General features: G+C 39.4%; 5 protein-coding genes across 15 annotated transcripts in view; 3 read left to right on the top strand and 2 right to left on the bottom strand.

Moving 5' to 3' along the window:
* Window positions 1–25,751, bottom strand: part of LOC143855494 (OVARIAN TUMOR DOMAIN-containing deubiquitinating enzyme 12-like) — a 56,018-nt gene extending 30,267 nt beyond the window's left edge. For 6 of the 8 annotated variants that reach the window (XR_013237887.1, XR_013237888.1, XM_077365617.1 and 3 more), the window contains exons 1-6: window positions 25,097–25,745; window positions 21,254–21,325; window positions 12,885–13,239; window positions 12,606–12,784; window positions 12,052–12,125; window positions 10,680–10,734 (exon numbers count right to left, since the gene is read on the bottom strand). Coding sequence is in view for 6 of the 8 variants with exons in the window: in XM_077365617.1 (XP_077221732.1) it covers window positions 10,680–10,734; window positions 12,052–12,125; window positions 12,606–12,784; window positions 12,885–13,209 (633 nt within the window). In the remaining 2 variants the exon portion in view is untranslated. Of the gene's footprint in view, window positions 1–10,679; window positions 10,735–12,051; window positions 12,126–12,605; window positions 12,785–12,884; window positions 13,240–21,253; window positions 21,326–23,372; window positions 23,890–25,096 lie in introns of those variants that run through there. The other 2 variants (XM_077365615.1, XM_077365616.1) reach the window with 2 other exon arrangements.
* Window positions 6,291–8,751, top strand: LOC143855388 (uncharacterized). The gene is made up of 4 exons (XM_077365505.1): window positions 6,291–6,337; window positions 6,451–6,812; window positions 6,965–8,030; window positions 8,133–8,751. The coding sequence occupies exons 1-4, from the start codon at window positions 6,291–6,293 to the stop codon at window positions 8,749–8,751; spliced, it is 2,094 nt and encodes a 697-aa protein (XP_077221620.1).
* Window positions 25,752–31,231: 5,480 nt separating the features above from the next.
* On the top strand, window positions 31,232–31,738 carry LOC143855453 (uncharacterized). The gene has a single exon (XM_077365573.1). It carries the CDS (start codon window positions 31,232–31,234, stop codon window positions 31,736–31,738), a length of 507 nt encoding a protein of 168 aa, XP_077221688.1.
* Window positions 31,739–51,800: 20,062 nt separating this feature from the next.
* On the bottom strand, window positions 51,801–111,525 carry LOC143855436 (serine/threonine-protein kinase PCRK1-like). 4 transcript variants are annotated; one of them, XM_077365560.1, is made up of 7 exons: window positions 111,137–111,525; window positions 110,955–111,051; window positions 110,237–110,376; window positions 109,513–109,941; window positions 102,632–102,892; window positions 78,278–78,400; window positions 51,801–53,003 (listed from the first exon to the last, which is right to left on the bottom strand). In XM_077365560.1, exons 4-7 carry the CDS (start codon window positions 109,903–109,905, stop codon window positions 52,536–52,538), a joined length of 1,245 nt encoding a protein of 414 aa, XP_077221675.1. In that variant the 5' UTR covers window positions 109,906–109,941; window positions 110,237–110,376; window positions 110,955–111,051; window positions 111,137–111,525; the 3' UTR covers window positions 51,801–52,535. The 4 variants fall into 4 exon arrangements, with proteins under 4 accessions (XP_077221675.1, XP_077221676.1, XP_077221674.1 ...); XM_077365561.1 differs by lacking the exon at window positions 110,237–110,376 and having other exon boundaries at window positions 110,955–111,057; XM_077365559.1 differs by lacking the exon at window positions 110,237–110,376.
* Window positions 54,212–55,833, top strand: LOC143855552 (uncharacterized). The gene is made up of 2 exons (XM_077365706.1): window positions 54,212–55,242; window positions 55,476–55,833. The coding sequence occupies exons 1-2, from the start codon at window positions 54,720–54,722 to the stop codon at window positions 55,487–55,489; spliced, it is 537 nt and encodes a 178-aa protein (XP_077221821.1). The 5' UTR covers window positions 54,212–54,719; the 3' UTR covers window positions 55,490–55,833.
* Window positions 111,526–144,179: the final 32,654 nt, after the last annotated feature.

The following is a 144,179-nucleotide window of genomic DNA, read 5'->3' as shown; positions in this document are numbered from 1 at the left end:
CAGACAATATTATCAGCGGCTCCTTTGATCAAGTATTGTGCAGGAAAAAAATGACATCCAAGAGCTGTTCAGCTCTCCTTTTTGCAACCTCTCGCTCCTTTATTAGTAGTGACATAGTTTCCGTGAAGTAATGTTGGATCTCACATATAGCAAATCGTAATCATGCATTTTCTTGAGTTGTGGTGTCCTCCATATCAAATCTCATATGTCTTTTTTGTTTAAAGTTCTTCAGCTTCCTTTTCTAATTTTATCTTTGTAATTTGTACAGCACTAGTTTCCCCAGCCACCATTTAAAATTTTCGTAGCGCTCCACTAGCAACTGTTCCTCTCCAGGCACTCTGAGTAGTAGTAGTGTCTTCTTTACCCGCAAACACATAAACAAGCCAAGTATTCACAGGCTAACTTTAGATAACAATCGCGGTTCTTGTCAATGGCTTGAGGTTGAGCTATTTACGAGCAATCATTTCGCAGAAACATGAATGAATATTAGAAGCCAAAGATAGCAACTTGTTGTAAGCTTTCTTTGGAAGATACATTTGTACATGTTTATGAATGAATATTAGAAGCCAAAGATAGCAACTTTTGTAAGCTTTCTTTGGGAGATACATTTGCACATGTTTATATATCTTCAGACATTTATCCATAGTTGCTAAACTCTTATGAGTCGTCCGAGTCAACTCTCGAGTCAAGTCGAGTCATTGGACTTTCGAGGTAGTCGCCTCTATTGAAGACTCTGCCTATGTTGAAGACTCTTATGAGTCATCTGGCAACTCTTATGAGTCATCTGGCGACTCTTACGAGTTGTTACGAGTAGACTAAAAAAACTAAGACTCACGAGTCAAATCGAGTCACTAGGCCTAGGCTTTCTTGTTTTGATGGTTGAAAACTTGGAAGTTGGAACTTAGAACTTAATTATTTTTGTGCAGTCAAGTTACAAGCATATAATTATTTACTAGTATTCAGTCCCATGCTTTGCATGGGTGTAAAATGGTGGGCCCCACGCCATCAAAACATGAGAAGTAAAATGATGGGCTCCAGTATGCATAGGTTTGGGTAGGGACGGTGGACACCACGTCGTCAATAACATTATGGGTAAAATGGTGGGCCCCACCTTCTGTATTAGTTTGGGTAGAGATGGTGGGCGTGGGACCCACACATCCTAGGCATGGTCATTAAATTATTGGGCCCCACCCCATCATAGCATGAGGTGTAACATAGTCGGTCCCACGATATCAAGCGTAAAATAGTGGACCCTACCTTTGTCATTCTTGGGTATAGAATATGGGCCCCACTCCATCCAAAGTTCAAAACATGGTGTGGGGGAAAATACTTTCTAGGAAAAACTTTTCTTGGAAAAGGCGAAAGGCATTTGGAAAGTTACATGCTTAGTATATATATTTTAGATTAGATAGATAGATATTTTTGGCTTAATGCTTTATATATGTGCAATTGGGTTGTATTTTTTACATGCTTCATCTTTCAAGATATAATTATATTTTTTCAACTAAATTTTTTTTTATGTAAAAAACTCTTACGAGTCATGAGTCGAGTAGAGTCACGAGTCATGAAATTAAGATATCGAGTCACCAGTCGAGTCACGGGCAGACAACTATGCATGCATCCTTTGCATTTTTTCATGACGTTCCAGTATAAGCTTTTCCTTAATACTGTCGGTTCCATCAAAGTTTGCTTCGAGTTTTGTTTGACACTAGCAACCCTAGGATTGGTCTTAGGTGGTGGGTTACCTTGTTGCCCTCTTCTTCCATCGTTGCTGATTGTTCTTTTTCTTCTCAATGTTTTCGCATAGATCTAAGCTTCTAAACCTTTCAAGAGATCTGTTGGGGTCGTAGACGTCCATCAGATCTCTCACTCGGGGGCCTATAGGGATTTTTTTTTTTGGTATTTTATTGTTTTAGGGATATTTGGGGAATTATTAGGGTTATTTTGGTCTTTTAGGAATTTTAGGGGTATTTTAGTCTTTTATTGTTGTCAGTTGCCTATATATAGGCTAATTTATGACTTTTTTGCTAGCTTTTAATGACTGATTGATTGATTGACTTTGAGCTCTCCTCTCAATTTCTTATCCTCTTCTGCTACTACTCTCCCTAGCCTGCACCAAATTGGTACCAGAGCGAAAGATTCAAGGCAACACCACCAATAGCCGGACATCATCGAGTCAAGCCACCATCACCCAACATCATCAGCAGACCTGCTCCTTGCTTCATCAAACCGTCCACCATCTTCAGTCTCAAACCAGTCCCAAAGCCTCTCTTAGCCTTTCAAACCAACAGCCCACCTTTTTTGTCTTGACAACCTTCAGGACTTCCCTTTTTTACCTCTTCTTTGCTCCACCCAATCCTTCTCATATTTCACCCAACACACCCACCTGAGGACCCTCTTTAACCCTGCACCTACATCCTTCAAAACCGACCATAAACTCTTTAAAATTAGGCATTTTACACCTTAGGAAACAGTCCCCTGCAACCCCTAATTCCATATCCTTTCCCTACTCCGTACCATATAGCACAGCCAACCACATTTCACCAAAGCTTCAGCCGATCAAAGCCCATAGACCTAGCCCTCCTTCCTTGTTACACCCAAACAGTCCCACATACAGTCCCTTGACTTCTTAATCCTTAGCCCTCAGTCGGCAAATCCTAGCCCTAAAGATACCCAATCTCCATCCTTCTTTAGTAACCGAGAACCATTGTCCTTCACCCAGTTTCAGCCCACTTATTGCCTTTCTATTTTATCCTCCTACCAGCCAACCCCTACGCCCAAATCCTTTAATTTAGGCGCATAAACAGTCCCTAAAACCAGCCGACCTTCCCTCTTTTAGGTGCACAAGCTAGCCCCAAACCCCTTCTCAGTCCAGAACCACACCAACCCTGCCTCTGAAGTCACCATCTTGGGTTTTCCGGTGATTTTTCAGGCGAAACACCAGCTCGCTGATCAACGCCGCATCTTCTTCTCCGCCTAGAACATTCGTTCCTGTTCTGCACAAAAGTAACCCTGAGAGACTCGGTTACGTGCTTGGGAAGGAAAAGGAAGATGGAGAATCACATGCACATTCACCCAACTTTCCTTCTAAAACTCTGCACAACTTCTTCACCACATTTCCTTCTCTTGAAAAATATGCAACTTCTTGATTTTGACTTCGATCGTTATCTTTATTTTGGTAACTTGTAGTCACAAATAAGGTGACATGTAGTCATAGGTTACAAAGCAAAGGTTGAAAAGCAAAAAAAAAAAAAGAAAAAAAAAAGCACATAAAAAATAAAGGAAAAATACTGAGAAATTCTCTCTCTCTCTCTCTCTCTCTCTCTCTCTCTCTCTCTCTCTCTCTCTCTCTCTCTCTCTCTCTCTCTCTCTTCTTTTTTAGTCATCTCATTCTCTCTCTTCCCACTCATTCTCTCACTTTCCACTCATTCTCTCTCTATATGACAAGAGGCATATTTTACTTTTTTTCTCTCCAATTTCTAGGGGTGCAACTCGGGTCGGTTTGGGTTGGGTTGAGGCCAACCCGACCCGACCCAAGGAACCAATTTTTCCAACCCGAACCCGACCCGACCCGAGATTTTAAGCTTAAAAAAATAAAAAATAATTAAAATGTTGGGTTTTACTCGGGTCGGGTTGCCAAACCCTCAACCCGAACCCGACCCGACCTTTTTTCAGGTTGAACCCGACCCGAGTTGCACCCCTACTAGTTTCTCTCATTTTCTCTCCTCTCTCCATCTCATTTTCTCTCTTTGCTAGACCTTTTCGGGTCTAAATTAGGCCTTGACCTGAACACGGAAGTTGTTCTACGCGTCCAACCGAGTACATCCATCCCGTCTTCAACAAAAGACAGCACCCACCAGGCCTTCAATCATGTTCCAGCTCCCGATCAGCACCTTCCCGACATCTGATCAACGATCTTTGAAAGGCAGCCCCTTTCAATCGACATCGTAGGATTGCTACGAGTAATGTTGACTATAAACTAGCTATTGATGTGCATCGTAGGAACCTAATGAAGAGGCCTATGTAATGGTTCGTGTGTGTCTGACTGTTATCCCCGTAACTCATTCAAAAGTTACATGCTCAAGACATTGGACCTTTTTTGTATCCTGCGTAAATACGGCCCTAACGCATATTTATTAGACTTACTAATATGAATAGTAGCCCCATCGACGATCTTTGAAAGGCAGACCCTTTCAATCGACATCGTAGGATTGCTACGAGTAATGTTGATTATAAACTAGTTGTTGATGTGCATCGTAGGAGCCTAATGAAGGGTCCTGTGTAATGGTTCGTGTGTGTCCTGAGTGTTATCCCTGTAACTCATTCAAAAGTTACATGCTCAAGCCATTGGACCTTTTTTGTATCATTCGTAAATACAGCCCTAATGCATATTTATTAGACTTACTAATATGAATAGTAGCCCCATCTTCAATATAGAAGACCGTATCCCAAATCAAGGTACCTTTGAGCCTCCTCCTAGGCTGTGGGATGTTTCTAGAGGTCAGACTGCCGGCTCTTCTGTTCCAGCCTCAGTGCCTATGGTTCCGCCAGTTCCATCGACTCCTACCGACCATATCGATGCTATACTTGCAAATGAGATGGTTACGTCACACCATGGTGGATTTCAGTGCTATCTCTTCAAGTGGCGTCCTCAACCAGATTCCGGCGCTACTTGGCTTACAGAGGAGAAGTTTCACCAGTTCGCCATTTGGACCCTGACATCTTGGAGCAGTATCACACTCTTCACTCTCCGGAGGACAATTCTTTCCAGTAGGGGAGTTGGCAGGGATCTTAGACATCCGTTACGGACTTATTCAAGGCGGGGCGGCACTCAGGGAGCCCCATAGAGATATTTTACATATTTTTATTATCTTAGGGATATTTTGAGGATTATATGAGATTATTAGGGTTATTTTGATCTTTTAGGGATTTTAGGGGTGTTTTAGTCACATATGATTGTTAGTTGCCTACTCTGAAGCACGGGTACCCCTAAAAAGCCCTCGTACCCGTGTCGGGTGCGTATCCGGTACGGGTACGTTCGGGTACGTCCCGGGTACGCACCCGAGGGAATGTTTAAAAAAAATGGATTTTTGCGAGTCGGGTGCGTTTGGGGTGCGCCCCCCACGCACCTGACACGTTTATCTGTTTTTTTTTTTAAACCAAACTTAAGGGGGGTGTTTGGAGTAAAAGGGGGGGGTTTAAAAAAAACACGACTTAAAAGCAACGATTTGGGTTTTTTTTAAAACCCTAACCTGCAACTCATCTCTCTCTCTCTCTCTCTCTCTCTCTCTCTCTCTCTCTCTCTCTCTCCGGCTCTCCCTCCGACGGAACCTCCGGCACTCTCTCCGGCTATCCCTTCCACTCTATTAAAGGTATTTCTCTCTCACTCTCTCTCTCTCTCTCTCTCTCTACTGCTCTCTCTCTCTCTCTCTCTCAGCCTCTCAGCCTCTCTCCTCTCTGTGTTTCTCTCTCTCCCACTCTGTATCTCTTTCTTTCTCTGTTTTTTTTTATGGGTTTTGTCAATCAATTTTGATTCCAAAACAGGTTATTGAGTCCAAAAATCTGCTTTGGATTCACAATCTGTTCTCAAAATCGAAAAGTCAAAACAAACAGGGCCCAATAATCATTAATCTGTTTTGGTTTTGGATTTTGAGAACATTTTTTGGATTTTGTCAATCGATTTTGAGTCCAAAACAGATTATTGGGCCCTGTTTGTTTTGGATTTTGAGAACATTTTTTGGATTTTGTCAATCGATTTTGAGTCCAAAACAGATTAATGATTATTGGGCCCTGTTTGTTTTGACTTTTGGATTTTGAGAACAGATTGTGAATCCAAAGCATATTTTTGGACTCACAATCTGTTGAATCTAATTTTGAGTCCAAGAATCAGCTTCGGACTCACAATCTGTTCTCAAAATCCAAATCTGATTTTTGGGTGCAATACATGTTGGCTGCTGTTGAGAGTCCAAAACTGAGTTTTGGGTGCAATACCTGTTGGCTGTTGAGTGTTGACTGTTGAGAGTTCAAAACTTATTTTTGGGTGCAAATACCTGTTGTCTGTTACTCTGTTGAGACTTGAGAGTCCAAAACTGATTTTTGGATGCAATACGCCAATACCTGTTGAGACTTGAGACTTGAGAGTATAAAATTGCTTCATTATAAATTTATAATTGCATTGCATTGGATTGCCATTTGCCATTTGCCATTTGCCATTTGCCATTTGCCATTTGCCACTTGCCTTTTGAATTTATATGGGTATGTTTGGTTGTGTATACAATTGCTTAATTTACATGGGTATGTTTGGTTGTGTATACAAATTTACAATTGGTGTTGTCTTGTAAGTTGTAACCTTGTTTGTTTCACTTTGTGTAATTGAGAATTAGAGTCCCTTGTTTTGTTGGGTTGCAACGTTGCATACTAAAATTGTTTTTGTTGTTTAATATATTTTAGAATGTCTTCATCCGGTGCTAGTAGCGCCGCCCAAGCCGCACATACGTCTTCTACTGATGAAGATTTGTCGAAGCCTTTATGGAAGCATGTCTCTAGATTTGATAAAGATCCTAAGGGTGGAGGGAATGTGAGGTGGCAATGCAATTTTTGCAGTAAGAGTTTCAGTAGCTCTTACACAAGGGTTAGGGCGCACTTGTTGAAGATAGCGGGACAAGGAATCGGACCATGTCCTAAAGTGAAAGCAAGTGATCTACTTGCAATGCAAAGGTTTGAGGAAGAATGCAAAGAGATTATGAAGCAAAATGCTCCCAGGAAAGTGCCATTGCCGCCATCGTCGAGTACTGGATCATTGGGTTGCACAAGTATGTTTGTGGCTCCAAGTTATGATTTGAAGAAGAGAAAGACAAGTGGAAATGTGAGTGCACTTGAAAAAGCTTTCAACATGGCGGCCCGTGATCAACTACATGCCGAGATTGCTAGGATGTTTTACTCCGGTGGCTTGCCCTTTCACTAGCAAGAAACCCATACTATGCTAGTTCCTACACTTTTGCCGCCAACAATGCGCTTTCGGGGTATTTGCCTCCGGGGTACAACTTGCTTAAGACAACTCTACTTCAAAGAGAGAGGGCTAATATTGATAGGTTGTTGCAACCTATTAGAGACACGTGGAGGGAGAAAGGCGTGAGCATTGTTAGTGATGGATGGAGCGACTCACAGAGGAGGCCTCTCATTAACTTCATGGCGGTGTCGGAAGGTAGAGCTATGTTTCTTAAGGCGATAGATTGTTCGGGGGAGACAAAAGACAAGCATTTCATTGCTAACTTATTGAATGAAGTCATTAATGAGGTTGGACATGATAAGGTTGTCCAGGTAGTTACCGATAATGCTCCAAATTGCAAGGCGGCCGGACAACTTGTTGAAGCTCAATTTCCTTCCATATTTTGGACCCCGTGTGTGGTGCACACACTCAATCTTGCTTTGAAGAATATTTGTGCGGCAAAGAATGTGGAAGTAAATCAAATTGCCTATGGAGAATGTAGTTGGATCTCGGATATTGCGGGAGATGTCATGCTAGTGAAGAATTTCATCATGAATCATTCGATGAGATTGGTCATATTCAACGACTTCAATAGTTTGAAGTTGCTTTCTGTTGCCGAGACTCGCTTTGCGAGTGTTATTGTGATGCTTAAGAGATTTAAACTCTTAAAGCAAGGTCTACAATCGATGGTGATTAGTGACAAATGGAATTGCTATCGAGATGATGATGTAGGAAAAGCAAAGTTTGTGAAAGAGAAGGTGTTAGATGACATTTGGTGGGATTCTATCGATTACATACTCTCTTTTACATCTCCTATGTATGACATGCTAAGAGAGTGTGACACGGATAAGCCTTGTCTTCATTTGGTTTATGATATGTGGGACACGATGATTGAGAAAGTGAAGACGGCAATCTATAGGAAGGAAGCAAAGAGAAAAGAAGAAGAGTCTAGCTTTTATGAAGTGGTGCAAGAAATTCTTTTTGATCGTTGGAACAAGAGCAACACTTCGCTTCATTGCTTGGCTCATTCATTGAATCCAAGGTTAGGAGACTTCAAATTTTATTTAGATTAATAGTTATGTTCATTGTGAACTTTATTTCCTACTTTTAACATGAAACTAAATTATTTTTTCTATTCTTGAAGGTATTACAGCGAAGAATGGCTTAGTGCCAGTTCAAATCGTGTTCCTCCACATAAGGATACAGAGATTTATGCAGAGAGGGTAAAGTGCCTCAAAAGGTACTTTCCCAATTCAGCAGATCGCATGAAGGCTAATGTGGAGTTTGCCCACTTCTCTATGAAGTCTGGATTATTCAATGACATTGATTCCATCAATGACCGAGCTACTTTAGAGCCTGATGATTGGTGGGCTGTCCACGGTACGTGTGCTCCTATGCTTCAAAGCTTAGCTTTGAAGCTTCTTATGCAGCCTTCGTCTTCATCTTGTGCCGAGAGGAATTGGAGCACTTACTCCTTTGTGCATTCTTTGAGAAGGAACAAGATAACTCCACAACGGGCTCAGGACTTGGTTTTTGTTCATAGTAATCTTCGTCTTCTATCAAGACGATCTCCACAGTATGCACAGGGAGAGACGAGGATGTGGGACATAGGTGGAGATTCATTTGACTCTTTTGACGATGTTGGGGTGCTTGAAGTTGCTAGCCTTTCACTCGATGAGCCGGATTTTGAAGCCGTTGTTTTTACAGATGATGTAGATGATGATATTGGAGATGAGGCGACGGACATTGTATCTAATGAATGATGCGATCGTAACATCTTGTACTTAAAGTTGGAAGTTGGAACTTATGAAATATGGAGTAATATTAGATTTTGCTATTTTGGTGATGTTAATTGTAATTTGATTGTTCTTTAATTGTTTTTAATTTTTATAAATATATAATAAAATAATAAAAAATATTATTATATTTTACGTACCCGAACGTACCCGCACCCGGGTTTTTTGAAAAATCACGTACCCGCGTACCCGTGTCGTGTCGTACCCGTACCCCGTACCCGTGCTTCCTAGGTTGCCTATATAGGCTAATTTATGACTTTTTTGTTAGTTTTTTATGATTAATTGATTGATTAACTTTGAGTTCTCCCTCTCTTCTACTTCTACTTCTCTTCTTCTTCTACTTCTTTTCTCTCCCTAGCATGCACCTAGATCTAAACAACAACTCATCTCTTTGGAAGTCTTCCTGCAAAATAATTTTTCTTTAACTAATTCTTCATCTCTTCCCAAAGAGTATTGGTGGCTACCCTACAGATGTTGTTTCCTCTCCAAGTTCATCCACCGTACCTTAGCTTGCCCAACCAATTTCATCCCGGCAAATTTGACAGTCTGTTCATCTATCATGTTGACCAATCAAAATATTCCTCTATTGCATATAACCAGAACCCAAGACATTCTTCGGCATCGTTATTTCCATTAAACTCAGGCGCTTTCATGTTGATATTTCTTGTGGTATATCTCAAATGATGTGTAAAGCTCAGATATGGTCCATCCGTATAGCTTGGGGTTCATGAGAAGTCTACCATCATAGGAGGAAATCTTAATATCATGTAGCGATATCCTAACCTTGTTTCGTAGTTCAGTAGTGTACCTTCCCTTAAAAATCCAACTATTTTGATTTTCTTTGTCCATGGCAGTGTATATCATAAAAACTTGCATTATGGTTTACATGTAGTCTAGACTCTAGATAGCTAATTGTAACATTTAGTTTCTGAGTATGAAAATGATATTTGCACTCCCTTGTGATATTTTGACAACAACTAACATGAGAAAACAAGTAAAGGAAGGCAAATATTTAAACAAAGCAGTGTGAGTTCAGCACCCATTTTCAAGTATGTATCTTATGGAAATATCATAAGGGTACTGATTCGAGGTCCCTAAACTACACCACAAATAGGGTTGTGAGAGACACATTAGAAATCTACAAGATATTGTTCCCATAACATCTGGGTGTGTCTCTTAGTCTACTGACAGGCACCCATGTCACTCTGACCTTCAAAAAAGGGTATTTAGTTTTTTTTTTTTTTGGATGGGAAGGAAATGCCCGTGTCATTTTTATTTTTTTTTCAGGACTCAGGACTGTTCATAATTTTAAACACCATTAATTACTTGATAATGACAGGGTCAGACAGAACCAGATTCCAGAACAAGCCAAAATAGACAGGAAAACCTGCTAGAAATAAACTAACATGCAGGCTGATTAGTTTGGACAAGATGACTAATGGTTTTATGGGATCAAAGGTAAACAAATATATACAGTCCCCATGGATAGCCTCAACAGATGCAGTGAAGTTCTATTGAATATTTGAAATTAATTTTTTTGAATAAAAGGTGACTTTATTAATTGTTAATAAACATACAGAAAGATATAGGGGACAAGGTGTTCAAATATTTGAAATTAATGTACGCCCAACAAAACACCATTCTTAGGCTAAATGACCTAGAAAGGATAAAAAGCTGTGGTTGTAGGATGCCCCTCATCGAACCACTAAACAAAAGCCGAAGTAGAAATACTTTACAGCCACATCAACAATTTTGAGTTTGTGATTTTCTGCTTCTACTCTTAACATGGAAAACAATCCAAGTACAGATCTACAGATTCCCTGGTGGCACAGTATTTCCATGCAACATACAGTACTAAAAAAAAGTGTGATGTTAACAGAATCTAATTAACTAACCTGGCAATTACCATCTCCTTGAACCTTAAGCTCAATCAAGTCATATAACTGTAACCTACAGAGAAGACGAAATATCATATGATCAAACATGGTATAGAGAATATAGCAAAGTGTCATGATCCAAACACCTGCTAAACATATTATGATATGTACACGTACAAAGCTCGTAGAATAGTGTAAAGAATGTAATGTCACAACAATGTAGGGGGGTAATTTCTAAATGATTTCATTGAACTTATTGTTCGAAAAAGAAAATGATGTGGGGAAGGAGATTAAAATGGGGAGCTTCATATTCTAACAAGAAAATCCAAGAATCAATGGCGTCTTCTTTCCCTACTCCTCTTTCAATCATAAGCCCAACTCCCAAAGGTTAAAGATTGCTATGATATGCATATGGTCAGTCACAAGGATAAAAGATATTGATCAGAAACCCAACAGAGGAACTATTCCATGGTAAGCTGCTCTTATTACCACTTCGTGAAGAATACTTGGATGTGATGAAAAGAAAACAATATGCTATCTAGGATTCCAATACTTCAGGATTTTTTGAGACACTTCTAGATTTTTTTTTATTTGTTTTTCCTGAATACTACAACCACAACTTTACAATTACCATACCATTCAAAAAATAAAACTTTTCAAATACCGCATATTTTGAGTTTTACCCATACTAATAGTTTCTTAAATAAAGATAAAAAAAATAGTAAGTTTCTTAAATAAAAATAGTATATATGCTTAGATGGATGTGCAGCCACACAAGGTTAGATCGAATTAAAAATGAAGACCTTGGTAAAAAGGTGGGCGTGGCTTAAGATGGTTTGGGCATATCCAACGTAGGCTTTTGGATGCTCCAGTGAGAAGAAGTGACTCGTGCCAAGTTGATGGAGTAAAAAGAGGTAGGCGTAGGCCGAAAACAACTTGGGTAGAAACAGTGAGAAAAGACTTGAGGGCTAGGAACATAACAGAGAACATGACCTTGGATAGGATAGAATGGAAGAAAATGATCCATGTAGACGAACCCAACTAGTGTCAGGATTAGAATTAGTCAATTTGAATCGGGTAGATCCGTTCACTTTCTTCATGAAAATTTTCTAAAGGATTCATTAGCCAACCCCAACTAGTTTGGGACAAAGGCTTAGTTGAGTTGAGTTGAGTATATATACTTAACGTATCAAAATTTTAATATATCTTGTTATAACCATATTATTATGTAAAAAAATAAAATTTGATAATTGATTAAGATATTTTTGGCGAATCCACGAATCGTTCTTTTTGTGGTTTGCCGAATCCGACACTCGATGCCCGTGTCGGATTCCGACACTTGTATCCATACTGATGCAACATAGCTTTCCAGGGGTATTAAAGACTATACCTGTCTAGCAGCCTTTGATGGTCTGAAGTTGCTTCATCAACAGAAGGTATTTCTCCATTAATTCTAGGTACATGCTGCACAAAACCAAATATTACAATACTCAAAGGAGTGCTAGTGATTTAGAACTTAAGCCAAGAAAACACTTAACATAGCAGCCATATAATTAGGGAAAAAAACAGAACTACTTCATAGAGAAAATGTAAAATCAATCAATCAATCAAATAAATGTAAAATCAATCAATTGGGAAGATCCGGATAGAGAAAATGTAAGAATTACATTTGCATCATTTTTAGAAATCATGAGAAATGTTGGGCTTATTATCTTTCTATTTCTGACTCAGGAACGGTAGTAGATTTCGGAAAAACAACTTAGCCAAGTTTACGGGCCAGAATTAGTTTTCGGTGGATGGAGGAGATGGATTCATGGTTTAGGAAAGCATGTAAAAAGTGAAAAACAATGAGAATATTAAAAAAAAACAGAAACTATCTTGAAAAAATCATATCATACATCATTAAATGAGAGATTTGAACTCCAAAAACCAGCAAAAACTTACAGGAACAGGAACCATCTGATTCAACCTCTTGCCTACTTCACCATCTAGAGCGAAAAAATCATCTGCTAGCTCTAGTGAACAAGATCGCTCCTCTCCATCATATGATTTTTCTCCGGGGCTTGAACATGCACTAGACGATTTCATATCATCTGTGTCGTCCTCCTGGCTACCCGTATTCCCTGCATATGATAAAGGATATGATCACAACGGAAGAAAGCTCAAGGAAATCTAACAAATTTATCAATAGATCAAACCAGCAGTCCCAAACTATCCCAATACCTGAACTAAAGTTTCTCGTAGACAGACCAAGCCAGTCTTGTGCAAGAATGGATGCTTGTAAATGCTCTTCCCCAGTATGCGAAGATCCGGATGCTTCTGCGACTGCAAGTTGTGATAGTTCCTCCTGAAGGGCATGTGCAATAATCTCATCATTCTCCACAGTAGCACACTGTGTGTTAAAATGGCATTCTCTGGCATACTCTCCATCATAGTAGTCGGCATTTTGAGTAGCAGCTCCACAATATTCATAGTTTGAAGATGGATCACCGTCGAGAAGATCGAGGCCCCACCGAACAACATCCGGATCTTGCTCGTAGGTAATCATCGGCTTTAAATAGAATTTTCAAGCAGAAAGCTGGTAATCAATGGAGAAACTGAATTAATACCCCCAACCAATGATAGTAGCTTCAAGTAATGCCAAACATCTCTAAAGATAATATATCTAATCCAACATTGTCCTATAGAATAAACACAATGCTGTACTCTTACAGCAACTCAGCTAGGCATGTTTTTCAAAATGCAAGTGGTGCAAATTTATTATTGAGTAGAGTCCAAATACATGTCAAAATTAATTTGGGCAGTCCTGTTCTATTATACTTGTGGTGCACACAATTGACAATCAAAACCATTGATCTGATGAGGCACAGCCATGCAACACTATGGGTCAAACTTCCACGCCAGATCGATATCCATCCATTAGAAAAGGGATGCCAACATCAAAAGTGCAACTCATGCTCTCAATGTCGTACGAAGCCCACATGAAACGGCCCACATGTTTTAATTTCCATTCCCACCCTCACATAATCCTTTAGTCTAACACACATAGATTTCAGTAACATTAAGTCACATTGACCGAAATGCTAGCATTTTAATATGTAAATTATAGAACTTCAGTCGACGTGTTAAAATTTCGACCAAAGTGCATACAGAAGTTTGGGTTTTCAACTCATCAAAAAAAAGTTTGGGTTTTCTCATTTTTTTTCTTAGAAAGTACTTATTTTATGTTTTGCCGCTTGTTTCTTCAATTATGGTGCATATGCATCAACTAATTACAAATTTGATGCGTTTGCACATGGATTAGTGCATGAATTTATTTTTCAGGGATTTATGGTTTTGAAAAATGGAAAAAGTATATTTCTGAATAAAAACTAATCATATGTGCATGTTAGCTTCAAATTTTAATATATGAGAGTTCTTATTGCCCAATCTAACAATCGACGAAGTCCAAATTTTTTATATTGAAAATTAATTATTTTAATTAGTGTTTAAAAAATTCTTTAAATTTTCATCCTTATATTGTACTCATACTTCATATTGTACTTTCTTTATAAAACTAATGAATGGAGTGGCAGAGGACCATAGGAATTAGCTTGATCAGATTGGCAGCCACTTCCACAAACCTTGGGCCGCCAAAAAAAATGAACGCGTTCAGGTTGGTGACAATAGGAACATGCATTCCACACTTAGCAATTAGACATTGACTCCCTTTCTTAGACAACTAGTATTTTTTTAGATACCTATACTTTATAATCACAATCTCTTATTATAGACTTTGTAGCATACCATGAAATCGGAAACTACCCTACTTTATTTAAACAGACAAACAAAAACTAGAGGACTCAATTAAGACTTTCTAAAAGGCTTAGAACAGAAATAGCAACTTACTTTAAGTAGAATCTAACTTACCAAAAGACTTAGTTCCCAATTAGGAAACTTTTACAAAGACTAAAAATTAATAAGCTCAAACCAAAAAGCGTAGAGCCATGATGACCACCAAGTTGGACCCCGATACAAAATTCTTATAAAACCAAATAGAATAAAATGACATGTGGGACAGTTTGACTATAGTCAACTGCCCAAAATTAAAAAGTTGCCCCTATCGGTAATTTTCAAGGAAATGGAATAGGGGTGAATTTTTGGTGGATCACACTATCTCTTAAAGTCTTGGGAAGCTCCTGGGGGTCCCACATTAGATAATGCCAAGCTTGTTGAACCTAGCAAAGAGCATATTGGAAATATTTTTATCTAAATAAAGAGTTAAACCCCTATCATAGACACATTCAGAATAGTGTTGATGATATTAAGGTAACTATAGAAAAGGAGGCGACAGATAGATTAGAGCTTCATATTGGCCAATAGATGCCTCTTTAAAGGCTTCTTTAAAAACCGTTTCGCTTTTCCTCCTCTCCATTGTATTATTATACCTTCTTGCATCTTCCTTATGCCTTACGCTTTTTAAATTAATTATATCTTCATAATAATTCAAAAAAGAAAAAAAGAAAAAAAAAAAAAAAACCCATACCAAGTCATCTCACCAAGCTTTCTATCACCTTCACAATAGCCCATGGTGAAAAGCTTTACTTGAAGCAACCCCCACTGAGAAGATGATACACGCTTTGTCCACTGCAATCTTAGCTGACTAAGTGGAAAAGGCACTTCTAAACTATCCCATAGAAGCTCCCGGAGTGGCAATACAAACATAATTTTTTTTCTTTCAACAGAGTACCAAGGTTTAAATCGCATAGAAAGAGAGACAACTCATCCAGGCTGTAATGGTTTCGGCCAAGACGAAACTCAAACTAGCGTGTGAGTCGAGAAAAAGGTCTAACTCGCAATTTTCATCTTGGCCAAACCTTCACTAGTTCATTTCAACTGACTCATATTCACTTTGTCCAAAATTATAAAATACAGTTCCACCTTTTTTTTCTTGCCTGAGGAACATTGTTTAAAGACTCACTTAGTCAATAAGTGAATCGACCGAGTCATCTTGGCTTGGTCATATCGAGTTAATTCGGAAATCCTTTGGCTGACCTAAGTTAATATAAACTCTGTGTCAATCATTAAATAGAGCCCAAATTGAAAATATATAGAATCAACCGAAGAGAAAAACTGAATCCAATAAAAAAAGAATATTTTTATCTATATCTATTTTGAATCGTTTTGGCGGCATGGCTGAGCGGTAAGGTGACTTTTTCTCCAAATACAAGTTTTTAAACACTGATTTTGAAGCTTCCATCGGGGATCAAAAATCAAGAAATTCATATTGAAACACATATTCACGCATTGAAGTGCTTGAACAAAATTATCTACGGAATTGGACCCTATGAACGGTCAACGGAGACATCCTTGGTAGGTGAGGACCTTAACGTTATCAAATCATCCGTCCGGGCCAGGCGCTTTGTCTGGGTTTGCTTCACGTGGGCCCAACCCTTCCACTTCATGGATTCGCTGGTTTTCTGAGTGACGCATTTGACCCGTCTTTGCTCTTAGCTTAGCGGTGCTATGGGTTCGATTCTTCCTCGATCTCGATCTCTGGCGAACAGAGGGCAAATCAAATAACAACGTGGGCAATTCCTGAATATCGATAGAACGTTAAGGACAGGTTTTGTGTTTTTCCCTTCCTATGTTTATCTGAAGACGATGTGGCAAAGTGAGCCTAGTGAAGTTTTTTAAGATCCTCGCCACAACATTAGCAAGATGCAAGGGCAGGTTCTTTGTACAAAACATTTCGTCTGAAAACTTATTTTGTAAAAATTGGAGTGGATCACTGTATCACTCTTAGCGTGGATGCTTTTCAGAACAAGGTTTCAAACGCCGGTTTCAATATGGACTTTGATCCCCACAGTAGTGGAAGTACTTCGAATCGTTATAGAAGTCTGGAAATATTGTAAAATCATGAAAGTTAATGGAAGTCAATGGAAATTTACAATAAAACTTTAGGAATGCTAGAATAGACACAAATACACAAGCACACAACCATTCGAAAAAAAAAACACAAATACACAATTAGAAACAATCACATAAGTTAAAGTACCGTCCATGATGGTTTTAACACAATCAAACCCCTAGTGACATGCGTTGCTGCGCATGCCTGAAACAGTCAGGCCCATGTATTTCACAACTTTTAAATGTTGATGATCATGTATTAATAATTCCTTGATAAATGGGGGTTTTCAGTTATGTGAGTGCACCTCAGGCAATTAAACTTCGGACTTTGGTACAGACTTCGACTTTCGTCCCCGCGAAAGTCGACAAATCTCGTCCGAAATTGACACAAGATGGTGGAAGACGGATACGGGTACGGGGTGCGGGCTACGGGTATGGGGTGTGGGTACGTGGATACGTGATTTAAAAAAAGAAAAAAAAAAAAAAGAATACATGTACGTTAGGGGTACGCTGAATATAATATATATTTATATTTTATTATATTTTTATAAAAATTATAAAATTAAATAATGAAATTTAATTGTCGGTCTCCTCTTGTCTCCCAACTACGATTTTGTCGGTCTCCTAAACGATACGGTCGGTCTCCTTCTTCTCTCATCTCCCAATGACGATTTTGAGGAAATCCAAGATTCTAAAATCCGCGTATCCAAACAGCCCCTATGATCTTATCTCCATGTTGAAGATGATCACCAATGAGAATTTTAAAAAAATAGGATACGGGTACATTGGGCCTCCAGAGAGTGCGGGTGCGCCAGTACGCACCCAGGGAGTAATCGGGCGCACCCCCACCCAATACGCTTCACAGTTTGTTGGGAGGCAGCCATTAGTCAATCTCCCTCCAATGGGAGCCTGACTCACATGGTACAACCATCATGGTGCTCCATCAATGAATAGATTGGAAAGATTCTTGATGTGTGCTATGTGGAGCATGAAGTTCCTTGGAGCAATGCAGATGGCATTGCCCAAGCCGACTTCAAACCCTTGCTCGATCTAGCTCGAGCCTATGATTATTTCATGTTTTTGGTTTGCTTTGGAGTGGTTGAAGGAACCTTATTTGGTAGACAAAATTGGTGAATGGTGCAGCGAGGTGAATCATGTGGGGCGATGGCTGCTAGATTGGCTCAAAACAGCAATACACCAAGACAAAGCTTAGGATGTGGGCCAAGGGAACATTTTGATTCATTCGGCAAAGGAAAGATGATACTTGGCCAGATTGCTTTGCTGGATAGGAAAGAATAGGAGGCCCTCTAAGCATAGTTTTAAATTTCTCTGAAACGACCGAAATGTTTCGTTCCCATCCCCACCAAAACGAAATCTACATGAATTCCTTCCATGTCATTATTTCTGTTGAAAATCACAAAATTTCGATCGAAATTCCCAAAATTCCACCGAAAATCACGAAATTCGACAGAAATTGTCGAAAAGATAAAAAATGGAAAGATGTTACGATTTGCATTTCATTTCATTTCATTAATGTACAGAATGATATTTGGTTTCTAACTTCTAAGCTTATTCAAGCATTTCCAAAAGTTTCATCTTAAAGTTTCATCATTTGCATATGTTTCCAAACATTTCCGTGATTTTACAAGATTTCCACTAAAATTTCCACCGAAACCAAAATGTTTCCAATTATGTGCTGACCGAAACCAAACTGAAACTGAAATTCAAAACCTTGACTCCACTACTCTCCAATGACTTAAAACACTTATAATTCACAGAACATATGTGATTTTGATAGGAGTTAAGAAGATGAGGCCCATCGTCAATATTAAAAGAGTTTTATTTCGAGGCCCATTATTGTTATAGCCTCCAATGAGGTGAAAGTCCTCACAATTAGGAAGGGCGTCCTGGTCATTGAGTGCATAGCCCTTAGCTCCATGATTGTTGATGGTGATTCACTTGACGCCATCCGATGGACATAAGAGGGGAAAGTTTGTTGGAGACTTGTCAACGTGATGAAGATATTTTGGATCACATTGACAGTGAGACGCCTTCTTTTGAGCACACTTTTCGACCAAAAATGGGGATGTGGATGCATTATCCTGTGGTGGAGTGACTCAGGAAGCCATTCGTAACCACATACCGTTTGTGGATCTCAATTGAGTTTTCTCTGTTGTTTTCTATTTTTTGTTATTCTTAACCAGCTCGACCGGGAGATGTTTTCTTGTGTTTGACTCAAAACTCCATATAGCTTTTGATAACCAATGAAAGAAATAAAAACAGAAAAAAAATTCTATGGATTTAGGTTGCAATCTACAGTCACCAAGAGAGCCTATATGGTTTAACTACTCTACATGGAAATGTTGGATCATAGTTGCTACAGTGGGAAGCGAGTACAAGAAGCGATGCGGGAAGAAAAACCGGAAAGCGATGGGTTTAGTAAAGAGAAAATGCAGGAAGCAAAAAAGTTCTAAAGAAAGTAAAGAGAAAGTGTGTGGGAAGCACGATTGGAAGTCAACATTAAGCATGTAAAAAGCCTCATTGGAAGTACACAATAAATGCATACAATTAGTAGGATTGTAGTAGGTTAGGAGTAAAGGGTTAGTATTATTAAGAGTTAAAAGTAGAAAAGAAGGCTTCATGACAAATTAAAATTACATTTTTTAGGAATTTACAGCTTCACATGTTTTATTCATGTATATTTAGTGTTTAAATTTTTGAAAAAAACTCAACTTTTAAATGCACTCTTTTTTTAAATATGCACCTTCAGCATCCATCAAGAGGAGAAAATATTCTATTTTTAATAGTAAAAATAATTTATTAGAAGAAAAACAGGACCGAGATGGTCGATACAAAAAAGGAACAAAAAAAAAACAGAGGAAGAAAGAAAAACGGAGGAAACAGGAAACTGATCTAAGAGGCAAGGGATTGTAGACTTTTAACAATTCCTTATTCACACCCTCTCTCGCTAAGCTATCTGCTATACAGTTGGCAGAAAAAGGAATGAAAAAAAAACAGAGGAAAAAAGAAAACTGAGGAAACAGGAAAGAGATCAAAGAAGCAAGGAATCATAGACTTCTAATGATTCCTTATTCACACCCTCTCTCGCTAAACTATCTGCTACACAGTTGGCCGATCTTCTCACATGATGAAAGGCTAAAGATGAGGACCCAATCCAGTCTTGGATTTCATCAAAGTAACGGACAAATCTCCAAGGATGATGATGAGAGCACAAGACCCACCGGATGACATTTAAGGCATCTCCTAAATTTGGGAAGTGAGGAGTTAGCTTCCGAAAAGAGCACCAACCAAGAAACAATTGTTAGAAAACAATGACTCATTTCTCGACAGAACAAAGAAATACTCAACATTGGACCAACAATTCCAACCCAGCCTAATACAACGCATGGAAGAGAGACTAAAATAATCCCACGTCCGGGAGATAGCCTCAAGAACAATAGAAGAAGAATAGGGGAGAACTAGAAGAATATAGGAGAAGAGATGATTTCCCATTCCTGTTCTTCAATGGAAAGTTACAAATCCCTTGTAATCTCAAAGATCCCTCTCACAGCATTTTCCTAAACTGAAACTGAATAGTCCTAACAAAGCCAAATAAGGTCAATAGCCAATAAGATTTAAGAGTCTTCCTAAATCTCTAAATAAAAGAGATAAGGAATGATAAATTGATGGCGCGCCGGCAAAAACCAGTTACAAGGGCGCCCCGTTCATAGCAAGAAAGTGCATTTACAGGGGGAACAAAAAAAAATACGGAAATGGCATTGACAACAATAAAATTAGGAAAACACTTCCAAAACGGGATCCTGTGCAGAAAATAAGGGGTGGATAGGACCTATTGATTTGGCAATTTTCACGTTTTTGGCATTTGTAGGGATACGCGCACCCTTTTTTAGTTGTGCACATGTCATGTGGAGGACCCATGTTCTTTTTCATCTCAGGATCCCGTTTTGCTAGCAACCGTCATAAAATTAATGAACCAGAAATGCACTTTGCTTATAATGACCAATAGTAGTGCTTTCTTTTTCTTTTTTTTTGCAAGGGCAACCTTCAGTCTATTATCCCTCTAATAACTAATAGATATAGATATTTCTGACATAATATCAAGCCACGTTCGTATCACAACCCCCACTGACCCATCCGCCAGTCTTTATAAGGCTCAAAGCGATCGAGTTTGAGATCAATAACACAAACAACTGCCATTCGTCAAAATGGAAAATTCTGATTGATCACTTGAACAAATCTCAATTAGGAAAAAAAAAGATCAATCGAGCAAATTACACTAAAAAAAAGATCAATCAACAAGATTACACGAAAAAAAAAGATCAATAGACAAAATTACACAACAAAAAACAAACATCCCAATCTGTGTATAATAAATAAATCGAACTAATTACAATTAGGGAAAAAAAAGATCAATTGAAAAAATTACACTAATAAAGATCAATCGACAAGATTACATGAAAAAAAAAAAGATCAATCCACAAAATCACACCACAAAAACAAGCATCCCAATCTCTGCATAATAAATAAACAAATCATATATAAAAAGCTGATCAAACAAAAACAAAGAACGTAAAAGAGAAAGAAAAAAACTAACGAATTTCAAACCCTAGAATAAACCTCTAAACATTTCAAGTTGCTAATCCAAACGTAAATCGAGATTCGAACAAACTTAAAAAACATACCTTCGCACAAAACCTTGAAAATTCCAATTCCACTCCGTAACGAAGATCGAGAGCCCCGATAGAATCAATTACCTTCAATTCCAAGAAAATAAAATGAGTTTTTAGAGAGAGAGAGAGAGAGAGAAAAAAAATAGAAAGCGGCTACGGGACGTCACATACAGAGAGAAAAAAAAAAGGATAACAAAAGGAGGATTTTGCGGAAACGAAAATCTCAAAATCAAGAGACGTCATGCGTTTATATACAAGTTCTAAAAGTTATCGTCCCTGCGAGTTCAGAAGATCGACGGTTCTGAATGGGGGAAATTAGGTTTCCGTACGGCTTAGAAGTTGCCGTCTCTTTAAGCGTCTGTTTCTTAAATATCTCTTTCGTGTCAAACCACTAAACCTCGACGGTTAGTTAGTGCAGAGTTGAGATCTCAACCGTTGATTGGAGTGATGGAGGGCGATGATAGAAATCCGATGATAAGATTATTCTATCATGCTTGGACTGACTCCTTGTGCAGACTCATATACGAAAGGACTGACTCCTTGTGCACAACCCCAAGAGGGGAGTGCTAATGAGACTAGGCTAGTCTCCTAAAAGAAGAGGAAATAAAAATGGTGTTAGTGAGACTGGGCAAGTCTCCTAAACACAGAGATGGGCTCCAAGTAACCTTATCATTGCCCCTGCAATGATAAAAGGATAGAAGGTATGGGCAATTAATAAACCGAGTTCGTCTTCAACCAATAGGGGGTACAAGTTGGGATACAACCTAGAGAAGGTTCTATAAATGGAGGCTAAGACATGCCTCCTATGGGTTGACGCACTAATAAGATAAAGCTTGTCTCCAAAGGATGGGTGACTTTTCTACCGAGACATAGCTTGTCTCTAAAGGGTATGACTTTTCTACATGGGACAAAGCTTGTCTCCGAAGAGGGGCTCTAGATGACTCTTTCATTGCCCTTACAATGATAAGGCTCCTATGTTTAAGGGCATCCAAAAAACTGAGCAAGTCTTAAAAAAAACGAGGGGAATGCTACTTGGACTAAGCGAGTCCCCTATGGATGGGCTTGAGCTATCGCCTTCATCGCCCCTGCAATGAATAAGGCTTGCTAATGTTCAAGATTCATGTCTAAAAGACTAGGAAAGTCTTCTAAAAGAAGGGGGAAATGCTACACCCAAATTTATGAGAAACGAAAACTATACTGATAAGACATTTGCATTCTTCAACAGATCAAGCTTATCCAAAACTTAATCAAACAAGATTAGTAGATGTAACATAAACCCAACATAAAACTATTGTCACAACGCATGTCCACTGATTCACTTGAAAATAACAGGCAAAGATTGTATTTGAAAAGAATCCTAGACTTTATTCATTGGCCTTTACCTATACATTCAATTAATTAAGGAATTTTAAAATTCGGATAACACAAACCTCATTTGAATAGCCTATGTCCATACAAGCTCAAAAGCAAGCTTACCCTCAACTAATTAATAACCTCATGGATTCAACTAGGATGTAAATAAGATTGAAAGCATATCATTGAATGATACTCTACAGCCTATGCATACAAGTTCAAAATGAGTCTACTCCTAACTAATTTACACCTTATAAATTCAATTAAAATGTACACTGAATTGAAAACATGTCATCAAATAATTTTCCATTAATTTGTAAAGCTCAAAAAACCATTACCAACAGGTTAATCACGTTTCATAGCAATGTTACACAAGCACTTTAAAATTGGGTTATGTCTTAATTGGCATGAGCACATGATTAACATACAGACATCAAGATTTATCAAGATTTCATGTACACCTTTACTTAATAGTCATAGAAAGGTCAGATCACAAGTTCAAAAGGCCAATTGCATCATACAACAACCAAGATTTGTTGAGCTTATGCCCTTTCTTTCATAAAAATGTGATGCATGGCATATAGCAAAATATGATTATATCAATGCAATTTCCCAAGAGAATTGGAGATAGAGGAAAAACTCCCAACTCCAGCACTTTGAATCCAATTTCTGTCATTCATTTTCTCTTGAAAATCATGATAAGATTAGATGAAGGACAAGATTGTCTACCGCAATTCTTAATCATGATGGCATTGAGATAAAAAGGATGAAATATAACCTGTAACTCATTGTGGGAACTATAATCTGCATATCATGATAACTCTCATGAGATTTGTATAAACCAACCAAAAAGACCAACAGGATAGACTGAGCTCATAATACCCAATGCCAAATGATGCAAAACTCTGTCCATGAGGATTTTTTAGGTTTGGTCAAAGTAAACCCACATATACAACCCACTAATGAATGTAGATCGCAAAGACACTCGACTGTTGCTAGGATCTCCCCAATGATGATGATTTTCAGCAGAACTTCAAAGGCATAGGAGAGCTTGCAACTAGGATTCAGGTTAGAGATAATGGAAGAAGAAGAAATAGGTTTGCGGTGAGGGATCTTTAAATCGATGGTAAAGGGGTTGATTTTGATGATGTGGTGATAGAGGTATGGGGTCAGATCTGATTGTGGAAGTGATGGAAGGAATTGGGGCTGGAGCTTGCAGAGATGGGGCCAGCAAATGAGGATCCGAGGATGGGTAAAAACAGGGGAGGTTGATGGCAGCAGCAGTAAGGGAAAAAAAATGAAGCTATCAATGATGGAAATGGCTATTGTAAAGGCTGAAATCTTGCTCACTTAATATTTAAGCTTTATAGAATTGTTAACAAAGGCTCAAATGCTCTCTAAGCAAACATGATTGAACACCATAAGGCATAAAAAAAAAAAACACAAGGTAGCAATTTTTTCAGGCCCCAAAAGATTTGCAAGTCTATTGAAACAAAAAGATAAGGTTAGATTGCGCCATTATCAAGACATGGCTGGACTAAAATTATTCTCCACAAAATGTAGAGACAAAATAAAATTGGATAAGTGATAAGATATTGTTGGGCTATGTTTGTTGTCCTTTATATAAAAATAAAAATAAAAGTATCAAAGGCTACTCACTACAAATCTAAATATTATGAAGAAACACATAAAACAGTGAAAGAGAATTAATCCAATGCAACCAACCGAACAGGTATGGCAACATAAAACTAATGTCCTTGGAGCTAGGGTGTCTAGATCAATCTAATGACACGCTAAGATAGAGAGGCAAAACAATCATCCCATTTTCTTATTTGGGCCAGTCATTCATGACGTGCAGAGTAGGTTAGTCCAAGGAAGAAACAAAAACATGAGGTGGATACATCTCTTCCCCCAGATTGATTTGCCTAATCACTTCTTCAACATTTGATGAACTTAGACATGGAGATGAAACTGCTTGATTTATCCCTATTGCCCATTCACCACAAACCTTTGCTATATTATGTGCAGAATGCCTAAACAAGATAATCATGCTTGCATTTTCTCAATATTATAAATCTATTTCAAAATTTGAGATATAAAATTGATTATTTAGTTGAAATTTTCACACTCTCTAAGCTTTAACACCTCAAGGTACAGAGCTTCCTGCAACTTTAAAACTATTGAATTTATGTTGAAATTATGCTAACAGTCAGGGCAAAATAGGAGATCTCCTTCTGCAACCTATGTTGTTCTTTTTTAGAAATCAAAAAGGAAGATTTAATACATGGAATTCGCTCAGCTTAGACAAGGTATGATAAATCAGCAAATTAGAACGTAGAAGAAACTCCATCAGTTGAGAAAAATTACAGTTTATAGACTACTACATCATATCTTATTATATGCACAATCCTATGCTTATCTTGAAATATATAATAAAATGAAGAAAATCCCCCATTCCTCAAGGGCAACAAATAAGGGAAGAACATAAACCACAATTCTTACTTGAGGTCTTGCAGATGATGATAACTATAATATACTCTATTCCTTAATAACAAGATCTTCTCTTTCGATTTATCCTTCTCCAATTTTTCTGAAGCCAGCAAAGAGAAAAGGAAGTTTTTAAGTCTCAACCTTGGATTAACAGAACTAAGTTAAATGGAGGCTAGGGTTTGGAGCTTTTGATCTAGGATTTGAGTCGTACTAGCTGATAGTAATGGCTTTAGATCTAGCAAAGAAAAGAGAGGAAGCTAGAACAATTAAGTGAAGAAAAGAAGTATTAGGGTTCGGAGGTTTAGATCTGAGATTTAGGGTTTGAGCAAATGAAACAGAAAAAAATCTGCAATTTAAGGAAGAATAAGAGAGGAAATGGATGGAGTATGCCGGAAGAGTGACCGAATTTATCAGAATATCATCGGAAAATAGTCGGAGACGACGGACGGTTGATCGGAAAACATGGGTTTGGGTTGGAATCAAGAGTTAGAAAGCTAAAATAGGGTTTTAAAGCTCAAAAAGGAAACAAAAATGAAGAAGACAGGTACAAGAGATTAAATCTAACCGAAAAATAACTGAAAATTGGCCGGATTTGCCGGAGAGACGATCGGAGAAGATGATCGAAGTAAAATGGGTTTCTCTCTCTCGCTCTCTGCTTCTCTCCTCTGTTACGAGAAAAATGAGATTTTCCTCACTTTTAAAGAAAACTAGAAAGTTGATAATGGCACAACCATAATTGATGGGCGCGCGGTTGCGCGAAACTTGATAAAGCGCGTGACGAAATCGTGTGTTATATGGCCTTGGATCGGCCTTCTCCAGGATGATTCACCCCTTATGGATTTGATAAAGTGCTCCGACTTTGACGAAACTTCGCAGGGATCTTAGTGGGACCCTAACCTGTCTTGGGATGAAATTTGGGGCTTTAAAACATTGGTTTGATGAGGTTATTCATTTTCACAGAGAGGCTTAGGACCTGATCAAAATGGGGTGTCTACAAAAACAACTAGAAAGGAAATCCCAAAAGCAACAAAATCTAAACAAATTTATTTCTTCCAAGTGGGCACGTAGAGTGAGATATTAGGTGGCATTTAAAATTGTAGGTTTTCTATGCTTTTAAGAGAGAGAGAGAGAGAGGGAGAGAGATTTCATGAATAATACGTACCCATATTAAAAACTCTTGAAATTTTCTTATTCTTGAAGGTTTCTTGTGATTTAGGCAAAAAATCAGCTACTTTTCTATTTTTTTACCTAATCGTGAATCATGTGAGGAAAGGAAACTGGGTATGGAAGGGGTGCCACGTGGCGCACCCACGTCATCCAGGATTATGTTTTACATATATACTAGTGAACAACCCATGCAAATGCACGGGGGCGAAAAATTAATAATTCATAAAAAAAGATGGTTTAAAAATATTTGCATTCAGTTAAACATGAAGTTTGTGCCAAATTTATGCAAAATAATATCTTTCCATCAAAATGGAATGGAAACAATGTTTAACACAAAACAAAGAGAAACGGTTACAAAAAAATAAAATCTAAGAACTTGACAATCATGATGAACCTAATGATAATTTTTTCACAGATGGGAAGAACAGTAAAAAGACATTAATATAAAAAAATACTGATAAAACAATTAAATGAACTTTAAAAAGCCAAAAAAATCAATACTTGGATTGTGATTAAAAAAAGGTTCTCTCATGGTACGTTCTGATGGAACAGTCTTCAAAGCCCTAAAAATTAAGAAACCAAATGGCTGATTCACTCATCAAACCCCTAACCCTTGAAACAACGAAAATAAATGACTAATGAACTAAAAGAAAAAATACGTAAACATTCTTAACAGATATACTTAAACAAAAGCAGGAAAATAGCAAATTTGAAAGAATAGTGGAAGAAACCCAACCTTGTAGATCGTCATAGTGCATACCCAAAATGAACTAAAATCCCAGTAGAAGAAGGCCTTGTATCATGCAATATTAATTCTGAGAAGAAGAAAATTATGGAAGAAAGAAAATTCGGGAGGCAGATTTGGGCTATTTTAACTATAAAGAGTCAATACAAATTGAAGTTAACACAAACCAAAATATAAAAAAATCAAGAGATTCTCAAATGCCTACCTCTAAAAAAATTATGAGTTTTGAAATCACTCATGGAGTTTCTATCTTTTTTTGAGTGAGAGAGAGAGAGAGAGAGAGAGAGAGAGACTTGTAGAAAGGTGCTGAGTTTTAGGGATTTAGAAAGGTTGATAAATAAGAATTAAGAGTTAAATATGGAAACGTTTTGTTAAGGAATAGATTTTAGATGGTTTGTATAGGGAGATATCGTAATATAGGGAGATTATAGATCGAAATTTTAAGAAAGCAAACCCTAAAAAATAGCCTAGAGATGGTGATAGATGCAAAAACGGTAACTTTTAAGAAATCAAACCCTAAAAAATAGCATGGAGATGGAGATAGATGCAAAAACGGTGAGAGCAAAATCGTGAGAAACCAAAAAAATTTCAATTTAAACGGTGAGAGCAAAAAATTAGCTACCTTTCTTTCTATTTTTTTTTCTAATCGTGAATCCTATGAAAAAGGAAACTGGGTATAGAAGGGGTGACATGAGGCGCACCCATGTCATCCAGGATTCTGTTTTACATATATATTATATGATTATATGATATGATTCATCTGAGGAGGCTGCTCTATCGTGCAACAGCTAGTTCGCGAAATGCCTTATGAGATGGTCCCTGGCAAATCCCTCAAAATAAATATAGAAATAGAAAAATAAAGATTATTCTAATTTAGATTAGCATCATAATAAATCCCAACTACTAAATCTAAATCTAGTTGCCTAATCTACAACTTAAAGAATCAAATGTTCACATCTTATGAGATCTAATCTTATTCTATAACAAATCTTGTGAGATCTTATCTTATTTTCAAACAGAGCTTCCTTCGCTTCAAACAGGAAACTTACCAAAAAGGGGATTTTTGGTATATGTGACACAATTTGGTTGTCGGGTACTCAGCTGATCATACGATCATTTTTCATTAATGTTTTCTCTGACCACAAAGATCGATGCTAACAACTGAAAGTAAGTCTATTTATGGGACCTGTTTGATTTTATTTTTACATTATCCCGAATTAGATCTAATATGGAATAAGTAGTTAGTTATCAATTGTCGAGCAACTATCTTGGCCATAACCTATCTCGAGTTTTGAAAAATTAGAGGAAGTGCAAAACTGAGCGAAATGTGGGATTTTAGCTACCTAGAGCAGGACGTGTACGTCTATGATAACTATTGTATCCCCTAAATTTGATCCAAAAATTTGAATTGCATCCTCAAGGACGATGTTGGAGCACCAAGAGAAGACCTCGTGGTTCCACTTGGAATGCAACACAAGATCAAAGTGGGTTATTTATTCTCTTATCGCTCTCCCCTTCAAACTGTTGCTCTTCTTCAGTCGGTATATTCCATATCTCTTTTCCTCCATTTGTTGTTTTTTTCTTTCTAAATTTGGTTCAGTTCTACTCTTTTTTATGTACCTAACCCATTCTTTGTTTTTTTTCTCTTTTGAATCTTATTTTCATAATTAGTTTGCAGTTTATGGGTTTTCAGTTTTTTTTCTTTCATGATTTTTTCTTCTCTAATTTCTCGGCTTTCTTGCTCATCCGTGTTCACTTTTTTCTTCTCTGAATTTGGGTTTTTCAGTTTTCATAATCAACTTGGAGTTTGCAGTTTATGGGTTAGTCTTATTTTTCTATTATGATTTTTTTTTCTCTAATTTATGGGTTTTCTGTTGGAAAGTTTCTAAAAGACTAAGAGTTTCCAAACTTAATGGAATCCCTAAAAGACAAGGATTCTATGTTTGGGCTTGCTAATTTGAGTGTGGCCTTGCATGTTTAGTAACTTTCCATATTAATAGGGTATTCCCTTCAACTTGGAAACGTTTGGGAATGGAAAAGTGACTCAAATATCACTTTCTATTTTGATTGAATTAACCAAACGAATTTGGCTGGGAATAGAAGTTCTATAGGAGCTTTGGTCCCTCTTTCTACACACCATAAGCTAGAGAACTCATAAAGAGAGAGAGAGAGTTCACTTTGAGAGGTTTCCCATAGACCTATTGGTGTGCAAGGGAAGAGAAGAATCAATGAGCATTTCTGAGCCTCTTGCCATGCTTGGAAAAGCTACAAGGATTGTCGGAGTACACATGTCAAAGTAGAAGCCATGGCACAATGTACTACAAACCCATCTCATTGAATTATGATTTTTTCTTTGTTTTCAGTGCCAAAAATCCTATGGTATCATTCAAGTAACGTTTTTAAATTAACATTTGGTATCAGAGCTATGGTTATAGGCTTTGAATTGCAAAGAAAATTGGATTTATGAGATTTTTTGTAATTTTCGCAGGCCCACGCACGAACCGAGGGTACCAGCGTGTTCCCCTTTATCCGCCGAGTATACCCCTGAAATTTCATTATTATTGGACGGTCGGATTGAGAAGATTGCTTCTCTAAAGTTGAATGACAATTTTCATAATTGTTTAAAAAGGTTTCAGAAATACTTCTGTTAACGCGGGGAAGATGACTTGCTGCCTCACCGTGACGCCGCTCTCATCACGGTGACGCGCGTCTTAGAGGATGACCATCTTTTATTAAAAGTACTGAAATGAATTACAATTATGCTTTTGCCCTTGAACCAAAATTTGCTTTTGAAAATGGAAAAATTGCCGATGCGGGACACAAAAAAAGCTTGAATTGCCAACTGGGAACATAATTTTGAAAATTTGTTAAAGAGGGTTGATAACCCCTGTTGAAAGTTTGATAACCCCATTTAGAGGGTTGATAACCCCCTTTTAGAGACTTGATAACCCCCATTTCGTCACTCTCTAACAACTTTTCAAAATTGTGTCCCCCTCTGGCAATTCTCGTATTTTGGTGTCCCCCATTAGCAATTTGTCCTTTTGAAAATTGAAATTATGCTGCCATGGTTTGCTTTTGAGAATTAAATAAAAAGGAAAGATGTGCTATGTAATTACAATTACGCCATCAACTTTTGCATGGTGATTTTCTTGACCAGTGGGGTTTTGTTGAACGATCTAAATCCACTTAAGTGCCTGCTTTATCTTCATAAAGTTAAGTGGGCTTTACATGAGGTTTGGAATTAAATTAAGGGGGTTTTGGGCCTAGATCGGGTCCATGAACCCATAATCTTGTTTATGAGCCCAAAAGTTGAGGGCTGGACCCAGGTATAGTATTTGATCCGAAACCAATTTTTTCTTGTGTGTGTATGTTTATGGATGATTCTTTGTTAAATTATAAAAGATATTTGTGCCTATTTTGAGAGGACCTTTGGATTTACGCAACATGGTTTCCAAAGGATCCTTGTTGGTTTTTGGGCACAAATAAATGCTTGTGCGACCTATGCAAGGGTCTCGAGATTCATGCAACAAGGTTCTAGAGAGATCCCTTTGTTTCTTCGAGGCACAAACAAGGACCCCAACAAAGGGAAATATGAGTGAATTACATAATGGTTTTCATTAGCCCAAAGGAAGATCTTTACCCTATGTAGTTATATGATCATGATGACATGGTTTCAGGTTTGTCATTTCCAAATAATGGTTGTGGCTTGGATAATTGCTCCTCTTGAATAACTCATTGGGAACAAAATTAGACTCTTTTGTTTGGATGGTATCTTCTCTTTTGTAACCAAGTGAGAATGTTTTGTGTGGATTATTATGTTGTAGTCTCTCTCTTAATGAAATGGATTGATTAAGATTACAATTGAATGACACCCACTTGAACATGGAAGTGATTGGCCCAACAGAAAATCATTGTCCCGTTTGGTTGGGTGGAATGAGAAGGTTGGAAATTGAATGACTAGGCTTAGGATTCTTTTTTGCCCTACGGTGATATAATCCCTAGCCCTAAGTTGTTGAATTTTTGCATGTCTCATGTTCAGAACCCACTGTGAGTCATGGCTCAGCCCAATAGAAGGGCCATGATGACACGAAGGGTGTCTTGAAGTATCACATTAAAGAATCGCTTGTGATACTGGTAAATCTAACAAACTAGTGATAGTTAGATTAAATGCTAATTTAAACTCCGTTGTGGATCAAGGTGCTGTATTTAGTGAGCAAATTGATAACAATTTTCTAATGACATCGATTTCACCTGGAGCTATTGCTGCATATTTGTCGTGTATTGAGCATTTGACTAGGACAAACTATGAAAAATGGAAGGAACACTTGAGTATTGCCCTCGGTCGCATGGAACTTGATTTCACGCTTTTGATCAATGAACCACCTAAGGACTCGGCTACAAGTACATGCGAGGCTAAGGCACTTTGTGCCAAGTGGGAGCGATCAAATCGCATGAGCCTAATGATAATGAAAAGTACCATAAGTACGTCCATTAGGGGTGCAATTTCTGACACTAAAGACAAAAAGGAATTGACCGCCAAGGAATACTTAGCAGCAATTGAGGAGCAATTCAAGGGGACTTCCAAGGCACTTGCAAGCACCCTTATGATGCGGATGCTGACCCTCAGGTATGACGGACAGAGCGGTGTGCGTGAGCACATAATGAAAATGAGTGCCATGGCCTCTCAGCTTAAAAGAATGAAATGGAAATTTCTGAAGCATTCCTTGTCCACTTCATTATGACTTCTCTTCCTGCGCAATTTGGACCTTTCAAAATTAATTATAATATGCAAAAAGAGAAGTGGACCATGGGCGAATTAATTACCATGTGTGTCCAAGAAGAGGAAAGGTTCAAAGCGGAAAGGCGAGATAGTGCTCACTACATCGCATTTGGTCGCACAAGGATAAATTTCAAGAAGAAAGGCAAGAAGGGTGGAAACAAAGCCAAGAAAGGTAAACCTATAGATGGCACTACCCCTCAGGGCAAATTGGGTATCAAATGCCACTTTTGCAGGGAAAGAGAACACATAAAGATTGAATGTGCCAAGTACAAGGCATGGCTTGAAAAGAAAGGTAATAATTTAGTTTTTATGTATTTTGAATCCAATTTGACTGACGCACCTAAAGATACTTGGTGGGTTGATACTGGTGCATCTGTTCATATTACAAATTCTATGCAGGGTTACGCGCAAAGTCGGAAACTGAGCAAAGGACAACGGACCATTAAAGTAAGGAACATAATAGAGATTGATGCGGAAGCCGTAGGGACATTTCGTCAGGCTTTTTCTTAGATTTAGTAGATACTCTTTATGTTCCGAGTATTACTAGGAATTTAATTCTGTTGGAAGACTTGATTCCTATGGTTTTGAATTTAAGTTTAGTAATGGACAATTTACTCTATTCCGTGGATCCCATATGGATGTTTCAAGGGATTTTTTTATGTGTTTGTTTGAATAATGCTGGAATAGAGTTTAGGTCTTCTAGATTTACTTTATCGAAGTTTTGGTTTTTAATGTAATGTCCTATAGGATTTCAGGGGCGAAGAGGGAGTCATCCCAAGCCCATCTTTTAGGGGACTTGCTCGGTCCTAGTAGCTTTCCCCTCTTTTTCCTTTTCATTTAGGGGACTTGCATAGTCCCTAGAGATTTTCTTTAGTTATTTATCCCCTCCTATCATGGCATAGGGCTATGATGGTGCAAGCCAGAGCCTCCCCTTTTAAGAGACATACTTTGTCTCATTATGTATTTTTCCCCTTTAAAGACATGCTTTGTCTCTATAGAAGTCACCCTTTTAGAAGACCACTTTGGTCTCATTTAGAAAGTTTACCTGTTGGAGACTACCTTAAGTCTCACAAGTTGCACCCCATTTATAGGGCTGTTAGACAAGCTTTGACTTATTTGCACCCACTCTTTGGTATTACTTGTTTAGGATTTTATCCTTTACCATACGTTTTAGAGACTATTATAGTCTTATTAGAGCTTACCTACTTGAGATCTTACTATGTTTTTCTTAGTTGAGACACTAGTTTACTTGTTTGTGGTTCATTTCATTTTGACATTAGTTTACTCGTTTAGGGTTTCCCTTTTAGCCCTAGGAATTTTGCCCTAGTGTGTTATTTTGTATGTTCCCTTTAGCTAAAAGGGTTAATCATTTTGAAAATCCAAAGACATTTGAAATTTAAAACTAAAAAACATTGAAACATTTTTAAAATACAAAAACATTTGAAATATTTTAAAATTCCAAAATATTTGAAATTCATAAGATTTTTAGGAGCGTACTAGGAGAGTTTTTTTTCGAACTACGTTGGATTGATCATCTTCCATGAGGTACGTAGGCAGCTTGAGATTTTTATCCCAAGTCCAATCAAATTTTGTAAATAAAACTTTTGAAAACTTTTCACACTTTTATAGTTTCAACTGTTTTCGAAAAGATCTTTTTCTAGAGTTAGGTGTTTGTCCTAGATGTTTAGAGTGTTTTAGAGTTTAGGAGTTTGTTTTAGAGTAAGGAGAGTCTTGGAGTTAGGAGCCCCTGTAAGGTCAGTTTGACTATATAGCTTGGCGCATAGTCGACTGATGGCTAGATTTAGGATTCACCTAGTGAGCCTATCTGTTTTCTTAGGGTATAGTCTAGTTACACATAGGATGTAGGAATCACCTCCATTAGACCAGGGCTAACTTGCACTTAGTTAGGGCATATAGGGAGTCCTAAAATCCACAATTCATTTCAACCTAAATAATCGCATTTAATAAAACTTTAAACACCAGTCCGGTCCTTTAGGTCGAGTCTAGTTTAGTGGTCTAGGCACAATAGGCATTGTAGCTTAGAATAAGCCACATAACTACGTAAACCTTGATTCCTAAAAAGGGGCTTGGATACGTAGGCAGCTTGGATGGCTGGTCATCCAAGTTCAGGGGCTACGATTGCACATTTTTTATTGTTTTAGAGTTTTAAAGGTTTGTGGTCTGCTATTTGTTTTACTTATTGCACAGGTGCATGATAGTGTGTTTACTTGTTTGTCCTGAGTACATATCATTACCTTTTGTTTATGAACATGTTAGTGTATTTTCTTCCCTTATCTTGAGTGCTTATTCTCTTTGGATATATCCCTTGTGTGTTCTTACTTGCTTATTCACATGTTTAGTTATAATATACTTATTCTTTTACTGTCTTACTCGTTTATTCACATGTTTAGATGTAGCATTTTCATTTCTTATTTACCTTACTTGCTCACTCACATGCTTAGCTGTAGCGTTTATTTACTTGCTTATCTCATTTATCTGTTTAGCTATAACTCTTTTACTGCTTTCCTGCTTATTCTAGCTTATCATTGTAGACACCCCATTTTGACCAGACCCAAGTTTGTGTTGTTTGTACGAAGCCTCATTAAATCAGTGAGTTGGGGTCCCAAATTGAACCCTGGAGTAGCTTAAGGTTTCCCATAGGTCTCCGTAAAATTTCGTCGAGATCCGAGCGCGTTTGCTCAGTGAACGAGCCGAGAGAATGTACGCAGTACAGACAAAAAAGGGGAGCAAATTCATCTGAAAAGGGGGTTGTCCACAGGAAAAAGGAGGCAAATATATCATTTTCATATAAAAAGGAGGGTGCATAATCCCGTCCGGGCCGCGCTTGATTCGCGCGCCCATCAACATTCGTGCACCCATCAAATGGGTAGTGCGGATATCAGCACCCTTTATTTTTAATATAAGAAAAAAATCACGAAGAGCAAGCAGGGGATTTTATTCATTTTCGTTGAAAAAATTCACAGAGAGAAACAGAGAGAGAGAGAGAGAGTAAAAAAAGGGATTTTCTTCTCCGATCGGTCATCTTTCTCCGTCCATATCTCTGATAATCCTCGGTTTTTTTTTCGTTAAAGCCACCGCCATCTCTCCCACCTCCAAGCTCCAGCTGATCGTTGCTAGATTCCAAGATCTGAGATCTGAAATCTCAGATCTGAGATCTTAGATCTGAGAAGAGAGGGAGAGAAACAGAGAGAGGATACGGTTCCAGAGAGAGATTGAGATAGGGTAAAGATCCGGAGAGAGAAAGGCTCCTCAACATCGTCTTCTCCGGCGAGTTGCCGGAGCTCCGATCATCGGCCATCACGATCCTCCTCTTCATTGTCTTCTCCGGTCATCAAAGTCCAAGATCCGATGAGATTTATTAAGTCTGGAAATCCTAGCAGAGCTTTGAAGCAAAGGAAACCAAGCTCTAACCTCATTTTTTCGATCTTCTTCTCCGGCCAATTTGCCGGATCTCCGGCTTGGATGTTCCTTTCATTCTCTTCCCCAATCCTCATTTTAACCTCAATAAAACCCTCATCCATGGATTGAACCCGAAACCCAGGCCTTAAAATCATAGATCTACCTTGAAGCTCATCATCGGCCACTTCCACCTCCACCTCTATTTTCTTCCCCCAAGCCACCATCACGAAGATCTCATTCCAATTTCTTTTTCCGCCACTACCCCAAACTATCTTCCATTCGCAGCCGAGCTCCACCCCCATCTCTATTTGATGCCATGCCCTTCAACCCTTCTATGTTAAAGGAATTGAGTGTGTGAAGTAGGGTTTGAGAGGAGATTGTAGTAGGATCTGATTTTTAAAGGGCATTTGAAGGCCTTTGTGGTTTCGTCGGGCAAGAGAAGGAGAGGGCTGCCATTATGGGTTTTGGGAATTAACATAAAGGAGCAGAGGAAATTGGATCCGATCTAGAGAGCTGCATAATTTCGATTGAAAATTTGTCGCTCAATCAGGTACAATCTTTGTTTTTCATTCTTTGTAGAATTGATTGGCGATGAAAGTTCAGATATGTGGCAATTCTTCTTAACCCTGTAGAAATTCCTTTTGAATGTTTACCTGACAGTGGGGCTATAAATGTGTCAAAAATTTAACATGAGTCTTATTATGTTGTAGTTCTTCAGAGGTTACGAAAATGTTCTTTGGAAATTTATCCAATCGTTTATGCCTGCGTTGTTTGTGTGAACTTTATAGTTTAGTCTCAAGATCTGTAGTAATTTCTTTCTTGGAATTCGTCTTATTTTCTCCAGATTTATGGGCAATTGTGGTTTCATTTAGAATTTGTTGCTGTAAACCTGCCATGATTCGTGATGAATTTGCCATGTCTCAAATTCCGCATATTCTGGTGCTTGTGTGTAAACATATTCACTTGAGTATCATTTCGTCATGTATGCATGTGTTTAAGGATTTAACACAGGTAACCAAAGCTGAATCATTGCTTATTGTGCCTCCATAATTTTCGAAAGTTGAATGTGTTCTCTATTGGATTTCAACATCAAGCAAGATCCTAATCTTGAGGTTTGTGATTATAAATTGATTGAGTGGTACTTCTCCTATCATATTATATATATGTTTATGGACTAAATGTGTTATCTGACTAATCTGAAATCATAGTTTTGATGATACTATTCCCTTAAGGTACCATTAGGGGTTTATGCTCGTACTCTTGTTCATATTTTTATTAATCTGGCACTTGGTAATGCACTGGTCACCATAGTGTATTTACTTGTTCAGTTTCTCATTGGATTTTTGTCAAATGGTACACTTGTTCTCATAAGGTAAGCATTAGTTCAGGTTATCATTGACCCAATACATGGTAATGTGCTGATCTTTATGAGTTGTACACTCGATTGGCTTTATTGGTTTTACACTTGAATAATGCGTTAATTTTCATTGTCTTTTGCCATGGGAGATTGGTACATTGTTTGGAATTCTGTATTAGTATTAGGGAAATTTGGTTTCTCATAACAGGTATATGTTTGTTTGAGGCATAATGAATAATGTTTTGACTCATCTTGGCTTACCTTAGATCATTTGGAAATAAGTCTATGTGATAGGAGTAGAGAGCATTATTTCTTTAGTCATTAGTTTGGTTATGTGTTACCTACTCCTTTCCCATTATAGGGGCGATGAAGGCGTTAGCCCAAGCCCATCTTCAGAAACTTGCTCAGTCTAAGTAGCGGTCCCCTCCTTTGTATAGGAGACTTAATCTTTTGAAGACCCTTAAACCTTAGGTTTCCTTCCTCTTTGTAAGGGCGATGAAGGCGCTAGCCCAAGCCCATTATTTTAGGGGACTTGCTCAGTCCTAGTAGAGCTTCCCCTCTTTTATTTAGAGACTTCTCTAGTTTTTTTAGAAACCTTTAAGTGGTAGTTTCTCTTCCTCATTTAGGAGACCATTGTGGTCTTTTTAGCGAGTTCCGTGCTAGGAGACACACTCTGTCTCATTGAGGTAATTCTCTTGTGGAGACAAGCCTCATTTTGGACCTACCCTTAGGGAGGTCGCTTTAGTTTGGTAGGGAATATACCCATAGGAGGCATGCCTTGCCTCATTTATAGAGCCCTAATTTGGAGACAAGCCTTGTCTCATTTAGAGGGTTTCCATTTTTAGAAGGCTTACCCAGCCTTATATTAGAGCAGCTTCTTTTAAAGAGTCTTTGACTCATTCTTCCTTTAAAGTTGTAGTATTAGAGAGCCTTTGGCTCACTTATCTTCGTTAGTGATTTTTTATTAGAAATTCGTTGGCTCGCTCGTCCTTTGGATGGCATTGTTAGAGAGTCGTTGACTCCCTCGTCCTTTGATAGCGGTATTAGAGAGTCTTTGACTCATTTCTCCCTTTCCTTTAGTTGTTTTTAGGAGCTTCTCCTTAGTGTTGTCATCGCTCTTATTCGCTAGAGACTTGCCCAGTCTCATTAGAGCTTTGCCTTTTGAGGTCTTAGACCATTTCATCGTTCTTGTTAATTAGCTAACCTAGTTTAGGGGTTCCCCTGTTAGCCCTAGGGTTTGGCCCTAGGGTTTTGCTTTGTATTTTCCCTTAGGTCTTTGACCAAAAGGGTGAAAATTCTTTAAACTTCAAAAACATTTGAAAATTCTTTAAACTTCAAAAACATTGGAAAAAGTCTTAAAATTCAAAAACATGTTAAAACATATAAAACTCAAAAACATTAGAAATTTAAAACATAAAAAATATTTGAAAACCTTTAAAAAAAAAGCCTAAAATGTTGAGTGTTTTAGAAATAGTAATTAGGAGAGTTCGTTTCGAACTACGTTGGCTTGATCATCTTCCACGAGGTACGTAGTGCAGCTTGGGATTTATATCCCAAGTCCAGCCAAACTTTTGTAAACAACATTTTAAATCTTTAAAACCTCATTTTCAAAAGATCTTCCTCTAGAGTTATGAGTTTCTCCTAGATAGAGAGTTTTAGAGTTGGATTTTTCTTTTGATAGGTCATTTGTTTGTTTGTTTGTTGTGTGCTTGTTTCAGAGTTAGGGGTCTGTCCTAGAGTTATAGGAACGCCTTCGTCCGGTCAGTCGGCGATCTACATCGCTGAGTGATGACTAGAGTAGGATACGCTAGTCCACCCTTGGTTTTCTTTAGAAAATACAGCCTAGTTACACATAGGTTGTAGGAATCACCTGCATTAACTTAGGGCTAATATGCATTTAGTTAGGGCATATAGGGTGTCCTAAAATCTACAATTTACTGGAATTTAAATAATCATACAAGAAACTTTAATAACTGGTCCGGTCTTTTAGATCGAGTCTAGGATAGAGGTCTAGGTGTCTTAGGCATCATAGTTTAGAATAGGCGCGAAGAACTACGTGGCTCTGATTCTTGCGGAGGCGGAGATACGTAGGCTTCTTTGGATGAATACTAGACTATCCAAAGACTCGGACTAATCATTTAGAGTCTTAGGATTTGTTATGTAGTTATTGTATTTTTTTGATGTGTTTTCTTACTTTCTTGTACTGATCCTATACCTTTAGTTATAGCTTGCATGTGTTTGCACATCAGAACTTAGACACCCATTAGGCATGTCACTCATAACCTAGCTATGCTTAGGTGACACATCTTTCATTTTATTTTATGTGTGCTTATTATTTGTATTCTCAGAAAATGCATGCTTAGGTAGACGACTCCTGAGGATTGTTCCCATTTCACATGAATTTTACCCAAATTTCTCTGAAGTTAATGAAAATGGCATAAGAGACCAAGTGCTTGCACTCGGACGAATTGGGGGCGCTCTTTGGACCTTCCCCATTCGTAATCAGGCACGAGCCCATATATATTTCTGGTTATCCATTGCACAGAGGATTTGATTTTAGGGTTCCATGGCATATCCATGGATGGTGACTCTGAGTTTATTTTAGGTATGTCTCGGTTTCGAGCCTTGGCTCCGGATTGTGGACCCCGATCCCGAGGACGGTGGGCGAGGGACATGAGATCCCACGTCGGTCCTCTAAGATCTCCACAATGTGAAGGAGAGCTCTACCAAGGAACTCTCAAAATGATGCCACTCACAGCATGGGTGGCGATATAAATGAGATACCTCTCGATTCAAGGACCAGCCCGGAACCAAGATGTACCTATAACAAAGAAGAGTCGCCATCCAAGGAAGTAGGCCCTGGATCCCATGAAATACTCTGTTGCAACGGATAACCAGAGATACAAAAGTCCGTGCCTGATGACGAATGGGGAAGGTATTAAGCGCCCCCAATTCGCCCAAGTGCAAGCACCTGGTCTCTTATGCCATTTTTAATTAATTTTGAAGAGTTTTGGGCTAAAATCATGTGAAATGGGAACGAGTATCCCCGAGAAAATGTCTATCTAAGCATGCATGACCCGGGGATGGGCAAAAGAAAATAAACATCCAAATCCTAACTCACCGCATCTACTCCTAACCCATTACATCTAGGAAAGCAATAACATTCGCATGCACAGCTACAGCTAAGCAAGTAATAGCAGATGTGATAAGCAGAAAAGCAGTAAATATCTACAGATAAGCATGTGAAACTAATCGTACAAGGAATAAACAAGCTGAAAGTAAACACACAAGGAATCAAAGACAAACACACGATAAACTAAAAGATGCGAGGAAAGAAAGGAATCAGAAAATAGACGGTATCCGCATACCCAAAATGCCAGGGAAAAGAAAATGGGACATACGATAGACTCAGGGAGCGATTCTAAAGGAATCGAGCTCAGTGATCCTGATCCGCTAAAAATCGGACAAGTCTCGCGATCGTCATAGCCTATCGTTGGGCTCAGCGAGGACAATCCCTGTAAAGGGGCCACGCTACGTCGTCGCCCATCTCAAAACCCGATAAAACGTCGGAAAACTGATAAAACCGGCAAACCACGATCAAAATCGGAAATGAAATGAAAAGAAGACTCCGAGTGACCTGGCAATCACCATCCTTGCCTATTTTGGTTTTTGTATTTTTGGGAAAAGCTTGAAAGATATTTTTAGATGCTGAAAAGATTTCTTTGAAGGGTTTAAATGATTTTATTGAAAAGTTTGACTGAACTTGGGATGAAGATCCCAAGCTGCCTACTTACCCTGTAGAAAGGGATCAAGCCAACGTAGTTCGAAACAGCTTTTCGAAAAACGCTTTTGTTGTTTTTGGATTTTTATGTATTTTTTATCCCTTTTGATTGAAATGGGGTTTTGGCTCAAGAGGTTGCCGTCCGTCATCGCCTAAACCCGATGAGTGTTCCCAAAATCGATGGGGATCCCGAAATGCAAGGAGAATCCCAAGGAACGTGCAAAGGATGTACCTGAAAAGAGAAGAAATCCTGAATCCTGAATGATGTAATAAACCTAACGAGATGGAAACCCATAAGCTCCACAGGAAATAAAGAAATAGAAGGAAAAGAAAATCCCTCAAGCCCCATAAGAAGTGCTAGTTTCGAAAGAGAAGGGACCCCTAAGTCTCGTAAGAGGTCCTAGATAAGGGGACGAGACATAAAGGGCAAGGAGTGGCTCAAGAAATATTCCGTCATAGCCTTAACCCAACGGAAACTCCGAAAGTCGAATGAAATCACGAGAACCGATGTAAGTCTCAAGAAGGAATCTCGAAAATGCAGGTAAGGTAACTCGACGATCCACATCTATTTTTCTTTCGAGCTGACACAATAGAAGAGATTCTAAATGGATAGACCTAAGGTTCGGAGCGAAAGTCATTTATCGAGCTCAAAACCACTCGGCAACACCATAAAAACAACAAGGGAAATCATTTGAGGGATAGGCGGAGTATAAATTTCTAAACAGATGAATACAAAGTTTTCATCAAGAATCACTTGACGGATCGGATCATAGCGATCCTATCAACCTGGCGATAAGTGAAAATTTGCGAACCTTGTAATAAACTGCGGCCAGTTGAAGTTGAGTTGTCTGCGCAAAATTCCACAATGGGCTAGCCAAGCTTACCAATTTCTGAAGTAAATTCCTCTTTCAAAGAATAAGACCAAGTGAAAATTATTTTCTGTAAAAGCCCCATTAAGAATCCTTTGCATTTATTTTACAAAGCAGTAGGTATATAACGTGTGTATCTTTTTAAGCTTTACAGAGCAATAGGCATAGTTATAAATGATTCACTTGAAAATCTAACAGAACCTTAGAAATTTCACGCCAAGTCACTTGTCATTTTGCAATCCTCACTAAGAGAAAACACACAATCCAATGTAAATTGGGATTGCAGATCATACTCTATGTTAATTGGTGCGGATTATGTGTCAAAAATGACTTAAAGGAAGAGTAGCAGCATTACCTGAATTATTGGGGAAGGATAAGTAATGAACCAGAAAGAGGCTTTGAGGCTGGACCCGATCAAGAAAGACGACCACTACAAGCTAGATGGAGATGGGTAAAGGGCCTAATCTCTGCTTCAATGATCCAATCTGCTTTCTTCTCTGACTGCGCTCTCTTACGATTCTTTAAAGCCTTTGAAAATGGTGGGATCAAATGACCCAATTTCTTCTACCCAAAGCAATGCCCAGACCCCAAACCCTTCTTCTCTTTGACTGGAAAAGGAAAAGGGGACGGAGTTGCCGGGAGGAGAGTTGCCGGAATCAAGGGTGGTCACCGGAGTTGTAGGTTTTGACTGGGGAAACAAATGATGGAGGCGGATCGGTGGTGAAATGGTTGGACCTAAAGGTTGGAGGTGGCTGAAATAGGGTTTGATGAGGTGTGGAGATGGCTGATGTTAAAAACAGGGGATGAGGTGGGTTTTGGAGTGGCTGCAAATTAAATGGTGGTAATGGAAGAGATGACCGGATGGGGTGAGGAGACTTGGTCGGAGAAGGTGGTTGGTGGAAAATGGAGGGTCGGATTTTGGGTTAAAATAGTGGTGTGGATGAGATGGGTTTTTGAGATGAAGGGAGAAGGGGCTGCAAATGGAAGAAAACCCAAGTGGGTTTGATGGGTAAGAGAAAGAGATGGAAATGGGTTTGGTGGGTGTGAGGTTGAAGATGGTGATGGCAATGAAGATGATGTGCAGAGGCTGGCCGGAGTGGGGTCTAGACCGGAGGAGACGAAGAATCGGGGTTTGGGTTTTATAGGTCTGGGTGGCCGGAATCTATGGTGGTGGTGGAAGAGATGGGTTTCAATGGCAGAGATGGGTATGGTGGAGGTAGTCGGTGGCCGTGTTATGGGTGATGGGTTTCGGCATAGGAAAATGGTGGAGGGATGGTGGTCGGTGGCGGTGACAGAGATGGTTGGAGATGGGTTTGTGCCGGAGATGGGTATGGTGGAGGTAGTCGGTGGCCGGTATGGGTGGAGGAGGTTGGAGTGAGGCCGGAGAAGATGGCCGGTGGTAGATTGGTGAAATAAATGGGGGAAATGGAGGCTGGACAAGGGAAGAAAATGAGGTTATGGTGGCCGGTGGTGGCTGGTGGTCGGAGAAGGGTATTGGCTGTTGGAGTAGGTGGAGAAGGTTGAAGATGGTGGTGGTACTAGGCAAGGAAGATGGTTTTGGCTGCCCAGCTCTCTCTCTGTTTCTCCCTCTTCCACTCCTCTGCTACCCCTTTTCTCTTTTTTTTTTAGAAAAAAAATCTCCTCTCCTGATTCACACGAGATTTATCATTTTTATAGCTAGGGTTGCCACCCTCCTTTAATCTCAGCCGTCCATTTCATTCTCTTCTCATCTCAGCCATCCATCTCTCTCTTTTAGCCTTAATGCCCTCTTAGAAACCCTAAAACCTAGAATATTCTAATTGATCTAAGCCCTACACCTCACCTCTTTGATCTAATGGCCTATGCTTATGGCTTGCAGATGAAGCAATGGAAATTTCCAATAATGCCCTCCTAGAAATGGGAAATGATATATTATGCCCCCTTCTCTCTCATGGGCAGCCCCCCATCTAGTGTATTTTATTTCTTTCTTTTGCACTTGAGTGAGCTGCCCCAAGTAATAATAAAAAAACAAAAATATCTTTCTCCTTTTAATACAAGGGTTTGGTATTGTCACACCTTCCTTGTTTAAATCAACCCCCTTCCATTTGCAAATGAAACAATCTCACCCTCGCTTTGATAATCACACAAACTCAGCTTGTCCTTTGACAGATTTTAATTCGAAAATGTACCCATTTAATCACGGTCTAAACACTAAGAGACAAGGTAAGTTAGTAAAATATCAAGGAGCGGTCGAGTTAGCATCATCCACACTTGAGAAATTTGTATAGAGAGGTGCCAATACCAAAACTCAGGGGTATTTTGTAACTCTTTCAAATTTTTGCGAAAATGAGATAGAGGATCAGGGCAATTGAACGGAGGATGCCAATGGGGTTCAGAGATCACCCAGGCTTTCAAACGATTTGCAAAAATATGGAAATGGGCATTTTTAGGGTTTTCGGGTTTGATTTTTTGAAAATTTTGAGATTCGGTTCCGGGATCTCGACTCAACTTCGGGATTGGGATTTTATTCGATTTCGAGAATTTATTCGATTTTGGGGAAAATGGTCCGGTCAAAATGGGATGTCTACACGGATCAAGGCATATCTCTTTCTTTTTATATCGCCACTCGTGCTATGCTATGAGGGTGACATCCGTTTCGAGAGTTCCTTGACAGAGTTCTCCATTCACGTGGATGATCCAGAGGATGGTGGGGGACACGTTCCCTCACCTCTATCTCGGATCGGGGTCCACAGTCATATCTGCTTATTATCATTGCCTTTATTTGCTTAGCTGCAGCTTTGCATGTGTTTGTTTACTGCTTTTTAGATGTGATGAGTTAGAATTAGATGAGATGTATGAAGATAGATAGCATGATTATTTGATATTGGATAAACTTTAGTTGTCTCTGCCTCTTTTAGAGACGGCGGATTCTAGTGTTCAATCAAATGTCAGGTGACATTGATATCAATTCTCTTTAGGACTTGGATATTTATTTTTCTTTTGCCCATCCCAGGGTCATGCATGTTTGGGTAGACGTTTTCTTGGGGATGATTGTTCTCATTTCACATGATTTGCACCCAAAACTCTTCAAAGTTATTAAAAATGGCATAACAGATCGAGTGCGCTTGGGTGAGTGGGGTGCCTAACACCTTCCCCAACTCGTAATCAGGCACGGACCCTGTATATCTCTGGATTTATCCATTGCACAGAGCATTTATTTTTTGTTCTGTGGCCTATCAATGGATGACGACTCTTATCATTTTTAGGTACGTTTTGGTTTGAGGCTTTGTTCTTGGATCAAGAGGTATCTCATATATCGTCATAGGGCATTTTATTTCGAGAGTTCTTTGGCAAAGCTCTCTATCATGTGGAGATCTAAAAGAATGATGGGGACTCGTTCCTCATCGTTCTCGGGATCGGGGTCCACATGTAATAGAATTGTTTAGTTGTTGTTTTCTTCTTTGGGGTAGCGATTCGGATTTTAGAAGTTTGAAAAAAAAATTATGTCTAAAAATTTACCCCAAATCCGGGTCGTTACATGCTGTGTCGCGGCAATTATATCGTTCGTGGCCGTTCGAGGAGTAGATCACGTAGAGGTTCTTCATCGCTACAACAATTAAGGTAAATTATATCTTCTATGTTTTATTTTGATCACCATCACATCATCTAGACTCTAGGATTTCAGGGCTAAAGGGCAAAATTGAAGAAATTTTTTTATTCTACGTGATTTCTAGTTCCGCTATGCGTAACGATTTTGCTCGGGGGTTACAACCCTTCTAACACAATCAACAAGGAACAACTAGGTCACATGAATGTTTTGGATATAAGAAATTTGTATGACACTTCAAGCCACTGACAGAGTTTGCCCCCGAGATTTCTAGATGAAATTTTCACTGCCTCGGGTGAAGTGTAACTTTCTATTAACTTTTTCTTTTGTTTTAGTTCCCCCTCTCGTTTTCCCTGAAAACTACTTATAGTTACAAAATTGGGGACCATCGCGGAAGGCATTTCGCGGATGGTCAGTGGCAAGAGAGAGCAGTCGCATAGGCTCACATTTCAAATTTTTTTTGTCTTTATTCATGTTGTGGCTGCTCTCTCATGCAACAGGCCGTCCACGAAATGCCTTCTTCTATGGTACCTAAGCAAATACCTAGTTATAATTCTTTATTGGTTATGCCTTCTTCTATGGTACCTAAGCAAATACCTAGTTATAATTCTTTATTGGTTTTTTCTCTCATCTCAGTGGTGCAGGGCGGGAAGCTCGAGAGTTGTTTTGGTTTAGACGAGGGAAACACAAGTGCTTTGTTTTATTAACGACACTCTCCCCTGCATTACATTCTTTTCTAGATGGCCTTTAAAGGCAGTTCCAAAGTTTCAATTTCCAAAATGTCCTCAACAGTCTGTTCAAATGTGTTTAAAAACAGGCAATTAGTATCTGCACTACCATGTTTTGATAACGAGACAACTTCACCTTGTCTTTTATTATTTAAACAGATGTGCAAAGCTATTAAAATTCCGCAAAGCTCTCATGAGCCAAGTAAAAGTTAAAGACAAGGTGAGTTTGTTTCATCATCAATACAGGGTAGTGCAAATATCACTAGCCTCAAGTATTGTACTACAGAACTAAGTGTACATGGATGTCATTTCCATTTTGAGATCTATATCTAGGAGTTTTTATATGGTGTAGGAACAAGCGTACACGTATTTTCAAATGTATAGTGAGGCTCACTTCATATGATGATCCGGACCATTCATTTATTGGACCACAATGTAAATAGGATGTACCCAAAAATTATATCCATCCCTCTAGAAACCGGAGGATGGAGATGAGTAGAGGGAGGGATATAATTTTTGGGGTTCAACCTATTTAAATCGTTGTCCAACAAATGAACAGTTCTGATCATCATATAAAGTGGGCCTCACTGTATTTTTTTGAAAAATACCTGTATACAAGCATGAACACCATATAAAACAACCCTTCAATGCCCCCTGAAGTAAATTCCTGGCTCCACCCCTGCTTAAAGCCCTATAATTAGGCAATGAATAATATGTTGGTATTCTCATAGAAAAAGTGGCATTCTTTTGTATTTCTAAAAGTATGATTTATCTTCAAAACAACCGCATTGGTTTGAAACATGAGTTTTCTCTATTCCTTTCTCTAAAAGAGAATAGTCATGTATTGGAAAGTGGAGGAAATGTTCATGGCTTATATAGCTATCCACTTCTTTAGTCTTGTGAATGAGAAGAAGAGAAAGGGGACTTACGCGCATGAGCCACCAAGTGAACTCGGTGGACTTTTGGTTATACCACACGTACACCGCCTCCTGGTCTTGCCAGCTAGGGTTTTTCTTATCCTAATTTTGTTTTTTGCCCTAACCTTTGCCGTTCTCAGTTATTTGACGTATCACTTTGAAGTTACTTGTCTCAGTTATTTGACGCATAACTTTGAAGTTACTGGGTAAAGAACTTGGCCATTCTCGACGATGAACTCCGTCGTTCTCGACTAAGAAATTCGAAGCTCCCACTGAAGAAATTCGCCGTTCTCGACGAAATCGAAGTTCCCAATTAAGAACTTCGCCGTTCTTGCGCGTCATGACTTTTGGGATGCGACCTTTCGCATCATCTGCAACGTCATTTAAACGACTCTTTTCTTAAAGGGTGTCATTACCATATTAAAAGGTGTATTGAACAAGCACTTTTGGCTTATAAAAATATAGACCAATCTGTACTTTTACACTACATAGAAAAACCTAACAGAGACCTTTATGTTATTTTCATTCTCTGTTTTTCTCTTCTCTGCAAACAATGTTCTTTCATCTTTTCTTTCTTCTTCTACTTTATCTATTTTATTGGGCAAGCAGAGTGCTTGTGTAGTTAGAATCTCTTTGATCGTTCAGTTCTTAGAGATCAACGATGTGTCGGGCTGTTGTGTCCTGGGGGTGATTGTGGCCAGTAATCTGGTGCATCGGAATGAGTTTCTGCAAAGGCACAAATTCTGTTAAAGTATAAAAGATTAAATACTGCCCTTGTCCAACAGCTTAAGCTTTTGGAGTAAACTTGTAGTTTAACATGGTATCAGAGTCCAAAGTGGTACAATAAAACCTCCCGGATGGCAGAAGTTGATATAAAAGGTTTATCAAGAGAGTGACATAGTCTGTGCCTCATCTCGCCGCATCGAAAAGGTTTATCCAACTCATCTATTTTCTATTTTTAACATAAATCAGGTACACCATATTTCAGGTTTGAAGGAAAAATCATCAACATAATACATTTTGAAGGAGATAGATTAAGGGCAATGATATTTTCACTCCCCCTACAGTAAGCATTCACTCCCCTTTTAACGTGATTTGACGTCAAAAAGTGCTAATAAGGGGAGCGAATGCGCACCGCAGGGGGAGTGAAAATATCATCGCCCTAGATTAATTATGGTAAAACACTAAATAGGGGCGTAGCTACAAAATTCTCTTTAGCTCCATTTCTTAATTTCGAGTAAAATGGTAGAGAGACAATTTTTATGCCCATTAATTTTTTCCACTTAAAAATGGGGATAAAATTTTGTCTGGCACCCATTTTACGGAGCCTCAATGATTTAAATTTTCTTGAAAAATCATGACTTTTTATGCCACATTTTAAGCTTAAAAAATTCTCTCATATTTCGAATTAAGTGCAAAATTTTTTGGGTGAATTTGAATTTCATGGATAATTCATCAACGTCTCACATATTATCTATAGATCTTGTGAGAAAGTTAAAATTAATTAATTAAAAAGGCATTTTAATACAAATTGAATGCCTCATTTAAGAAAACGACTAAACGAGTATGTAAAGAGTAAATATTAATAGAAAACTACAGATCTTTTCTCCAAAAATGTTTCCATGTTTTCCCCAAACATTTTCTAAAGTTTTCTAAAATTTGTCTCACCAAATTATTCTGGAATCCGCACTTTGTAACAACGATTAACGATGATGGTAGAGATAATATTATTCTAGTTTAATATTATTTGCAAATGGGAGATTACGACACATTTGGAAGTCATTAACCATATCATTTCTAAAGCTACTATAACCATTATTTGTAAATAATCATATATATTTGACTTCAACATCATTTGCGAACAAGATTATATGTAAATATTTTCTAGAGATATCGAACTAGGACGAATTGGCCCTGTTTGGATTGCAAGAAAAACATTTTTGATTGAAAAGTTTTTGTTGGGAAAATTCTTCTTTCCGAGATTTAGAGGAAAAAGATATGATTAGAGTTAATTTAGATGGATAATATCATAAATCTAATGACCCTCTTAAGTAAAAATTGAATAGGGTTGGTAATTCAAGTTTTGTTTATTCGTGTATAAAAAAGTAGAAAATTTTAGAAATATTTTTCGTTAACAAACTTTTCCAGAAAATTCCTACAATCCAAATGTTTCATAAAACTGAAAAGTTCTTCCTAGGAAAACAAAAGTTCTAAAGTCAGCAAGCAAGAAGTTCATCCGTTGAAGTTATCAAGCCAGCCCCCTGTCATTGTCTTATTAGGTTACATCAAAAAACCTTGAAAGAGAATCACTTGAAATGCTAGAACTTACGTTTTCCCTCTTAGCCGCTCGGGCTAAGGTTTCCTAGCCTTCTCTCGTGCTCAACACACAATTTTTTTTGTTACTGGACTAAACTTTTAGGCATATTTGGCAACCATGAAAAAAAAATCATGGAATCTTCATCTATCTAGTTGTGAGATAGGGATATCAAGGGAGGGAGGGAGAGAGAGAGATGGGTTTGGGAGGGGATACGTAAGGCAGTAGGCAGAAATGGAGGTGGGCTGAACAATTACGAAATCATCTAAGTATTTTTTGTTTCCATCGAAGTATTCAATATAACCCCCCCCCCCCCCCCCCCATTTTTAGGGCCCTCTCTCTCTCTCTCTCTCTCTCTCTCTCTCTCTCTCTCACACACACACACACACACACACACACGGCCCCACAAATATTCCATGGAATATTTTTAATGGTTTCCAAACATGACCTAATAAGTAGTCAAAATTCCATAGATTTTTTTTGCCGAACATGCCCTTAGAGTGCTCTACAATACGAGTGACACACATGCATGCAACCTGATCCTAGAAAATCAAGGGATCAATATATGAAAATACATCAGGCTGAGTATTTTAAATTATTTTATTGATTGCTTTTAAAATAAAAAAAATGAGTGTGATAAATATATTAAAATGAGAGCCTAGATGGTAAAAATAAAAACAACATCAAGTAATAAGATTAAAGTAAAATTGATTGGATGGTTCATATTTGGTTACAAATGATCTAGGGAAGTGATATATTCACTCCCTTTTCTTCCACGCCCTTGTAGTGTAAAAAGAGGTCATAAATACAACAGAGTGGGTGTTCCCATCATCTATTACAACTAAAATTGATGACTACTCTCGTTACACTACCAGGGGTAAACTTTGGGAAGAAAAGAGGGCAAATACATCACTTCCCATGATCTATTATAAGTAAAATTGAGGAATTGTTCAAAATTCAGTAGGTAATAAATCCATCGATTGGATGCTTGGGAGCATTTAATAATGAGATTTGTGGGCTATATGATCAATTTCATATTGGCCCACATTTTAATAATGTTAACACGTGTCACTCCCACATCAATTGATGGTGCTAAAAGCATGGGAAGGGAAGTTATAAATCATGGTGCTTTAAAAGGTAAAAGGCTGCGAAAAGAAATAAGAACGATACGAAAGCTTAAAGACTTTGGAGCCAACCCTCACTTTCAAGTAGATGAATGATTCCTTTCTTGTGTACTATGAACACCTTTTTAAGCACTTTCGGCATCTTTACTTACAAGTCTGTTACTCTTATTCATGCTTAAGTAAGCTTTTCCATAATCTAAGTTAGAAGAGATTAAACTAATCAAAAGGAAATCTTTTCCTTGCCCTATTCCTCGTACACGTTAGGGGTGTCAACAGATCTACTTCAGGTCAGATGCAATGCCAATAGATCGACTTCAGGTCGGATGCACCTTTGTCTTATACGATCCATTCAAATCCCTTATCGGTCTGATCGGATTTGGAGGGTTCTTCGGGTCCTACTTGCCATGTCTTGGTTACAATCCATTTCAAATGGGACCGTCCATGCCCTAATATGACCTACTTACACTGTACACTGTCCATCGGAGTGCCCTAATAGGACCTACTTACATTGTACACAATTAAAATTCACATAAGAGGGTGAGCCACGAGCACCAATGACAATGACGAGGAGCCCGCAGTGGGATAGGGGTTTAAGGGTCAATTGTTAGAGAAGGAAGAGAAGGGTGTGGCGAGAAACTGACAGAGATGAATGAGAATACACAGAAAATAAAAATACTTAAAAAGATGCATATGGGTTATTTTTACTAAAATGCCCCAAAATTACTAAAAATTGGAGTCTTCTGTAAAATAGTATAATTAAATCGGATTGTGCTACAGATTTATGTAAGCTGTCTAGATCCTATCAGAAATAATTTTTTATCCTATGATAAGGATCCGAAATGTGTCCATGAATCCTGATAACGTGTTTAGATCCTGTTCGTTTAAGTTCGAATTTGGATGGTACATCAGACCGTCTGGATCCATTAACACCCCTAGCCATTGTCCAGTTGTTGGCCAATCTACAATGATCAAAGGTGGACCCACCTATGCAACAAGTGTAAGCAATGTTTCAAAATGTGGTTGGAGGCCAAAATATGGCCAAATCAAATCCTAGTCAACTTGGGGTCGTGCGATCGAGTACTCGGCTGAAGCGTTCAGAAATCAGGAGAGTCAAGAGTTTTGATTTAACTTTGGAGTTTTTTAATTGCTTTCAGAGAGCTTTTCTGGAACTGTAATAATCTTAGACCGCTGTTTAAATAATAAAAGACAAGATGAGTTAGTGCAGTAATTAAAACACGGTCCGTGCCAACATCAACATCAGTAGCCTAACTTTATTGAGCAAAATGCAGACTTGTAAAAGAACTCGGCCTAGGCAAAGGAGTCGACTCGGGTGAGTCAAAGATGATGTAAGGGAGGTTTAAAACTATGAGTGTAAGCCCTATCAGGTTGTATGGCTGTATCATTTTGCTTGATAAATTGCTTGATAAAGAGTATCCAACTACTATCCAAATTCTGTGATGCTCAAAAATTTGTATTAGACTCGGTCCAAGAGTTACCATATGCAGTTGTCTGGCTATGATTTAGCTGACACCTTGAATTTATTGCAGATATGCATGTCCTGTCGGACACGATACGACACCATGTCCATTGACGTGCCTTTAGACATTTAAATACGTGTTGACGTGCCTTTCGACACTTTTAAATGTACTGCTATAAGTGTCAGTAACTATATATATATGTATAAATGCATGTGACTGCGATACTATTTCTAGACTCTACATTAACCATAATCATATCAGTTCCCTCTAAATGGTGGAAAGGAAAATCCAAACAGGGCAACGAGAAAGAAGAAGGTAGCCCATAACATGTAAAGTGGGTCCCATTCACTTGTCGAGAAGAGAGAAGGCTGTAGGTCCCTCCAACTTTATCCTCATTATTTCACGTAGATAAATGGAAATAAAAAAAAAGAAAAAAAGGAACCAGCATAGTAACCTGCAATCAATATTCAATTCTCATTAATTTATCTCAGAAATATACTAAGGCCATGCTCGGCAGCCACGAAATTTTTTCCATGGAATATAAGTTTTAACAGGTTGTGAGGGGTAAGGAGGCTGGGCGGGAGATGGGATATAGAGGGCATACATGACTGAGCAGAGGGTGAGGATTGGCTTAAAAGCAAGGATAAGAAAAACTCTAATCAAAATAGAAATTTTCTTTTCCTTATTTTTAAGCCAAGGAGGAAAAGAAAAACTCTATTCAAAATAAAAATTTCTTTTCCTTATTTCTAAGACCCTTGGCACCATCTGAAGGAAAAGAAACTAGTCAAAATTGCGTTTTTCTTTTCCTTACTTTTAAGGCCCTTGGAGCCATCTCCTCCCTCATTCCCTCTCAATTCTCTCCCTCTCCCACTCTCTAGTCTCTCTATATCCCTCTCTTTTACAACATGATAATCTAATATTTCACGAAAAAAAATTCAAGGTTGCCAAATGTGGCCTCAGTGTTCTTCATCACTGCATGAATAACATACTTACATGAAATGGTTTGTATCCTCCCAAAATATCATTACGGACCCTCATATAAAACCCAATAATTCCCGAACTGTTAACTAACAGAAACTTCAAACTGTAACAGAAGACTGTTCATCGTCATTCTCACCACCATGTCCTTACCAGATTGAACCACCACTTTCTTTGATCCTAAAATCTGTGAAAACCCTTTTCAAGTTAGCTCCTTCCTTTTTGGGCCTCTCTAAAACATACTTTCTTTTTGGGTTCTTCTGAAACATCCTTAAAATCAGAATATTTGACAAGGGGTTGGGGGTTCCCAATCTGATCTGCCTCAATTATCTGCTTCACCAATTCGAAGACTTCACTCATCTTGGGGCGTAACTTTGGTTTTCGTACCAAGCATTTGTTTGCGACAGAGGCGAGCTTCTGAGCAGACTTCACAGGGATTCGTTTGTGACCTTGGAGTCTTGGATCCAAAATCATAGGGAATCTTCTGATGTCTGATATGTAAGGTTTGATCCAGTCTACGAGTTTCTGCTCAGATTTCGGGCGGTCACGGTCTAATGGACGCCTCCCTGTGATGAGTTCGTAGAGGAAGACCCCATAACTCCAAACATCACTACTGGCTGTCAGACGTCCCATTTGAAGGTATTCAGGAGCCGCATATCCAATTGTTCCTATATACTGTTTTGAGAGAAGAGTAGAGTGTAAGAAAAATGCCCAAGTAGTTCCTAATTTTTGTCATTCATTGATTTTTTTGGATGATTAGGATCATCCAACCATTATGATTAATGTGCGGTTGGAGATCTACGGCTGGAATGACTTCACTTGTAAGGACTACTTATATGTATAGATACATGCAGGTACATTCAAATATGTATAGAATAATATTGTACACAGTAAAAAAAATAGTAGTCCTTAGAAGTGTACGTACATACATATAAGTATTTATACATAAACATATTTTATGCAATCTTTTTCATAGAATATATCATAAATGTTATTTTACCACATATCTTAAGTATACGCATAGATGCTTATACATATGGGCATGTTTAAATTTATTTATACTGTAATATTATTGTTAGATATACATGTGTGTCAGGTAAATGTCTAAGGGCATATTGGTCATATGTAATATTCTCTCTTTATATAAATATATGAGTGAGGGGGACTTAGCCCTCAACTCACTTTTCTCCTCTTCATCTTCTCTCCAACATGGTATCAAAGCCCTATGGTTTTGATCCCTAGGACCACCATCATCACCCTCCTCCCCAACCTCTCCCCATCCCACCATTCTCTAACTCCATCCCATCGTCACCCTCCTCCCGAACCTCTTCCCATCCCCCATTATTTTCTCCTAACTCCACCCCGTCTCCCGTAACACCCCCACCTCTTCCCATGACAAAACCCCCTGCATACCCCCACAATAACAAAACCCCCCTGTACACCCTTCCTCCCCCCCCCCCTCTTCCGTACACAGTAAACCCCCTCCCCTCTCTTCTTTCCTTTGTTCTAATCTCTATCTCTCTCCATTCAACCCTAATTCTCTTTTTTTCCATACACTCCAACCTCCTTTTTTTGTTTTCTTTCCTCATGTCTTAATTACCTTTGATTCTTCTTCTCTTCTTTTCGCGGCTCCGATTTCTTATATCTTTTTACTCATGTCTTTGAGGCTCTGTCTCTCTCATGCCCTCTTCATTAGTTCTCTTTTTGGAGCTGTAATTCCCATTATTGACCTTTCCGATCTCCCTTCTTGAAGTCGCTCCTTATTGTCAGTGGGCCCCTTCTCTTCGATTATCTACACATGGATTCCCCCATCATTGAGGATCCCTCTCTTGGGCAGCCTTTTGTGGCTCCTGCCCCTTCGCCACGCACCGTTTTTTCGTCCTACAGTCATTCTTCGGTAGATGGTTCATTCCCACCAATGACCAAGGTCAAACTTGATGGTTCCAATTACATAAATTGGAAAGTAGCTGTGGAGAAGTACCGCATTGCTAGGCGGAAGGTTTCCATCATTCGTCGTAATCCTCCTGCCACCATGATCCTCTTATGAGAAGTGGGAACAGGATGATGCCCTTATCCGTACTCTCCTCTGACAGAGTATGATTCCTCAGATTGTCGGTACCATGATCCACTTTCCAATTTTTCGGAAGATTTGGGATCAGACTGTTGTTCTCTACTTTGGGGTCGCCAACCTCACCCGCATTTGTGCCACCTATTCCCAGTGGATGCATCTTTGGCGTGGTGACACCCCCTGTCTATCTATTATAGTCCGTTTGTTTCCCATTGCCAGCAGCTGGATGTCCTTATGCCCCTCACCACTGATCTGACTCTGGCCGCCCAGCAGCGTGATCAACTTCGGATTGTTCAGTTCCTCGAGACCTTGGGCCAGGCACTATGCCTTCCCTTCAGAAGGTCTATCTACGTGCCCAACAGTGCCTCTTTGGTGATTCTATGCCAGCACTTCCTGTTTATGGCACTGCTACGGCGGCATATGGAGTGGGTGATCGTGCTACCTGTGGTGGTGGTACCTTTGGTTGTGGCCGTGGACGTGACTCTGGCCGTGGTGGCCGTCCTCGCCCCTATTGTTCACACTGTCGTCGGGATGGCCATTATCTTGAGACGTGCTATGTTCTGCACCCTGAGCTGCGCCCCTCTCCTGAGCCTCGCTTTGGCCGGTCCGCACATCTTTCAGCACCGGAGGGTTCCAAGTCCTTGGTATCTTCATCTCAGCCTAGCCCCGCTCCTACTACTGATGGGGTCGTTCTCTCTTGTGCCGACTATGATGAGTTTCAGCAACTCAGGTTGTCCAGCCACCCCCCAAGTGCTGGTTTCGCCCAGCCAGGTAGCTCTTCTGCCTCTCTTCTTACTAGCTTCAGCTCCTGGAACATTGATTCCGGAGCCTCCAACCATATGACAGGTACTTCTTCCTCTCTTACTTCGTTTCGTCCTCTTTATTCTCAGACTCTTACACTTGCTGATGGGAGTTCCACTCCTATCTCTGGCATTGGGAAAATTTCCCCTCGGCCTGATCTCCCACTGTCCTCGGTTTTATGTGTTCCCAAGTCTCCTTTTAACTTACTTTCAGTTAGTTAGCTTACTAAGCACCTTAAGTGCTCTGTCTTATTTTATCCATCTTATTATTTATTTCAGGATCCCTCGACTAGGCGGACGATTGGCTCGGGCCATGAGGTGGATGGCCTTTACCGTCTGGATTGTGGCCCCTTTCGTGCCAATTTGCACAGCTCCATCGATGCCTATCAGTGGCACTATCGCCTTGGACATCCATTCCTCGAGCGTCTACGGCAGACCTCTACTATTACCTCTCATGTTCAGTCTTTTCAGTACGAGGCCTGTGAACTTGAAAAACACCATCGTGCGTCATTTCTTTCTAGGCCTGTTAGTCGGGCCTTGCACCCTTTTGATTTAGGGCATTCAGATGTATGGGGTCTTGCGCGGACTACCTCTATTTGTGAACATTGTTATTTTGTTGTCTTTATTGATGATTATTCTCGCATGACTTGGCTTTATTTACTGAAGGATAATTCTGAAGTTTTTTCTGTATTTCGTAATTTTCATGCAGAAGTTACAAATCAGTTTAATTGTACCCTCAAATGTTTGCGCACAGATAATGCCAAAGAGTATTTCTCTAAATCCAATGGTTTTGATTCTTTCATTTCTACTCGTGGTATTCTTCATCAATCTTCCTGTGCTCACACCTCTCAGCAAAACGGTGTAACTGAACGGAAGATGCGATCTTTAGTGGATGGTGCCCGCACTCTTCTTCTCCAAATGCAGGTTCCTAAGAGTTATTGGGGTGATGCCGTTCTTACTGCAAACTAACTCGCCAATCGGCTTCCTTTGTCCGTCCTTGGTAGTTCCTCACCATTTGCTATGTTATGTCCTACTAATGATCCTTTCCCTCTCACTCCTCGGGTCTTTGGTTGTGTATGCTTCGTCCACAACCTTGGCCCAGGATTTGACAAATTGGATCATCGATCTGAACGATGTATCTTTCTGGGTTACTCCCGTACCCAGAAAGGTTATCGTTGCTACAGCCCTTGCTTCCGTGGGTATTTTGTCTCAGCCAACATTACCTTCTTTGAGACCGAGTCCTATTTTGTCACTCCTCGGGATGTTTTCCCCACGTCGTCTGACTCTGACATCCCTCTCCATGTTCCTGTCCTTCCTGACCCTGTCGTCGCTCCCCCTCCCTCTCCTCTCTTATCGGTCCATAAGCTCTTTCCTACTTGTGTACCTTCTCCATTACAGGTATCTGCGGCTCCTCCGCCAGTTACTAAGAAGACATCAGCGTCGATAGAAATCTAGGGCTCATCCTTCTCCGCATGCGCCATCGTCCACTCAGGAGGAATTCACAGCCACCATTTCAGAGGTACCGTTGATTCTCCCATTGCCTCTCGTACTCGTTCTCATAGTCCTGCCAATCCCATTTCTTCAATTCTTTCATATGATTCTCTCACCCATGTTTTCGTAGTTTTGAGTCTTCTTTGTCCTCTGTTTCCTTGCCAAAGTCTTTACCAGCGGCACTTGATCACCTGGGGTGGCGAGCGGCAATGGATCCTGAGATGGAGGCCCTTCAGGCCAATCATACTTGGAATTTAGTTCCTCTTCCTCCTGGTGGTTGTCCTGTTGGTTTCCATTGGGTATACACTGTCAAATACTTTCCTGATGGGACTGTTGAGCGCCTTAAGGCACGCTTGGTTGCCAAAGGGTACACTCAAACCTTTGGCGTGGATTCTGGTGAGACGTTCTCTCCGGTGGCCAAAATACCATCTGTTCGTGTTCTCTTATCTCTAGCTGTCAACCACGGATGGCACCTACATCAGCTAGATGTCAAGAATGCATTCCTTCACGGTGAGTTCACGGAGGAGGTGTACATGGAGCAACCTCCTGGGTATGTTGCTCAGGGGGAGATGTCCTCCTCCGTATGTCGATTGAAGAAGTCCATCTACGGCCTGAAACAGTCCCCTAGAGCGTGGTTTGGGAGGTTCAGTGATGCTATCATGTGTTTTGGTATGAAGCAATGAGCAGTTGATCACTCCGTTTTCAGCCATCAGTCTGCAGCTGAATGTGTGCTATTGATAGTCTACGTTGATGATATTATCATTACTAACAATGATTCAGTGGGGATCCAAAAGTTGAAGATCTTCTTGCAGAAATAATTTTCTATCAAAGATTTGGGTCATCTTAGGTACTTCCTTGGCATATTGAGGTAGCAAATTCTACCAGGGGGTTATCCCTCTCACAGAGGAAATATGTCTTGCATTTACTTGAGATAGGTTACCTTGGAGTGAAACCAGCTACAGTTCCCATGGACCCAAATATGAGATTACTTCAAGAAGAGGGAGACTTATTAGATAACCCAGGTAGATACAGGAGATTGGTTGGTAAGCTGATATATCTCACAGTCACTCGGCCATACATCTCCTTTGTTGTTGGCGCTGTCAGTCAGTATATGAGCTCACTTCACACTTCACACTGCGCAGCCGTTCTTCAAATTCTTCGATACTTGAAGAGTGCTCCAGGAAAAGGTTTGTTGTTTAAGAAGTGTAGGCATTAGAAAATAGAAGGATACATAGATGCAGATTGGGCAGGATTTCCAACTGATAGGAGATCTACGACAGGATATTGTACCTTCGTAGGAGATTACCTTGTGTCATGGCGAAGTAAGAAGCAGGATGTTATATCTAAATCTAGTGCAGAGGCCGAATATAGAGCCATGGCTCGCACGAGTGGAGAGGTTATTTGGTTACGCTCCCTTTTGTCAGAGATTGGTTTTCCTCCATCATCTCCTTCTCAGTTATATTGTGACAACAAAGCTGCGATCCACATTGCCACAAATCCGGTCTTCCATGAGAGGACCAAACACAATGAGGTCGATCGTCACTTTATCTGGCATAGGATCTAGAAAAGGGAGATATGCACAGTGTTTACTAGATCTGTGGATCAATTAGCTGATATGTTGACCAAGCCGTTAAACCAAGCTAAATTGAGTGATATTTGTAGCAAGCTAGGAATGCTTAACATTTACATTCCAGCTTGAGGGGAGTGTTAGATATACATGTGTGTCATGTAAATGCCTAAGGGAATATTGGTCATATGTAATATTCTCTCTTTATACAAATATATGAGTGGGGGGGAGTTAGCCCTCAACTCACTTTTCTCCTCTTCATCTTCTCTCCAACAATTATACATAGTATAAATACATAGTAGTCCTTACAAATGAGGTCATTAGATCGGTGGATTCCACTAGAGAGTCATTCTTGATCAATAGTGGGGCCCGCTTATGAATTAAGACGGACCACATTGTACTGTGATGAGGAGGAGGTTTTGTCCTGAATCATTTCTCTTTATGTATTTCTTTACAGAATGCAAAGTTCTATCAGAGGCAAACATGCTCAAAATAGATGTAATCGGAGGAGCAATATAATATCATAAAATAACAGAACGTAGAAAATTACATGGGAAGAAGCGAGAAATTCTAGGAATCATTACTGTATCATGCTTTTGTTACTGATTGGGTTCGACGTTGTTGCAGGTTCTTAGCTGTTAATCAGAACATCCTTTAATTTTCCCTACAAATATCAAAGTTGCTCTGTGCTATGTTCTAATTGTTCGCAGTCTAATGAAGATACGAGTTCTAGTTACATGTCTTTCAGCTGAGCACCAATAGCCTATAAGTGGAAACTGTTATATAAAGATGCAAGGTCTGTATGAAACCATTATTGCATTGAAAATGGGTGTATTAAAGTACGATTATCATTTCACAAAAAAGGAGCAGACATGAAAGAATAGTGACACAGCCAAGGAGAAGAGAAATATATAATAACCAGCAAGAGAATGGAACTAATTTATTGGATGAAATAAAAAAAATTATTGAGCTCTTTATAAAGAGATTTATTGGGGGAAGGGTAAAGGGTAAGTGAAAGAATTGAATAGAAATTTATTCGGCAGTACAGTATGCTCTGTCTAGAAATGTTTATGATCGATGGGTTTTGTATTGGCAATGGATTAAGAAGTGAAATTTACTAAAACCAATTTCCTGACAGCGTTGGTTCTAATTTTATGACCTTCCATTGCAATAGATTATCCAGATTATATAGATGATTCCGATTTTTCCTTTTTTTTTCTGTGAAAATGAGTACTATGAGGAGCCTTAAAAAGGAGAAAATGGAACAAAACCCTAAGATTTGATTCCTGATTTGGGTTCCAAAGCTTTTCTTTGATTCTCGGCAACACCACAAAGGTGATGAGAGAAGATCAACCAGCTAAGGTCTCTCCGGCGTGATAGTTCTTCTCCGGTGAGATAGTTCTCCCCCTGACCTCGAGGGCCCAAGCCTTTCTTGCTCCTCTTCAGGCGGCCAAATGTTTGCCAGACGATAGATCTAAAAGATCAGAAGAAAGGACTTCTTCTCCAGCGGTTTAAGGGCCCAAGCCCTTCTCATCCCCTCCTCAATATTCTTTATAGGATGCCGTATGGAAAAAAGGAAGTGGGGGCGCCTGATGGACATAAAAAATGGTTGCATCAAGGAGTCTCTGGGAGATACGTAAACCAACCCCGTGTACAGGACTGGGCTGCGCGGTATGTAGTTATCAGAACTTTAAGTGGCGTATAGTCTATAGACGATGTAATGGTGGAAAAGGTGGTCGTTTAGATATGCTATCTAAATCTCAAATCAAAGCTTCTCGACACCAAAACACAAGGGAGGAGAAGATATGGCCTGATTCTCGTTATTACTGAGATGAATGGAACCCTGACTGTCCTGATCTCTGCGGGAGAGATTGATAAGAGACAACAGATCTTAAAATCATGTCTGATTGGGCGTCTGAAAAAACCTGGGGATGCTTAGAAGAATTATGGAAATGGGCGAAATGGTTTTGGGATCTTCCTACCTTACCAAAACCATCCGTTCTAGCCCCGCAAGAAGTTCTCTTTATGTTTGAAGAGGAGTATATGGTAGGCAACCCAAAAAAGAAGGGGGACAAAGCTTATGGCCATTACCTATCTTCTCTTAGGGAATGGACTCCAAGCTATCAGCAAGGAGCTAAAGCTATTTGGGTTGGGTTTACGGGAATCCCACTCCATGTGTGGGCCACCTCAACTGTGCAAGCTTTGGGTGCGTTATTTGGTACAGTTCTTGAAACAGATATGAAGGGCCACCATGAAGATTGCATGAGTTTTGCATCGGCAAAAATTATTGCTCCAGCTTGGAAAATCTCAAAAATGCTGGTGGACCTCCGGGTTAAGGACAATTGTTTTAAAATATGGGTCGAACCAATGGAAGAGGATAGTGCGGATCCTTGGAGCCCAAGGGAAGTAACCCTCAACCATGCTCAATCTTCGAAGACGGGTTGAGTTTTGGAAAGGAGTGGGGAGGATTACAGTCCGGTGCAGGTAACTGCTAGAATGAAGCAGGGGAGGGCGTCGGTGCCTGAGAATTGCTCTGGCGACCTGGCAAATGTTGGAAAGAAGACTGCTGTAGCGGTCCCCACGTGGAAGCCACGTGTCCGACTCCCAGAGGTTTCTGGCGTTAACTCAGAGATTTAGAAAGAGATTTCAAAATTCAAATTTCAAAGGCCTTTGTCAGATCTAGCTGGGAAAGTGACAAGACCAGACATTATGGCAACAATGTGTCCTGGATCTAGAAAGAAAAAGTCCTCTCTGCCCTCTGTTCCATCAAGACTAACAAAAGAAGTAAGCCGGGCTTTAGGCATCCTACAACAGGTCTTGAAGCATCCAGGAAGGATTACAAAGGGATACCCACCAAAATCATCAATTGCAAAGGGGAGAAAAAATAGACGGGGCTCGCAAAAGCAGGTGAAAATTTATGCTTCCTCTGAAAGACAAAGCTCAAAGCCCGAATTCAGATCCCCTGGAAACGATCCTCATCTTGTACCATATCTTTCTATAAACCATCCTTGCCTCGGAGAGGCAGGTCCATCGCATATTCAGGGCTGGCGAGGGGTTTTTGTCTAGCTTTTAGAAGCCTTGGGAGTACTCATCCCCGCTCCCAATGAAGATAGGCTTCTGGAATATTAGGGGATTAAGGGAAGATAGAAAATTACGGGTGGTAAAGAACTTCATATCCGGGAATCGGTTAGATTTGGTGGCCATTATCGAATCCAAGTTAATGGGGGTAACAAACATTACCACTAATAAATCATGGGGCAGGAACCACCGAGAATGGGTTGCAAAGGATGCGGTGGGTACAACAGGGGGGTTATCGTAATTTGGAGAGAGGGTAGATTTCATTGAGAGGAGGTCAGAATGGGGAGATTTTTTATCTCAATAAATTTCTCTTGTTCTGACTGGAATGAAATTTGGTTGCTCACGATTGTGTACGGACCAGTTAGAGCTTCTGAAAGAAGGGACCTATGGCAGGATTTGAATAGTATATGAGACTCATGGCAGGGCTCCTGGATCCTTGAGGGCGATTTCAATACGATCTGATTCCCATAAAAAAAGAATACGCTTACGAGGACTACAACCAGCATGAGGAATTTCTTGAATTTTATTCATGGCCACGAATTACTAGATATCCCGCTCAATAGAGCGAGGTTCACCTGGTCCAATAAGCAGGCCCGCCTTGTTATGTCAAGAATTGATCGTGTCCTCCTCTCCCAAGAGTGGGAGGAACGCTTCCCTCTTATCTCTCAGAAAGCACTCCTAAGATCCGAATCTGATCACAACCCTATGATACTGGAAATTTCAAACTTTTCGGGGGGGAGGGGGCGACCTTTCAGATTTGATTTAGACCTGTTGGAGGTACCAGGTTTTGCAGAAAAGATTAAGCTATGGTGGGAAGAAATGGAGATCAGAGGTTGGAAAGGATATATTTTATATCAAAAATTGAAGGGGATTAAATCCAAAATTAAAGAATGGCAAAAGTCTTTTGACAAACAAACCAGCCAGAGAAGAGAGGTGATCTCAAACAGTCTGGCCTCTTTTGAACTCAGGGAGGCGGACGGACCCTTATCAGAGGAAGGTCAATTGGCTCGCCTAAATCTCCTGGATGAAAATGACATGATTCTGCGAAAAGATGAAATTCGTTGGAGACAAAAATCACGTGCCCTGTGGCTAAAGGCAGGGGACATGAATTCTAAGTTCTTCCACCGAACAGCCAACGCTCGAAGAAGGATTAATTCGATTTCCTGCTTAAAGCATGAGAAATCAATTGTTGAAGACCCAAATCTTATTAAATCCTTAATCGTGGAGTTTTATTCGGGGCTCTATTCAAGATCTGTGGACTGGCATCCGAAGGTGCAGGGCGTTCAATTCAAACGAATTTCGCCTGGTCAGCGAGCTAACTTGGATCATTCTTTCATAGAAGAAGAGGTCGAGCAAGCTATCTTTTCAATGGTTGGGGACAAGGCCCGGATGGCTTCCATATGGCTCTCTTTCAGCACTTCTGGAGCATTCTGAAAGAGGATATAATGGCTTTCTTCTAGGAATTCGATCAGAGGGGTATCATTAGCAAAGCGGCAAAGGCAACTTTCATTGCTCTACTCCCAAAAAAGGAAGGGGTCATTGGGATTAAGGACTTCCGCCCGATCAGCCTTATGCATAATATCCCCAAAATAGTAGCTAAGTTACTCGCCCAAAGAGTGAAAAACTACATGGGGGATATTATCTCACAGTTTCAGGGAGCCTTTGTTGAAGCAAGGCAAATCCTGGATGGTGTCTTAATAGCTAATGAACTCATTGATTCGGTAAAAAGAAGTGGGCGCTCACGGCTCGCTTTGAAGATTGATATAGAAAAGGCCTATGATCATGTTGACTGGGATGTTCTTGATTTCATACAAGAAAAAATGGGTTTCGGGCCAAACTGGTGGAAGTGAGTTAGAGTATTTATAACATCTAACTCTTTTTCAGTTATTATCAATGGTTCAGCGGAAGGATTCTTTAAGGCATCAAGGGGCATCCGTCAGGGGGACCCACTGGCCCCGTATCTGTTCATCATGGTGGTTGAGGCACTTGGTCTAATGTTGACAAAAGCAAATAGAATGGGGTTGATTGGGGGCCTGCAAGTGGGACCTTCAGCTGAAGAGATTACCCACCTTCAATTTGCAGATGATAAACTCGTCTTCCTCCAAAACACCCCAAGCCATTCCTAAAATTTGAAAATCTTCAAGTGGTTTGAGGTTACTTCGGGCCTCAAAATTAATTTCAGCAAAAGCATGCTCCTGGGTATAAATCTAGATTAGACCGAGGTACAAAGATTGGCAATGTCAATTGGGTGTTCCGTGGGTGTTTTTCCTGTATCCTATCTGGGATTGCCCTTAGGATTCGGTATTCCGTCGGCATCCCAATGGGACCCGGTAATCGAAAGAATTGAAAGGAAGCTAGCTACTTGGAAGAAGAAAGACATTTCTTCTTTTGGGGGAATAATAACATTAATTAAAGCGGCTCTATCAAATATGCCTGTATACTTCATGTCCTTGTACAAAATCCCGGTCAAGGTTGCTTTGACAATTGAAAGACTGCAAAGAAATTTCTTATGGGACGGAGATGGTACCTTAAAGAAGGAAAGGCATCTAATAAGTTGGGACAAAGTCACACAATCTAAGGCGAATGGGGGCCTGGGTATTGGTAAGATTAGACTGCTGCGGAACAAATCGTTAATTGGTAAGTGGCTTTGGAGGTATGGTAATGAGAAATCCGCTCTATGGCATCGGGTCACAGGGCTAAAATACGGCTCTGAATGGGGGGATTGGAGCATCAAAAAGCTATCGGGAGGAAAGGGATCAGGTGCATGGAAATCTATCTGCTCTGTTAAAGAGGAGTTCAATCAAGCAATCCGTTACAAAGTTGGGCAAGGTACCAAAGTTAGATTTTGGCTGCATCTTTGGTGTGGTAAATCAAAACTATGTTTGGAGTTCCCAAGGTTATTCAGAATTGCCTCGTCCCCCTGAAGCAACAGTTGCAGATTGCCTCGTCCCCTGTTTTTCCAAGTGGCCAGTTTCCTTTCGAGTCTTTCCAGAACCGGATCCAACAGAGAGTTTTTCGGTATTCCATATCCCAGCGGGAGACCAAGGTAACTAATCGGCAGACATTCATGTCTGCAACCTATACTTTCAGCATAGCTTGAGATCACTGATTTATCTTCAAGCCTGAGGCAATTTCAAACCAACGGAATACCTTCTTCAGATTTGCTATGGATAGGAGGTCTTCCTCGATGAATAGCACTCCATCATCAGAGAACTACAGATGGCTCAGCGGATTGGATTTGTGGCTCGGTTTAAGTCCCTTTATGAACCCTTTTGGTCATTGCTGTTGATATCATCAAGCTGAGTGCCTCGGCAACCATGATGAAGAGATATGGAGATAAATCGTCGCCTTGCCTCAACCTCTCAAGCTTCGGAAGTACCCTTCCGCAGTAGATACGCAAGCTGAGATCCACTTGCGTCATTTTGCGCCAAAGCCCATTCTTTGTTGGATATAGTCCAGGACGTTCCAGTCTACATGATCATAGGCCTTCTCGATGTCGATTTTGGCTATGAGTCCCTTGCATCCCGCCCTCCTCATTGAATCCAAGACTTCATTTGCGATAAGGATGCCATCCAGAATTTGCCTCTCGTCCACAAAAGCTCCCTGAAACCCTAAGATGATAGCTCCCATCACTTTCTTAAGTCTGATGGCCAGGATCTTCGCCAATATTTTGTAGCCGCTACTTATCAGAGAGAGAGGTCTGAAGTCTTTGGTTCCGATGATGCCTTCCTTCTTGGGGATGAGAGCTATGAATGTAAAGTGAATCTCTCAGCTGATGACTCCACGCTCATGGAACTACTATAGGAACGCCAAGACATCCGCCTTAATAATTCCCCAATAATTCTGAAAGAACACAATTGGAAACACATCCGGACCCGGGCTTTGTCCTTGGCCATTGAGAAGATAGTAAATTCCACCTCTTCCTCACTGAATGCTTTTTCCAGCTCCTGCTATTGGACATTTGAGATGGATTTGAAAGCAAGCCCATTGAGTTTGGGTCTCCAATCAAATTCCTTCGAGTATAGTTGAGTGAAGAATTGCAAAATTCTGTCTTTAATACCTTCATAGTCTTCCACCAGCGAGTCATCTTCCTTAGTACAGTTGATGGTGTTGACTCTTCTTCTCGATCTTGCCATTCGGTGAAAGAATTTTGAGTTCTGATCCCCTCCCTTAAGCCAAATATCGTGTGATTATTGCCTCCACGATATTTCCTCTCTTCGGAGAATCTCCTCATGCTCCTCGAGTATGGTCTCCCACTCCATTTTTTCAGAAGTGATGAGGCGAGAGTGTTCTCCCTTACGTTCCAGACTGTCCATTGATGCCAAGATTTCCTCCTTTCTGAATCTACTATCTTCCATTTCCTTCTTCTGCCACTCTTTGACCCGCATCTTGATGTGTTTAAGTTTCTTATGTAGGATGAATCCCTTCCATCTCTCGAATTGCTCTTCATTCCACCAATGACTTATAAGGTCTTCGAACTTAGATATTTCACACACTGCGAGGTTGAAGTTGAAGGGCCGTGGTCCACCAACAAAATTCGACAACTCTAGAATGATAGGGTTGGGGTCAGAGGTGGGTTTAGGAAGGGCCCTCTGGTAGATTAAAGGGAAGATTTCCTCCCATTCCATCGAAATCAGAACACAATCCTGACGACTCATAATCAGGTTGTCCTGATTATTAGTCCATGTGTACTTCGCCCCTTCCAGTGGTAAGTCTACCAATTCACTATAATTGATGAATTCGGAGAGCTTCCGCATGCTGGTGGTGATTGTGGCCGGACTGTTCTTTTCTGCTGGGAAGCGGATCGTGTTGAAGTCGCCACCGAGAATCCACGGTCCCTGCCACTGCTCCCTTATTTCCCCAAGTTCAACCCATAGCCCATTTCTTTCTCTTGCCCTTGCCGGGCCATAGACTACTGTCAACAACCATTTCTCAGTCCATGTTGCTGATGTTACCAACATGGATACTCTTTCGTGGCACAGTCCCTGCTACTTCTACCCCACAATTTATTGATCAGGGAATCCGTAGTCCCCATAATCTTTGATTCAATTACTGTGATCAGATCCACCTTTTGATGGGTGAATAAGATCTTTCACAGCCATGCATTTCCTATTAGACCCCAAACCCCTCACATTCCAGAAGCACAACTTCATGGTTAAAACTAATCTTACAAGCCCAAATCCCAGGCAAGGACTCATTTCAAGCCCCGAACCTCTCGTGCACCCTTGCGTGTTACCCTTTTTTCCTTCTGTTTTGGTTCGTCTCTGACCTCAATTGATTCGAGGATGTTCCAAATTTGCCTCTGCGTCTTCCTCATAGTTTACCCCCGGTGCTTTGCCCATTACCACCATGCCAGCCCTTTCTTGCATGAGGGAATCCTGGCAGAAAGACTACTCCTGGTCCGATGGTGCATCAAATTCTTCTGTGGAGAAGCTCGATTTCTTCATAGTCTCCTCATTCTTCCTCTTCAGTTCAACCTCCAGGGAGTCTTGGATCTCCTCCGTAGGTACCACTTCCACCTTTTCTTCTGGATTTGACGTCGTCTCCGTCTCCAATAGGGATCCCATTACACTATTCAAATCTGACGCTTCCTTTTCACGGAAGCTTGCATGCGGTTGGGAAGGGGATGAATGATTCTGTATAACCGAAGCCACCATCGTAGGTTTTGTATCAGAGAGACAGAGACGACACCACCAGATCTGTGCGTGGTTCAATTTCTATGTGTGCTTTGACCCACGAACTTCATCAAATGCAAGGGCCTTTTGATCTTCTGCATGGTCAGTCTCTCCATCATCTCTGATTTCCGCCAGTATATTTTGAGGAATTCGTTTAGGATCTCCTCTCTGGAAGGTGATTTGCTTGTGGCTCTCCGATTTCTGTCGTCACCATCTCTGGCGAAACGACAGATTTCCAACCAAAGTTTTCAAGAATGGACGAGTATTTCTGCTTCGGTGAAGAAAAGTTCCCCTTCGTATCCCCTGTCTGGATTCCACGACCGCCACCTAGGAGTTTAACTTTTTTCCTTATCCGGTGGGCATGCATGGTATAACATTTAGAAGGGATTGAGTAACCGTAAGTAACCGGTGTCAGGTTTACACCAACGGTTAAAAGTCAGTGTTGCGCATGCACAGGGCCCTTCGTCGGTGGGTGCCATCTGTTATGATCGTGCATGATACCCAGGTCATGTGGGACCCACTTATCGATAAGGTTATGTGCGTGTTGTCTAGCATTCGGGTAGTGGGATACAAGTAGCACTGCATACACCACAGGCCCACAGTCGCCGACGGATGGCAAGCATCTGATTTCCAACGCCTCCCTCAACCAGACGCGTGGTCTTTCGAACCTATCATACTTACTAGCAGGCAAGTGGTGGGGCGACAGATGGCAAGCATCTTTTTTCCAACGCCTCCCTCGACCAGACGCGTGGTCTGTCAAACCTATCATACTTAATTGGTGGGGCACAGGTGGCGTTGCATGCGCCATAAGCCAGCAAGCGTCGATGGATGGCTGACATCTGTCCACCCACGCCTCCTTTGAACAGGCACGCGGTCTGTTGATCTTATCGTGATTCGGAATAAACGTCGAATCTCCTCCCGCCCCAGCCACTCCGCATGGGCCACGTGTCCCAATCTTAGTGGTCTATGCGGGAAGCGTTGGATCTTTCATCAACGATGTAAGGTTTTTGAATTTCAAATGGACGGCTCGATCCGTCTCCTCCATAGAATCAACGGAAGCCACATTATCCCTGTTGGCGTTAGGCATAGGCTAGCCGGGCACCCTCGATTGGTTGGTCCGTTCGATTTCTTCCTCACGGGGATCAACGGTGGTATAAGCTTCTTCTCCAACTTGACCAGATCCAATCGTCGATCACTGTGACATCTCTTCGGTGCCAATATTTGACTAACAGCGGCAGCCTCCTTATCGTTTCTTCGATTCAATGGCATATCAGCACTGCGCTTTCTTTCAAATTCATCATCCGCTCTGGGGGAGGCTTGGTCCCTATCTTCAACGACCCCAATATCATACGACTGACCAGCGACTATCAAAGTGATACTCTTTCCAGTGACCAGGGAGATGTGAGAACCTTCACTTGCACGTACTCAAGATTTTCTCCAGCGTGGGGGTCCACAGCAATCTCCAAGACTGGCCCCAGAGTGCTTGCGAGGGCCTCCATTGTCGATTTCTCCCAAGCGTGAAGAGCGACCCCGTAAAGTCGGACCCATCGAGAGACAATGCCCATTCTATGACCATGGTTCCTTAAACCTTACTTTGCTTTGGCACTCCACCACACCAGAAGATGCTGAGATAGCGAAAATAGAGGCCAATAGGCGTAATACCCTACGGGTAAACCAATATCAAACAATAGCAGGTCTTCCAAATTACGCTTTCCTTCATCCTGTCCCCGTTTCCGAGGATTGAGAATTCTCCACTCAAAATATTTTCTATCCGAATTTTTACCCGTATCCATAATAGACTCTTCTCCTAGATAATCACTAATAGCTATATCCCCCAGTACACAACATGATTCGGGTTTAGGTGCGGTTATGCACTTTCCGAATAGGAATCCATTTTCTGAAAGATCCTGGCTTTCGTGCTTTGGTGGGTCGGCTCTGCGCTCCCGCATTCTGATTGATCCTGCAATGTTGTAATCCTGCTGTTCCTTTATCCCGCGCTTTGCAGCTGCTGGGGATTTAGTCATATTTTTAGCCTTTTGCGGTACTGATTGATGTTCTGCTTTGCTATGCTACTAATACTTGTATTTGCTCTGCTATTCTGTCCAAGCCTGGCTAAGGAAGAGTTACGAGAAGTGAAACACAAATATGCCTGATTCAGACCAGGCATACTATATTTAATGATGGAATCAGCAGTTATCCGCTCCGCACTTGGCTACCCAACGTTTATCGTGGGCATGATAAATGGTACACCAGAGGTGCGTCCTTCCGGTCCTCTCGTACTAGGGAAAGGTCCTCTCAATGCTCTAATGCCCACAGCGGATATGGACCGAAATATGAATGAGGAGAGGAAAGGTTCCTTTTTTCGGGTACTCCCGGGAATAGATCCAGTGGAGACGGGGTGGGGCCTGTAGCTCAGAGGATTAGAGCACGTGGCTACGAACCACGGTGTCAGGGGTTCGAATCCCACCTCGCCCACAACCGGCCCAAAAGGGAAGGACCTTTCCTTTACCTATGCGGGTAGGAAAATCATGATCGGTATAGTGGACCCAAAGCTATGGAACAACCTGCCTACCATCTTCGGAGACGACCTTTGGAGCTTTGATGGTTGGCAACGGTGGGCACAATGGCAGAGACTTTGGCACAGTCTCACTAAGTACCTCATTTCTCGTCGATTTTTCCATTCTACACCATCGGCAGGTCATCCTCCTTAAGTTATGGTGTTTGCAGTTTCTGCAAATCCAGTCACCGGAAAGTATTTGGGCTTTGCTGGGCGGTGCTTTCGCCTGGGTAGTTTCTTCATTCTTCTTTTTTCCCATCCGTCACCTTCATCCGTTTCTCCACCATGGACTGAGTCTTCAATCGCACTATTGAACTCCTTCATATCTTGTCCGTTGGCAAGTCGAATTAGATTTTTCCTGCAATAGTGCTTGTGAACATCCAGTGCCTCCAACCCTTCCTTTACAGAGTAGCCTCCTTCTATGAGATCTTGATACAGGACAATACCTAATTTCAGGAGAATCCTACATTCCTAATGGCATAATGGTTTTAGGAAAGGCTCAGGGTTAACTCGGAAGACTCAAAACTTCTAAAGGGACTAACCTAGGCCTGATTTAATGAAGGTTTAATTAAAGGGTAGCAGCCATATCGAGGCTTAGAATGCATTCAATAATTAGAAGGAACATAATTAGCATCAAATAAACATTATACAAATCAACCAATAGGTAAAGCTCTTTCAGGTGAATTGTCAATGACAAAATTAGGCCTAAACTATGTTTTGCGCATGCAACCAATTAAAATAACTAAAAGCTAATCTAAGTACCAATGAAATAGATGTAACACAAGCATGAAAATAATAATATCCAATAATGAAAAACAAAAAAAATGTCCAACATCGGTAAAAAGCTCAAAATGGTCCAGTTTTGGGTTGTAAGGGTATTTTGGTAATTTGGCAGATCTGGAATTTTGGTTTAATACTACAATCCAAATTTTAGGTTAAAGTTTAGAAGGCAAACGAAAGGTTAATCTAGGGTTTAGGCTCTGATTTGATAGTAGGTTCAGGCTAGGGTTCACTACAACTAGTTTTAGGCCTTTAAAAGGGTGAAACTTGCAATAAGGCTCAAAAGGGGTTTAAAGTTAGGGTTCTTGGGTGTTTAGGCTGAGGTTTAGTCATAAAAACAATCCCTCAAAATCTCATAACAACATCTCAAAGAACAAGGATCTATGGATTTCGGGTTTTTCTAGTTTTAGAGTTTAAGAACAAAGAAAATAGAAAATCTGATTTACTAATCTTGTTTGTGTTGATTTGATTGAAGAAATAGAAGAGAATAGATGAGAGGAGATGAGAGAAGAATGGCTCCAAGCCACCAAGAGGAGACGAGAAGAAGGAGTCCAAGCCACAATAGCTCTCACAAAAAATTCTCAATTCTATTCAATATTCAAGTTTTTTACATTGCTTTCATAAGATGTATTTATAAGAAAAGAAACCCTAGAAGATAACTTAAAGTTAAAAACTAATCTCAACCATTCATCTAATCCAAAGTAAACTAAGTAAAGATAAAAACTTACCTAAAATAGTAATCCCGTAATAGACCTTTACCATTTCCTAAAAACACTCATAACTTGCTCAAATCACATCCATATCATGTGATATTGGGCCCATTAGATAGGTAATTGAAAAACCTTTCTAATAATACCAAAAACAAGCCAAACAAATAAGATTTGATGCTTAAAAAGTAGGCTACAAATAAAATGACAAAAATAGAAAGTAAATAATAAAAAAAGCTAATGTCTGTGGCCCAAGCTAGAGTCTCCCCCGTAGTTACCAGGGTGGGAAACGAATTCGGGAAATGAAACGTGAAATAGAAACGGGCAACGCATGAAAAAAAATACAGGGGAAACGAGAAACAATAGAAAATCATACGAGAAAAATCTTAGGAAATGATGTGTTTTTTCCAAAATGATTGTCGTAAGTTCCACACATGTTTCCTACACATTTCATATGCGTTTTCTACGAGTGTTGCATACGTTTATCACGCGTTTACACATTATTTACATAAGTTTTCCATATGTTTCCCATGTGTTTTAGAAACATTTCTCAAATTTTGTATCATATTTTGGAAACATTTCCGAAACGTGTTTCCCTCATTTTAGGGGAAACGAGTTTCCCAACCATGGGAAACGCATTTTAGGGGAAATGGGTTTACCACCCGCCCAAGGAGTTTCCGGCAACTATGGTCTCCCCCATCAGTCCTGTCCATGTCTACGCTTGTAAACCTTGAATCCACACCCATTGTTGATGTCCCCATCATAAATACCCTTTAAGCCTTCGATCCAGTAGCCGCAACTGCACTTTTGACCTCCGATCTTCTCACGGAGCTCAAGAACATTCATCTTCCAATCTGCTCACTAACCTCGGGAAAAGGCTATAGTTGGGTTTTCGCAGATGACTTTTTGATCCTAACCCTTCGATTTGTGGAGGTTAAACTGGACGTCCTTATCTCTTCATGCTGGAATGGACTCATGTGATAATGGGCTAGGTTGGGTAATGTCGCACTGACACAATCGATGTGCTGTTTTATGTCCCTCATAGGCAGCAAACCAAGATCTTCTGGAACTAAGTCTTTAAACTCGTGAAACAATTTTTAAACATAGAACAGCGATCCGCACTCTAGCCTGTCGCGCCACTAAAGCATTGACCTCTTTGATATCATGATTGTTCAACAAACCTTCACCAAAATATTTGTTTTTCCCTTTGGGTGTTGTGCATCCTTATCTCTAAGAAGATTTAAAGTGTGGGATTGAAGTTGTAGTTCATTGGTTAAGCCTTCCTTCTTCAACCTAGAGGTTGGAGGTTCAATCCCAGCATACCTACCCAAAATTAAAAAAAAAGATTTAAAGTGACCTTTTAGTGTATGAAGTCCTCACACAGTTGAAACATATGCAATTGATAGATTTTAAGATGAAAATTCAGGAAATGCTATAATAAGCACAAATACACACTTAGAAACCTTCACAAAAATAAGATAGGCATCCAGAATGGATTAACAACATCAAACACCAAGGGACATGCGTTGTCGTGCATGTCTAATAATTCAGTGCATACCACATGATGCAGGACAAAACCTAAATAAGGGAAAAATCCTACACTCCTAATGGGATTAAAGACTATAGGAACTCTTAGGGCTGAATCTAAAGGCTAGAGGCACCTACGAGAACCACTAAAGCTGATTTATTGCGAATTTATTTTGCGGACTGCAGCAATATTAAGGCTTAATACAGCAATAAGAGATGGAAAAATAACAATTAGCAATTAAATAAACCTTGCACAAAGTACTTAGCAGTTAGAAGTGAAGGAAGCTTATCCCCTTCCGGCAAGATAGCTATGCGCAGCGGAACAAAAATCGCATAAAACTTTAAATTTTACTTTTCAATCTTGCAATTGCCCAAGATCCTAGAGTCTATATTAGTCAATTATGTTAATCAAACATAAAGAAATACCTCTTTGAAGAAAAAATCAAGGAACCACATTGCTTGATCTACTCCTCGAACGGTTGCGCTCGTTCTAAATGCCGCGAACCCCGCAAGTTGAACCGATGAATTCTTTTTCTTTGCTCGGACTATTATGGATGTACATAACTCTTATTCGCCTCTTTAAGGTCTGATCTAATTAGTACCTTTGTTGTTGAGAACAGAGAAATTGATTGGAAGCCTTTCTCTTTGAAACTATTTCAATTGGAAGAGAGATAGAGAGAGAGAGATACATGGAAAACGATTTTCCAAGGGGGGGAGCAAGGGAGGACTAATTTTTGAGTATTCCTTCTTCAAAAATTCGTTCATACCTCTCTCATATATAGAATACAATTTTGGTTTGATAAATCCTTGTTTCTCTCTCCTAATTCCTATCTAATTGAGAAACCAACTTGAATTGAGCCTCCTCGAGCCATTGGGACTCTCCCAAACGTCCAAGGCTGTGTGGGGACACCCAAGATACATGGAAGAACCTGTATGAAGTCTCTCTCTAGCCCTTGTTGCCTTATCTCATAATAATTGGTGTTGGAAACAAATTGCTTGCTTTGTAGATCATACAATTTAGCAATTCTTATCCAACAAGGAGTTCGAGTGCAACTCAAAGTCCTTGAGCAATTGTGACTCTTTTCCCCAGATCTCCAACTGATTTGGTAGTGTGGTGGGCCCCACAAACCTTATCCAAATGTGTAGTCCTATCCCAATTCCCAATTCTGTTCTAATTCTACAACTTTTGCAAAACCGGTTTGGGAATAACTATTCTCATTTGGATTACACATTATTATGCTTATTATTAATCAAATTAATAATACATAATAATGTATAATAATTAAATAAATAAATAATTAATTAATTAATAACTCGCATCCAATGGGAGTTATTTCGGCTCCAATTTGTCTTAGAAAAAATTCTCTTACTATCTCTTGTTACTTAACAAAGACATGTATATATACATATATCAACATATATATATTTACTTAATTAATTTCCACATTAATCTAACGGATCATATCCGTTCGTGCAATTACATAAAATGCGGAACCCTGATCCGTTTGGATGTTACCGAGTCATTCGAGTTATGAGTGGGATCGTCGCAGGGATCCGACGGTCGATCCTGCAGAACCCTATCGTGGGCCCCACTGCGATCTTGCTCTGTAGTTAAACTACACTCACATTAAGTCAGTGGCCTCCATCGAGACGTATCCCTAAAGATGACCGTTAGATCATCTTACCCCTAATCACATCTTGTATGTGCAAGTCCTTTCTTCTTGACTACATCTATTGAGTTGAGTCATACGGGGGGTGGACACCATTTACCCTCTTGGCCAACTCTTGGTATACCATTTTGGTCGCGGTGTTTGGCCTCCAAATGCATTTGTAAAATCCTTTGAAAACTTTTCAATATTTCATAAAACTTTCCGATAAACATTTTTATCAAATTCGCCTGGCCAGGCTATTTAATAGGCCTACCACTCTGACAAAATTGTAGATGTCAATCCCTAAATTTTAGGGCAAAGAATCCCCTATTGAGTATCACTATTGGTCTCGAGAGTTTGGTCTAGGATATAGCTCTATCCGAATATTACTCTAAAATAGAATCACTATAAGATAGACTAAAACCCTATAACAGGCCGACAGACCAATAAGATCCCTTAGGTCTAAGGACATGTGAAGGGACCTGACTCAAAGAACTTTATACTCTCTTGTCCACAAGTTGTTCTTTATTTGATCTAGTTCGGTTGCGCGATCCAATCGTCGCACCCACTCTTCTTGCTTAGGGTTCACTACCCAGATGACCGAGATAAGTCACCTCACGACACGTGCATGTAGGGAAGACTGATGCTAGTTGTATACAGAAAGAGATGTCCAGTCTCTTTCCCAACTAGGAACTGTTAAGGCTTGTATAGAACCGAGATGCCATACCTCCTTGCTCCCTTGGATCTATGAATCCTTTGAGCATATCATTTCTACTATGCTACCTAAGGACAAACATGTGTCAATAAACAAGCACATCACACACATTCATAAATATAATTACCCATTCATGTCACGAAATAAACCTTTATTGATTAGAAAATGTCATTCTACTGCTTTTCAGGGCATATACTCTAACAACAAGAGCTTTTGGAACTAGTTAAGGGCAAAATTAGGCTAAAACGGGATCTAGGCGTGAGACCAAGTAAAATAATTAAAACAGTTCCAAAAACATATGAATTAAACCTTATTTTGATGAGAAATCAGCAATAATACAATGAAAACAAGTAATAAATTTTTGTAGCAACAAAACGGGGTCAAATCGGTCCAATTTAGGCCAAAATGGTATTTTGGCAATTTGGATAGATTTGTAATTTCAGAATTTAGGGCTGGTGGTTCGTAGGGTATGATCTAAAAGATGAAAAGAAAACCAATTTTAGGCCTAGGGTTTAGTTTTGATGGCTGTTGCACCATCAATTTCCAAGAAAACGTGTTCTAGGGTTGAAAACGGTGCGAATGTTCAATTGGCTGCAAAAGGGGTTTAAAGTTATGGGTCTTGGATGCTTTGGCTGAGGTTTAGTCCCAAATAAAGTCCTTCAAAGTTTTAAGATGAGATCTAAAACGATGTAGGAGATATTTGACTTACTTATTTATGGTTGATTTGAGAGGAGAATAGAAGTGAGAAGATGAGAGGGGATTGAGAAGAATGGCTCCAAGCCACCAAGAAGATAGAAGAGAAGAAATTCCAAGCTTCAATGGCTCACAAAAGAGAACGTGAATTTTATTCAATATTTCAAAGTCCCTTTACATTGCTTTCATAACAAAATAAACCTTAGGAGATAACTTAAAACCTAAGCAACTAATCTCAACCATTCATCTGATCCAAAGTAAACTAAATAAAGTTAAAAACTTGCCAAAAATAGTAATCCCGTAATAGACCTATACCACTTCCTTAAAACACTGATGACTTGCTCAAAACACATCCAAATCATGTGATCTTGGGCTCATTAGATAGGTAATTGAAAAACCTTTATAATAATACCAAAAACACGCCAAACGGATGTGATTTGATGCCTAAAAAGCAGGCTACAAATAAAATGACGAAAATAGAAAGTAAATAATAAAAAAAGACGCCCATGTCTGTGGCCCATGCTAGAGTCTGTGCGATCAGTTTCGTCCACGTCTGCGCTTGTAACCCTTGAATCCATGCCCCCATTGTTGATTTTCCCATCACCACATTACACATGTAATTCATATAAATATTTATTCAGAAAATTGTTGCCAGACCTTGATTAGGAGTCGATCTGGTGGCAAAACTCCTACCACTAGTCGACACTAAAAGTTCAGATGTGGACTTCTTGAACTCATCTATCAAAAAAGCATGCTGATATGCCTCATCAATGGTCAATACCCTAGTAGTGATCAAATGTTCCCTAATCTATATGCTCTGCCCCAACAAATACCGTGAAGTAGCAATCTCCAGCGATTCAGCCAACCCATTGCGCAAAAACATGGTGCTGAATGCATCTGTATACTCTTCCATCATCATTTCCTTCTATCAAATGTTTTGGTACCTCTCAAACAAATTCCACTTGTAGTCTAGGGGCCTAAATCTTTTCTTGAATTTTATGTTCATCGGCTCCTAACTCTTGATCCCTGGTTTCCCAACCAGAACTCAGGATTCCACCAACCGCCCCCTTTCTCTGTGATTTTGAGGTGTTGGTCCTTTTGTTCCACGCCACTCAACATGAGCTTTAGGGTTGCACTGCCCTTCATCATTCTCATAAAAGAAAATCCCACTCAACATGAGACATATGAATGCTCCTCTTCATTTTCTTCACGCGAGACGCCATCTAATCCATCCTTGGATTACGAAGGTCCATTGTTGCCCGGCACACAACCGTCACCAGGTTGTTCCCTACGCAAGACTTAAACCTTCTACAATATGGAAGCCACTTACTGAGTGAGATTTAAAAATAGATCATCCCTTTGACAATGGTTTAATCTTTCTTGCCATGTCATGACCAAAGCAAGAATGATATCAAACCTTGTTCTGATGCCAAAATTTGATGTAGCCAAGGGGAACGAAAAGGGCAGCTCAGTGCACAAGGCTCTCGCCATTGCAGCGTCTGGGGAGGGCTAGAAAAATAAATAAATAATCAAAAAGAGAATGCGCCTATTTTATTCGATGAAATGAATCATGATTAGTAGCAAGCAATATGGAAAAAGGAGGAAAACATTAGTTGGTTCGTCATCTTCAAATTCTTCAACCTACACGATTTCTAAAAACTGAATAGATACCTCGTAGTTGATTCCAAATAGCCCCCAATTACAACAATTATTGAATTCCTAAAACACCCCTACTACTAAATAAAATACCAACGCAGCAAAGGAGCATGGAAAAGACCAATCTACCCAACCTTTATAAAATAATCAAATCATGTAGAAAACCCTCTAATAATTAAAGTCTGATACCAAACTATTCCATGGCCTCAGATTCCTTCGTCTGCATCACCGCTAGTGCACCCTGGAGGCAGATTGGACCATAGATACAGCCAATAGCTAACAATCTTCCGAGGTAGAAAGTTATACACAGCTTGGGAGAGCACTGAGATCAGTATCATGTTTCGATTTTTTGCATACATTTTTATCATGTATTTCTCTTCATAATAATGGTTATCATTTTAAGGTAAAAAAATAATGTTTTCATCTTTCCATTGCTCAATTTATATTTCACTAGCAATGACAACTTAAGGGGAAATCGAGTAGGCATGGTTTCAAAGATTAAACCCATAACATCTGAGAAGAATCGCCTCCATAATAATTCCAATTCGCGTTCTTGCTCTTGCTTCCACATTATTAATACAGACAAATTGTAGATTTTAAATATAATAATGGCAGAGAAGACCCTTATAACTAAAACAAGAAAGAACATCTAAAATGGCAGAGTTTACGTCAAAACACAACTTTGCACCATTAATGTTCAGTGTAGTTAGAAACTAATTTGGTAAGCCATAACGGGGGTAGATTTTTCATGGAGAAAGAAAATGAATAACTTCCAAGAATAGGCTTTTAACTAAAATGTTTAATTTGGAGAAAACTTTTTTCTGGAAACTTACAATAGTTGCCTGTAAATGTGAAGGAAAGGACAAGCTAGAAACCATCAATGTAAGCAGTCAATAGCCTTCATTACAATGCCAGTGATAAACAAGTGTTCAGGATATTTATAGATAACAAAAAATTAACAATCCCAATGCTTTTCAGAGACATACCACTGTGGAAACATGACTTAATCCTTCTTCTGGTCCCTGTCTAGCCAACCCAAAGTCTGAAAGTTTTGCATTCCAGTGCTCATCCAAAAGAATATTTGAAGATTTAAAGTCTCGAAAGATAATCTGTGAAAATTAAACACAGACATCAGCTGACATGTGGAGACGTCATTACAAGGATAAATTTCAGCTGCATTTAAATCAGAAAGACACTCAAGGATATCACATAATTTTATTTGAATTCAGAACACTAACAAATAAAGTATAAGTGAAGGAGAATTGAATTATTTAAAGCAAAATCAAAATACAAGCACAAGTTCAGCATATCTGTTGAAAGGATCTGAAGAACCTTCTCAATTCAAGCTTTAGTCCTTGCCCATTGAAATGGGCAAATGTTCAATTTTATTTTCTCTGACTCAACAGTATATTTAATGACAGTCCAAGCACAAAAACATACTCATGTGGTACAAACAGAAGTATTTTTTATCCATTTCAAAGAAACAGAAAATTTCCAATCAAGAAATACCAAAATATTTGCAGACCATACTAAAACACAAAAAGGAAGGAATACTACACTAGAGCTGTTGAAGTCTCAATATAAGATGAGAAAGCTAAAAAATTGACGGATTAGCTCATCACACAATAATTTTGTTTCCTTAAAGAAGAGCAAAATCTGCAAATCCTCATTCCGATTAGTACTTTCTGCAGTCAAGCCTTTCAAGAAGATGCATCATTTCAGAACCCATCTCCCCTCCCTGACGCACACCAACACCTTCACACCAGCTCAGGCACTCGCATAGTGCCCATTGGATGACATTTATTCCTCAAACATAACACACTGAAAAAAAAAACAAGGCCTATCACCTGTTGCATCTCTCCTAATGGACCAGTAACACCTCATCATATTACAGAAAACTTGAACTCTACTTTCATGCTGAATGTCCCTACGTATGGAAGTATACGACAGAAAACCCCTAAATAATGATGGTCGCACTCCCCACTGCACGTCAAACAATGTGAAAATCAGATGTGTCATATCCAAATATGCTCCATAAAAAATATGGACAACTGCTGCACCAAGCACCCAAAAAGGCATAAAAGCGAATAAGGATCCATAAGGATTTGAGCTCACATTCCCAACCCCTCTCCCATAGGAAACAAGCTTCATAGATATCTCCAACCCCTCCACAGAAATAAGAAAACAAGTAGTAATAGCCATGAACTGGAAGGAAACTTTTAGCAGATGTTGATATGGTAGGTCCTGAAAACAACAATCCCTGCATTGACAATAAGATGATCCAAAAAGAGTCCCCCAAGAGTTTCCCATAACCATTTCTATACAGAAAATCTACCCTAATCGCATACCCATAAAAACAAAAACGAAAATCAACCCTAATCTAAAATTTTCTAGTTGCTGTCACCAGTTAGAACCTCCTCTCTTTGCCTTGTATCATGTAAAAAGTCATTATGATATTTTGATGTATGCCTTCATCAAAGGGTCTTCTGTAATTAACATTCTACAATAACATGTAATGGAAGTCTTCTATGGACAACTAGCTAATGTCCTAATAAATTTTCTGTGAAAACTAACAACCATGACCATCACTACGCTGGCAAAGATCAAATAATATAGCTTCATTTTTTCATTTAGAACATGGGTTTTAAGGGTGGACAACACCACTGGTCATATTCTATATTCCCATTTCAGATTTTAATTATGTTGATAGTAATAATCGAGAGCTGCCCATCAACTCTTGGTTCATATTTCTACTACAATTTGCATCATATACTATTAGAGCATCGAGAGTCAATGCTGAATATCAGTTTCTACCAAGAGTTAGATTTCCTTCCCTATCAGTTCTGCACTATTTGGTATTAGATCATCAATCGTATATTTATTCTATATTAATTGGCATCAGACTGTCAATCATAGATCTGTTCTACATTAATGACCCAACCTGAGAAGTTGCCCTGAAGATGGAACTAGTCCACTCCCCCTGGTGCCACCATGAGGCCACCATGAGGCCGAAATCCCTATTTTATCCAAGAAAAATATGCAAGTGGAAAAACAGGGGTCGCTTTCATAAAGGTCTCAAGACACTAGTTCGGGAAGCATATCCTTCTTATCTCTCCCTCACTTTCATATCCTCCCAGTCACATTGGGGATTGTGAATTTGCAACAATGTTAGAGAGGAAGTTCTTTTTTTCTTATTCTCTCTCTCTGAATTTTCAACACTGTATAGAATGGCAATATAAAATTCTATTAAGACGGATTTCTCTATCAAAACAAACATCAACCCCATCTTGATGAAGAACCCAAACCATGGAGATTATTTCATCATTCAAATCATAGAATTCCCATCTTCATGTAGACAGACAGGGCCTATGTGGATAACAAACCAAAGGAGTATTCAAATATAAGTTCTTCACACAACCATCTCAGTTGATCTTGAATTACAAAAATGCCCTCACCTTTTAATAGATCCAACTAGAAACTCTAGAACAATACAGTGATATGCAAAAGATAGAGAGAAAATGAGAAATAAGTGACGAAGAAATTGTCCAGGAAATAGATGTCCCACCCCCAGCTCGTCAGGAAGGACCTTTATGCAAGCCCCACTTTTTAGTGTGCCAATAAAGTGCAGCTCATCCAAATGATGAGCAGCATTCTTCATGCCCATCAAAATGAGTTCAATCACACAAACAGATTTTTCGTTATGACAATCTTCCAACCCATATTCCTAATATCCAATCATTGAGACGGGGCTGACATGGTTTTAGCCATCGCATGTACGATCAGATGGGAATAATTGTGTCAATAGGTTTGTTCTTATTGATTTTATGATATTGATATTTATAAAATTACTTTAATATAAAAATTGAAAAGTGAAAGACATGGATAACTGGCTAATCGCTCACACTAGTAACTTATGCTAAAATGCAGGGGATGTGGTTATCTATTTTTAGAGATATCCTATCTGCCATGAGAGTAGAGAAGAGAATAGAGCAGAAGAAATGAGAGAACTGTGAGAGAGAAAATCTATCTCCGTCTCACACAAAAATATTATTTATATGTAAGTGAGACTTGTGTTACATGGAATGACCAAAATGACCCCACGTCAGTGGTGTCCACAAATATGCCCACTCTTAACACTCCCCCTCGATCTCCTTCTGCTTAAGGGTTTGGTAAACATATCTGCTATTTGATCATTTCATCTAGCGAACACTGTTCAAATCTCCTCTTTTTGAATTCTACGACGGATAAAGCGGCAGTCCACCTCTATGTGTTTAGTCCTCTCATGAAAGACTGGGTTCTGTGCTATGTGAATGACGGACTTGTTATAATAGTGAAGTGAAGCAGGAGATGAGTAGGGAAACCCAATCGCTGACATGAACGACCTCAACAAGATCAACTCACACCTTGTATAAGCCATGGCCCTATACTCTGCCTCTGCACTTGATCTTGATACAACATGTAATGACTCGCCCCCACCAATGTTGGGAAAATTAACAATTTTAATGTAAATCTTGGCCGTAGATCCTCGATAGAAGATCAACAGTTTAGATCTTATCGGACCGTTGGATCGATTACCGGATCCCTCAGACCATTGATCAAGCTTGAATGGATGACATATCACGTCATTTGAGTATCGACCTCCCTTGAATTTCAGGAGATCAAGAAATTTTGGGAAATCGACTGCTCATAGTGTATTCTCGTCATTTTATTTATAGCATGATTTTAGACACCAAATCTTGTCCGTTTGACTTGATTTTGGACTTATTGGATGGTTTTTTCGATTATCTATCCAATGGGCCCAAGATTACGTGAATTGGATACGATTTGGCGAAGTTAAAAGCCTTTTTCCGTTATGGTGTGGCCTTATGACGGGATTTGTCCTATTAGGCCGCTTATTAATTTAAAAACTCTTAAAAGCTTTAGTTAGTTTCTAAATTTGATAAATACAACCCTTAAAGTTTTAGAATCAAGTTGGACTCTTGCTATTAGTGAGAGACTTAGATTAGGAAACCTATTATATGTTAGAAATAAAGAAGGAAACACAAAGTAAAAGAAAAATAAATATATTGCGTGAACTCTCAATTCACGCCCACTTGCGCACGCCCAAAACCGCAGAAGGGAAAAAAAAAGAGAGAAAAGAAGAAGAAAAGAGAGGAAAGGGAGAAAAGAAAGCTAGGATTTGCCTTCGATTCAATATTTGTATTCGAGTAAGTGCCTGAAAAATCTGGTTTTCATATTTTTTCATTCGAATTGGGTATAGATGTTCTTCTTTGATCTTGAATTTGTTAAAGTAGGGTTTTTAACTATGTTTCTTGAATTTGTAACCTTATTTTGAATCAAAAGCATAGTATGGGTTTTTCTTTTTAAAATTTTTTGTGCCCTAGATATATGAATAATGTATTTTTCCTACGTGAAAACACTATGATTTATATTCTAAAGTTTTAAGGGACTTCTTTTGGGCAATTTACGCAATGCGTGTGATTTGGACTGCGATTTGTAAATGATTTCTTTAAAAATCAGCACTTAAAAGTGAATGATTTTCCGAAATTTCATTAAGTACTTATCGTATAAATCATGTAAGATGTTTTTTATGAAGAGATACGGTGTCTAGGTATATTGTGTATAGTTTTAATGTGGTGGTTCAACAAAATCAGCACAAAACAGTGTGGGCTGTTTTGTGGAGAACCTTCTTTATACATGTTGCATAATATATGTGAGATGTTTTCTATGAAGTATACTATGTTCCTAAGGTAGATCTAATTATTTAAGGTGCTCATTTCTTAGAAAATCAGCAATACCAAATGATTTTTAAGGGCTATTTTTGAAAGGATTCTCTCATGTACGTGTTATGTAACGAATATATCTAGGGAAATGTTATTAGCACTACCATATTTTGATGATCGCACTCCTCACTTTATTAAAGAATAAGGTATGGCCCGCACCGTAGGATGATCCAAACTGTCCATGAGATTGGCCACAGCCTAAATAGGTTGTGCCCCAAAAATCATTTCCATAGGTTGATCCTAACCTTCCGATCTACAGAGGGTCTATAGATCGAAGGGTTAGGGAAATGATTTTCGGGGCACAACCTATTTAGGATGTGGCCAATCTAATGGACGGTTTGGATCATCCTACGGTGCGGGCCATACCTTACTTTTTAATAAAGTGAGGAGTGCGATCATCAAAATATGGTAGTGCTGATAACATTTCCCTATATCTAATTCTATATGAAAAATAGGTTATATATATACACCATATATATATATGGAGTTTGGGGGCTGTTTTCGATCAAAATCAGCACAAATAAAGGGCTGGGAAATTATTTTAATTGTTTTTAAAGGAATAAGATTTATTGTAGTGTAACTATATGCTACACCAATTATTTTACGTAAAATCGATCTTCTTAAGTAAAGCTTTATTCTCTCCAACTGGAGTCTTTTGAAAAATTAGTACGAAGGTAATTATATTTCTAAGCTTTGATGGGTTTTATAATAAAAGAAATATATATATACCAAATACGATATAACTATGAAAGGTGATTTCTAGGATGAAGAATTTACTTAGAGTTACGCTTAGGAGTAACTTAGGATAAGGGAATGAATAGGTTGAGAAGGACAAATTTAGTTAAAGAAGAATTAATAATACTTGGCTAAATTAATTGACACCCTTGACATGTAATAAATTACAGGTTTAACTTCACAGTGACAGATAGAGCTTTATAATTCATCTCTTTACACTAGTAGAATCCAAGGCAAGTGATAGTGGACTCTCATAATAATGGTTCCTTTAATGGTTTTGATATTATAGTTTTCTTCCCCATGTTCATGCTCATTGTTTTTTCGTTTAGAGCTGCAATATTATCCACTTGAAATAATTTGTTATGATCTTTAGACCATATACATATACACGATGACTTGGAGCCGCCTTACCTCGGTATTGCGATGTTTGACCATATATATATATATATGTATGAAATTCCGAAGGGCAACACACAAGACAGGGTGAATTGGGTGTTTTAAAATTTTCTATTAAAAAGCTAGGGCTTGTGAAATTAACCTAGTTAGTTCTAACCCTTGTTAAATATTATATCCAAATAGAAAGAGGAAAGAGATTACCAATCACACCACAAGAGAGATGAGAGGAAGCAAGGAGACCACACAATGATTTTATAGTGGTTCGGTCACAACTTGACCTACTCCACTACCCAAGTACTTGGTCTTTCCTTGGGATTTTCTCCACAATGGCAAGGCTCCTCAACGCCGCCTTACAAAGTGTATACAAGCGATCACCGCCTCCACAAGGGGACACACCCTTGTATTACAAATCCGCCTCAAATGACGTTCTTTTTCGTTGCACCGCAACCTTGAAGCAAGAAACTCCTCTTTGCGACTTCAAATACAAATAAAAGAATGAAGAAAGAAAATGAAAAGCTCTCAAGCCTCTTTAAGGCGAATACAACTCTCAGAGCTCACAAGACTCCCAATGATTGAAACTAAATGCTTAGGGAGAACCTCTTGGCAAGAAATAAATGCAAGTTTGAATGCACAAGAGATTTGATGAATAATCCTTTTGATTTTTAAAAGAGAATAGCTCTAGGGTTTTTCAAAATGTTCAAAAGGTGTGAAATGACGTTTTTCTTCATGTTTAAATACACATAGTTAATTTAGAAAACCTCAATGGTAAAACCGTAATAAAATTGGGTAGGTGGGGTAGTTGCACCTACCACTGGCAGGCTCAAACGGCTATTTCGCCGAACCGGCACGGTCGACCGAGCCACCGCGGTCGCCCGCCCTTATCGGGCACCTCATTTTTATTTTCAAAATTTTTATCGCCGCGGTCGACCGGGGTCGCCGCAGTCGCTCTCCGAGGACAACCTGTTTCAAATTTATTTTGCACCAAAAAGAGTTCCGCGGTCGACCGAGGGTGTCGCGGTCGCCCGCCAAGACCAACCTAGATGTTTTCTAGATTTCTAGAAAACTAATCCGCAGTCGACCGGTTAGGCCTGGTCGACCGGCCCGATAAATTTCGAGATGCCCTGGAATTCCAGGTAGCATCCCGCGGTGGCCCGGCCTAGCCCGGTCGACCGGCCCTGCTTTAAAAACTTATTTTTAAAATATTTGTGAGAGGGACTTAGGGCCTTGGTCTTTGGACTTTAAACATGTGTTTTCAAATACATTAATGCACTTAGAAAAATAGTTTTAAAGATGATTTGAAAACATCAAAACATGCAAACATTAAATTCCAAGAGGACTCCTATGCATTCTAAACATATGAACCTTGAGTCTTCTTGAACTTCAATCTTCTTGGGTGCTTGCATGAGCTTCTCCTTGTCTTGAGATGGTCTTCGAACATGTTCTTGCATTTGTGGTTCCCTTGATTCTTGGATACACCATATGGCTTGAAGGATAACCACCGTGACTTGACTTTCTCCGAGACTAGCCGTTGTTCTTCTTGCTCCAAGTGTTGATATGAATTTGACCTGTCTTAATCACAACACTAGAGCAACCATTAGCAAACTACCATCAATTTGGGTTTGTTGACCATCAAAACAAGAGAGGTATGTACCCTTGGGCTTACATTCTCCCCATTTTTTATGATGACAAACCTAAATTGATTATGGGGTTGGAGCATAGTTACCGGATTCACCATCCGCCCTCCGATCCGTGACCCGGGGTCGCACGATCCGAAACGTGGTTCACTAACGACCCGGATCGCCAAAAATGATGAACCGCGAGAGAGAAAGAGAGAGAGAGATGCATATAGACTAGAAGAGAGATCGAGAGAGCTACAAATTTTATATATTTTGGGTTGAATTGGAACTAGAGCTTTATTTTGAAAAAAAAATATAGGGCATACATGAGGTTTTTTTATTTTTTTATTAAATGGATGTAGTATGGACTATGGAAGGATATTCATATATTCCAACGGGAACTTTCTTTTTGAAAAAATATGTATGACATACACGAGGTTTTTATATTTTTTGTATTAAATGTGTGTAGTGTGTACTATGGAATGACATTCTTGTAAAAATATATGAAATTATATATATACCCTCATCGTACTGCATTCCGGACTACCATCGTACCCTGTACCAGTTCCCGTACCGCGTACCGGAACGAACCGCGTTCCAGGTAACCTTGGGTTGGAGGCTCCCCCTTAATAAAACAATTATGCACATTGTGCCTCCCCCTCAATATATGCTTATCATAAAAGTAAAGATTAAAAGTGAAATACAGGTGTGACAATCCAAGAGGGGGGGTGAATTGGTCAATTAGAAATTTTAGGCTTAATTAAGGGAGATTAAAAATTAATCCATTTAATTAAACACTAATTAGTTTAACCCTTGTTCAAATAGGTATATCAATAAAATTTAGGGATTAAACTTTCTAATCATGCACATTTAGCTAACTCTTGTTCGAATAGATATTATAATGTAATTTAGGGTTTAGACATTGAACTTAACTGCATTCACTAACCCTTGTTTAATTAAAGCATAAACATAAGTAAGGTTAGAGATTACCAATCACCACACGTGCGAGAGAGAGAGAGAGAGAGAGAGAGAGAGAAAAGCGCAAGCATCCACAAGGCACAAGATTTATAGTGGTTCGGTCACAACTTGACCTACTCCACTCTTCCAAGTTTACCTCCTTGGGATCTCCACTAAAATGATGAAGCCGTACACCCGACTCCTTCATCTCCAAATGGAACAAACCCTTGCTTTTCCATTCTCAAGGGACAAAGTGAAGCCCATCTGCACGAAGCCTTCGGCGAGAGGACACACCCTCATACGCCGTCTTCACCTTTCTTGGGCTGAAGAGGAGACCCTCGTCTTCATCTTTCTTCACGGGCTGAAGAGAGGACCTTCTTCTTCACAATTCTTACCGGGCCGAAGAGAAGACCCTCAATGAAGAACAAATAAAATTGAAAAACACTACAACTTTGTAAGCTCACAATCACTCCCAAGAAATAGCAGAAGAAAAGCCCTATGGAGTGCCTCTTGATAACATGTAGAAATGGAAGATCAAAGAGGTATTTTGCTTTTGAAATACAAATGTTGAAGCTCAAATAGAAATGAGATTTGATCTTTCTCAAATGTTCAGAAGCTTATAGAGATAGGTTTCAATGATGTATATATAGTGTATTTGAAAATATGACCGTTTGGGGTAAAACTGTAAATTATTGGCTTGAAAAAGTCAAGCAGAAAACGCCCCAACGGCTAGTTTGCTCGATCGCGGCAGTCGACCGGGCTACGGCGATCGCCCGCCCCTATCGGACGCCCTATTCTATTTTCAAATTTCTTACCGTCGCGGTCAACCGGCCACATGGCGGTCGCCCGGCGAGGGCTAACTGTTTGCTCAGAAAATTCAGCTCAAAAACCTATCTCGGTCGACCGACCCATGGCGGTCGCCCGCCCTAGACCAAAATTGGATTGCTTCTGTAGAAACAGAAGCGCATCCGCGGTCGCCGGGATCATCCTGGTCGACCGGCCTGATAAAATTCGAGATGGCCTGAATTTCCAGGATCCATCCTGCGGTCGCCCGGAATAGCCCGGTCGACCGGCCCTGAGTGAAATTCCATTTTTTATTTTAAAATCCAGGGGCTTTTGGGCTATGGTCTTTGGGCTTAAGTCCAAGGTTTTCAAACACATTTTTGGGTGTGTTGATGGTTTTCAAAGATGTAAAATGTTAAGTATAAAAACCATTTGAAAACCTTTTGAAAGTGCATTTAAACATAAAATCAAGAGAACTCCAAATACATTCTAAAAATAAGAACCTTGAGTCTTCTTGGAATGTCTTGGTTCCTCTGCACTTTCTTGGACTTCTTCAGCTTGGGTGTACATCTTGTCCTTGTCTTGGCTCTTGTGACTTATCCTCCAATCTTCAATGCATATTGAGGTACATGAGATGTCACCATGGCATGTTCAACTCCAAGCTCCTTCTTGACACTTGCTAGGAACTTGTGGAATCTTCATGATGAGCTTCTTGATTTGAACATCTTCAAATGAGGATGTCTTCAATGTAGGTGCAAGCTCTTGGTTCCTTTGCTCCTTGATCCACAAGTCATGTATTGTGAAGAGTTGTGTAATGGCGATTATGATATGAGAATTCTGTATACAACACAACACCTCAAAGCAACACATCAGTCCATAAATGCTAAGCAATTTAGTTTGCTAGCATCAAAACAAGAAAGTAAGGTGAATGATTAACCCTTGGGAACCCTTGGGCTTACAAAAAGATTTATGCATTCATTTACAACAAATGATAATGAGCACAAGATAAGCATAGGTAGAGCTAACAAAGTGACTTTGCGAAATCATATGCATGAGGATACACAAATGAAATAAAAGAGCATACATTCATACATAATCAATTTAACATTCTTCTCCCCTTTTGGTCACATAAAAAAGAACGAGGAAAGATAAAACAAGTGAAAATCCCCCTTTTTGTTGTAAAAACCTTTGATAAAACCTTTTGTAAAAACCATTTTCCCCCCATTTTTGTAGAATACATGCCTAGATACATATAGTACTAGAGAGCAAATAGACATGTTCATGGTCTTGATGAGGCATGGAGCCTAATGATTAGATGTCTTAATTAGAATGTGAGTGTACACTCTCCATCTTACTAGGTAAGAGGACTAAGAGTACAAATTGAATAGCTTTTAAGTTTAAGTTGACATCATGACCATGCATTCCATAACACACAACCATTCAAATATATAGAATATATGTATATGCATGCCAGTTCAAAATTCTTTTACCTGTTGAAGTGACCACATATTCAAACCACTCCTAAGATCACAAAATCTCTCTTCACTTGGGAGTTTGGAGAATATGTCAGCAAGTTGAGCATCAATGTGAATGTACTCAATTGAGATGTCACCCTTCTGTGAATGATCTTTAAGAAAATGACGTCTTATTTCTACATGCTTTGTCCTAGTGTGTTGAATAGGGTTCTTGGTTAGATTGATCGCACTTATGTTGTCACAATGGATTGGAACACAATCAAATTTGAGACTATAGTCTTCCAAGATGTTCTTCATCCAAAGGAGTTGTGCGCAACAAGCTCCTGCCGCAATATATTCTGCTTCCGTAGTGGATAAGGAGACCGAATTTTGCTTCTTACTAAACCAAGAAACAAGGGATCTACCTAGGAACTGACAAGTGCCACTAGTACTTTTTCTATCCACTCTACATCCGGCAAAGTCAGCTTCCGAATACCCTATTAGGTTAAAATCATTGGTATTTTCATATCATAAACCTAGACTATGAGTCCCTTTGAGGTATTTGAATATTCTCTTGACACCTCGCAAATGAGATTTCTTAGGGTCATACTGAAATCTAGCACATAAACAAACACTAAACATGATGTCCGGTCGGCTAGTAGTCAAATACAGTAGACTCCCTATCATACTCCTATATTTCTTTTGATCAATAGATGGGCCAAGATCATCTTTGCTTAGTTTGGTGGATGTACTCATAGGAGTAGGCTTTGTTGGAGAGCTATCCATCCCAAACTTTTTAAGCAATTCTCTTGTATATTTTTCTTGGTTGATGAATATGTCATTTTTCAATTGATGAATTTGTAGACCTAGGAAATATTTAAGTTCTCCCATCATGCTCATTTCAATTCATTTTGCATGCATTAGGCAAACTCAGTACACATACTTTCATTTGTTGAACCAAAAATGGTATCATCAACATATACTTATACAATGAGTATGTCATCTCCTTGTCGTTTGATGAAAAGGGTTTTATCAACCTTACCCATATCAAAGCCTTTGTCTAATAAGAATGAACTTAGCCTATCATACCAAGCTCTAGGAGCTTGCTTTAAACCATATAGGGCTTTGTTCAACTTATAGACATGGTTAGGGAATTTAAAATCTTCAAATCCGGGAGGTTGTTCAACATACACTTCCTCCATTATGAACCTATTTAAGAATGCGCTCTTGACATCCATTTGATATAGCTTGAATCCTCTATGGCAAGCAAATGCAAGAAGCATCCTAATGGCCTCTAACCGGGCTACGGGTGCAAAGATTTCATCATAGTCGATTCATTCTTCTTGATTGTAACCTTGGGCTACCAATCTAGCTTTGTTCCTTTGAATCTCCCCTTGTTCATCTAACTTATTTCTATAGACCCACATAGTGCCAATCACGGAGTGGTCTCTAGGTCTAGGAACTAATTGCCAAACTTTGTTTCTTTCGAATTGATTTAGTTCCTCTTGCATGGAAATAATCCAAAAATCATCTTTCTCCGCCTCATCTATACTCTTTGGCTCTATATGTGACCAAAATGAAGCAAATTCACACACATTTCTATAGTGAGACCTAGTTTTGACTCATTGAGAGGTATCACAAATGATTTGGGTACTTGGGTGACCGGATAGAATCTGTTTTCCTTTCCCTTGATCATCGACCTCTTTAGGAGCACTATCAAGCTCTAGTGTCTCTAAGGTTTCACTAATGTTATCAACAGGCACTTCATTTACAGTTTCATTTTGGTTTGTGTTTCGGGAGGTGACTTCATAATCTTCATCATCATCATGTAATCTTTTCATTTCTTCACTAAGTTCATCAAATTTCACATGGATGACTTCTTCAACACATAGTGTTCTTCTATTGAATACTCTATATGATTTACTTCTAGTAGAGTATCCAAGGAAAATACCTTCATCGGATTTGGCATCAAATTTGTGAAGGTTGTCTTTAATGTTCAAGACATAACACTTACACCTAAACACCTTAAAATATTTAATATATGGCTTTCTATCATTCCAAAGCTCATAAGGTGTTTTGCGAGTGTGAGGCCTAATCATAACTCTATTAATGACATAGCAGGCCGTGTTAACGGCTTCTGCCCAAAAAATTCTAGGAAAATTCTTGTCATGGAGCATAGACCTAGCCATTTCCTGAAGAACCCTATTTTTCCTCTCCACTACACCATTTTGTTGTGGGTTTCTAGGTGTTGAAAAGTTGTGATCAATTCCATGTTCTTTGAAATATGAACTAAAGTGAATGTTTTCAAATTCAGTTCCATGATCACTCATAATTTTGAAATCTTGCAACATTTTTCAATTTGTAATCTATTGCATAGCACAAAAGTTTTCAAACGTTTCATCTTTGGATGCAAGAAAACAAACGCAAGTAAATCTAGAGAAATCATCAACAATCACAAACACGTATCTTCTACCATTAAGACTCCATGTTTTCATGGGACCAAACAAATCCATATGCAGTAATTGTAATGGTCTAGATGTAGATATGATATGCTTGGGTTTAAAAGAATCTTTATATTGTTTACCAAGTTGACAACCTCTACATACAATATCATTCTCATATTTCAACTTGGGTAAACCTTTCACAATCTCTTTTGAAGCAAGCCTCGACATTAGATCCATATTCGCATGGCCTAGCCTTTTATTCTAAATCCATGAGTTGTCTTCTACGGAGGAAAGACATTTCACGTCTTGGTCATCTAGCTCTTCTAAGACCAATGACTATAGACTTCTGTCTCTAGCCACTACAAATTTGATTTTACTTTCTTTTTCTTTCTTAACTATGCATTTGTTATTTTTAAATAAAACTTCACAATCAACATCGCATAGTTCGCTAATACTTAACAAGTTTTGATGTAGGCCTTTTACAAGAAAAACATTTTTTATACTAAGGCCTTTAAGTTTAATAGTACCTTCCCCGATGATTTTCCCTTTGCCATTGTCTCCAAATGTGACATGTCCTTTGTCTCCCATGACAATGCTTGAGAATTTGGTGGGGTCTCCCGTCATGTGCCTTGAGCATCCACTATCCAAGTACTATCTATCCATTGTGACTCTTGAGCTCAAGCACTCCTACAAAAAAGAATTTAAGTCTTGCCCTTAGGTACCCATGCTATGTTGGGTCCTCCATTGTTAGTATCAAAAGACTTATCCTTCTATACCCAAACAAGGTTAGATGACTTTCTCAATCTACTTTTATAATTATAATGTCCAAGTTTTCCACAGTAATAACATGTAGGAGAATAAGTGTTAAAATTCTTGTAAGGGGTTTTGGATTTAACAAACTTGGTTTTATAAGCAACTTTCTTTTGGGGCTCTTGGTAACAAAGACCTTGTTTCCCAATAGAAACCTTGCTTGCTAAAATTCATCAAGCTTGTCCTTCCCACATGCATGTCTAAGAACAAGTTTATCATTTTCACTTTTGAGTACTTTGTTCTCATCATATAATTTTTTAATGTCAATATACAATTTTTCATTTTCTTCCTTTAAATGATCAAATTTACAACTTAGATTTTCATGTTTCCCTTTGAGCAAGGTGTTTTCCATAACAAGTTTATCATTTAAAGAAGATTTGTCATCAAACTCATTCTTCAAGTTTCTAAAATCCTTGGTTATCATTTCAAGAGATTTCTTCAATTTTTTAGTTTTGGAAACTTCAAGAGGCAATGCTTTCTTGACTTCTTGACATGTGTCAATTAGTTCATTCATGGTAGGTTGTTCATCTTCATTGTCACTTTCACTACCGCTACTACTATCAACATCACTGTTAGTAAGAAAAGAGTCTAGAATTTGGCTTACATTGAGTTGAGATGGATCGCTTGCCATATAGCATACAAAGTTTGATTTCTCATCTCCACTCAAGTCACTCCGTAATGTGTCGCTTAAGCCATCCCAATTTGCACTAAAACTCTTCTTCTTCTTGTCATCTGTTCCTTTTCTTCTATCCGAGTCCTTCTTGAGTAGTGGGCACTTAGTAAGGATGTGTCCCTCTTTGCCGCATTCGAAACATCGGACTGGATCATCATCTTCTCTTCTTCTTCTATCTTTGTTTCTCTTTGGGGATTTGCTTCTTCTTGATGATCGATTCTTCCAATTGAATTTCCCAAATCGAGAGATCCTTTTGGAGAGGAGAGCTATTTCCGAGGTTAAGTTTTCCATGCTTAACTCTCTATCACTGTCATCTTCATCACTGTGAACTTTGGCTTTGAAAGCCACATCCTTCTTCTTTGATTCTTCCTTCTTTCCTTTTTCTTTTACTTTCCCTCTTCTTCATCTTCATCTCATGGGTGATTAGGTTTCCCATGAGATTGTCAAGTTGAAGAGTATCCAAGTCTTTTGATTGCTCAACCACCGTGATCATTGGATCCCAAGAATCCGGGAAACATCTAAGGAGTCTTTGAACCAACTCATAATTTGTGTAAGTTTTTCCTAGGGCATTCAACTAATTTACAATATTAGTAAATCTTGTGAACATGTTGCAGATAGACTCTCCTTCATGCATCTCAGAGGCCCCAAAATCACTAATAAGCATATTAACCTTAGATTTCTTCACTTAAGTCGTCCCTTCATGAGCTGTCTCAAGTGAGGTCCAAATTTCCCTAGCCGTCTTACAAGTTGAGACTCTATTGAATTCCTCAGGAGAGAGAGCACAAAAAAGTAGTGTTACTCCTTTGGCATCCAATGTAGCCTTTCTCTTGTCGGTGGGACTCCATTCCTTCCTATCCGTTGCGGGTTCAATGTACCCATCTTGGACTAGCTCCCAAATTTTAAAATCTACGGATTTTAAATAAAAGGCCATTCTAATTTTCCAATATCCGTAGTTTAGTCCATTAAAATACAGAGGTTTATTTGAGGCAAGACCCTCAATATACCCGGAGGAAGCTACTGGAGGAGGAAGGGGATTAGATGAGGATGGAGGAGGATTGGTGGCCATGGATCTTTCTCTTGTAGATTTTAGGATCTAAAATCTCTATAAGAGCCTTTAGCTCTGATACCAAGTGAAATTCCGAAGGGCAACAGACAAGAGGGGGTGAATTGGGTGTTTTAAAAAATTTCTATTCAAAGCTAGGGCTTGTGAAATTAACCTAGTTAGTTCTAACCCTTGTTAAAGATTATATCCAAATAGAAAGAGGAAAGAGATTACCAATCACACTACAAGAGAGAGGAGAGGAAGCAAGGAGACCACACAATGATTTTATAGTGGTTCGGTCACAACTTGACCTACTCCACTACCCAAGTACTTGGTCTTTCCTTGGGATTTACTCCATTATGGCAAAGTTCCTCAACGCCGCCTCACAAAGCGTATACAAGCGATCACCGCCTCCACAAGGGGACACACCCTTGTATTACAAATCCACCTCAAAGGACGTTCTTCTTCGTTGTACCGCGGCCTTGAAGCAAGAAACTCCTCTTTGCGACTTCAAATACAAATAGAAGAAGGAAGAAAGAAAATGAAAAGCTCTCAAGTCTCTTTAAGGCGAATACAACTCTCAAAGCTCACAAGACTCCCAATGATTGAAACTAAATGCGTAGGGAGAACCTCTTGGCAAGAAATGAATGCAAGTTTGAATGCACAAGAGATTTGATGAATAATCCTTTTGATCTTTCAAAGAGAATAGCTCTAGGGTTTTTCAAAATGTTCAAAAGGTGTGAAATGAGGTTTTTCTTCATGTTTAAATACACAGTTAATTTAGAAAACCTCAATGGCAAAACCGTAATAAAACTATGTAGGTGGGGTAGTTGCACCTACCACTGACAGGCTCAAACGGCTCTTTCGCCGAACTGGCACAGTCGACCGAGCCACCGTGGTCGCCCGCCCTTATCGGGCGCCTCGTTTTTATTTTCAAAATTGTTATCGTTGCGGTCGCCCTCTGAGGACAACCTGTTTCAAAATAATTTTGCTCTAAAAAGAGTTCTACGATCGACCGAGGGGGTCGCGGTCGCCCGCCAAGACCAACCTGGGTGTTTTCTAGATTTCTAGAAAACTTATCCGCGGTATACCGGGCCGGCCTGATAAATTTCGAGATGCCCTGGAATTCCAGGTAGCATCCCGCGGTCGCATAAACCTAGCCCGGTCGACCGGCCCTGCTTTAAAAACTTGTTTTTAAATAATTTGTGAGAGGGACTTAGGGCCTTGGTCTTTGGGCTTTAAAAATGTGTTTTCAAATACATTAATGCACTTAGAAAAATAGTTTTAAAGATTTTTTGAAAACATCTAAACATGCAAACATTAAATGCCAAGAGGACTCCTATGCATTCTAAACATATGAACCATGAGTCTTCTTGAACTTCAATCTTCCTGGGTGCTTGCATGAGCTTTTCCTTGTCTTGAGATGGTCTTCGAATATGTTCTTGCACTTGTGGTTCTCTTGATTCTTCGATACACCATATGGCTTGAAGGATAACCACCGAGACTTGACTTTCTCCGAGACTAGCCGTTGTTCTTCTTGCTCCAAGTGTTGATATGAATGAGATCTATCTTAATCACAACACTAGAGCAACCATTAGCAAACTACCATCAATTTGAGTTTGTTGATCATCAAAACAAGAGAGGCATGTACCCTTGGGCTTACAATATATATACACGTGTGCAGAAATAGGGTAGGGGCCCACATTTTTTGGGTGTCCAAAGCATTCACTTGGAAGGCCCTTCCATGGATAGGGTGTGGCCCAAAATCAGTCCCATTGTATCATCCTAACCCTGCCATTTGTGGAGGGGAAAAATGGGCAGAAACATGGACACAAAGTGTCTATCGATTCCCCCCCCCGCCCCCCAACCTTTGATTGGGTTAGGACGATCGAATGGGGCTGATTTTTGGGCCACACCTTATCCATGGAAGGGCCTTCCAAATGAATGGTTTTGATCCCCACAAAAATGTGGCCCCCACCCTGTATGATCCAAAGCATTCATTTGAAAGGCCCTGACATAGATAGGGTGTGTACAAAAAATCAGCTCCATAGGATCATCCTAACCCATCCAAAAGTGGAGGGCAAAATGGACAGACACCATTCGCCACAAATCTGCCCATTTTTGCCCTCCACTTTTGGAGGGGTTAGGATGATCCAATGGACCTGATTTTTGGTACACACCCTATCTATGTAGGGGCCTTGCAAATAAATGGTTTGGATCACCACAAAAAATGTGGGACCCATGTGTTTTGGCCCTCAAGCGCATATAAGCTTATATGCGCTCGAGCGCACAATCATTTTCCTCATGTATCTCTACCTCATAAATTCTATCTGAACTTGAGCTCATAAATTTTTGAACTCTTTCTGAAGGAAATCCTTAAACTTCTTTATACCTGTACTATCACTCCAAGTAATAATAATGTCGTCAATATAGACATCCAGAAAGATCTGACCATCCATAGACTGAGAGCTGAATACGGAATGGTCCACAGAGCACTGAGTCATGCCAAACCTAACAACTGCTTCACTGAATCTCCCAAACCAACATGGGGAGATTGCTTAAGGCCATACAAAGCCTTGTTCCACTTACAGACAACATTCTTCAACTCCTCCTAAGCAACATACCCAGGAAGTTGCTCCATATAAACCTCCTCCTGCAGATTACTATGCAAGAATGCAATTTTTGACATCTAATTGATAAAGGGGCCATGATATACTAACAGCAAGTGAGATCAGAACTCTGGCTGACGGGATTTTAGCGACGGGAGATAACGTGTCTATGTAATCAATGCCATAGGTTTGTGTGTATCCTTTTGCTACCAATCTTGCCTTCAGTCTCTCCACTGTACCATCTGGTAAATATTTGACTGTGAACACCCAGTTACAACCTACAGCCTGAGCTCCAGGAGGAAGAGAAACCAATGGTCATGTATGATTCGTCTACAAAGCACCCATCTCAGCATCCATCGTTACTTGCCAACCAGGATATACTAAAGCCTCTGCAACTGAACGAGGTATAAAAACAGAGGATATAGATGACAAAAAAGAACTAAGAATAGGTGACATGAGAGCATAAGAAACCACGTCAGAAATAGAGTGCTGAGTAGAATGAGAACGTGTAAGAGATGACACAGGAGCATCATTAGGCACAGTCGATGGAACAATTACCTCCGGAGCAGTGGGTGGATGATGTAGTGGCGCTCACAGAAGCCCTAATAATGAATGATGTGAGACTCGGCCAGATAGGAAGGTGGTGGTATGGAAGGTCGTAAAAGGTGGTGGGTTTAAGTGCATAAAAAAGGGTTCAGCTTTGGTGACTTTGGGGTCAAGGTGATGATGGGGGGATGGTGATTTGGATTCAAAGGGGATATGGCAAGGATAAAAGGACTGGTCTGTTGAATAAAAAAAAATATAAGATGAGATGGGATTAGTTTTTTTTTTCCAAGGGTAGGAATAGTGAGATGGGTGACTGTAGCTCGGACAAGATCAGGTAATGAAATGGAGATTTCAATGTTGTATTTATAGGTGTTACAAAGGGCCTGTTTGGAATTATGGGTTTTGAACTTTTGATCAAAACTGGGTTTGGGATTGGGTCCACCAATGGGAGCAGGTTTTTAGTGCAAGTTGGAGAGGGATTGGATGACTCGGCTGTTATTAGGAGGATTGTTTGCACGTAACAAACAAAGTATGGTTCATGGAGGATGGTTGGGCTGTGGAGGATAGATCTTTCTTGATGCTAATAGAGGTGGGTTGGATCGGTTAATTCATGAGGCATAAAGGGGCATTTGGGAAGTTGATTATCAAGTGAATGGTGTAGATGGACAGCAAGCTCTAAAAATTGGTGGCTTTCTTTGTGACGAGTCAAGGTGATGATAAGTATTTTCCAAGATATTAATCCTTTCACGAAAAAAGGTGAGAAAGAGGAGAAGACGCACAACAGAATTCGTTCAAAAATTCTGAGATTTGCAGCCTTCAAAGAACAAAACTTGCACACATATAAAAGTGAATACCAATCAAGTTAATCATCCAAGGCTTGTGTTCTTCCAGGATCCATTTGGATGTTCAAGTGTTTATTAATTTTGTTTGTAGATCCCTTTTTTATCAACAACCCACAAGTTCGATTTATAATTGGGCCTCTTAGACCGTCGGATCGAGCCTAAGATCCTTTAGATCATCGACGGACTCGTATAGATGACAGATCATGTCATTCGAGTGTCGATCCTACTTGATCTTTTACAATCAAGCGACTTATGGAATCAAAGGCCCTTATATTTTCTTCTCTTAAAATCTTTAATTTGTAAAAACATAAAAATTTTCGTGAAACCCAAGTAAAATAAGTTCCATGAAAATTGTGTATTTGTAGATAAAGTAGAAAAAGGATGGAGATATTAATTAGAAAATTATGTATTTTCGTTACTTTAATTGTAGCTTGGGCATCAAACCTTGTCCGTTTGATTTGATTGTGGTCTCATTGGATGGCTTTTTCGATTATCTATCCAACGGGCCCAAGATTTCGCGATTCGGACATGATTTGAGGAAGTTATGACCCATTTATGATATGAGTATGGGTTAATTACGGTATTGATATTATTAAGATATTTCTTAGAAAAGTGGGGCACACTTTGTGAAATTTAAACCGCTATTTGATTAAGATTAGTATTCCTCCTATTTAGGAATCCTTGCCACATCATAATTGCTTTTAGTAACCAATAGAATCTTTAGAACTAGGAAAGAGATCAAACAAATTAAAGAAAGTAAGAAAGAAAGGATTTGGAGAAGCTTTCTATTGGTGGAAAAGAATCTTTCTCCAAAATTTTATATAAATAAATGCCATCCCCCCTCCCCTCTATTTCTGACGTCAAAAGTAGAGGGAGAGGGAGAAACCAATTGAGAGAGAGAGGAGAAGAGAAAACCCGAAAGGAAAAAAAAGGAAAGGGAAGAGAAAAAGAAAAAGAAAAAGAAAAAGAAAGAGAGAGAAAAAAAAGAGGGGAAAAGGAAAGAAGAAAAAGAAGAAGAAGAGGGAAGGAGAAGAGAGGGATTGCTTCGAGGGTGCGGTTCGTCTTCAAGCAAGTGTCCAGTATTTTAGTTTTAAATTCATGAGTACAAAAATTAATGGATTTACCTTAAATAAAACTAGTTATTTGAGTTAAGGTATTAAAAAGGATTTTCTTTAAGTTCTTTATGAATTAAGAATTATGTTAGATGTTCTTTTCTAAAAGATCAATCCCTAAAATTATATAGCTTGAAATTTCTTTTCAAATTCGACTTTGAACCCAACTTTAGAACTTCGAAAATTTTAATAAAGAAGATTAAAAAGATGTTACGTAACGCCCCGACCATCCATGTAAATATTGTCCGGTTCTAGGCCGCAGCCCTCCCCGGTTTTGTTTTTCCATCAGAAAACGCGTCTACACAGGGAATGGGGGTCTACACATATAACCCAGAAACCTTCTCTCTCCGCTTCTTATATGGGACTATTACAATCCACCCCCTTAAAGGGCCCAGCGTCCTCGCTGGCACATCGTACTAGAGGAGGTACGGCTCTGATACCATATTTGAAACGCCCCGACCATCCATGTAGATATTGTCTGGTTCTAGGCCGCAGCCTTCCCCAGTTTTGTTTTTCCCGCAGAAAACGCGTCTACATAGGGAATGAGGGTCTACACATATAATCCAGGAAGTTTCTATCTCCGCTTCCGATGTGGGACTATTACAATCCACCCCCCTTAAAGGGCCCAGCGTCTTCGCTAGCACACCGTACTAGAGGAGATACGGCTCTTATACCATATTTGTAACGCCCCGACCATCCATGTAGATATTGTACGGTTCTAGGCCGCAGCCCTCCCCGGTTTTGTTTTTCCCGCAGAAAATGTGTCTACACAAGGAATGGGGGTCTACACATATAGCCTGGGAACTCTCTCACCGCTTCCGATGTGGGACTATTAGCTGTTAGGTGTTGTTATTGAATCTTTTAAATATATATGTGTGTGTGTAAAAAACATTCTCTTCATGGCGTACTAGGGTTTTGAATAAATCTTTAGTTTCTTTATATATAGAAATATTACGAAGAGATTTAAAGAAGCTATCTTGAATAGATTAAATAATTTTTATAACAAAAATTTCTTGTATTTTAGTTCAAAATCAGCCAAGAAAGATTTCTGAAAATTCCAGAAATAACTAATTTTGAATCAATTCCGCTTTTACTATGATTTGTGGACACGGACACGAGTGTCGCATGTCGACACGGACACGGCAAATCCACAAAATTTAGAAACGGGGACACGGCTAAAATACAAAGGACCTTCCAAATGAATGCTTTGGATCCCCCCAAAAATGTCCCCCCCCCCCCCCCCAATGGTTTGTGAGCCATGCACAGATTTTGGAATGCTTTGGATCCCCTCAAAAATGCCCCCCCCCCCAAATGGTTTGTGAGCCATGCACAGATAACTTATCTGTGCAACTGCACACAAACCATTTCCTCTCTCTCTCTCTCTCTCTCTCTCTCTCTCTCTCTATATATATATATATATATATATATATATATATATATATACAAGGAGTGCCTAGGCAATTTCGCAAAAGCAATTTTGCAACCACTTTTTTCAAGAGGGAAGTGTCATCTCATATGAATTAAATAATTAAGACAAATTCAGCTGAGGTGGCACATCTCTTTTGAAAAAGAGGGGCCATGAAATGGCTTTGTGAGAAATTGCCTGGACACTACCCTATGTATATTATGTATGTTGGTAATGGGCATGTGTGAATGTATACAGCACATTTTGTCAAGGAAAAATATGAATGGGTGAAATTGCATGTGGATTGCACCTGTTTTAGCATCGAAACCATTTATCATCTTGGACAATGGTTGCCAGAGCGGGAAGCGAGAAGCAATGGCTCTCGGGAAGGTGGGAAACGGGAAGCGTCGGAGAATTTTTTTAATGGTTAAATACTTAAAAAAATAAAAAAATAAAAATTATTAAAAAATATAAGAAATATAAGAAATAATTATATGAACAAGATATTAAAAAAATATTTTTTATTAAAAGATTCAACATTTACTTAAAGGAAAATCACTATCAGCCAAAATGCCTGTGTTGGCCAGTCTTTTGACCAGTTCGTTTACCCCTGCCTTACAAGATGAAAAAAATTTAGAAACCAAATTATGAGATTTCTTTACCAGACTTTTGAGATTTAATAATGTTTGGACATGATAGAATTTATGAATTTTTAAAATTAGAAAAATACCCCATCGTTTGGAAGTTAAGATTTTGGTCCGACCAGTTTTTTTCGAATTTTGTACTAGAACTGGAAAGTTGACTTTTAATCCTTTTAGATTTGGGTCTTGAAACTATTTTTTATAGATTCAAATGAGGCGAGGGCGGGGGGCCTTAATTCCCTTATTTACATTAAATCTTAAGTAAATGGACAATAAAAATAGTAAAGACATTTATTATTTTAATAGTATCAAATGACGGGGGGGGGGGGGGGGTATTCCTTTATTTATATTAAATCTTAAGTAAATGGACAATAAAAATAGTAAAGACATTTATTATTTTAAACAATAAAAATAGTAAAGACATTAATATTTTAATAGTATTTACATGACTTTACATGTAAATACTAAGAAGAGGAAGAGAAGAGGCCCACCAAGAAGAGAAGAGGACTAGCAAGACACAAGGAGGGTAAATGGGAAATGTGCTTCCCATAGAGTGGGATACACATTTCCCATAGAGTGGGAGTCGCATTTTCCATAGAGTGGGAATCACGTTTCCCACATTTCCGAAACGGGATTCCCAAAAATTGGGGAATCGAGAAGATTCCCGTTTCTGAATCGCGTTTCGGGGAATCACGATTCCCCATTCCAAGTAGAGATTCCTGCTTCCTTGTCTTGGACCCATTGTGGATGGCCATGTCACAGTAATCTCCCCGTTGGATGATCCTAAGATTTCAATTTGCAGTCAACTGCCAATATTTGATTTAATGTAATGATCTCTGCACATCAGAGGGTTAGGATTTTCCGATGGGAGAGATTTTGGTGTACAATCCATACAGCGGGACCCAGTAGATTACTGGTTTGTATAATCAAACCATTACTTTTGCTCAATCACATTTTCCTTGGAAAGAACATGTGAATCATAACAAAACGAAACAAAAGAGGGACCACAACTCTTACATTAATTAATAGAAAGATGTCCAGAACACTTTGGAAGGTTACAACATATGTTTAAGTTGTTCAAACGAAGATAATAAAACAGCAATTGCTTGCTTTAAATTATTAAATACAGTAATACAGCTTATCTGAATAGCAACTTCTATGGCCTACATTTTTTTATTGTCCTTATCATGCCATGACCTATAAAGGTAAAGATAAAAATGTCATTAGATCAACACCCAATAATGTAAGATACAACATGCCCTAAACAAGGTAATCAATACAAAGTGGTGCATTTTGAGAATGTTTTACTCTAGCATTGATTTGATAAAATGGACATATAAACAAGACTATACTAGAAATGTTGGAGATATTGCGCACAATGGACAAAAATACCCATATTCAATTAGAAATCAACGCAACATAATCATGCATGAATAAATCCAAATAAGATAGCAAGATAACATGAAATCCGACGAACAAGAAAATGTAGTACCTGAAAATCCATTTCTTCATGGAGATATTTTAAGCCACGAGCAGCATCTTGAGCTATTTTTAGTCTCATGGCCCATGAAAGTGTTGTTTTTGAAATTTTAGATAAATGGTCCTCTACACTCCTATTGGGCATAAATTCATAAACCAAGAGTCGTTGGACCCCTCTTTCATCATCTTCGGCGCAGTAGCCCAATAGTTTGACAAGATTCGGATGGTCAACAACCCCAAGAACATTTACTTCTGTCATCCACTCCTTATACCCCTGAGAGATAAAGGAAAATGATAAGAAAAACATCTTAACAAACAGAGACACCTGAAAATGCAAAAAAAAAAAAAAAAGAGTTACTCAGTTCATCAACATGTTTTTAAATATCCACCGAAACCGACATGAAACGACCGAAATGTTTTGGTTTTCATCCCCACCGAAACGATACCAAAACCGAAATGCATATTGAAACCAGAATCGTAAATGCATTAGTACTACATTGCACGTAAAATGTGGTATGGACTACATTATCAGCACATATTACTAGGGGTCGCGCATGTTACTAGGGGTCCAATGCTAATAAATCATTATGCGTGGTTTACTAGGGGTCGCACATGTTACTAGAGGTTCGATGCTATTAAATCATTATGGATGGTTATCTTGCTTATGTGATGGGTTTTTAAAGGTTTATTTGCCTTATTCCAGAATTTAATTAAGTTTCAAGTTAAAATTATATCATTTGCATAGGTTTCCCTAAGTTTCTGTGATTTAATCACAGAATTTCTACCGAAATTCAACCAAAATCAAAACGTTTCAGTTTCTATGGAGGCCGAAACTGAAATGAAACTGATATTTAAAACCTTGTTCACCAATAAGACAAGCATGAAAGAGTTTGGACCATCAAACAAAAAGAAAACCATTTCTACAAAAAAACAATAACTATAACTGAGGTGAAATATGATGCAGGGATATTGATTACCAGCATATACCATTTTTTCCCCTTTCCTCCCATTTCCAGCTCAAAAACTGACGCAAAAATTCAGCAGAAAATCCAAAATAAATAAGTTAACTTGAACAACAAAGAAAAAAAAAAATACCAATTTGGTAGCACCACCACCATTCATGTAGAATCACAACATGAGCCTTGTAGAATCATTTTCCAACACAATCCACAGGTATCACAATCAAAGAAGAAGAAACTTCATTCATTGCGGTCAAAAAACCTCCAAAATACATCAAAGATCAACATATAAAGGAATTGATATGCACACTCCCTCATTTTAGTCATGGCACTCCACTGCCTTTTTTTTTATAATTATGGCACTCCACTCCTTTTTACTTTCTAATCAAAATTTGTAGGCTGTAACAATTTACAAGATATTCTCAACAAACAATATGAATTGTGGTTAATAAAGTATAGAGTGCCATTATTAAAACAAAGAAGTTATGATATCACTTCCCATTATATATAGGCTACTTATATTGGCACTACCATGTTTTGATCATTGCACTAACTCATCTTGTCTTTTATGTTTTAATCAGCTTCTGAGAGAATTTTGGGAACTGTAATAAACTTTGACAGTTGTTTAAATAATAAAACACAAGATGAGTTAGTGCAATTATCAAAACATGATAGTGCCAAAATCTGTAGACTATATATAATTTGTACTGATACAGATTGTATACACACACACACGGGTTATATATACCCCGAAAACTTAGTCCATACTTAATTTAATCCTAACCTCTTATTTAAATTTTAGAGACCTAGCTTAACCCAAAACGGAAACTCTAAAGGCGACTTAAGTATATGTTTTGCCCCAAAAACATTATTAACATTTTTACATTGGTACACGTAGAAACAACTTAAAGTGGAACTATTATAATATCTAAACTGCCCCTAGTTTACACAAACTAAAAACCGGAAGTTTCAACTCTTATTATTGTTCATATACTTCTAAACATATCCAAAGTACCTACTAAATTAAACAAGAAGAAAAACTCAAAAGAACACTAACGAAAACATGTGTGGCCCATCAAACTTCAAATTTTTTTTCTTCTTCCAATAAGATGATGCTCTTGTATCAAACCCTCCCGATTGGAAGAAACATGACCAAAAGTCGTTGTCGGGAGGTCTCCCACGAGAAGTCACCTATAATCGCCCTTCCCTCGCCAAAGAAGCTTCAGTGCTCGCCTTACAAGCGAAGAATTTCAAGAGTGAACGTCACCTATAATAACCCTTTGGTTCTAAAACCGAGGACAGATAAAAAGGAAAAGGGAGAATCGCTCACAAAATCTGCTTGTTGAGTTAAGGACCCTCTTTGGCCCCCCTTCCTCCCCAAAGCAGCACTCCCAAATGCATCCGAAGCAGTACAGAAATATACACACGCACAAGCATACGCATAATTAGGCACGGCATATGCATCATCAGACGCAAAGGCAAGGAAGGAATTTTCTTTTTTTATTGCCTGCATCATCACATTTTCCAACAAAAAATAATGCTGAAATCCATTCTAATGGAATAAGTTCTTTGGGCGCGTTTGGATTGCGGGTCGAAAATTTCTTTTGTTTGGGTCGAAAATTGGTAACGGAATCGGGACTCTGGGCGGAAAATATCCCGGAATATTTGGGGGCGTACGTTACCCACCCAAAGAGGTGGTATTCTGATTCCTTCGGGATGTCTCTCTCTCAAGAAAAAAAAGCACGTCTCTCTCTCTCTCTCTCTCTCTCTCTCTCTCCAAGCAACAAAACCCATCAACTATCACTCCCCTCCTACTTGCAATCCATTATCTCCCAAACCACACTGCATCTTTTCTCCTATCGCCTTCCCTCTCCTCCCTCATGCTCCACCGTTCATGCCCTTTTCTCCAAACGAGTCCTACAAACCCTAACACGCCTCAAGCAATTAGAAGAAACCCTAAACATGTAAATCTTGTTCTTAAAACCCTAGAATAGAGAAGCATGTAAAACCCTAACACGCCTCAAGCAATCAAATAGAAATCTCCTATTCAAACAAGGAATCAAAGGTTGTTCCTCCCCCTTCTAAACTAACAGAGAGTCAGATTTTTCTCTTAGCAGTGTTATAAAAAAAGTGAAAAATAAGGTGCTTTCAATTTTTATTCTTTTTTGTTTCTTCTTATGGTTTGATTTACCATGATCCCTCCCAAGATGAACGTGGCTGCGGGGGCTTGCCCAACTCAAGGTGGGAATTCCTGAAGAGATCTAGACGCCTGATTCCAAAAAATTCTGATGCTTACCCAAACATTAGAATTGGAATCGAGTTTCCGTTTAACAAGGTAATCGGTATTGGAAAGGAATGTAATGTCTATTCCGATTCTTGATTCCGGCAATCCAAACGCACCCTTTGAGTAAGAAGTTAAGAACCATCGCAAATTGAATTTTCAAATTCAACACCTACATTGGGATTAGACAGGTCAACTATCAGGAGTTCTTCATCGAAGTGGTCTTTATCGGTAGGTTCTTCGTAAGCTATCGGTTGTCCATGTTTCCCTGCCATTGCATATGGTTGAGCTTCATTTTGTCTCCTCGTCTAAACATGAACTATCTTGAAATGTAGATTGAATTTTAATTTTAGACCATCTCCTTTGTTTATCAGGTCTACATTCTCGTTTGGTATGTTTTGAGCCTCCATTCAGTAATAACTGACTTGCCTTCTTTTCTAGCCATCAATGATTATTTCAGGTCAACCCAAAGATTGTGTCACTCCATCTTATTGAGCACTAGTCAACTTCAAGTTCATGCTTAATCACTTCAAATTCTTTCTTCCCAGGTTGGTGTGGTTCCAAATTGATGCATGAAATTTAATGTCCAAACATATATCTTCATTTCCAAATCAATTTTCCCTTTCCTCTTATTTTTTGAACAAAAGCTCATGCAAAGATATGCAAAAATACAGTAAATATCTTCACTTGAAAACCAAGAACAAAAGAACTCACCTATTTGGTTATTTCTTATCGTCGCACCACCAACCATGTAGCATCACACCAGAGCCTTGTAGAATTACTCTTCAAGAAAAACATCAGGTATCATACCCAAAAAAGAAAAAAAATCATTCCAATCTCAAAAGCCTCCAAAATACATCAAGGAATAATACTTATGCATATATTTATCAAAAGAATATTATCCCTCAAGATGCTGGCCTAGATTCAATTTAGCTCTTCATCTACACCCAAACTATTCCAATCTCAAAAGCCTCCAAAATACATCAAAGGAATAATACTTATGCATATATGCATCAAAAGAATATTATCCCTCAAGATGCTGGCCTAGATTCAATTTAGCTCTTCATCTACACCCAACTTTAACACAAAAGAAAAATATAAGCTTTTACACAAAAACATTATTCAAATTTTAAAATTGACAAGTCTTGCAAAAATCTTAAGAGAAACTATTAAAATACCAAAATTACAGCTAGTCTTAGACAAACTAAAATCCGAAGTTCCTCATGTTGTTCTGAATTTTTATTCTTGTTCATATGACTTCTACTAGAACTCCTACCTGAAATATTTTAATTGATGAGTCTTGCAAAAATATTAAGAGAAACTTTTAAAATACCAAAATTACAGCTAGTTTTAGACAAACTAAAATCCGAAGTTCTTCATGTTGTTCTGGATTTTAATTCTTGTTCATATGACTTCTACTTGAACTCCCATCTGAAATATTTTGTGTGGTTGCTTGTGTTGTACAATTTATCCTCTTCTTCTGTTCTTTACTTCAATCATTCAAAGGCAATTTGACATGGTATTTGAGACAGTGAAGATCTACAATGCGACCTTGTGAGGATAGATCACACAGGAATTCTTAGAAGAGAAAGAAGTTTCCAGCCAACTTGGCATGGATTTTATTTATTTATTTTTTTAGCCACAACGTGGTATGTAAACCCTTGCTTCACCTTCTAGAGCCTAGATAGTGTGATTTGGATTAGGTTGTCCTGTGTTATAGGATAGTTCGTCTCTATCTTTCTGATATTAGCTTGAGAAAGCCCTAATCTTTTGAAGAAACCCTAATCTTATCCATTGTTTTTTAATCCCTTGCGAGCCTTCTAATATTAGGTTGAGGAAACCCTTATCTTTTGAAGAAACCCAAATCTTATCCATTGTTTTTTTAATTCCTTTGTGACCATAAGGTGGTTCCTCCATCTCTACAAGGATCTTGATGAAGATGGGTTTTTTTAATCATATAAAAGATAGGTTATAAAAGCCTAATTTTCCCCCTGATCAGCTAGAAATTGTAAAATTTATTTTAAAAACCATTTGACCTTCCATAAATTTCATGCTTTGAGCTCCCAATCAATTTATGTGATTGGGATTTAGAGGAAGCAATTGAATATTGAATTTTTATCGAACTCATGGGGCTGGTTAGGTTTTCATTGTGATAAAAAATTATGATTGTTGATTAGATTTTTGAGATTTATGAGATGATATTCTTCAAGTGGATTATGTGATTCAGGAGTGATTTTTATGTTGTTTTCTTACTCCATGTGACTGGAATTTCTTATGATTTCTGATTTATTAGACATTTGTGTACTGCTTTGAGATCTCAAGCACCAAACTACATCAGAATTTTCCTTGGCACATTTATTTCTGATTTTTTTAAGACACTTGAGGAGCTGCCTTGCGCTGTTTTGAGTGAAGTAATTTATGATTGACTAATCTAGTTCCATACTTCCATTTACAAAATAGTCTTGTTTTTTTTCAAAAAAAAAAAAAACAAGACTATCCCAACTCATGGGTGGCTCAAGATAATCTACTTGGGGAACATGATGGATATCTACAAATATGGTAGATACGATTTAGAGTAGGGTCAATAAAGATATACGATATTAGGGAATTAAAAAAAAAAAAGGACAATGCATGGCTCATCATATGGATTCTGAATTCAGTTGAGGCGTCTATTTCCCTGAACCTATGTCTGTATCATACACTTAAGGTGATGTGAGACTACTTCCAATCAAGAACGATTGGTTACGGTTGAGTATTGAATTCCCAGTATTCACAGCCTAGATCGGTGGCTCACTAGCCAACACTGCATATGTCAAGAAGGATAACAAGTTCTTATGCTTGTGGATTGATTTCCTTAGAGAGACCACAGGAACTGTTAGATGTGATGCTCTGCGGATTATAATTAATAGAGGCCACTTATAACTTGTTTCTTTTCGTTGTTTTTGGGTTTTGAGGCTAGGCGGCAAGTTCTCTTGTTTCTCTTTTGATTAATAAAATCTAAGGTGACATCCCGGGTTCAAAAAAGCCAAGATTGGTGAATGAGATGGTGGACAAACTGGCATAGGATGTGTAGATGGGGAAGAGTTATTAATCAACAATTTATTTCCATCGTAAAAGTGTTCATCCGCAGGTTGTGGTGGACTGTTCTGGATTGATTTCTCAAATTGGGCTACATAGGAGTGTTTCAGTTGCAAAGACTGTATTTGAGACACCCCGTCCCTTGTTTTTTTTCCTTTCTGGTTGTAATTTCTGATGTAATTACAATTGACATCTGTAATTCTGCTGAAATCTGTAATAAACTATATGTAACTGTTTCAAGGGAAAAAAAAGAATCCTTCTACGAAAGCTCTTCAGAATGTCATGGCCTCTCTCAACAAGTTAATATGAATAACTGAATGGCATGCCAAAGAATACTTGCAGTAATAATGGGCACATATCTCAAATTAAATGGTAAAATTGAAAGCTTTTTCACACATAGTACGAGAATTTGAGTTCAATTTTCAGAAATAAAAAAAGTGAATACCTAAAGATAGCAAACATAGAGATATGAAAGCGTGTAGGATTGAGAAATTGGCACAAACATCAACGACTTTCCTCGTACAAGACAAAAAGACTAATAGAAATTTCAAGAAAAACATGTGAAAGAGACCTTGCCTGCATTCCATTTCTACTCAACTGTTTCACAGCAATTTCAAGCTTGTTACAAGGTTCCTCAGAACTACGGATTATGCCCTTATAAACACAGCCAAATCCGCCTTCACCAACCATAAGTGATCGACTGAAGTCCTTTGTAGCGATCTTAAGATCAGAAAATGTGTACACCCTGAGATTGTTAGGTCTCTGAGACAGACTGGGGATCGAAGTCCGGCCCAAAGATTCAACACTCGCACTCGAAACATTCTGAGAATTGAATTCAGACCCTGACCTCACAATGCCATGCTCCCTCTTCTCTCCATTAGATTCATTAGTGTAAGAACGAGACGTTGTGGACTTTGTATTCTTTGGATTTTCCTTCTTCTCTCTATTAGAGAAATGGAAACACTTCATAGCCCCCAAAAGATTATAACCCAACTTTTATTACCACTGCAGATCAAAAGGAAGAATAGAAGAGAGCCTCAAAACCATGAACCAATGCAAAACCAAGACTCAAAAAATGTACAAAATGAAGGTGCAGTTGGATTCGTGATATGAAATCACCACATTTCCAAAGTTAGGGATTAACTTACTAATGAAGGGGCATAATTAGAATGTGTTTTATAAGTCCACTAAAGAAGGCTTTTATAAAAAAGAATATGTCCTTCTCCGCAATACAAACCATGAAATCCCAAAAATCCTTCTTGCAAAATAAAACCTAAAATCCATAAAATTTAAAAAATACCTTTGCGCACAAAGGAGGACTGACCCTTCCCTCGAAATGGGTCGAAAGGCTGATCTTCCTTCTAAGAAGATCAATCACATTGCGAACCGATTTGGGTTCGTAAAATCCTCAGCAATACAAACCTTGAAATCCCAAAAATCCTTCAATAAAACCAAAAAATCCATAAAATTAAAATTTAAAAAAAAAACCTCTGCAAAGCAAAACCCAAGAGACGGATGTATGACTATGATCAAATGATGCCACTTTACTCTTCCCAACAGAATTTCAAAAAATAAGAGGGCAATAATCCCTCTCAAAGTCCTTACTCTGAGAGTCAAAAACAAAATGTACAAAATGAAGGGTTTGTTAGATTGGTGATATGAAATCACCACATTTCTTTTCTTTTTTTTTTGAAAGGTATGAAATCACCACATTTCGGGATTAACTTCTTTTATGAAGGGGGATTCTTAGAATGTGTTGTATGAGTCAACTAAAGAGGGCTTTTATAAAACAGAACATGTGCAGTACAAACCTTGAAATCCCAAAACTCCTTCAAAGCAAGCAAAATAAAACCTAAAAATCCATAAAATTAAAAAAAAAAAAAAAAAATGTGTTGTATAAGTCCACTAAAGAGGGCTTTTATAAAACAGAACATGTGCAATACAAACCTTCAAATCCCAAAAATTCTTCTCAAAGTAAGCAAACTAAAACCTAAAAATCCATAAAATTAAAAAAATACCTCTGCAGAGCAAAACCCAAGAGCCAGACGTGTGCCTACGATCAAATGATGCCACTTTTCTCTTCACAACAGAATTTCATAAACTCATCCACTAAATCTGAAACTACCCACAAAATTCAATTTAGAAATTACCATAAAAACCACAAAATCTACTTCCCCTATAGATTTTGCGCAAAACCCACCTTTTCAACAAATTGCAGAAACAAAATTTTCATTTCCAACTTGCAGGAAACCCTCCTTTGTTCAAAACCCAATTTCAGAATTTCACCTGTAAGTCCTTAACATAGTCTTTTCAAGATTTTCCTTCATTCTCTTTATTATTTATTTTTGAAAATAATTCACCTTCATTTCTTCCAATTAAAAATCCACTTTTCAAGTACTCCATGATCTGATAAAGTCAATACAAGGAAGGCAGCTGGAAACCAGCTGACCATAAAAAATTATAGAAAATAAAGAGAGACAAGGAAAAGGAAAATCCCAAAAAGCAGATGTTGTAAAAGGTTTTGAAAAAGAGAGAGCTTCCATGTAAACGGGGTCTTAATCATTTTCATAGGATGATTCTAATCCTCCGATCCATCATTTTCATAGAAAGAGGTTTTTATACGGTGTAACCCTGTGTAGACAAATATTTTTCCAAAAACGTACTGTATAGCACACACCATACGATGATTCAAACCGACCATTTGATGGGCTACACCGTAAATAGGTTGTGCCCAAAAATTGATTTCCATAGGATGATCCTAGCCCTTCGATATATAGAGGTATTTACGTTGTGGCTCATCAAATGGATGGTTTGGATCAGACTATGGGGTGTGCCGTACAACACTTTTTGAAAAATATTAGACTATACAGGCATACCCCATATAAAAACTGGACGGTATGGATTGCCCTACGGTGTGTGTCGTGCAGGTACTTTTTAAAAAATACTAGACTATCCAGTCTTACATCATATACAAATTGGACGATTTGGATCATCCTGTGTAGGGTTGCAACTTGGGTCAGGTTTCACACGACCCACATCGACCCGGCCCGAAAATAAATTTGGTTGGGTTTAGAAATCATGGGTCTTGGGCTGGGTTGGGTTTTAGGTTGAAAAACCTGACCCAATCTCAAGTAAGGTTAGGTTTAAAGAAAGAAACTCGAAACCCCAACCCCACTCATATAGGTATACAGGGTACAATAACTTTCTTAAATATCTCTTGAATAAGTTGATAAATTATTTTTCCAACATATTGACATAATTGCTTTCCGTGGGCTGATCCTTCTTAAAATTATACACTTGGCTGCATAAATTTAGAGATTTTCGGTGTGAAAGTTTGTTTTTTTTCTTATGATCTTTGAAATTAGTTACTATCCTATGCTAAAAAATAAAACCCGAACAGACCGAGAAACTATCTCGGATAGGGTCGGGATTATGAATCTTGGGTTAAACCATAAAAATTAGAGCTGAGCTGACCCAACCCGAAATAACTTCTTGGGTAAGCTAGGATTTTGGAAAACCCGACCCGCCCGACCCGAGTTACAACCCTAATCCTACGGGGTGTGTGTGAGCCGTACAGTACTTTTCCACATGGGCTTACACCGTATAAAAACACATGAAAAAATCGTATGCCATTGAGTCCAAATCCATACTCTTGAGTAGATGTCAATTACAGCCGTGTAGACCAAGGTAGATTATATCAGTTCCTTGGTGAGGATCAAATGGTGAACCCACTTCTCCTTGTGGAAGGGAGATCTTAGTAATAAAAACAGACCTGTTGACGATGACTTTGAGAATTAGAGGGTCTTTTCTCTAGCATTATGCATAAATTTCACAATCAAGAAGTCTACAATGATGCTTCCTGCCATATGAGATTTATTTGCGAGTAAATAGGGAAAATATCCAGAAATTGCATCTTTTCTCTAGCAGTACGAATAAATTTCACAATCAAGAAGTCCACAAGGAAGCTTACTGGTTTTTTAGATTTATTTGCTGGTAGAAAGGGAGCAAGAGCTCGGTTGGGGTATGTAAACACCTAAAATTTTATATTACAAAAGCATTTTTTTAAGGGCGATGATATTGTCACCCCCCCTGCGTACGCATTCGCCCCCCTTATTAATGCTTTTTGACGTCAAATCAAGCCAAAAGGGGAGCGAATGCGTAATTTAGGGGGGGTGACAATATCATCGCCCTTTTTTAATTCGAATATCTATAAGAGTTTATTAAAATTATCATCCTAAAATCTTAATATAATATTCTCATTGCTAATCTCATTTCACAAAATTGGAAAGCCACATCATAGCTTTTATTAAGCATCTAAAAACGAAAATACTTAAAAAAATGTTTCATCTTTTTTGGCAATAAATCTCTATCTCCCTCCTCTCACCATTTCTAGCAACTGTTTCTCTCATTCAAAAAAAAGTCAAACTCACCTTTACCAAAAATAAATAAAATCACAATCTCCGAGTCTTTTTTTTTTTTCTCTCCTCATCTTTAAGAAAAAAACTCTTTTATCTCATCATTGACTCTCTTTTTCATTACAGAAAAAGACAAAAATCAAAAGCTCTTCTATCTCCTGCATTTCTCTAATACAAAGAGATAAAATATTCTTTTTTTTTTTTGATGGGCAAGCTGGGGTTAGGCAAGACCCCCACCAGATTCATTTAAAGAAATAAGCAATACAAAAGTTTAAGGAGGCTGAAAGGCCAGCAAGCAGGGAACAAACTCCCAACATAAAAGCAGCCAAAACAACGGCAATAAGGACATCAAATTACAAAGAGTCTTCATAGCAATGATGAATCTCAAACTCCCAATAAGAGATGAAGGAAGAGAGACCATCATGGCATCGAAGGTAGCAAATAGGAGGGAGTACATGGGGAGATGATTACAGCCGAGGGTATAAAGATCCAAAAAGTCTTTGGCAAGCAGCTCTAAAAGGTCATCCGGTGCATCCGAGGGAGGGAGATCTTCTCCTCTGCAAGAGCAATCACCTTTGGAGAGGCAGCCGACAACGGCATTGGCCTCTTTCCAGATGTGTGAAATTTTCCAAGAGTGGAGGTTAAGTAACTCTTTTTTTTTTATCTTGGAGTGGATGGGGATGGCTCTCCAGGGGCATTGACTTTTGGCTGTTATGATATTCACTGCTAGTAAGGAGTCAAATTCAATCCAAGAGTGACTGAAATTATGGATTTATGCGAGGTGAATCCCTTGAAGGATTGCCTGGAGCTCAAGTATGTGAATTGCCCCATGATCAGCAGGGAGAGAAAACATTGAAAGGCAACCCCCTCCAGAGTTTCTAATGGCTCCTCCAATACATCCCTGATCATTTGCAAGAGAAGCATCTGTGTTGATTTTGACCCAGTGGCTTGGGGGCTTTTCCCAAGAACAAAAGGATTTTGGCTTTACTTCGGGGTTGCAGGGGAGGTTAAACAGGGCAGCACAACTGATGGTTTCAGTACTCGAAGGGTCACATCTTGGGAGAGCAATGAGCTTGGATTTAACCTGACTAATAATAAAATGAAGAATTTGTTGTTTGTGCTGTCTTTTGTTGTCATGGGCTCTGATATTTCTTTTATGCCAAATGTTATGTACCCTATCGTACCTTAGGGGCACCCTAACCAATGAAGGCAATCGAAAGAACCGATATGGCTCTATTCGAAGGGCAAGTTTTGACTTGTACTATATTAATAAGGGCGTGAGAGGGGCGGCAGATTCTTAGTGAAAAGGTACTCTGTTATTTCTATAGCGGGCTCTCTCTCCCTCGTTACTTGGTGCATCAAGAAAGAAGCTGTAGTCGCTAGTTTGGTTCCGGACGAAGGATAGGTTCTTAATCCTAATACCATGAAGCAACTTCGGTACCGCTCTATTGGTTCTGCTCCTACTTGTAATGCAAGTTACGCTAAGTTGAAACTCTTGTAACTTTCATAAGGCATCAGGCATAAGGAAAACTTATTTCGCAGCAAAAACTACCATGAGCTACCAATACATATCCCTCCTGCCTATCATCACTGATAGCCAACGGCCTGAACTAGATGCTGCCTGGAACATAAGTTTAATTGCAGTGTTGTGTTGACCTTTGCCTTTAAACTGGGTTCTGATTAAGGGTGTCAATTTTGGCTCGGGCTCGTAAGCTCGCTCGAGCTCGGCTCGAAAAAAGCTCGGCTCGAGCTCGGCTCGAAAAAAGCTCGGCTCGAGCTCGGCTCGAATCCTTAACGAGCCGAGCCGAGCCGGCTTGCCAGGCTCGTTAAGCTTAACGAGCCGAGCCCGATTTAGGCCAGGCTCGGCTCGGCTCGGCTCGTTAAAGCTCGTTAATAAAAACCGTATAAAATAATAGTAATAAATATAATAAAGTAGAAACAGCTGAGGTGTAATTATCATAAGTAATAACTTTTTTCCGTAATTTCCGTAATTGTCATAACGTCGGAACTTCTGTTGGTAAATTTTTAGTAATTGTAATAACTTTTTAACTTCAATCGGTAATTTTCCATTTAAAACTATACACATTCAGCTATTCACTTTTTTTTCCGTAATGATTACTTTTTTTCTTTTTTTTGCTTTTGCTAGGGGCGTTTGCATGTGCGAGAATCTCTGCAAAAATGATGTTCACATGCCCGAGAAATGCAATAGTAGAAGTTTGCTAGCAAATTTCTTTTTAATATAACGCAACCAGCCAAGCTCGATAAGGCTCGCGACGGCTCGCGAGCCAAGCCGAGCCTGACCGAGCCGAGCCGAGCCGAGCCTAGTTCGAGCCCGAGCCGAGCCCGAGCCTAACCTTTGACCTTAACGAGCCGGCTCGTTTACACCCCTAGTTCTGATCCATTCTTCTTCCTGAATAAGACCAACAAATCTTCTTTTAATATTTAGCTTCCTAAGGATAGCTTGCCATATCCATTTGGAGTAAGCACATTCGAAGAACAGGTGGGGAATGGTTTCAGATGATTGAAGGCACAATGGGCATTCATGTAGAACACGAATTCCTTGCCTAAGTAGCCTATTGCGGGAGGCAAACCTTAAGTTAATTGCCTGCCAGGATATAAACGAGTGTCTCGGGATATTGCCAGAAAACTAGATGGTTGAGTGCTAGCTTAGAGTTGGATTTTTGACCCTGATGGCTTCCCAGGCATATTTGATCGAGAACTTTCCATTGGGGCAGGGTTTCCACACTACAGTGTCCTCCCCATCTGGATCCAGCAGAGCCTTGTGCAAGATTTTCTTGAGCTCGGCCAGTTGAGGGAGATCTATGATGATGTCCCATCCCCCATCAGAGCGCAGATCGTTGACAATGCAGTTGGATGGAATATTTGTTGTAATGGAAGTTTGATGTTGAATTATACCATTCGGGTGCCATGGCTACTTCCAGAAGTCTATTCCCCTCCCATCAGCGATAATGTAGCACACATGCTCCTGAATCAAGTTTCTAGCTTTGAAAATGCACCTGAAACTCCATGATGGCCGGCTGGGCTGCTTCATTATCCACACATTTTGATTTCTAATATATTTCTTTTTCACCCATTCAGTCCAGAGAGATTTTTTATCAGAAATGATGTTCCAGAACATCGTCATTTTGCTAGTTTTATTAAGATCGTATAACCGACGAATTCCCAGGCCTCCTTCATTTTTCGGCTGACAGACTCTTTCCCAAGAGATGGTATGGTAGAATTTTTTTGTATCCGAACCCGACTAGAGGAAAGTTCTAAAAAGATGCTAATTTCATTTATGGTGCTCTGAGGAAAATTAAACGCAGCAGTCCAGTAAAGTTGAAAGGAATTAAGAACTGTGTGAATCAGTTCGAGCCTTCCAGCTTCAGACAAGTGACGATTGCTCCAGGAGTTGATATGCTTTCTTATTTTTTAGATCAAAGGCAGACAATCTCTGGCACTAAGTCTTTTCGAGACAAGAGGGAGCCCGAGGTATTTCACAGGGAGCTGTCCTTCAGGGATCCCAAGGGAGGAAATGAGTTGATTCTTCATAACAGAGACCCCCCCCTGAGAAGAAAATTTCACTTTTTAATAGATTAACTGTTAAACCAGAACAGCGAGAGAATTTCTCGAAGCAGCTGTTAATACCTTGAGCAAAAAGATGATTAGCATTAGCAAAGATTACTACATCGTCAGCGAAGAGAAGGTGGCTCATTTGAAGGCTTCCTCTTCGGAAGGGGGTAGTGATTTGATTTGTGGTTACAACTTGGATGAAAATGGAGGAGAACATTTCCATGACGATGCAGAAAAGCAAGGGGGAAAGAGGGTCTCCTTGCCTAATGCCATTGGACGAAGAGAAAAATCCTTTGAGGCTACCATTTATAAGAATAGAGAATCCGGGGCTGGTAATGCATTGGCGAACCCAAGAACACCAGGTGCTGTTGAAACCCATTTTTTCCATGAATGTAAGAAGAGAAGAGTGACAAACGTTATCGAAGGCCTTACGAAGATCCACTTTGAGACACATGGAGGGTTTGGAGGATTCCTTATGGAAGTTTTGAGTCAGATCATTAGTGAGCATAATATTTTCTTGAATAAGTCTACCTTTAACAAAAGTAGATTGATATGGGCTAATTATATCATTAAGCACAATTCTCAATCTGTTGGAAAGAATTTTGGATATGATTTTAAGAAGAAAGTTGCAAAGGGAAATAGGACGGTACTGATCGGGGGTGTTAGAGTTGGGACTTTTAGGAATGAGACTGTAGACACCCCCATTTTGCTATACTTTAAAAAGCAGAAGATTAGGTTGTTTGTCAAGTCTCGAGTCCATATTCCGCAATAGATTAGGCATCCATGCATTCTAGGGTAGATTTCATCTCATTTTAGGTGTTCGAAAGTTGATTCGCAATCCTAAAGGTTTCTAGGGTGTTCCAATGGTATCTAGAAGATGAAAGTACAAGTTTTCAAGCAAGTGAAAAAACCTGCTATTTTTAGAAATTTCAGGGTTTCCCTCATCTTTACCTATTTTTGCATTACAGGGGTATTTTGGTCATTCCCGATGTGTCCCATTTGACCCCCCGAGTTGTGTCTGAGAAATCTTGACTGATTCCATGAATTTTGAAAAAGCTGCTATTTTTAGAATTTCTCAGGATTTTCCCTAGTTTCACCAAATTTTGTACCTCAATAGTAATCTGGTCATTTTCAATATGTTTCATTTGACCTCTAGGGTGTGTCTAAGGAATCTTAGATCATTTCATGAATTTTAGAAAGCCTGCTAAATTTAGAGTTTCTCAGGGGTTTCCTTGACTTGGAAATTTTATGTGTCAAGAGCATTTTGGGTATTTTCAGGGGGTACCAAATGATCCTGTTTGATATTGCCCACCAAAAGGACCTAACTTTAAAAATTTCTATTTTTGAAGGTTGACCACAAAGACTTTCTATTTTTAACTTTCCCCTTTAAGGGGTGAACCAATTTGAGGGTATTTCGGTCGCATTTGGATATGTAATGGTCGAATAGGAGTATTTTGCTCCAAAAAATTATTTTTTTTAAAGGGGATGGTTCGACCATATGTCAATGGTGCACCATAAATGTCATATGGGTTGGGTTCATCAATAAAAAATTTAAATTTAAAGGATTTTATTGAATTTTCATTAAAAAAAAAATCCAAAATACATGTCATAAGGCCCATTGGGCTAAAGCCCACAAGGTGGGGGTCTATGTGGACCCACCCATGTGGGTCGGCCACATAAGTGGGCGCCCCACATGAGGAGGCCACATGCAAAAACGTCCAACATGAGATGAGGTGGTTGGTGACATCATATTTGTTTTAGAAAAATAATAAAGAAATGAAGAGTTATAATTAGAAAGGGCTTGTATGGTCAGGTTACTAAAACGTCCATAACTTTTTATCGTTTTATCCAAAAAATTTAAAATTATACTTATTTTGAACGTCTTGAAAAGATCTACAACTTTCTAGTTTATGACATTTCCTGAATCAACCTTTAAATAGGTCAAAAATGAGCTCAAACATCGAACATCCATTTTTGAACAAAAATCATTCATAAAAGCTAGTTTCCTATGTGAGAAGGCTTCTAGATTTATCTTGAAGGATCTCCATTGTGTAAATTAGCATTGCTTGGTTTGCAAGAAATCAATATTAGAAGTTAATCAAATTTAGAAGGTGAGGGAAAAGCAAGCCATATGTGAGAATTGGAAACTAACTAAAGGTAGGAGTTCTCACATTGAAAACTTCCAAATCCAATCTAACCCTAACTTTTTCTATAAAAACAAAGCAAGCACAACCTTTGGCCTTTTTCTAAAAAATTGATCCATCTCTCTTTTCCTCAGAATTCATTCATCTCTTTTGTTGCTTTGGTGTTCATCTCTTCCACTTGGTTCTTCACAAAGTGCTTTCACATATTCAATACATTCAGCATATTGGAGGCTAGTTTATGATTCTTTGAAATTTCTAGAGCGTATAAAAGGGTGCGACAAAGCATATACCTCGGATCTATGCACCCTAGCGACAATGAGTGCGATCAACGGTAGGTTCCTTCATCTTTGTAATATCAAAAGTATAAAAGCATACTAGGGTTTTATTTTCGTATATGGTTTAAATCAGGGAATTTTTCAATGAAATTTCAATATGTTATAAAATAAATAATAAGTTTTCAAAATCCAGAATTTTATGGGAAAATTAATTTTTCTCCATTTAATAATGATTTTCTTTCATTCTTTATTCGATATGGATTTGAATCGGGTTTTCAAAGCAAGTGTTTGAAAACATGGGTTTTACGGTTTGATCGTTTCATCTTTCATTCTATTTCTCGAAAAATAACCCCGAAAATGGTTATTTCTCGATAAATGAAACTAAGAGTATGTCAAATTAAGTCCAAACTTCATGAAATTTTATTTCTAGTGGTTTTTTAGGTGTTTTAGATCACCCAAAGATTTTCATATTTTTTCGAATTTATTTAGTCCGAATTTAAATTATTTTCAATTTAGCCTATTTTTAATGAATATCAAATGATTTTTAAAATTAATGAAAATTTTCAGAGTTTAAGTTTAATTATAAATTGAATTTTCTATGACAGAAAATTTTGAAAAAAATATTTTCTTTATTGTTTTCTAATCAATGCTCCGTTTTCCGTGCCATAATTCTTTCTATATCTAATTAAATAATTTTCAGAACTTTTCTTTACAAACCAGTAACTTAGGTTACTGGAACATTAGAGAAAAAATTTCAAAGGTTTTTACAATGTTTTGATATAATTTTTGATTTATTCATAATAAACGGATTTTGATTACAAGAAAACATATTGATCTTTTTTCCTTTTAAAATCGATTTTAAGGAGAAATTTTAATTTTTAGATTATGAAATTTTGGTAGAAAATCTTATAATTTAGTTATATCATATGTGAGTTTTTCATCATTTTAGGATGTTAGCAATCATGTGTTTGTGATTTTTCTTTCGAAATAGTCTGATTTTGTGAGATCAAATATTGATAGTAAATTACCTCCAAAATTCATGAAAATGTTACAGTAATCTTCCTTTGTCAAGATGAAACTATTGTTAAAATGTGAGATTATTTGGACTATATCTATTATAAGATACTGTGTAAATCCATGATCTGACTTGAATCTTTAACAAATCTGAAATGGATAGTAAATCGTATTCAAAATTCATGAAATTTTCACCGTAGGCTATATTCATTCATTCCTTATTACTGCAAAATTGTAATTGATTTGGAGTTCTATTGCTAAGGGTTTCTTTGTAATTTGAACAATCTAGTATCAATATTATTAAATCAGCAATTAATAGCAAATTATCATAAGAATCCATGAAATTTTCTCCGTAAGCTATATTCATCCATATCATGTTACTGTATAAAGTTCAACTTGTTTGGAATTCGTTTGCAATGAGTTACTTTGTAAAATCACCCACTTGGATTGAAATTGATAAAATTTCTTAAAAATCGAAATTAATCATAAACATCATGAAAACTTTCACCAAAAAATGGGAGTAGTACTCGAGTTTTATTGGGAGAATAGTAACCAAAGGGGTTCTTTTACTCGGAGCCTAGAACCTTGTAATTTTGCTATGTTTGTTAAGGCATGGTCATTGCAGATATCTGGGTAAGGGTTATGGTTACAATCGGGGAAGGTGTTAGGCACCCCTCTTGCCCAGATGAATCCGTAATTTGGCATCTTTTGAAGAATTTAGTCAGGATAACTTATCTTTTTTTCCTTTATTCGGATTACGCTTAATTCCAGGATGTAAATAAAATGAATTTACAAAAGACCGAAAATAAGTAGTAGTTATCCTGATTGGGATCGTATGTTGCTGTATGAGTCCCGAAAGATCACGCAACTAATCACAATCAGGTTAACTTAAATCAAACGGAAAAGACAGTGCGGAAAGTAAAAGAAAGGTAGAGGGATTTATATCATAAGTTCTGAGGCAATGTGAGCCAGAGATCTTATAATGTCACCACCTCGTACCTTACTTTGTAAAGAAAATTACAGAAAGCTGGGAAATAAATGTAAATTTACCAGAATCTGAAGAGAAATTGGCAGCGTAACTGCGCTATTTTGAAAAAGGGGACTCCGAAGTTGCCGAGATTTCAGTGGCGTAACGGCGCTATTCGGACAAAGGGGTTCCGAAATTGCCGAGAAATCGGCGGTGTAACGACGCTATTTGGAAAAAGGGACTCTGAGGTTGTCGAAAAATAGGCGGTGTAACGACGCTATTTTGGAAAGTGGCTCCGGAGTTGCGGCGATTTCGGCAGAACAATGATGCTATTATCGAAAAATAGCTCGTGGTTCTGCGAAATTCGACATAACAACGTCACTATTTGAAGGATGTCGCTCCAAACCTTCGGAATTTCGACAAAATGCCGATGCCTAGTGTGAGCTACCTAGAGTTTTTCTGCTTTCTCTCTTCTAGAAACAAAGAAATTAAGGTTTTTTGAAAATCAGAGGGTGGTTTGACTGGAAAGGCCAAAGGGGAGTGAGAAAACCAGAGTTTTCTCTTTTAAAAAAAAGGGGGAAGCGAGAGGAGATTTCACCTTAACCAAGCCTTACCCCCTATTTATAAGTTTGGCAGCGGGGTAAAAAAACATAATTCGACCAAATTTCACAGGGGTCGAAATTCAATTTCGCCCCAGGCAAAATTTGGTGTCACCCAGATGATGTTATCTGGGTGACATCATATTTCGGTTAGCGTGAAAGTTCGTCTCTTGTGTCGCCTCGCAAAATGTGATTTTTCATCTTTTATCGGTGAGTTTCGAAGGTTCGTAACTTCTCCGATTGAATTCCGAATCACATGCGGTCAGATCCATTGGATTCCTCTTTCTGAGGAGTTTCCAATGAATCTATTATCGCTTGCTTTCGGGAAACGAAGTGTCCTATGGGTAAAAATGGTTGCTTTCGACTCAAAGTTAACTTGCCAATTGAAATGCCTTGTGAAAACGGGCTTTCCGGTTTATGCCGAAAAAGGCGGGCGCTGTGTAAGAACAGGCTTTCTGGTTGTATCTCCTGGACAAAATGATTTGGAAATTATTTTCCTCTGTAAATAACCTAAAGAGAGATTGAGAGAAACCGAACTGGTGCTCTGGGACTCGTCATAAGGTTCTTCCTTGTGACACCTATCATTAGTACCACCTTGACAAAATTGTGTGTCTACAGATGCCCCTCTTCTATAGAAGGTTCAAGGCACCTGAATGCCAAAGTAAGGAGACAACAAAATTTTATCACTGAGGACTAATGATAGGTTTGTAAGACTCACATCGGATCTCGAGGCGTACATCCTTCACCGAGGAATCTTGCTGTCAGGTCATCGAGTGGAAACCTCTCGCTGACAGTTTTTGAGTTTTAAAAATACGACTGTTAGAACAAGTCTCGGGTGAATGTTGTTTCTAACAGCCGGGAGGGTCATCTGAAGACAGGTCTGATGCCTGACTAGGGGAGGGACCTCGAGGGATGTCGTTCTGACATCCAGCGCTAACATGATAAAGGGGGTGCCCATGTGGCATCCGGTGATTGGTATGACAGATTGTATACGAGATTTGATTGAATAGAGCAGATGCATAATAGCCATTTGCTCTTGGATTTGGATGGGTAGTTTTGATTAGATGGACTACCGTGTTTTAATGGGTTTCGAGTTGTAGACACCCCATTTTGACCGAACCCTAATAGAGTCGTTAGGGTAGAAACCCTATCATACTAGTGTTTTAATGTCCCAAATTTGTTCCTAGAATAGGTTAGGGTCTCATTTAGGTCCTTGTAAATTTTCGTCCGAATCCGTCGTGGTTTGCCTAGCAAACGAGCGAGGTTTGTAGCAAAGCGTGGTGTAGGAACAAGGGTGACGATTCAGCCAGAAACATGGGTGCGCAGGAACCTAGAAAACCAGTTCAAATTTTCTGTAATGGGTTGTCCAGGGAGATATAGGGGTATACAGATTAGTGTGTAACAAAATTAGTTAGGGGAGAATCTTAGGAAGCTTCTTAGGTGGTTAGGATTTCTTTGATCTTAACCCTTGAATCAAAAGGTGATTTGAAGGGTTAAGATCAAAGGGGGAGAAGATATTTTGCCAAGATTTTTCTCCCCTTTGTTTTCTAATTGGCCCCCCCTATAGGTTAGGCAATGTACAAAATGCATAGATAGGGGCTGTCCAAAGGAGGGAAGGAGGCAGAATATATCATTTTTTTAGACCATTTCTTTCCTGGGCCCCCCTGGTTGAGTAAAGAGTAGTCATAAATATGCATAGAGAGGGACTGTCCCGGGAGAAAAGAGGTCGAATTTATCAATGCCCTATATAGGCACCTAGCGAATTAGGGTTGGGGAGGATTTTTTTTTCTATCGTTCGAAGCAGAGAAGAGAGAAACAAGAGAGGGAGAAACACAGAGAGCATAAAGAGAGTGAGAGAGGGAAGGGTTCCCATCTTCTCCGACCATTCGAGCCTCTACCTCCACCTCCAATCGGATTTCCGACCACCAAAGCCTCTCAACCACCACCACCATCTCCGGCCGCCACCATTAAACCCGACCCAAACCCTTTCAAACCCTTGAAACCCATTGCCGACACCTCTCACCTCTTTCACCCTCACCCTCACCCTCAAATCTTTGCTATCTTGATCCCCATGGAAACCCCTCTCTATTAATCTCCATCCAAACACATTCAATCTCTGATTTTTTTGCAAATCCGCCATTTTCTTCACCATCTCCGGTCGTCTTCCCCGGCCATCATCACCGGAATCCGGCCTTCTCCGACTCAAATCCGATTACCGCCATCTCCTCCACCTTCTTCTTCACTCCACCACCAACCACCATAACCTCCTCCATCTTCTTTTCCATTAACCCATTTCGGATTCCCTTTTCTCCAACCGTCTAGCCCGCCATTCTCGAGCCACCCCCTTTTTTTCTTTTTCTGCATTTCACCCAAACCCCAGCCACCATCACCATCTCTCCCACCTCCATTCTCAGCCACTTCTCATTTCATTTCCTCCATCTTCCCCACCATTTCAACTCTCATCTCCACCCTAAACCCATTTTCTTAACCCCACCATTCATACCCCCAAACCCTTCATTGCTACGGCCGTATCCTCTTGGAAACCCACCGGAATCCGGCCGGACACCATTAAACCTGGCTAGCCACCAAGCCACTACCTCCATATTCAACCTCATTTTTAAACCCCACCACCATCTTCCTCCACCTAATCTCATCCCTTTTACCTTGATCAAAGTCATTAAGCCACTAAAACCTATCTTTTATTCTCCTCTATCTGTTCCGATTAAGCTCGGATAGCGCATTCTGGCTTTAGATTTAATTATTCAAAGAATTCTGAGCAAGCTGAGAAAGACCAGAGGCTGAAGAGTTAAAGATTTGGAGGCATTTCAAAGTAATTTTGAGGGCGGAATAGGTATTTTCCTCATCGTTCTTTCATTTTACCATCTGATGCATGTGTTAATTGATTGCCGTGGAAAATGAGTTTGGATTTTCTTTAATTCTATGAGTCATTTTTTATATCTGGTTGAATTTCGAGCTTTAATGGTTGAAATATGAGTGGAGTTGGATATAGGTTTTAACCTACTGATTTGTTTCTAGTGGGAATTGGCCTAGGGTTTCGATTAAAAGAGAAGTCAGTGTGAGGGTTTCTCTTTGATTTAGGTTTTCACATATTTCCCTTTGAGTTTTGATCCTCATGTTTCATGACCAAAACTGATATGAGTGCACCTCTTTTCTTTGGCTATCATGTTCTTTCATGAAGGGACGTTTTCACAGGCTTATTTACAATTTTATTCCAAATATAATATCATGTCCTTTGTACATTGAATATAGGTCTCATCTCCTGGTATCTTTTCATTTGAACTTATAATGGCAATCTGTGAAGGATTTATGTTGGCATTAAAGGACCAATTCTCATGATGTCCATTTTAGAAAGCCTAATAATGAAGATATCTTTGGTACATCTAGCATATACTGTGTGATTATTTACTCAAGTGCAATCCAGGTTTCACCAATTTCATTGCCCATGCAGCTTTTTAAGTGTCAAGAGTTCTGTACATGCCCCTATTTACTTTGAGCTCATATATATGAGAGATGTTGGTATAGGATTATTGGGCTGTAGGGCGATTATTTCTTAAGAGGGTCATCTTAAAAAGTCAGCTTCATGATAGTACTTAGTATGTGGCCTAGTGGTGGTTTAATGATAAATTTAAACAGGTCTGGTGCAATCGAGTTAGTAGAGTCTGGTGTAATCATATTCCCATGATTATAATTTTAGCAGTTTTGGTGTGACTGAAGTGATAGGTTAGTGATCATGTTAAAAACTTTAGTTCACCTGCTTGTGCACAGGTCTAGCCCTCATTTCAGCCCTGTTTTTACACAGGTCCAGCCCCCGTTTCAGTCCCTGTTTTGGGCATAGTTTGGTTAGCAATTTAGCCTTTGTTATGCACAGTCCGAATCCAGGATTCAGTCCGCATTGCTGTCCCATTGCTGTCCTACAGTTTTTATGAACTCAACAACCACGATTTGTATCTGTTTTAAAGTATATAGCTGCTGTCCTATGGCTTTTGGCACTTTGTGTGTAGGATTTGTCTTGGTTTAACGCACTCAGTTGCTGTCCCGCTGTTGTCCCGCAGGTTTGTACATCGTTGGAATTAAGCGTCTCACTGATTTACAGGCTTAGTCCATAAGCCGGCCTTTGAATCTGTCCCAATTTTTTTGCCCAGTTCGGCTCCTGAATCTGTCCTAGTTCTTCTACAGCTCAGTCCATGAATCATCCCATGCTCTGCACATTTCAGTCCAAGTTTCCTATGTTCATAGGCTTATAATTGAAAGACTTATGGTATTTTGCTTTTGATTGAAAGATTTACTTCATGTCTGTGTGTTGGTATAGTCATTCTATTGAGAGAATGAATGTTCTACCTTGTTTAATATTCATATGAATTGAGAGATATATTCAACATGTTGTTTCATGACTTCCTTAGTTTTGTCTTCCCAGGGAATCATTTATGTAGCCTTTTATGATTTAATAACTATCAAGTTATCATAACTGATGATAAATGTGGCCTAAAACTTTATTTTTGTTATATAAGGCGTTTGGGTGATATCTCAAAAATGATTATGCTAGATCATTTTATGTGCTGAGCTTATTGCTTAGTCAGTTCAATCTGGGAAATCCAATGTGAGATGGGAATTGTGATAGAATTATTACCTAACTGACCATGTCTCAATCATCTGCACCAGAAGAGAAACCAGGTGGTAGTAAAAAGAGCCATGCGAATAATTCTAAGAGAGAAGCTATCCTTAGGGGACTTACCTAGTCTTGATAGCATTCCCCTCTTTCTTTTAGAAAACTCTCTAAGTCTTTTAGGAATGTATCTCAGATATTTGATCTTATTTTTCACAGCAAGGGAAATGAAGGAGTCTTCCCAAGCATATCATTTTTGGAGACTTGTGCAGTCCCAGTAGCATTCCCCCCTTTCTTTCTCTATTCATTTAGGGGACTTGTTTAGTCCATGGCTATATAGTCAGTTATCCATCCCTTCCTAGCATAGCTAGGGCGATGAAGACGTTAGCCCAAGCCCATCCTTAGGGGACTTGCTCAGTCTGAGTAGAGCTCACCTCCTTTGTATAGTAGACTTTACTAGTCTTTTGGACGCCGGTAGAAATTAGACCCTGCTAGGAGACATGCTATATCTCATTAGGCCTTGCTCCTTTGGAGACAAGCCTCATTTAGAGCCTACCCTCGGGGAGGTTACCTTGATCTTGATAGATAGTGTACCCATAGGAGGCATGGCTTGCCTCATTTATAGAGTTCTTCTCCAAGTTGTATCCCAACTTGTACCCTTGCTAGTTGGAGACCAACTTGGTCTGTTAGTTGCCTATGTCTTTAATCATTGCTAGGGCGATGATAAGGGTACTTGGAGCCTTTCTTAGGAGACTTACTTAGTCTCGTTAGCACTCCCCTTTTGGTAGAATTATTAGAGAGTCTTTGACTCATTCGTCCTTATTAGAGAGTCTTTGACTCATTTGTCTTTCTCATTGGTCCCTATCAGAGAGTCTTTGACTCGTTTATCCTTTTAATAGTAGTCTTAGAGAGTCTTTGACTCATTCATCCTTTGGGTGGTATCATTAGAGAGTCTTTGACTCACTCGTCATTTAGGTGGTGTTATTAGAGAGTTTTTCGGGTCATTTGTCTTTTAGCGGTTTTATTAGAGAGTCCTTGACTCATTTGTTTTTAAGAGGTGTTAGTAGAGAGTTTTTGACTCATCTATCTTTGTGATGGCATTATTAGGGAGTCTTTGACTGATTCGTCCCTTTGGGAGTGTTAGATCATTTTCTTGTCTTTGGCACTAGCTTACCTGGTTTAGGGATTTCCCCTGTTAGCCCTAGGGTTCGTCCAGCCAAACCTTGTAAATAGCATTTTAAACTTTTTTTCAAAAACCTTTAAACGTTGTTTTCAAAAGATCTTCCTCTAGAGTTATGAGTTTCTCCTAGATAGAGAGTTCTAGAGTTAGGGGTTTCTTCTTGATAGGTTGTTAGATTGTTTGTTTGTTGTGTGCTTGTTCTAGAGTTAGGGGTCTGTCCTAGAGTTATAGGAGCGCCTCTGTCCGGTCAGCTGGCGATCCACGTCGCCGACTGACGACTAGAATAGGATACGCTAGTCCACCCTTTGTTTTTCTTAGGAAACACAGCCTAGTTACACATAGGTTGTAGGAACCACCTGCATTAGCTTAGGGCTAACCTGCATTTAGTTAGGACATATAGGGTGTCCTAAAATTCATAATTCACTGAAATTTAAATAATCGCACAAGAAGATTTAATAACTAGTCCGGTCTTTTAGATCGAGTCTAGGATAGAGGTCTAGGTGTCTTAGGTATCATAGCTTAGAATAGGCGCGAAGAACTACATTGCTCTGATTCTCATGGAGGCGAGGATACATAGGCTTCTTTGGATGAACATCAGACTATCCAAGGACTCGGGCTAAATCGTTTAGAGTCTTAGGATTTGTTGTGTTGTTATATTGTATATTTTGTTGTGTTTTCTTACTTTCTTGTGCAGACCTATACCTTTAGCTGTAGCATGTATGTGTTTGTTCACCAGAACTTAGACACCAGTTAGGCATGTCACTCATAACCTAGTTGTCATTAGGTGACACATCTTTTATTTTATTTTGTGTGTGCTTATTATTTTATCCCCTGGTCATGCATGATTAGGTAGACGTCTTCCCGGAGATATTTTGTTCCCATTTCACATGATTTTGCCCAAAATTCTTCGAAGTTAATAAATAAATGGCATAGGAGACCAAGTGTTCGCACTCGGGCAAATTGGAGGTGCTCTTCGGACCTTCTCCATTCGTCATTAGGCACGGACCTTCTGTATCTCTGGTTATCTGTTGCAAGCAGAGCATTTTGTTTTGGGGTTCCATGGCCTATCTATGGATGGCGACTCTGAGTTTATTTTAGGTATGTCTTGGTTTCGAGCCTTGGCTCCGGATCAAGACATATCTCTTTCTTTTTATATTGCCACTCGTGCTATGCTATGAGGGTGGCAACCATTTCGAGAGTTCCTTGGTAGAGCTCTCCTTTTCACGTGGATGATCTAGAGGCAGTTGTGGGACTCGTTTCCTCATCATCGTTCTCAGGATCGGGGTCCACAGGCGTCTAGAGATGATGGTCTCGAGGGTTGGCCAAAAGACTAATGTTTGTACATATACGAACACCTACAAGGATGGGATGCTTTTCAAGTATCCAATCCATGACTTTTGAGGGTTATCTTGATATTGGGGAGCTACCATGTAGAAACAGACTTGCTCTGGTTTCGAGGGTTACGCATGAACATTGACTTGGTTACGAATGAACCAAAATGTCGGGAGTTAGCTTGGCGAGCGAGTGAGCCAGGGCTAACAGAATTGACCAGACGAGCGAGTGAGCCTGTGTCTATCAAGGATTGGCCTGGCGAGCGAGTGAGCCATGACCAATGGAATCGACTAGGCGAGCAAGTGAGCCTGTGTCGATCGGGGATTGACCTGGCAAGCGAATGAGCCCAAGCCAATGGAATCGAATAGGCGAGCGAGTGAGCCTGTGTTGATCGGAGATTGACCTGGTGAGCGAATGAGCCTAGGCCAATGGAATCGACTAGGCGAGTGAGTGAGCCTGAGTCAATCAGGGATTGGCCTGCGAGCGAATGAGTCAGGGCTAATGGAATCGACTAGCCGAGCGAGTGAGCCTGGGTCGATCAGGGATTGGCCTGGTGAGTGAGTGAGCCAAGGTTAACGGAATCGACTAGGCGAGCAAGTGAGCCTGGGTTGATCAGGGATTGGCCTGGCGAGCGAGTGAGCCAGAGCCAATGGAATCAACCAGGCGAGCGAGTGAACCTGTGTCGATCAGGGATTGGTCTGGCGAGCGAATGAGTTAGGCCAATGGAATCAACGATGTGAGAGACTGAGCCTGGGTCGATCAAGGATTGGCCTGGCGAGCGAGTGAGCCAGGGCCAATGAAATCGACCAGGTGAGCGAGTGAGCCTGGGTCGATCGCCAGGGACAATGGAATCAACCAGGCGAGCGAGTGAGCTAGGGCCAATGGAATCGACCAGGCGAGCGAGTGAGGGTTGATCAGGAATTGGCGTGGCGAGTGAGTGAGCCAGGGCCATTGGAATCGACCAGGCGAGCGAGTGAGCCAGGGCCAATCTAGGCGTACAAGATTGAATCTGGACAAGATGCAATAGTCATACAATCAAGCCAGCAAATAATTTTTCTTACTTAGATGAAATAGTCACCCATCTAAGGATAAAAATATTGAATCTGATAAGGATCTTGGGTGCTGAGAATTTATTGAGTTTAATAGATTCCTTCGGGGATTGATTGCCTCTTGCGCGGGAACCATGAGCGCGTATTCTCTGCCGAGAATAAAATGCGGATGACCTGTTGAGGATATGGGTAGGAATCCTTGATAAGGGATTTGATTGATTTAGGATGGCTCCGAAGTTGATTTACGAGGTATCTTTGCTGAAGACCCGGTTTCGAGAATCATACTGCAAACAAAGAGTTCCGGAAGCGGGGGACGGGCTCCTGATTTTCTACGTAGGAACAAGAGATATTCAGTTGTCCGACAACCTTTGCGGAGACAGTATGTTGCGTCGACTCTGATCAGAAAGATCGTAGAAGCTGACGTAGCTAGAAGGGCCTTTCGATTGCCTTGATTCGGCTGAGAGTCAACTGGAGTCGATTCTGCTGGAGAGGGTTGACCCTACTAGGGAGTTGATCTTCGATCAACTGCGCGGGTAGGTAGTGTCTCTGATCAGGATGGTGGACATCCATCCATTGCATTGATCTTGCTAGGGATAAACCAAGATCGATGGGCTTGTTATCCATGTAAATGCGGAGGCAAGGATCCTTTTTGGGGGCGGCTCAGCTTATCTTTAATAAGAATGATTTGGGGGCATTTGCATGCTTTGACTCTTCTCGAGAAGGTTTTGCGATCACAAATTGTGTTAGCCTTGTTAAGGACAAACTGGAGTTCGTCGTCGATTTAAGGGTGAGAACCCTTTCGAGGGCCTCGAAGAGACTCTATTGGGGTTCAGGACCTTGCACGAGACCATTGGGTCAACCACGTAGTCGATTGACTTGGTTCGAGTGATCCGCGGAGGATGGGCGCATGAGAGGAGGTTGGAAATTGACGGACGGGGACAAACTGGGCAGAAACTGAAATGGGGTGCATGCTCGAATCGCAAGGCATGAACCCTCAGACTGGCCAGGAGTCTCAGATACAGAATCTTTCAGATCCTCCAGCACTGAGCCTGACAGAGCCATGACTTGTATTTTTTGTTTTTTTCCTTGTATTTGATTAGACATGTATTCATGAGATATATGGATCATTGCCTTTTATTTGCACTTGTTTGTGTGGTTGTTTGTTTTGAAATAAAGTGCATTTTGTGTAAATGGTCGTCATTCTAAGCGAGTATTTACACAAAATGCTCCTAGTTTAATTCTTTTGAAAACTTGATTTTGTAATGTTAGTGACAACTAACAATGCAAAATGCCCCTAGTATGGTTTCCTTAATGATTTGATTGAACATTTTGCATTGTTAGTCATATCTCACTATGACTAACATTGCAAATGCCCCTAGTGTACATATTCCCATAAACAAGAGAAACCTAACACAAGGTAAGGATCAAAAGGGCAATTTCATTACAATGACAAGACAGTTCATTCTGAGTGCTCCTAATCATGAGGTTATATTTTTCTGAACCTTCTTCTTCTGCACGCAGGGTACTGAGCTGTGTTTGGTTCCTTCTAGTAAGGGAGAGATTTGATGTGTTTTTCCTTCTATGCATGATAGCCTTTGCTGGGTAACGGCTTACTGGGGGAAAGTTGATCTTTTCTCTGACTTTTCCTGTGAGGTTTAGAAGAAAGGAAGAAGACTCGACTCTTACTGAAACAAATGATTTCGATTTATTTTAGGTAGGTCGAACCATAGAAGATAAGTTTGGATGTATTTGTACATGATTAGTGTTCCGTGCCTCCGGCTTTTCAATCATTGTCCAAACACCCTTTAGATTGTTTAGAGTCCAAACACCCTTTAGATTGTTTAGAGTTTTAACGCATTTTGTTTTAGACCAAAGAGTGCTTCGCCCGGTTTTTATTGAAGGCATGCCTTGCTAACAACCAAGTCTCCTTTTGCAGGTTTTTGACTTGGCGGACGTTTTGCCCTGACTTTTGCCAGGAACGCTCTTTCAGGTTTTCGTTTCTGCGGGCACGATGACCCAAAATTTTGCCTATGTCGCCCTTTCAGGTTTTCAACCAAGCGGGTCTTCAGATCTTCTTGTTTTGAAGATTGGAAAGATTTCCTTGTGAAGTCTTGAAGACTTTGGGTTGCTTTGCAGAATATGACCAAACCTGTTGGGATCAGGTCCGCGTAGTTCGAGGCTTTTCTGTGGGGAAAAGGGTCGAATGAGATAACACGAAGGATTCTGTTGGCTTCACCAAAGGGTGACTGAACCTGAGTTTGTCAGGCTGCCTACGTACCCCCGAAGAGGTTGGGATCAGGTTCGCGTAGTTCGAAGGTTTGAAGGCATCTTCAAAAGGATTTTGAATTTGTAAGTGAGTTATTTTAGGCTCTGATCGGCGCATGGAGGCCTTCGATATTTATGAGTAATATGTTTTGATTTGATCGAGGTTGGTAGGTTCTGACATTCTATCTTCATTTTGGTCAAGAAGTCTGACGGTTTTTTCGGACAGGATTTCATCAACGATGTAGGGGCCATAGGTCTAAACTTTCCCCTAGGATCGAAGACAGGAGCTCGGCATTCTCTAACCACCATATCTCTCTCTCTGAAAATTCACGGCTCAGCTCTGTATCTTCAGTCTTCTGAGTAATATTCATGATGTCGAATTTTGACAACAACTGGATCCAACGGATGGTTCTGCTAACCAGGTTTGGTTTTTCGAACAGATATTTCAGTGGGTCCGTTCGAGATATGAGAAGGATTTTCTATGATATCAAATAGTGGATAAGCCTTTCAGTGGCCCATACTAATGCTAAACAGGTTTTCTCCAATGGAGTGTAATTCAGCTTGTATTTTAACATCTTCTTGCTAAGATAGTATACTTGCATTTCTATTTTTGTTTCAGGATCTTCCTGTGGCAACATACATCTAAGAGTTGTGTCTGTTGTTGAAAGAGGAATAGTCATCAGACGACTGCTGGTGATAACACCGGGGGAGATGACAAACAATCCTTGATCTTTTCGAAAGCTTCTTGACATTCAGGGTTCCACTGTTTGGATAGTCATCCTTTGTATTGGTTTTGTTCAGATCCCTAAAATCAACGCAACAACGTATTCTTTCGTCCTCCTTAGGAGCTGGATCGATGTTTGCCAACCATTCGGGATATGTGACAACCTCTAGAAATTGTGCTTTCAATTGATTGATCACTTCATCTCTGATTTTGAGGACCCATTCATGTCTTATTCTTCTGAGTTTCTGCTTCTTCGGCTTGGCTTCTAGGAAGAGAGGGATATGGTGCTAAGCAATTTTCTCACTTAATCCTGGCATATCTGCGTAAGACTAGGTGAAGACCTCTTTGAATTTTTTAACAATTTGATTAATTCTGCATGCTCTTCAGGGGATAAGGTTTTGCCAATCTTTATCTCCTGAAGCAGGGATTCACTACCGATGTTAATAGTTTCAATTTCATCTTATAAAGGTTCTGGTCGACTCTCCTCCTCTCGTTTGATTAATTCCTTATTCTCGAGGGGAGTTTCGTCTCCATCCTCGCCTGAGGAGGGTTGTTCATTATATTTTAAAGCATTTACTTCAGAAGAATCGAGAGATAAAGGCGAGTACAGAGAAAGTTCTTTCATTGATTTGCGAGATACATCAGAGGAAGAACTGACTGATGCGCCCTTGTCGGGCTCACTTACATTTGACGTTTGTTTCAAAAGAAAGAACCATAATTGGAGATGTATTCTGATTCAAAAGACGAGAAGTCTGTCTCTGAAGGGATACTCGAAATGGAACGAAGGTATCAGACCAGTTGGAGAGTTCTACATTGCCTGGATCGGTAATCATACTTTGTGGGGAAAAATACAAATGCTCATGCTTTCCCGCTTGTAGCTATGACCTTTAGAAGGTAATATCCGCCCCTGATGGGGTGATGAAGTCACCCTTGTCGATGAGTTTTTGGATGGCGTGCTTCAAAAAGACACACTTTTTGGTCGAGTGGCCCTTTTCTTGAAGATATTCACAGAATTCCCACTCACTGTAGTTTATAGTAGTGGATTTGGGGGAAGGCGAGGTGCACGAGCAGTAAGCTTGTTGTTCTTGATCAGAAACCTCATAGCCGTGACCGGGTCAGATGGTAATGTGAAGAATTCCTTGTGGCGCCGTGGCGACGGTTTTTCCTCCAGTTTTCCTACTTTGGCTGAAGTGTTGTTTACTTCTGTCCTTGATTCAGGATTCTTGGAGTATGCATGTTTTAACACTGGTACTGATCTTGGTATCCATCCTCATGCCATGGAATCTTCTATCTTGTTGCCCGTGTCAATGACATGTTTGAGATTTGCGAAGCTCTAAATGGCTATAGGGCGCCGGAAGGAAAGGGTTAGGTTATGTTGCATCATGTCGATATGCTCTTCCTCAGACGGTCGTTTGAGCATCTGAGCTGTCTTCTGACGCCAACGTTTTATGAAGTTTAAGAAAGACTCCATAGGTTCTTGCCTAGTGGAATGGAGATTTCGATGAGAGGTTTCTATTCCATCCTCATGAGAGAATTACTTGATAAATTCATTCATTATGCGATCCCAACCCATAGTCGGTAACTCAAGCAAACTCAAAAGCCATTTATGTGCCACGCCTTTCAGAGACATCTGAAAGACCAATCGTAATTGCTCTGGGGATAGTTTCTGTGATCGGCGCATGCCTTCAAACACTGCGAGATGCATGCGAGGACAGCCTGTTCCATCGTACCTGTTAATATCAGGCCACTTTAAGCTGGTGGTAAGTTGTACATCGGGGAACAGAGAGACCTCCCGCATGGTGAGTCCTGATGACCCCTGAACCTTAATGACTTTGAGGTCTTGATTAACCTTGGCAAACTTATCTTCCCACTGCTTAACTATCTGCGCAATGGGATGATTCTCATTGGCATACTGCTCTTCTAGGAATGGGTCCAAAGGCTGTGTTGTAGACTGATTAATAGGTGGGGCAGCGGGTCAGACTTTCTGAACAGTAGGAGGATGGGGTTCTCGGGATGTCCCGGGTCTTGCAGACTGAAGGTGAAATTTCAACAATGCATTATTCTCAGAGATCTGTTTGACCTGCTGTGAGAGGTCCGCTATTGCCTGTTGTTAATTCTGAATGACTTGAGACTGATCCCCTGGTTCTACCATGATGGCAAGAGGATTTGAAAGACTGGGTGGTTCTGAAATTTCTATTGAGTATGAACTAGGGAATTCACTAGTTTGTGAGGTTCTCACCAAACGAGCATCGGTTCGGGACCAAATTTTCTCTTTCCTAGGTGCAATGGTTTCGAGTGTGAATTTTCTACCTGCAGATGAGGATTTTCATACACTAGTTTCAGAGTTTTTTCATGCAAGGAGAAAGAATCATACAGACATTTAAGAGTTCAAACAAGTTTTTTTTATGGAATAATCTTCTTTTTTTACATGTCTGATTAACTTTTACAATTTGTACAAGAGGCCTGTGCTAGCCTGATTTCAAGACTCTTTTTTTTGTAATTTTTACAATTTTCTCAAATTTTAACAGGACTTTGACAGTACATGGACATGCGAGGAGCTGAGAGCGAGGTCTGCCACTATGGTCCCTGACTGGGAAAACACCCCTGAACAGATTGAGTTAGGTTTAGAAGACGATCTAACCCTGTTTGAGATAACGGTAGGACAGAGGTCCGATACTTTCACAATGACGATGATCGAAATGGGTATATCCTCACCTGAGAGGACATGATTGTTTGAGTAGGGCTCAGATGCTATGACCATGATGATGGTCATGAAGGGTCTATCCTTGTACAAGAAGGTAGATTGAGTTGAGCAGAGCTCCGCCGCTTTGACCATAATGATGGTCAGGACGGGTCTAGACTCTTTTTTAAAAGAGAGAACTGAAAAGGCTGTGACCAGGTTGGTCAGGACAAGTCTATCTTCGTGTGAAAAGTTAGATTTATTTGAGCAGAGCTCCGCCGCTTTGACTATAACGATGGTTAGGACGGGTCAAAACTCTTTCTGAAAAACGAGAGCCGAAAAAGGCTGTGACCGGGTTCATCATGACAAATCTATCTTTGTGCGAAAAGATAGATTTATTTCAGCAGAGCTCCGCTGCTTTGACCATAACGATGGTCAGGACGGGTCTAAACTCTTTAAACGATAGAGCCTGATGAGGCTGTGACCAGGACGGTCAAGACAGGTCTATCTTTATATGGAAAGATAGATTTATTTGAGCAGAGCTTCGTCGCTTTGACCATAATGATGGTCAGGATGGGTCTAGACTCGTTAAACAGTAGAGCTTGATGAGGCTGTGACCAGGACGATGAGGATAGAAGATGAATGTGGGGTCAAGGTTTCAGAGAGAAACAATGACATTTATTTTGAAGATGGAACCAGAATGTGGGCCTATTGGTTAAGCATGTTAACCGTAAGACAGACATTCCTCCAAGGTTCATGGTTGTTTATTCAAGGAAAGCGATGATATGGGTCTGCAACCGTGACTCTGTACAAAACAAAAGGTTTGAAATAACCCCTAGCTAAGGTAATGACATCCCTAGCAAGAATTAAGGCAACTCGGGGACACCTTTCTAGACTCGCTCGACATGCCCTACGTGGGCCAGAGGTTTAGTGTATTCTTATTTTGGGAATATGCTCACATTGTAATGTTTCCTTTTAGGAACATTGATCCAGTATTATGGATCCGATGGAGGTGCAAAGATTGGGCTTATGTTGGTTCGCTTTTTGTGTGTTTGGGGGATCATCCATGGGGCTGGTTGGGTGGAAAATGTCCACTTGCAGAGCCTATGGGGTAGGAGTCCCTCTTCAAAACGTGAGCCAAGGGGCCATGAAATGACTATCTCTGCCTTGGGGCAGGAATTCTATCAACACCCTCTCCCTCTTGCCATGGTGCTAGAATGATTGGGGCACCCCTTTGTGTATGTGCATGCAACTCTCTTTGGGTTAATTTACTAGGGTGCTAGAATGATATTGACACCCATATGTGGGTGAGTGAATGAGAAACTTTTGTTGTTATGGGCCATGGACGTTCTTGCAAGGACCCTATTCTCATAAGGGTGTTGGAGTGATATTCATACCCAAATGCTATTTGGTTGGGCAAAAGTATAAGGCTCGGAGGAGTGAAACAAGGAGTTCGTAGTTTTTTTATGAAGTTTATGTTCTTTGTTCCTATGACTGTTTGGCTAGTGTAGCCATCCAAATGGTGAGATAGTGGATCTCTTATATGGTGAAGGTGCAGTGAGCATCCCCCCTCCATCAACCGTATACTCTAAGAGCAATGCGCCCTTGGATGCGGCAACCATCATATCCTTTCCCATCTACTCTTCTCCTTCCCCACGTATTCTCCACAACATCCCTCCATGTAATGCCCCCAATCTTTTGTATGTGACTGAATTGATACATAAAGAGATTAACTTCAGATTTCCCATCTTCCATCTATGTTTTGTATTATGGTGTATTAAATGGAGTGCTGCCATTAGTGCTATATGAATACAATGCAGCCATTTTTGTGAATGTTTAAGGCTCTTCATTGAGGTTGAAGAAAATGGGTCACCACACACATCTCTCGAGAGTAACTGGTTTTGGCTTTGCCTAACTCTAAGCTTAGCATGCCCTATGTGGGCATGGTATACATCTACGTGCGTATGCTGGTCTTATGCATTGTGATGAAGGCATGAAGGTCCCTCTCGCCGAAGTGATCAAATAACCCTTGCCAGGTGGTCCCCAGCGCAGCGGGAAGTTCAATACATCATTGTTTTAATGCCACCACAAGGGCGACATGCAAAGAGGTGGTGCTTTCACATCAAATGGATGCATGACAAACAACAATCCGGGTGGTGAAATCCCAAATGCCACCCATCCATTCCAAGTGCTAGTCACTCCCGAGGGTAATAAGTATGCAAAATATGGTGTGTGCAGTGTTTGCATAAAATAAATAAGTAAACCTAGGTACCTCCCAGGGCATTTTTGCGCAATTTGGGGCAATTTAGAGCATTGGCTCAAGCAATCGATGTAGAACAAGCGTATGGTACTGAAAAGTAAATCTAACGCTTATTTTATTTCGCTCGTTAGGAGCCTCCACAGCTTGCGAAATGTTCGCAACTTGCGTGTGCCCCTGAAAGCTACATCGGGTTAAGGATAACCCTAATAAAGGGGGAAAAGAAAAGTTATTTGGTTAAATTTTTTGAAAATGCCAAGTTAAGTCAATATAGAGCTATAACCTTTTTGATTTTTTGATAACAAGTCTGCTGAAAGAAAATCAAGTTCCCCAGTAGAGTCGCCAGTCTGTGGGAGCATGGTTTTTCCCGCACGCGCGAGGTGGCAGAGGATCACCACATCGGGTTCTCTGGGAGTGTTAGTTGATCTGCATTTCTTGCGGACTAGGGACCGGGGTCCTAACTTCGTAAGAAAGAGAAACTCGAAGTCGCCACCTAGGTTAGGGCTTAGGACCCTTGCCTGTTATTCCGATGAAAAGGGGAGTAGTACCCGAGTTTTATTGGGAGAACAGTAAGCAAAGGGATTCTTTTCATATGGACCTAGAACCTTGTAGTTTTGCTCTATTTGTTAAGGCATGGTCCTTGCAGATATCTGGGTTAAGGTTATGGTTACAATCGGGGAAGGTGTTAGGCACCTCTATTGCCCGGATGAATCCGGTCTATTGACTTAGTTTGGCATTTTTTTGAAGAATTTAGTCAGGATAACTTATCATTTTTCCCTTTATTTGGGTTACGCTTAATTCCAGGATGTAAATAAAATGAATTTATAAAAAAGACAGAAAATAAGCGGTAGTTATCCTGATTGGGATCATATGTTGCTGTATGAGTCCCAAAAGGTCTCGCAACTGATCACAATCAGGTTAACTTAAATCAAACAGAAAAGACAGTGCGGAAAGAAAAAAGAAAGGTAGACGGATTTATATCATAAGTTCTGAGGGCAATGTGAGCCAGAGATCTTATAATGTCACCACCTCGTACCTTACTTTGTAAAGGAAATTACAGAAAGCTGGGAAATAAATGTAAATTTATCAGAATTTGAAGAGAAATTGGCAGCGTAACTGCGCTATTCTGAAACAGGGGACTCCGAAGTTGCCGAGATTTCAGCGGCGTAACGGCGCTATTCAGACAAAAGGGTTCGAAAATTGCCGGAAATCGGTGGCTTAACGACGCTATTTGGAAAAGGGGACTCCGAGGTTGTCGAGATATCGGTGGCGTAACGACGCTATTCTGACAAAGGAGCTCTGAAGTTGCAGAGAAATCGGCGGCGTAACGACGCTATTTTGGAAAGGGGCTCCGGTGTTGCGGTGATTTCGGTAGAACAATGTCACTATTATCGAAAAATAGCTCGTGGTTCTGCAAAATTCGACATAACAATGTCGCTATTTGAAGGATGTCGCTCCGAACCTTTTGAATTTCGGCAGAATGCCGATGCCCAGTGTGAGCTACCTAGAGTTTCTCTGCTTTCTCTCTTCTAGAAACAAAGAAACTAGGATTTTTTGGAAATCAGAAGGTGTTTTCACTGGAAAGGCCAAAGGGGAGTGAAAAAACCGGAGTTTTCTCTTTAAAAAAAAGAGGAGAGAGGAGATTTCACCTTAACCAAGCCTTACCCCCTATTTATAGGTTTGGGGGGGGGGGGGTAAAAAAAGGTAATTCGACCAAATTTCGTAGGGGGCGTCAATTTCGCTCCTTGCAAAATTTGGTGTCACCCAGATGATGTCATCTAGGTGACATCATATTTCTGCTAGCGCGAAAGTTCGTCTCTTGTGTCGCCTCGCAAAATGTGATTTTTTGTCTTTTATCGGTGAGTTTCGAAGGTTCATAACTTCTTCGATTGAATTCCGAATCACACGCGGTCAGATTTATTGGATTTCTCGTTCTGAGGAGTTTCCAATGAATCTAATATTACTTGCTTTCGGGAAACGACGTGTCCTTTGGGTAAAAACGTATGTTTTCAACTCAAAGTTAACTTGCCGATTGAAATGTCGTGTGAAAACGGGCTTTCCGGTTTATTCCGTGAAAGGTGAACACTGTGTAAGAACAGGCTTTCCGGTTGTATCTTCGGGATAAAACAATTTTCAAAAAATGTTTTCCTCTGTAAATAACCTAAAGAGAGATTGAGAGAAACCGAACTGGTACTCTGGGACTCGTCATAAGGTTCTTCTTCGCGATACCTATCATTAGTACCACCTTGACAAAATTGGGTGTCTACACTACGTAGTCAATTAATAACTACTTTTACTCAATTAGCTCAACTTTTTACAGATAACTTCGCATAAAAATAGATACTAAAATTACACTTGAGGACCTCTTAAACACTAAACAAAGACACGACGAACCATTTTCCAAATTCTATTCTAGGTGGTGAACACTAGCAAACCAACTACCACACCAATATCCTGAGTTACTTCTCATCTCGACCTTTATTCAGTCACTTATGCCAGCCTTCCGTTTTCAACTGTGAATCATTTGCCTCACCTCCTTCACTAAGATTATCCAACATGGTATTTCCGTTCAACAAGCTTTTGAAGCTAATGGAACCTTTCCTTTTAAATCCAATGTAGATCCCTCTTTCAAAAACTCATCTCTATTGTATGCGATTAACAACATTGGACAACAAACTTTGCAAAAACCCATTCAATAGTCAAAAGAAAAAGCACCTCTTAGGCCACTCAATATAAGCTACCTTGATCTCTTTCAAAATGTACTCTCCCAAAACATGATTCAGTATCCAAAGCTCAAGCCAAATACACTTAAACATAAAAACTACCACGAAAATCAACATTGTCACTTTCACAAAACATCTGGACACTTAATAGAAAATTGCAGAGCCTTCATACTTCGTACAAGATTTATTCAGTAAAAATAAACTCGTCATCGCTGACACTTCTCACACATCTACCCAAACACCAAGTCAACCTTCAATCACAAAACCATCTAGAAATAATTATATTCATAATATTACAAATCAATCCCACTGCCCCCATCTAACTACAACACATTCACCTCTTTTTCAATATTTACAATCACAACACTGTACTTCCCAAACTTCTTCTACACAACCCATGCACACTACTCGAGCACCGACTACTAGAATTCCTCTCCTCCATTTACTTCAATCCTCCATAGCCCATAGGTCATCCTTCAATGATATCCTATTAAACACTTTAGTTTCACCCACACTCTAACCATCTGATTTGAAAAATATCACACAATTTTCAATAAATTTTCCTATAACACATCTAATTAATAACATTCATGCTATGTCACAGGCACATATACTTCGACCAGTTCAAATATCTACTTCTTCAATTTTTACACCTCAACCGAGGCCTACTTCACAACCCCATTGCTCTACTCCTAAACACGATTGTAAAGTCTATTAAAATAATAACATACACCAATCAAATATTTGTTCTTCTTGTCCTAAACAATAAAATTTTAGAGAAAACAATTCCTAAATCCACATCTACACAAACTCTTAGTATGAATCAAACACCTACGCCCAAACTGTGGCACCCGATCCCGCGAGAGGGGTGGGGCGCGAGCCGCCACGCTCCCTCTCTTGGTCTCTCGTACCCACGCGATTGGCGTGTGCATTTTATTATTGATTTTAATTCATCTTTTATGTGAACTTGGGATCACTAAGGCAATCCGAATTCCACACAAAAGAGAGTGACAGAGTCGAACCTAGATGTGGGATCTAGGACCCATAATTAACCAGAAATCTAGACTCGTTACCTGGTTATAAGAATGGAAGGTATGGGGAGTTATCCACCACATGCACCATTCCTGCCCGATAATCGGTCTTCAAATTCAAAAGTTAACTCTTTTAAATTTATTTTAAATGGCTCATTCAACTCTTTGTTAATGTGCGAACTAAGTGACATGCATCCTATGATCTAATTTCAATGCAGATCCTAAGTGTGTATCTTGATTTCTTTATTTGTTTGAATTCAATCTAACTGAAAGTTCTCCTAAAATTCTAATTTCATGGAAAATCCTAAGTGATTTATTTAAGAATTTACAAGAAGATCAATATACAAAACCCCACAATTTGTGGTGGAGCCGACTCGTGATTGGTATGCCATCAGACATCCAAGCTGCCTACGTACCCAAGCCTCACTGGGATTAGAGTTGACGTAGTTCGGTGCACCTAAGCTAAGCTACTTATGCCTAACTCAACTAAGACACCGACCTAGACAGATTTGACTGTTTCAACAGTTTTAAGAGGAGTTATTTAATTCAAGTTGAGGATTTTATTATCCTAGGATTTCATCTAAGATTATATATGATTCTTATCTAAATGCAAGTTGTTCCTTAGACTAATGCAGGTTAGCCTACATCCTAGTTTACTAGGCTTGTCCTAGGGAAAGATTGGGTGACTAGTGTAACTAGACCTATGGCACGGTTGCTATCCATAGCAAACATACGTGATGAGGCTGGACTCCTAACTCTAGGACTCCCTAAAACCTAAGACTCCCTAAAACCTAGGACACAACCGGACACAAGTGTTCCTAAATTGGGCTCTGATGGTTCTTATGACGGAAACCATAATCCAATGGTTCCGAAAGACTCGAGACAAATCGATTCAAGTTGTTGAAGTTAATGATTTTCAGATTTCAAGGATTTTCGGTTTCTGGACATTTAAGGAATACCAAAGGTTCTAGGGTTCACCAATTTCGCCCTCGAATGGCATCCAAGGAAGGGAATCGTGCGCTCTTTCCTTGTGCAATTTAATACTTAGGTTATAGCACCTTATTTCCTGGCATATCTCAGGATTTCCGTGGACAGTAAACTTCGGAGCCAATAACGTGCTATAGCTTAAATATTCAAATTGTCAAAGATCGGTTGCAATTGGGATACGATTATGGATGCACTGGCCATTTTTCCAGGAAAATCTAAAGATCCTAAGATTTCTATTTCAATGGATTAAGGAATTAATATGTGACAAAAATTTAGGATTCTTTAGAAACTTTGTGATGATTTTTAATTAATTTCAAATTTCCAATAGAATTTATCAATTTTAAACATATGAGTGATTTTACAAGTGAAATTATTGCAAACGAATTCGAAATGAATTGAAACTTCTACAGCAACAAGACATGATGAGATGTAGCTCATTGAAAGAGTTTTGCAGATTTTTACATTAAGCTCCTATTTAATTTGGATTTAATAATAATATGACCAGATTGAAAAAATAACATAGAAACTACTAGAAATAGAAATCTAAATTCATTGAAATTTCTACAGTAGTAAGATATAAGCAAAATTAGCATGCTGTGAGATTTTCATGAATTGTAGAAACCATTTACTATCAATTTCGGAGTTTTCAAGTTTCAGACCAGATTATGAATTAACACTACAACCAATAGGAAACAAGATCAAAACCAATTGAAAATTTTACAGCAGCAAGAAATATAAATATAAGACTACTGTAAAAATTTTGAGAATTTTAATTGTGATCTGAGGTCAGTAAAAAGCCTCACAAAATCTGGTAATTTTCAAAGAAAGCATTAAATAATATACCTGAAAAAATCCAAAAATCTTTAAAAATTCATGAAAGAATGTATCAGTATCATATTATTTTTCCACAAAATTTCATTAATTGTAGAATCTGTTTAGTATATAATTTATTTTTATTCGTCAAAAATACATTTTTGAATAGTTTTCTAGTTTTAAAACACGATTTTCGAGAAAATTACGACTCCGGAAAATGTCCTCTAACCTTGTTCTGATGTGATGAACACAAAAAAAATTCAAAATTCCAAAAAATAGATCATCCTGAGATGGCTATTTTTTCGAATTTCGTAATTTCTCAGCCATTATTTTAAATAGAATTCCACTCTTCACTCAAATTCTAAAAAACCTTTGATCCAATGTCCGATCCGATCCGATAGTTATTTTAGTCTATTTAAGTAGATCATTGTATTAAATTTCGAGACGAAACGGAATTGAAACACCCATGCAGATCATGATTTTGAGCACACACATATAATATTCAATTAAATTCAATTAAATGCTTAAAAATCATGCAAAAATCTAAAAAAAATACCAAATAATTCGGAAAAAATTCGAGAACCGTGTACC

The sequence above is a fragment of the Tasmannia lanceolata genome, unplaced genomic scaffold (assembly GCF_043159265.1).
Source record: "Tasmannia lanceolata isolate RefF3 unplaced genomic scaffold, GAP_Taslan_0.1 ptg000021l, whole genome shotgun sequence".
In the NCBI taxonomy this organism is placed as follows: domain Eukaryota; kingdom Viridiplantae; phylum Streptophyta; class Magnoliopsida; order Canellales; family Winteraceae; genus Tasmannia; species Tasmannia lanceolata.
This window is presented reverse-complemented; position numbering and strand designations above follow the sequence as displayed.

Excerpts from the sequence above, each read along its gene's own strand:
- LOC143855436 (XM_077365561.1), bottom strand. The coding sequence starts at position 109,905 with ATGAAGTGTTTCCATTTCTCTAATAGAGAGAAGAAGGAAAATCCAAAG. Across the intron at positions 78,401-102,631 it reads ATGAAGAAATGGATTTTCAG|ATTATCTTTCGAGACTTTAA; the intron begins GTACTACATTTT and ends TAATTTTCACAG. Across the intron at positions 53,004-78,277 it reads TAAGTCATGTTTCCACAGTG|TATATAGGAACAATTGGATA; the intron begins GTATGTCTCTGA and ends CTCTCAAAACAG.
- LOC143855388 (XM_077365505.1), top strand. The coding sequence starts at position 6,291 with ATGGGTATGTTTGGTTGTGTATACAAATTTACAATTGGTGTTGTCTT. Across the intron at positions 6,338-6,450 it reads TTTACAATTGGTGTTGTCTT|AATGTCTTCATCCGGTGCTA; the intron begins GTAAGTTGTAAC and ends AATATATTTTAG. Across the intron at positions 6,813-6,964 it reads TGGATCATTGGGTTGCACAA|CAAGAAACCCATACTATGCT; the intron begins GTATGTTTGTGG and ends CCCTTTCACTAG.
- LOC143855453 (XM_077365573.1), top strand. The coding sequence starts at position 31,232 with ATGACATCGATTTCACCTGGAGCTATTGCTGCATATTTGTCGTGTATT.
- LOC143855552 (XM_077365706.1), top strand. The coding sequence starts at position 54,720 with ATGCCTTCCCTTCAGAAGGTCTATCTACGTGCCCAACAGTGCCTCTTT.